General features: G+C 39.8%; 4 protein-coding genes and 1 long non-coding RNA gene across 20 annotated transcripts; 3 read left to right on the forward strand and 2 right to left on the reverse strand.

The window, feature by feature from the left end:
* Positions 1 to 19,052: 19,052 nt before the first annotated feature.
* LOC124108074 (cAMP-dependent protein kinase catalytic subunit beta) lies at positions 19,053 to 21,856 on the forward strand. Its single transcript, XM_046466442.2, has one exon. The coding sequence runs from the start codon at positions 19,226 to 19,228 to the stop codon at positions 20,279 to 20,281; it is 1,056 nt and encodes a 351-aa protein (XP_046322398.1). The 5' UTR covers positions 19,053 to 19,225; the 3' UTR covers positions 20,282 to 21,856.
* A 13,090-nt stretch (positions 21,857 to 34,946) lies between these two features.
* Mgat1 (alpha-1,3-mannosyl-glycoprotein 2-beta-N-acetylglucosaminyltransferase) lies at positions 34,947 to 55,451 on the reverse strand. 5 transcript variants are annotated; one of them, XM_046466411.2, is made up of 3 exons: positions 55,437 to 55,451; positions 53,634 to 54,062; positions 34,947 to 37,513 (listed from the first exon to the last, which is right to left on the reverse strand). In XM_046466411.2, exon 3 carries the CDS (start codon positions 37,388 to 37,390, stop codon positions 36,047 to 36,049), a length of 1,344 nt encoding a protein of 447 aa, XP_046322367.1. In that variant the 5' UTR covers positions 37,391 to 37,513; positions 53,634 to 54,062; positions 55,437 to 55,451; the 3' UTR covers positions 34,947 to 36,046. The 5 variants fall into 5 exon arrangements, with proteins under 5 accessions (XP_046322367.1, XP_058442079.1, XP_046322365.1 ...); XM_058586096.1 differs by lacking the exon at positions 55,437 to 55,451 and adding an exon at positions 55,298 to 55,421; XM_046466409.2 differs by lacking the exon at positions 55,437 to 55,451 and adding an exon at positions 55,039 to 55,153.
* On the forward strand, positions 55,073 to 66,182 carry LOC124108052 (uncharacterized). 7 transcript variants are annotated; one of them, XR_009228801.1, is made up of 4 exons: positions 55,281 to 55,399; positions 60,096 to 60,782; positions 61,334 to 61,401; positions 65,920 to 66,182. XR_009228801.1 is itself a non-coding variant. In XM_046466414.2 (2 exons), the coding sequence occupies exons 1-2, from the start codon at positions 55,073 to 55,075 to the stop codon at positions 65,977 to 65,979; spliced, it is 387 nt and encodes a 128-aa protein (XP_046322370.1). In that variant the 3' UTR covers positions 65,980 to 66,182. The 7 variants fall into 7 exon arrangements, 1 of the variants encoding a protein (XP_046322370.1); XR_006856606.2 differs by lacking the exon at positions 61,334 to 61,401 and adding an exon at positions 56,218 to 56,350 and having other exon boundaries at positions 55,282 to 55,399; XR_006856607.2 differs by lacking the exon at positions 61,334 to 61,401 and adding an exon at positions 56,218 to 56,350 and having other exon boundaries at positions 55,282 to 55,399; positions 60,456 to 60,782.
* Positions 66,183 to 87,868: 21,686 nt separating this feature from the next.
* Zfp62 (ZFP62 zinc finger protein) lies at positions 87,869 to 111,466 on the reverse strand. 6 transcript variants are annotated; one of them, XM_046466424.1, is made up of 4 exons: positions 111,372 to 111,466; positions 98,680 to 101,025; positions 89,474 to 89,543; positions 87,869 to 88,508 (listed from the first exon to the last, which is right to left on the reverse strand). In XM_046466424.1, coding segments are annotated over exons 1-4 (2,427 nt in total). In that variant the 5' UTR covers positions 111,373 to 111,466; the 3' UTR covers positions 87,869 to 88,498. The 6 variants fall into 6 exon arrangements, with proteins under 6 accessions (XP_046322380.1, XP_046322378.1, XP_046322376.1 ...); XM_046466422.2 differs by lacking the exons at positions 87,869 to 88,508; positions 89,474 to 89,543; positions 111,372 to 111,466 and adding exons at positions 101,646 to 101,782; positions 110,873 to 111,260 and having other exon boundaries at positions 97,165 to 101,025; XM_046466420.1 differs by lacking the exons at positions 87,869 to 88,508; positions 89,474 to 89,543 and having other exon boundaries at positions 97,165 to 101,025.
* Positions 111,222 to 125,168, forward strand: LOC124108060 (uncharacterized). The gene is made up of 3 exons (XR_006856611.2): positions 111,222 to 111,500; positions 117,799 to 117,933; positions 121,722 to 125,168. It is a non-coding gene; the product is annotated as an uncharacterized LOC124108060 (long non-coding RNA).
* Positions 125,169 to 144,179: the final 19,011 nt, after the last annotated feature.

Consider the following 144,179-nt stretch of genomic DNA (forward strand, 5'->3'; position numbering starts at 1 on the left):
CAGTACTGAACACACTACTAAATCTAACTAAGCACCAAAGTGTCCTGCTCCCTGTTCTCCATCACAGTCTGCATTTGAATAGATGTAATCATTCTGTGATCCTAATCCCATCACTTTCTCTTTTTTTAAGAGAGAGAGAGAATTTTAATATTTATTTTTTAGTTTTTTCGGCAGACACAACATCTTTGTTTGTATGTGGTGCTGAGAATCAATCCAGGGCCACACGCCTGCCAGGCGAGCACGCTACCACTTGAGCCACATCCCCAGCCCTCCTATCACTTTCATGTAGAAGTCACACAATCTCCAACATTTCCCTGAGTATTTATCTTCACAACTCTTCTATTAAATACTTATTAATAGTACACTGATGTTTTCCAGTGTAGAACCAGAAAAACACAGTGGGAGTCTAGTCAACAGTTAACATCCAAAGGCTAAATTTAACAAATTTCATTTTTAACTATCACTCCTCACACAGAGCTTTGTCTCAATACAATGGATTCTTGCCAACTTGCAAGAGGTGTCCTCTCCTTCAAGACAACTTTCTTGCTTTATATGTAACAACTCTGACTATGACTTAGTTCTTGGTCTCCTAGTTCTGATGTGTACACTTTACATGACAGAGCAATGGCATCATAGGATTTGAGTTTTGGAAGAGACTGTGAAGCCAGAATGGTACCCTCAGTCAGTTCTCACCCAGGGCTCTATCAAGGGAAACTGTTCCATTTACCTCTCTTGATTCTATTGCCTTCAAGATGATGTGAGACCCATCTCACACTGGTGGCATCTAGAGATGGACAGATATGTTCCTCTTTGGTCCTCACTTCATCTGTGGAGTGGAGGGCTTGCACCAGAGTCTTGTCCTGGAGAAACCATGCTTCTACATGGTTCCCTCCTTCAACAGGGGAGCCTGCTAAGGCTCAGAACCTAGGAGGTGGAAGCATCTTCCCTCTACACTCTGGTTCAGTCACCCTATCCAGCTGAGACAGAAAGAAGCTGGTGTGTTATCAGACCACCTCCTGACCTACCACAGGGGAGAATTGGCTGAGCACTGCCAATTATCCCCTGTAGACACTGCCACAATCTTTTTAAGAGCAGTGGAGAAAGAATTATCATGACTGGCCTTGGAGACTTCTGGGCCCCACCCAATGTGATGATTATAACCAACTGACTGGCTCAAGATATGCCTTGCAGTATTCAGTTCTCTCCATCCCTTCACTCTGCTCAAACAAAACTTATGTATCCAGTGTGTACAGAACACAGGTTCTCCCTTGTTTGTGGACTCTGTAGCCTAGGATTCTTCCCACACCCGCTACTTTGACTACAATCCTACCAGCCCTTCAATCAAACCAAATTTCATGTCTCACTTGGAGCCACCATGATCACCCCAATCCAAATGTTTTCCTTCTCTGGAACTTTCTCATCTAATAATGTTTGTGTCTCTTTTACATGTATCATGGATCCAACTATATATTTTCTTCATTAAAAGTCTGATGCTTTAAAATTCTCTTATATACTACACTAAATGTATTAATATTCCCTATTTCACTATACCCTGATATTGTCCACAACAAATTAAAAAATTAAATGCATTTCTTTATCAATTCATTCTATAATTATTTATTGAGGAATGTATACTAGTCTAGATGCTTGAGAAATAAAAAACAAGATTCAAAATTTTTCAGTATCCATTAAAGGCACAGATGATATGAAAATCCTAGCTCTGCCATAACTAACTTTGTGATCTCAAGAAACTATCTTGATATTCTTGAGCTTCAGTTTCCCCATCAGTAAGATGAAGATAATGTGATCTATCCTGTACCACTGTTTGTGCATACACAATGTATGTGAAGTGCCTGGCTTGTGGTAGACATTCATTCTGTGATAGTTAGTATTACAGTAATAAAAACACTTATTTAGTATTTTTTTTCTTTGCCTGAAATAAAGGAAAAAAATATGTAGCTGTCTACAAAAACATCCCCAATCAAACAAGAGAGAAACATCACCTGAAATAATTGTACACAAGGTATAAAGTTAAAGGTCTCTCCTTTTATTCAGAAAGCATAAAACAATAAAGGGATATATTAGAAACATTTAAAACAGTATTACCTTACAAGATCTTACTTTACATACAATTAAGAAAAATATCACAAAATAGTTATAAAAGAGAGCTCTTTTCCAAAAGGTGGGAAATGTCTTCTTAGATGAACTACTTCTAGAAAGAAAACTAATACCTAAAATATATATAGTGCTTACAATGTAACAGGCACTATTCTAAGAACTTACACATATTAACACAATTAATCCTTGGGTCATAGTTACCATTTTTATTCATGTTTTATAAAAGAGGACATTGATGCACAAAGGGTTCAAACAATTTTTTTCAAGGTACACAGTTTCCCAGTGCCAGTACCAGTCTCTAAAACCCAGTAGGAAGTGAGCTAAGAGGGTTCACAGTGTCATTGGTAGTGTTGTTTTATTTCTGTAATATGTAAATGGAGGAAACTACATGCTTGCATATGTGTGGCTATACAAGCATAAAGAAAAGCATGGGAAGATTGACCCCAAACTATGCATGGTTACGTTGCCTATTAGATGAAGAGATTTGAATATGGTAAGGTGGTGGGGAGAATGATGGATTTTTCTTCACACAATAATAGTTTTATTTGCCATATAATTAGCATCTTATTTTTTTAAGTTCTATCACTGCATATATTTAATATCCATGTAATGCATTCAAGCCACACAGTCATTTTTCAGAGTACATTTTACAAAAAGGAAGTTAAATTTTCTTACAGCTTCTGGAATATTACTTAGTCAAAAAACCAGAATGACTTTATGACTTTTTCTGGCTAATGGATGGATCTGGAGACTATCATACTAAGTGAAATAAGTCAATCCCAAAAACAAAGGTCGAATGTTCTCTCTGATATGCGGATAGTAACACACTGTAAGTGGGGGAGGAAGGGAAGAATAAAAGTTCAGTGGATTAGAAAGAGGGGAATGAAGGGAAGGGAGGGGAAATGGCTTAGGAAAGACAGTAGAATGAATCAGATAGAACTTTCCTACGTACATATATGAATATACCACAAGTGAAATGTCACATCATATACGACCACAAGACTGGGATCCTAATTAGAATAAGTTATACTCCATGTTTTCAACATCTTATTGAGACATAATTCATACATCCTACAATTCACACATTTTTTAAGAGGGGGGAGAGAGAGAGAGAAAGAGAGAGATTTTTAATATTTATTTTTTAGTTATCGGCAGACACAACATCTTTGTTTGCATGTGGTGCTGAAGATCGAACCCGGGCCGCACGCATGCCAGGCGAGCGCGCTACCGCTTGAGCCACATCCCCAGCCCCACAATTCACACATTTAAAGTATGAAATCCCATGATTTTTATTATATTCCCTGAGATATGCATCCATCATTTTTAATATTTCTTTTATCCAAAAATGACATGCCCATTAGCAATTGCTTGTCATTCCCATATCCAACTCTCCAGGCAATCACTGATGTGCTATCTGACTCTATAGATATGCCATTTCTGGAAAGTTCATTTCAATAGATTCTTAGAATAGTCTATTGAGTCTGTCTTCTTCTATCCTACCATAATCCTTTCAAGGTTCATCCAGGTAGTAGCAAAAATTAACAGTATGCCATCCTTTTTTATGGCTGAATGTCCCATTATATGATTAGATCATTTTTGCCTTATCCATTCATTTGTTGGTGGTTATTTGGGTTGTTTCCACTTTTTGGCTATCAGAATTATACTGCTATGAAACATTCACATGTGAGCTTTTTGTGCACATTTTGATTTCTGTAATTTCAAGAAACATCAAAATGAAATCAAATATTTTAATATGGTGGAAATAAAGATGTTAACCATACATGTCAAAATCCTGGGAAAAAATTTTGATATTTTCTACAGGTGATTTTACTCCCTATAATTTTCATAACACTTAGACTGAAAATCTATTGGTAATGAGGATAGTGATTAAATGGTACTCATAGACTGTAATCATTATAACAAGTTTTTCTTTATCACTATCCCTCTAAACTCAACTGAAGAGGGGAGTGCAATAAATGGTAGCAGGGAGGGTAGATACATTCTATGCATGATATGTTCATATGTGGAAATGTCACTGAGAAACCCACTATATAATTAATATGACTGAAAATTATAACAAAAAGATAATGGTAATAAAAAGGAGGACTACCCAAAGGATGTAATCCTTTCTTTTGCCTTGGATGAAACTTGCACATCATTTACAGATATATAAAAGTCTCATTGTCACTTAAAGACTACAAACAGAATAATTTAAAAAATTGTACATGAACAAAAAAGTAGCAGAGTTGGAAAACTATAATTAAAACAAAATGTCTTTGATTCCAATGGTTAAAATCCAAGCCTATATATACGGGCTTGGAATGTAGCTCAGTGGTAAAGCATTTGCCTAGGTGAAACCTGGAATTAGATTCCCAGCACTGCAAAACTTTTTTAATAAATAAATAAAAGTATATGGCAATGAAGATAAACAGAAATCCAGGCAAAATAAGTGAAAATGGCTGTCACTCTTTTCCTAAGATTTATCTCCCCTGTGGTGGGGGGAAAAGCTTGAGGAATTTATTCATTTCAGTTGCTATATAGAATTTCATGACATAACTCTGTTTAATCATTGCTCTTGAAGAGTAAACCACTCTGGGTGTTTCTAATGTTTTGCCACTTTGAACAATGTGCCAGTGAACATATTTATACATAGCTCTAAATCCCATGTGCAGGAATTTCTCTATACAGTCCATCACACATGGTCAGAGGGATGAGCATCTTCAACATAAAAGATATTCTGAATTGCAGGAATTTATCTTGTTTCTGTCCTTAGAAAAAAGAAAACAACAGCTTTTAGATGCTTACTTATTAGATAGGTATAAAACTATACCTCCCTGCCATTTTAATTTACACTTCATTGACTATAAGTAAGGTAAAGCATTTTTCCACATGATTTCCAATTTCCTTCTGGACTTATCTGCTTATATATTTTCTATTTTATTAGGATACTTATACTTTCCTAAAAGATTTGTAGAAAGGATCCAACATGGCAGGCCAGAGGTGAGGCAGCATTCTGTGTCACTCTGTGACCTGGGACTCAAGAAGTGAGAATTCTGCTTCTCTGCAAGCGATATTCCTGCTTCTGCACAGGAATCATGGTCACCATGCCTGTGCAGGGCTCCAGGCCTCAGCTTCAGAGTTGGTCTCCCAACTATTCGCCCACACAGAACCACCGGGTACCTGAGTGGGGACCATCAGCACCTGCACCAAACTTTTGACCACACATCCAAGCAGAAATCCTAGATGCAGCTCCCTATGTGCAAGATCTCCAGCTGCCACTACTGTGTGGACCCCCATCAACCAATGTGGGGCTCTCCTGTTGCCCCCATCTTGGGACTTTGCAATAAAGAAGATAGTCCCCTACACACCATGGCACCGAGGAACTTCACACAGGCTGGGAAGACAACCAAAATCATACACTACACTCCACAGACCCAGTCTCTGAACTTATAATCCAATGCCATTGCCCGGCTCCCCCCACCCAATCAGACACTTCATTGCTAAAAGCAAATCCCTCCATCTTGAGTCACCTTCATCACCATCTTTAGTGAGGGCAACTTCTAGTTTGGAACTCCGGAAGGCCAGGTACCCAGTTTCTAACCACACCTGTCCCCAGCAGCTGCTAACCCCACATAGTGACTGCCTGTGGGGACAAGTTTATGGAGTATTGCATACATGGAATAACTTAAGGGCATCTGAGTGGCAAACCACTCCCCCATGCTAGGTGTGTGAACAGCAAACCACTTACCCCATAGGCACAGCCCTGGGCATGAGGCCATGTGTTGCAGTGTCTGGACTTGCTCCATGGCCCACTCCTCGATTGGTCGCTGGGAGGACAGTTAGCAGAAATTGCATTGGTGGCTGCCTGTAATCTGCTTAGCTACTGCCTGAGTATATATACATGGTAACTGCTCAATAAAATCAGACCTGCTTCCTGCTTGGTCTCCAGAGGTCTTGATTAGCAACTCCACAGCCACACTCTCCTCTACCCTGTTCCATGGACCTCCTCGCTGGATGAGAGAGAGCCCATGAAGCTGGCACCCCCAGAAGGTCCCAAACAGGGACCTGAGGTAAGCCTATGAGACAGGGTGTGGCCCTATCACAGAGTAGTGAGGAAGGGGAAATGGGGAACCTGCCTAGTTCCACCAAAGACTCGCAGCTGCAAGTGCTGTACACTCTCTTAGATACTAGAGGTTTAACCCTGAATAAGAGAGAAGCTCAGAAGTTCTGGGATGTTATGATTAATGCCAGTCCATGGATAAGTGCCGCTGATGTTTTTGAACCTAGGTCATGGGACAAGATAATGGCAAATACATGGCAAGCTGAAGTGAAACAGGGTTATACTTTACCACTACATTTTTTTTCTATTGTGACAGTCATTCAGCAAAGTTTAGGGGGCCTTGCAACAGACCCTTCTCATATAATGATGGCCCTGAAGGAAGATGAGACTGTGAAAGACAGGCAAAGGAAAAAAGTGGGGTTGACAATCTACCTCAAAGCAAGCAACCGCAGCAGGCACAGGAAATCAAGGGCGAGAATCTACTCCAAAGCAAGCAACCACACAGGTGCAGGAAGAAGAGAGGCAGGAAATGGTACTGGTACCATTAGCCTTCATAGTGCAGGAAGAGGTGACCACAAATGGCACAAGTGTGCCTTCTACTGACAGGCAAAGATTATATCCTTCCTTAAGTCAATGGCAACTGCCTCCTCATGAGGCAACACCAAAGCTATCAAGGGACTATGACAGCTTAGAAATGACCAGGCCACCAGACAGGCCCAAGCCATGGTCTCCCAGAAACCCATTCCAGAAGGCCAGAGATCCTTTTGAAGATCTATGTAAGATAAGAGATGAAAAGTGGGGTAAGGGAGTGAAAGCCTTCCTAGTCAACACGGCCCCACACCACAGAGCCTAGCTATTTGGTATCCACACACATTGGGTACCCTGAAAGAGTTAAAGAAGGCAGTAAAAGAGGATGGGACCCAGAGGCCATTTGCAGAGCAAATGCTCGAATCACTCAGTCTGGAGCTTAATTGCCCCCAAGACTGGAAAGACCTAGCCAGAGCAACTATTGAGTGTGACATTTTTGAAGTGGAAGGCATTCTTCTATGATGAATGTGAACAGTAGAGGGATCCTAACCACACCACAAATATTAACCTCCCAGATGCATGCTTGCAGGGAGAGGGAATCTACAGTTCCCCTGTGGTACAGGCTACAGGTCCATCAAATTATTTTTATCAAGTGTGGCTCTGTGCTCTGAGAGCCTGGAGGAAGTTGCCAGCTGGAGAAGTACAGTTTCTATACAGGGCTTAAGGCAAAAAGCCACTGAGGACATGCCACAGTTTATTGACAGAGTAAACAAGGTGGTAGAAGGGAAGGTGTCTCATGAAGAAGCTAGGGCTGCCTTAGCCAAGGAGTTGATCTGGGACAGACTAAATAAGGAACATAGAGCAGCAGTGGTGCCAGTACACAATGGCACACTGGATGACTGGATTTGGGCCACTCAAGATTTAGGGACACAAGGCCAACAGGCCATGTTAATGCCCTTGGTATTCTCAGCTCTGTCCATGAATCACCAAAATAGAGCAGATGGGTGGTGGAGCTGTGGAGGAAAAAGGCATCTCTCTTGAGATTGCCCTTCTCAGAGAGGAGGGGACAAACCGGGTCTCTGCCCACAGTGTAAGAAGAAATGGCACTGGGCTAGAGACTGGTCCATCAAGCCAAGACTGTGCAGGAAAGCCTTTAAATGCCTCTTGGGGCAACTCCTAGCCCCATGACCAAGGGAGGGTCCAAACAGAAGGAAACAAAAACAAAGACAAACAACTAATCAAATGGATATAAGGTGTCCTGGAATATGGTGCACAATTCCTATTAGTGAGAACAACAAACTCAGGGCAATGCTAAAGATAAATAGAACATTTTCAAGAGGTTGATGGACACAGGGGCTGACTTATTGTTGCTGAGGTTAGAGGAGGTACCAAGTCATGGGCCACTAAACCAGGGTCCAATGTTACAGGTATTGGAGGACTAACCTCCTCTTGGCAGGCAGAGCAGGGCTGGACATGGGAAGACAGGGATGGCAACCAAGGGACCGTCTGCCCTCTAGTGGTGGAAGGAATACCTAACAACCTATTTGGCAGAGATCTTGGGCTCTGTGGGAGCAGTGCTCACTACTGATGACCAGGCCTTCTATGATAACATAATGGACACAGATTTAAAAGATCCAAACTTAAGAGGGGGATTTCACATGCCCCCCAATATTAAAGGCCACTGTTTATATTATAGCATCTTTCCCCATATGGTTGCAATGGCTCTCTGATGGACCAGTATGAGTTGAACAGTGGCCACTTTCCCAAGAAAAGTTACAGCATATCCAGGAATTGGTAAAAAGAGAATTGGCTTTTGGGCATATTGAGCTCTCTAATAGTCCATGGAATGCCCTCATCTTTTATATTTAAAAAAAGGCAAAAGGCAAATGGAGATTACTTCAGGATTTATGGGCCATAAATGAGACTATGCAAAAGATGGGCACCACTCAGCTCCGGCATCCATTGACCCAATGTGTTCTAAAGGCTATAAAATTTGCATAGCAGACATAAAGGACTGTTTCTTCTCCATTCCACTGCATCCATCTGATAGACAACATTTTGTGTTTATGGTACCTGTCATTAGCAACTCGGTGCCTGCACAACATTTTCAGTGGATAAGGAATGAAAAACAGCCCCACTATTTGTCAGAGGCCTTGAACGATATAAAGGTCTTGTTGTGGTATACTACATGGATGACCTTTTCTTAGAACATGAGAAAGAGGCTATATTACAACAGGCTTTCACAGCTTCGATTGACAAACTCAATGAATTAGGATTGACTATTGCCCTGGAAAAGATCCAAAAGGAACCCCTTTTAAATTTTTAGGACATTGCATCCTGCCAAGAGCAGTTATGCATATGGTTCCTCATATCACTTTTCCTGAAAAGCCTACCTTGAACCAATTGCAGACTATCCTGGGGCATCTGAATTGGCTTAGACCTTCTTTAAAGATCACTACTCAACAAATGAGGCCCTTATTTAATTTGCTAAAGGGAGACCCACATTTAAACTCCCCCCAACAGGTTACCCCAGAAGCTCTTGAGGCTTTGGAATTGGTTAATACATCCCTAAGCAACATGGAGGTAAAAAGCTATGACCCTAAGAAGGATGTCTGAGCAATAGTATGCCTAATTCTTGGGATTCCTACTGGAGTCATCTGGCAGGAGCCAGACAATATCATATCATGGGTGCAAAAGAAAGTCCAAAGTCAAGTGGAAGGCATCTCACAAATGATTGCCTCATTGAGAAGGTTCCTACTGCAAGCACTGGAGGAAAAACCAGATAGGCTCATAATTCCTCTCACAACTTCAGAGGTGAATAATCTCATTATGCTTAGCCTTAATTTCCAAGTGGCCATGGCTAATTTCACTGGGGTCCTTGACTATCATATGCCTCTGTCAAGAATCCTACAAACCATTTCCCTTGTGCCTCTCAAGCAACCAAAGATAATAGTGGGCCAGTCTGTTCCTGGTGTGCCCTTGGTGTTCATGGATGCCAGCTCTATAGGAAAAATTGGCATAATCTATTTCCACCCTGATACCAGGATAAAAAGGGCCTTCTAATATAATTACTCCCCTAGGTCTCCCCAAGTACTAGAATTATCGGATATAAACTTGGTCTTGCAACAATTCCCTGAACTTATTAATGCTGTGACTTATAGTCAATATTGTGCCATGGATATTCCTAAACTGCCTTTTGCTTCCACAAAAAATGATATCAATGTGGTTACCCTGCTCCTAGAATCTATTCAAACCCTCCTAGAAGGAAGGGCTAACCCTCTTTACAGTTGCCCGGGCCTTTGTCACACTAAATAAGGAGGCTGATAACTGGACCTGTGGAGCCTATGAAGCCTCCTTGCCTGAGTAGGCAATCAGGCTGCACAGCAAGTTCCATCAATCAGCCCATAGCTTGCACAAACTGTTCCCTCAATTAACAGAGAAAAATTCCAAGCTAATTACTAGATAGTGCACTAAATATGTTCCCTTCTTGCCCATAGGACCTTTACAACCGAAAGGTGTTAATCCTAGAGGTCTAAAGTTCAATGCCCTGTGGCAAATGGATATCACTCACGTGCCATCCTTTGGGCATTTAAAATATATGCATGTATGCATAGACACTTACTCGGGGCTCTTTCTGGCAACAGTGGCCCCAGGAGAACAATCCAAACATGTCTTTTCTCACCTCTTGTGCTGTTTTACAACATGGGAGGACCATAAGAGATAAAAACAGACAATGGCCCCGAGTATACAAGTATAACCTTTAAGGAGTTCTGATCCAAGTGGAAGGTTAAACATACCACTGGTATTCCTTACAACCCCCGGGGACAAGGGCTGGTGGAAAGAGCCCACAAAGAGCTAAAGTCTGCCATTTTAAAGCAAAAGGGAGAGACAGAGCCTCCCCATGGTCTCCCCATAATATTCTTAATGCTATCCTCTTTACTTTAAATTTTTTAACTGTGCATAAGGGTGATGATTGTACACCTGCCTTTAAGCATTGGGCCCCCTTGATGGGGCCATCCTACTTACGCCTAGTGCAGTAAAAAGATTCTTTAACCAATCAGTGGTCGAAGCCTTCGCTGTTTCTGGTGTTGGGTAGGGGTTTTGCTTGTGTCTTCCCAGCCTATCTGGATTCCAGCCTGGCATGTCAAACCCTGGACACCTACCGGCAATGATGACCCACTGCATGCACCAAGAAGACAAGAAGCAAAAATGCAAGAAGGCAAGAGGACACCAGAGGAGACCCCATCACGGGGTCACATGGGGTGATGTAAAAGGGCTAATACAGCAGGCCAGTAATATTGGAGAAAGCCAGGGTCATGGTCCTAATCCTCCTGGACAGGTCTTCTTTCTATTCTTATGCACAGCTCTAACCACCAACAGTACCATGGCCCAGGTAAATTGGGCCCTGATCACTAGACTACACCTTCTGGCTATTGCTAATTGGGAAGGGGCTTTACCTAAGCTCTTTTCCAATATTTCCAACCTTATTGATCCTGAGTTATCCATCCAAGAGGTAACTGTACCCTGGAATAACAACATTTTCATACCCACTCTGCCTATTTGTTTCTCCATAGTAAATTATAGTAACGAGAACTATAATCCAGGCAGTCCCCTCTGTTTTGTTCTTGACAATGAAACTATTGTAGATAACTATAATAAGTCATATGTTGGGCTATCTCTCACTGACCTTAGAGTTATAGTTAATGCTACCTATAGCCATAGATATCCCCCATGGCAATTGAATACCAACATGCCCAACAACGCTTTTTGGAAACCCCCTCTGGGATAATGATAGCATCCCATAGAATCAATGTGTCACTGACGTACCTTATCTCCTTGATAAGAGGAATTTCTCTGGAGAAGAACAACAACTAAGCACCTGGGCAGGCGTAGCTCCCTGGAATGCAACTGATGTGCCCCAAAACCATATGGGTTACTGCAGTAACTGCAGTAACATGGGACAAGCTGTTACCAACCGGTATGCAGGAAATCAGTATGGCATAATGAATATCTCACTAATATTGCTGGCTTATAGGACCATCAAATGGGCAGCAGCCAGATGGATGAATGGGTCTATATTGAGTCCAGACCCTGACCATGGATTTGCCTTTGTGCCAAATTATACACATACCCACTATGCACAAATTTATGTTATACCACCCTCTGCCATGTTAATAATCAATGATACTGATGGCATAAATATCATTCATACAGAGATCCCTTGTCAGTCAATACATCCTGCTGGCTCACAAATTGTCTAACCCCTGCTATGACAGCTGAACTTATATTTATCTTCAGAGTGCCCTTAGCAATGTGGCTTCCAGTGAACCTGTCCAGAGAGTGGAGGAGTCCATGGGACATAGAGATGAAAAATCTTATGAATGAACTCCTACACTGGACAAGGCATGCAATTAGCCTCATCATCACTAGAATTATTGCCCTGGTAGCTGCCATCACCATCACAGCCACTGTGGCCGCTTCACTCACTCAGAGTATCCAGACTGCTCAGACTGTAAACAACTTCTCTACTGCCATGGCAGAAGCCTTTGCCCTTTAAAATAACTTAAATAAACTGTCTTGAGCCACTACTTTAGTCATTCAGCAATAACTAGACCTCCACCAGGAACAACTAGATATTCTGTTTATGTTTCAAAGGCTCACTTGTAACCCTGAATTTCATAGTATTTGTGTCACTTAATATGTTGTATCTGACAATGTAACCTTACACTGCTCCAATTTTTCTCAGTATACTAAAGGCACTTGGGATGCTAACTATGTTATGACTATGCATAACCTTACTAAGGCAATTATCAAAATCAATGAGATGAAGGTGTCTATCTTGACAACCTCTTCCTTCTTCCAGGGATTAACTGAACATTGGAAAAACCTGATAGCCAATATAATTATATATTATAATCCTTATAATGCTATTACCTTGGCCCTACTGTTTATAATAGTGACGATTTTTTCTTGTGTTGTGAGATGCTCATGTAACCACATAAAGGCCACCTACTGAAAAACAGAAATGCTGGCTGAAATCCTTGCAGCATAGTCAGAGTGGGGAGATGTGGGGACAAGTGCATGGAGTACTGCATACATGGAATAAGTTAAGGGCATCTGAGTGGCAAACCATTCCCCCATGCTAGGCATGTGAGCAGCAAACCACTTACTCCATAGGCACAGCCCTGGGCATAAGGCCACATGTTGCAGTCCCTGTGCTTGCTCCATGGCACACTCCTTGATTGGTCACTGCAAGGACAGTTGGCCAGAAGTTGCATTGGTGGCTGCCTGTAATCTGCTTAGCTACTGCCTGAGTATATATACATAGTAACTTCCCAATAAAATCAGACCTGCTTCCTGATTGGTCTCCAGAGGTCTTGATTAGCAACTCCACAGCCACACTCTCCTCTACCCTGTTCAATGGACCTCCTTGCTGGATGAGAGAGAGCCCATGTAACTGCCCAAAAAAAAAAAAAAAAAAAAAAAACAGCTCTCAGTGGGGCAGGTGTGGAGCATGCCCAAAGCACCACACACAAGAGCCCTGGAGAGAATGATCCCTTATTAGGAAGCACTAAGGGAGAGGGTGAGTGTGATACAGTTTAGAGACTGAGACCAAGAACTGAGAGGTCTTCGGGTGAGATAAGGAGATAAGACCATGTGCTCACATCACAGGAGAAGGCCCAAAAAGAGATCCCTGAGGTGCAGCCTCCCTTCAGGGACTGGTGGGTGCCACACCCCACTTCCAGGTGCCCTCCACCCAGGACCAACCCTCTATCATGAGGGTGCAGATACCAGCTAACAACAGATGACCCCACCTATTGAATAGAAGGAAAGCAGGAAAAATACTGATCTCCAACCCAAACAATCCTTGTTTCTTCCTTCAAGATTTTTTTCTTTTTTTCTTTCTTCTCCCTTTCTATTCTCCCGCCCTCACATCCCCAACATATGTGAAACCAAGTACTTTGCATGAATTAGGATATTGAGGTCTGAGACAACTGAATAGTATATTACAGTTGTGTTGTATATTCTTTTATTTTTGTTTCTTTTCCTCCAATTTTTACAATTTTAACATTTTTTATTTTTCTTTGTACATATGTGTTTGTTTTATGCACTCTACTGTCTTCCCTCTTACTTGTCTACACAAAATTACTTTCTTTCTATTCTCCTGCTACTGACTTTCTTCTTTAGATTTCTCTCTCACACTTCCTAATATATAATAACTCTATATCTTCACCTCCTACCTCCTCAGAATATCTTCCTACACCTCACCCCCAGTCTTTGTCCACCATCAGAAACTGTAAACCCTTTTACAAACCTACTGATAATATTCTAGCTAATAATTGAATTCACCATCTCTGTACCTTGTGACTAAACTGTAAATGTCTATTGACAACAAGTTGTTTTATGTGGTATATTATTTATATTGGGATCTGTTAACATTGTCCTACTCCTCAAAGGAGAGATATTGGAACCCTACAGGGGCACTATAAGCCTATAGGGTACAAATGGTAATGCCTTGGATCCACAATGCTAGAAGGGAAGACACATGAGCAACATGAAAAGACAAGGGAGGAAAGTGCTCCAAACAAATAAAGATACCACATTATTAGAATCCATGGCCAGCACAGCAGATGAAATGAGAGAGAAGGAGTTTAGGATATACATAATTAAAATACTCTGTGAATTAAAGTATGATATAAGAGTGCAAACACAGGCAGCAAAAAATCATTTCAACAAAGAACTACATAAACAAATACAAGAAGCAAAAGATTACTTAAATAGGGAGATAGAGGTTCTAAAGAAATACCAAACAGAAATCCTTGACATGAAAGAAATAATAAATCAAATTAAAAGTTCAATTGAAAGCATCATCAACAGATTAGACCACTTGGAAGACAGGACCTCAGACAATGAAGACCAAATATATAATCTTGAAAAGAATGTAGACCACACAGTGAAAATGGTTTTAAAAAAATGAGTAGAACATTCAAGAAATATGGAATAGTATAAAAAGACCAAATTTAAGAGTTATTGGGATAGAGGAAGGTATAGAGTTCCAAACCAAAGGAATGAACAATCTATTCAATGAAATAATATCATAAAAATTTCTAAACATGAAGAATGAATTGGAAAACCAAATCCAAGAGGCTTATAGGATGCCAAATGTACAAAATCACAAGAGATCCACACCAAGGCACATTATAATGAAAAATGCCTAACATACCAAATAAGGAGAGAGTATTAAAATCCACAAGAGAAAATACTCAGATTGCATATACAAGGAAACCATTTAGGTTGTGGACAAATTTTTTAACCAAGACCCTGATAGCTAGAAGATCCTGGAACAAAATCAAGCTTTGAGAAAATAAATGCCAACCAAGAATCTTGTATCCAGCAAAATCAAGCTTTAGATTTGATGATGAAATAAAAACCTTCCATGATAAACAAAAGTTCAAAGAATTTACAATTAGAAAACCTGCACTACAGAACATCTTTGGCAAAATAGTCTATGAAGAGGAAATAAAAAACAACAATGAAAATCAGCAGAGAGGTATTACACTAAAAGAAAAACTAATCAAAGGTGAAATCAAGTCAAGTTAAATAACAAAAATAAACAAAAATGGCTTGGAATACATGACATTTCAATATTAACCCTGAATGCTAATGGCCTAAACTCACCAATCAAAAGACATAGGCTAGCTGATTTGATCAAAAAAAAAAAAAAAAAAAAAAAACCCAACACCCAACAATATGCTGAGTCTCTCTCCAAGAGACTCATCTCATTAGAAAAGACATCCACAGACTGAAGGTGAAAAGTTGGGAAAAATCATACCACGCACATGGACTGTGGAAGCAAGCAGGGGTTTTCATCCTCATATCAGCTAAAGTTAATCAAAAGAGATAAAGAAGGACACTTCACACTGCTCAAGGCAACCATACCCCAACAAGACATAACAATTATAAATATATATGTCCCAAACAATGGAGCATCTTTGTTTATCAAACAAACTCTTCTCAAGTTCAAGAGTCAAATAGACCACAACACAATAATTCTGGGAGACTCTAACACACCTCTTTCATCATTGGATAGATCTTCCAAACAAAAGCTGAACAAAGAAACTATAGAACTCAATAATATAATCAATAACTTATACTTAATGGACACATATAGAATATTTCATCCTTCAATGAGCAAATACACTTTCTTCTCAGCAGCACATGGATCCTTCTCTAAAATAAACCATACATTATACCACAAAGCAACTCTTGACAAATAGAAAAATATAGAGATACTACCCTGCATTCTATCAGATCACACTAGAATAAATCATATGATCATCTCAATAGATGCAGAAAAAGCACTTGAGAAAATGCAGCACAGATTCATGTTCAAAGCACTAGAAAAACTAGGGATAACAGAAACATCATAAAAAATCACAACATCATAAAAGCTATCTATGTTAAGCACCAGAACAACATCATTCTAGATGGAGAAAAATTGAAAGCATCCCCTCTAAAAACTGGAACAAGACAGGGATGCCCTCATTAACCACTTCTATTTAACATAGTTCTTGAAACACTGGTCAGAGCAATTACAGAGACCTAAAGGGATATGGATAGGAAAAGAAGAACTCAAATTAGCACTATTTACCGATGATATGATTTTACACCTAGAAGACCAAAAAAATTCCACCAGAAAACTTATAGAACTACTAAGTGAATTAAGAAAATAGCAGGATATAAAATCAACACCCATAAATCAAAGGCATTTCTGTAATATCAGTGACAAATCCTCTGAAAGGCAAACAAAGAAAACTATCCCATTTACAATAACCTCAAAAAAAAAAAAAAACTTGGAAATCAACCTAACAAAAGAGGTGAAAAACCTCTACAATGAAAACTACAGAATGCTAAAGAAAGAAATTAAAGAAGACATTAGAAGATGGAAAGATCTTCCTTGTTCTTGAATAGGCAGAATTAATATTGTCAAAATGACCATACTGTCAAAATGACCATACTACCAAAAGCACTATACAGATTTAATGCAATTCCAATCAAAATCCCAATGACATTCCTGATAGAAATAGAAAAATCAATCATGAAATAAGAGACCCAGAATAGCTAAAGTAATCCTTAGCAAGAAGAGTGAAGTAGGTGGCATCACTATATCAGACCTTAAACTATACACAGAGCAATAGTAACAAAAACAGCATCGCATTGGCACCAAAATAGACATGTAGACCAATGGTACAGAATAGAGGACACAGAAACTAACCCACATAATTACAATTATCTTATATTAGACAGAGGCACCAAAAACGTACATTGGAGAAAAAACAGCCTCTTCAACAAATGGTGCCGGGAAAACTGGAAATTCATATGCAGCAAAATGAAATTAAGCCCCTATCTCTCACCATGCACAAAACTCAAGGATCAAGGACCTAGTAATTAAATCAGAGACACTGTGTCTATTAGAAGAAAAAGTGGGCCCAAATCTCCATCATGTTGAATTAGACCCCGACTTCCTTAAGAAGACTCCTATAGCACAAGAATTAAAATCAAGAATCAAAAAATGGGATGGATTCAAACTAAAAAGCTTCTTCTCAGCAAACAAAACAATCAGTGAGGTGAATAGAGAGCCTACAGAATGGGAGCAAATTTTTACTACTCGCACATCAGCGAACTAATCTCTAGGGTATACAAAGAACTCAAAAAGCTATAAACATCAATCAAACAAAAACCCAATTAATAAATGGGCAAAGGAATTGCACAGATGCCTCTCAGAAGATGATATACAATAAATCAACAAACATATGAAAAAATGTTCAACATCTAGCAATTAGAGAAATGCAAATCAAAACTACTCTAAGATTTCATTTCTCTCCAGCCAGAATGGCAGTTATTAAGGGTTGGTGAGAATTGGGGGAAAAGGCACACTCATACATTGCTTGTGGGACTGCAAATTGATGAAACCAATATGGAAAGCAGTAATGAGATTCCCTGGAAAGCTGGGAATGGAACCACCATTTGACCCAGCTATCCCTCTCCTCAGTCTATACCCAAAGGACTTAAAAACAGCATACTACAGGGACACAGCCACATCAATGTTTATAGCAACACAATTCAAAATAGCTAAACTGTGGAACCTACCTAGATGCCCTTCAGTAGATGAATGGATAAAAAAAAAACCTATGGTATATATACACAGTGGAATGTTACTTAGCAATGAAAGAGAATAAAATAATAGCATTTACAGGTAAATGGATGGAGTTGGAGAATACAATGCTAAGTGAAGTTAGCCAATCCCTAAAACCCAAATGCTAAATGTTTTTTCTGATATAAGGAGGCTGATTCATAATGGGGTTGAGACGGGTAGCATGGGAAGATTAGATGAACTCTAGATAGGGAAAATGGTGGGAGGAGAAAGGAAGAAGAATAGGGGTAAAAAATGATGGCCCTAAAGCTGATGCTGTGTCAGTCTGGCCATGAAGGAGCAGCCAAGTGCCCTAGGATGCTGAAGGGGCCAGGATATGCAGCAAAGAAATTTAGATGTGGGTACTGGGGTGGGTGGAAATGGTAGAAGGATCAGTCATGGCCCACACAGCAGGACCATAGACCCAGTGTCCTTTATTAATTCTTCTCTGCATGGTTTCTGTTCAAAACAGCTATAAGGGGAAATCTCAGCAAGTCTTTAAGGCTCGATTATAACAAGAGCTTAGAGAAGCTGCTTTTGTTAAAAACACTCTTTACCTAGGCCTGCAGATGCCAAATGAGTAACTAAAAGCAAACTAAATCTTGGCATCTTTGCCTTCATTTTATTATTATCTTGCTTATTATCTTAAACTCTGACCTGCTCAGCTCTGCACATTGACATGTTCATCTTTTAAGGAATGTTCATCTAAAAACTGGTAATACAACATTTATTAGCCCTAAGTTTACCTAACATTTCTTATCTCCCTTCAAGATTGAGGCAAGATTTGCAGAACCCTATTTCAGATCCTGGTGTAGTGTCTAAAAGTCTTCAGTCACTGTCTCCATGGTGGAGCCTAACAGGCACATCACCCCACAATGAGACTGTCTTTGTGATAAGGGCTTCACCAGAGCTACCTCGCAGAACTTAAATAATAATCAACCAGACCACAGTTTGACCAAGATTGCTTAATTATACATTACTCTCAATCCCTACCCCAATTCTTCCTCTATTTAAAACAGCTCATGTTGAGGGAGGGCGGGCCGGGAAAGGGGGAGTGTCTGCTAGCCGCTGCTGCCGCCGCCACGGCCACCGCCACCGCCTCCACCGCCGCCACTACTACGGCTGCCACCGCTATTGCCTGGGAGTTCGCTGAACCCCTTTCCTCAGATCCGGCCGGTTCTGCCCGCCTGGACTCCGGGCCCCACCGACCGGCGCATTCATCGCTCTGACGGGTGCAGAAGCGGGAGTTGCTTCGGTCTGTGGAGCGGCGGGGCGGCCCCAGCCCCTCTTCCCCTCCCTGACCCCTTCTTGCCATCGCCCCAATCATGGGGAACGCGGCGACCGCCAAGAAAGGCAGCGAGGTGGAAAGCGTGAAGGAATTTCTAGCCAAAGCCAAAGAAGACTTTCTGAAAAAATGGGAGAATCCACCCCCGAATAATGCTGGACTCGAGGATTTTGAAAGGAAAAAAACCCTTGGAACAGGTTCATTTGGAAGAGTCATGCTGGTGAAACATAAAGCCACTGAACAGTATTATGCCATGAAGATCTTAGATAAGCAGAAGGTTGTTAAACTGAAGCAAATCGAGCATACTTTGAATGAGAAAAGAATATTACAGGCAGTGAATTTTCCTTTTCTTGTTCGACTGGAGTATTCTTTCAAGGATAATTCTAATTTATACATGGTTATGGAATATGTCCCTGGGGGTGAAATGTTTTCACATCTAAGAAGAATTGGAAGGTTCAGTGAGCCCCATGCGCGGTTCTATGCAGCTCAGATAGTGCTAACATTTGAGTACCTCCATTCATTAGACCTCATCTACAGAGATCTAAAACCTGAAAATCTCTTAATTGACCATCAAGGTTATATCCAGGTCACAGACTTTGGGTTTGCCAAAAGAGTTAAAGGCAGAACTTGGACATTATGTGGTACTCCAGAGTATTTGGCTCCAGAAATAATCCTCAGCAAGGGATACAATAAGGCAGTGGATTGGTGGGCATTGGGAGTGCTAATCTATGAAATGGCTGCTGGCTACCCACCATTCTTCGCTGATCAACCAATTCAGATTTATGAAAAGATTGTTTCTGGGAAAGTTCGATTCCCATCCCACTTCAGTTCTGATCTCAAGGACCTTCTAAGGAACCTGCTCCAGGTGGATCTGACAAAGCGATTTGGAAATTTAAAAAACGGTGTGAGTGATATAAAAACTCACAAGTGGTTTGCCACAACAGATTGGATTGCTATTTACCAGAGGAAGGTTGAAGCTCCATTCATACCAAAGTTTAGAGGCTCTGGAGATACCAGCAACTTTGACGACTATGAAGAAGAAGATATCCGTGTCTCTATAACAGAAAAATGTGCAAAGGAATTTAGTGAATTTTAGAGAGGAACAAGAAACCGCCAGAGCTTACACTCAATCTTTGCGCTCTGTTGAGATATAAGGTGGAGCTGAGACCGTCCTTGTTGAAGCAGTTACCTATTCCTTCATTCCAGCGACTGAGTGAGGTCTTTATTGCCATCACCCCTGTGTGCTCTCTGCATCCACCTCTGTAATAAGGCACCGCTAAGCAAGCATTGTCTGTGCCATGACACAGTAGAGACCACTTCCCTACTCTTTGGGTTGTCTTTCTCTCCCTCCTACATCCATTTCTTCCTTTTCCTTAGTTTTTCTGTAAACAGTGCTCCATTTTATTTTGGTGGTATCTTAGATGGGCAGTGTTATGGTTATGTGATATTTGGAAGAAAGGATAAGTGTTGCTTTTAGTGGATTTTGCCAATATTTTATTGGTCAGTGGCTTCAAGACAAACTTTTTAATAATTATTTTTACTTTTAGTAACTTAGACTCAGTTTTGCCAAAACTCCTAACTTTTTTGAGGATTGAATGCGTTATCACCAAAGGAAATAGCACAAATTGAGACAAAAGATTCTTGGAATTCAAAAATGAATTTAGAATAGCTTGACATAGCAATTTAGATTCCTGGATTCCTATAGAACTTCCTATAACCTGAGGTTCTTTTTCCCTTCACTTTCTCTCCTTAAGAAATTAAATAACAGTCTGTATAGCATGAAAGATGTGTCTCATTCCACAAGAAAAAAATAAAAGAGATGGATCATGGCCCAGACTTTCTTACTTGGTACCAACATTTCTGTAGGTATTAGAGAAGAGTTCTAAGGTTTCTAAACCTTAACTTTCCCATAAGGGTTAAAGCCAGTATTTTAACAGAATGTGATTAATATAGGTGGCAAATTTAAATTTTCAGTCTTCACTATAAACCTTTTAAAGGAAAAGAAGCAAACTAAAAAAGTATTGGTTTGGATGAATACTTTGCTAAGTCAAACAAATGGCTTAATTCTTGAAAACAATATATATTCCTATTTAAGTGAGTTTTTTTTTCTTTGTTTTGCTTTATATTAAGAACAAAAGAAATTGTTATCTGCTTATTGTTCTGGTGTACTGTATTTTTAAGCCTAAGGTAGGGGCACTGTTGCAACTTCTGCTTTCATCCCATGCCTCAGCAATGAGGAAAGGGGACAAAATTCATAAAATTGCCACATTTGTATTTTAATTTTGGGGTGTGATATTTTTAGATGTTGTAATTTCTAACCTTTTCTCTTGGTAAAGAGATTATATGACCATGCAGATACAATATAAGTATTTGAGTTTAGTTATTTTTTATACTTTTTTGCCAACTGACTTAATGTTGCTGTCATATGGAAATTTCAAGCACTTTTGCACATTTAGTTCAGTGTTTGTTGAGAATCCATGGCTTAACTCAATTTTTTTTTTTACTATATTTCTTCTTTCCTTTTAATTTTCCCTATCTGGTTTTTATCTCTGTGTCTCAGTGACCTATCTTAAAACAACACACCAAAATAGCTTAAACTGTGTTCATTTTTTTAATGATCAATTTATGTGCATAAAGATGAACTGTTTATAGTGCAACTGATCTTCTTGTATATTACTGTTCTATTTGCTTCCTTATTGGTGCAAGTAGGTCACTGACACCACATCTCATCTATACTGCCCTTTACAAAACCTTTGAAGACAGTGAATAATACTGTCTGAAATGTTCTGTCCACCAATCTGTATGTCCTTTCAGTGTCAAGTGTTTCTGCATGGTAATGTCACATAAGGCTGATGCTGATTTCAGTTGGTTCACCTATATTTAAATGTGCAAGTAAAATTTGAAACACTTTGCCATAGCAAGTTTTATGTAACAAAGATATATCATCATGTTAATAGATTTAAAACATCATTTGTATAAAATATTTTAATTAATTTTTTTTGTATTTCATTTAGAACCAAGAACATGCTGATCATTGCATTCTATATATATGCTACAAATTCTATGGTAGCTTTATTGTATATTATTGTAAAATTATTTCAATAAATCATGGGGATGATGCTTTGATTATTACAAAAAAAAAAAAATAAATAAATAAAACAGCTCATGTTAGTACCCCAAGGATAGGGATGAGATGTTTGGTCTTATTTTGCTTTCCCACTATGTACATGTTGATTAAAAATTTCTTTCCTGCTTTTTACCATTACCTTTTTTGATTGTTTTTTGGTGCAAGTGGCCAGACTTGGTTTGTTGGGAAACCTGACATCAGGCCTCTGCCCTAGGATTTTGGAAATACCAACTTGGTGTGGTCTTTGCCCAACAGCTAATCCAATTTGCTATCCTCCTGGTGCTCTTCTTCTACTCCATGGGCTGAAGGTGGCAGTCTATAGTCTCAACCAAGACGGATACAGGAAATGTGAAATAAGGAGCAAAGATACAAACCACAGTTCAAAGCACAAATCACCTGATATCTGCAGCCCAGTTTCCCCACTCCTCAGTCTGCAGTCTGCACCAACCTCTTCCTGATCTAGCTTGAGTATTATTTTAAATAACAAGTATTATTATTTAAAATAATATTATTATAAACATAATATTTCAAGTATTATTTTTAAATACTTGAACCTGAAGTGATTTAAATTTCAGAATTTTGGGATTTTATAATATTTTCATATAGACCTTGGGATGGGACCAAAGTCTAAACACAAAATTCATTTATATTTTATTTATACTTTATACACATAAGCTGAAAGTAGTTTATACAACATAACATTTTTAGTGTATCTGAGTTTTGGTGATATGAGGTCAGGGGTAGAATTTTCCATTTTCAGTGTCATATTGATGGTGAAAACATTTCAGATTTTGGAATATTTTCAGATTTTGGATTTTCAGGTTAGGAATTCTCAACCTAGATGTATGTGTGTATGTATGTATGTATTATTTTTCTAACAAAGTTTTTTATTATCTTCCTCATAGACAACTTAGTTCACATTATGCATTCAACAATCATTTCTCAATCTTGTTTATTCTTATTAACTTCAGTGTGTGTGTGTGTGTGTGTGTGTGTGTGTGTGTGTGTGTGTTTTACTGGGGATCAAACCCAGAGGCTTGCCCATGCTAGACAAATGTTCTAACACTGGACTACATCCCAAACCCATTTCACTTATTATTTAAACACAATCAGGAATTTTGTATACATTAGATAATTAAATTTACTCAGCTTATGAATAAATAACTGTTCTCATCATTTTTTTATAATATGGTATTTTTATGTGTAGGCTTTTGAAGACTCTTCATACTCATTTCTATAGTGGTTTTAATAATTCCCATGATTAGTGCATAAGAATTCTTTCTTCTCCCACATCCTCACCAGCGTTACTTGTTATTTGTATTCTTTTAGTTTTACATTAATTCATTTATTTTAATTAGGTATATATGACAGCAGAATGCATTTTGATTCATTGTACACAATTACAACACAACTTTACATGTCTATAATTGTACACGATGTAGCATCACACCATATGTGCAAGTCATACATGTCCCTAGGGTAATGATGTTCATCTCATTCCACCATCTTTCCTTTCCCCATGCACCCTCCCCTACCCTCTCTCCCCTTTGTCCAGTCAAAGTTCCTCCATTTTTCCCATGCCTCCCCACTCCCTGTTATGGATCAGCATCCACTTATCAGAGAGAACATTCTGCATTTGGGTTTTGGGGATTGAATTATTTCACTTAGAATGATATTCTCCAACTCCATCCATTTACCTGAAAATGCCATTATTTTATTCTTTTATTGCTGAGTAATATTTCATTGTATATATATATACCACAGTTTCTTTATCCATTCATCTATTGAAAGGCATCTAGGTTGCTTCCACAGTTTAGCTATTGTGAATTGAGATGCTATGAACATTGATGTGGCTGTTACTATAGTATGCTGATTTAAAGTCCTTTGGGTAAAGACTGAGGAGTGGAATAGGTGGGTCAAATGGTGGTTCCATTCCAAGTTTTCTAAAGAATCTCCATACTGCTTTCCAGATTGGTTGCTCCAATTTGGAGTCACACCAGCAATGTATGAGTGTGCCATTTCCCCTACATACTCGCAGACATTTATTGTTGTCTGTATTCTTAATAACTGCCATTTTGACTGGCATGAGATGAAATCTTAGAGTAGTTTTGATTTGCATTTCTATATTTTCTAGAGATGTTGAACATTTTTTACATATGTTTATCTTTAAATGTACTTTTATCTTACACAAAAATTGAACTGAATATAAAATTTTTAAAGGACAGCTAATTCTCCTAACCTTTTGAAAATAATAGTCTCCCATCTTCTGGAAACTTGCTATAGATAAAAGATCCACTATCAGTTGAACTGTTACACTTGTTTTTCTATAATTCAGGATAATTGCAATAATTTTCTTTCTAAATATTCCTTCTTCATTCCTTCAATTATCTTCTGAAATTTCTGTTATGTAAGTGTCAGAATGTCTCAGTCTAATCTTGTCTACTCTTCTCTTCCATAAAGCAGATAAGGTTATTGCTAATAAGATTAAGATTATAATTGTGGTAACAAAATTTATCATCTCAAAAATAATAAGGAACCCCAAGGGAGTAACCTAAGAGTATGTAAAGGCCAGTTAGGGACTCCTGCCCAAAGGACCTGTGGAACATGTCTCCTGCAGCATGACATCTCTGTACAGCCTCTCTGATTAGGCTTCTTGTCTGGCAAAACAGGAAGCAGTCAGCACTCTGCACACTGAACATCACTAGCACCAAGCATCACTAGCCCCACCTCATTCTTTGTTTTTAGCTGCCTTCAGAATTTTTAGTCCTTCAAGCACTGGAGATGCTCCCTTTGGGCTGAGGCAGAATGTTTTTCCTGTGATAAAATCCAGGATGGTGAGGAAACTGGTGCCCATCTCAGTCTTACTTTTTCCAGTTTCAAAACTGCAAATTCAATGGGTTTTTTTTCTACATACCACCTGTAAGCTTTGGGGAGCAGGGGTCATGGTTAGAGATCAGTTTTTCTTACCAGCTGCTCATGATTTTTCACTTCCTTCTGGTCCAAGGGATCATCATATCCTCAGTCTTTAGTTCTGGGATATTCTGGCTGGTAATTTTACCACTGCAAAGTTCAAAGTTGTAATTGGATTTGTTTGTTTGTTTGTTTCCTGTTTTTGAACTGGGGGTTGAATCCAGAGGTATTTTACCAATGAGCTACATCCCCAGTCCTTTTTACCTTTTGAGACAGGTTCTTGCTAAGTTGCTGACGGCCTCACTAAATTGCTGAGACTGGCTTGAACCTTGAGATCCTCCTGCCTCAGCCTCCCAAGTCACTGGAATTAAAGATGGACATTTCTGCTCTAGGCTTTGTGATTGGTTTTCTATGAAAAAAAAAAAAAAAGCAAAGTCCAACCATTTGTACTTTACCACTTTGACGATATCTCTCTCCAAGTTTTCTCTGTGGTGCCAGGCATGGAGGCACACATCAGTAATCCTAGAGACTCTGGAGACTGAGTCAGAAGATCACAAGTTCCAGGTTAACCTGAGCAACTTAGTGAGACCTAGGCAATTTAGTGAGATTCTGTTTCAAAATCAAAAATAAAAATAGCTGGGGATGTGGCTCAGTGGGTTCAATCCACACTACCAAAAAAAAAAAAAAAAAAAGTTTCTCTTGATGATCCTTTACATTTTAAAAAGTATCTTTATTTGCTTTTTAAGTATTAGTAGCCTTTTTAAAGTCCATGTTCTTATTATTTAGTTTGTTGGTTATCTTAGCATTAGATTTCTTTTTCTGGTTAGAATATTGGTTGACACATTCATTTGAAGTTTTTGTTTTCTTTGTTATTTTTCTTTTGATTCTTCTTTCCCCTCTCTTCATGCTCCCCCTACAGTTTATCTCTTGCCTATCAGAGTTTTGGTTGCCTCTACCAATCCAGAATTGGTATTTATGATGGATGGTAGAAATAAATTATGTCAGATATTTGAGATATATAATCATAGTATTTAGGACCCTTTTACCCTACAAATACCAATATTATGATGACCAGTCCATACATGAGGAAAACATATCACATGCCAGTGTTACCTGGCAAGTGTCCACCCCAGAACCTGGGCAACTGTGGTGGTTCTCTGGTACTGGTTCTAGTGACTCTGTGGGAAAGAATTCAATTGAAACACAGAGTAGCAAGCAGAAGTTTAACAGAGAGCATGAGAAGCAATGGTATAGCACAGGGAAAAAAAAAAAAAGTTTTCTCTGTGATATCTCAAAAACAAGACAGTGTGGTGCTCACAGAGCTGGAATGTTTAAAAAAATTGAGTTCACCTGTTCTTGCCTCAATTCTCTTGATCCTTAACCAGTTTATTGCTATTTGGATAGTCCTCAGCAAACTTTCTTTGTGAGGGTCTTGATGTTCTGATTTCCAGGATGATTGCGCAGTTGTGAAACAGTGTTGATGATAAGGGCCTGATCTGGAAAAAGTTCTTTCCTATGAGGTGTTATAATTATCTATTGCTGGAAGAGGTTTTGACGTACTAGACCCCAAACTAGACTGTTTTGATTAGAGTTTCCCATGACTTTAAGTAATAGTTCCCTCAAGGGATTTATAATTATCTATAGCTTGAGGAAGTTTAAGCATCCCAGCTCACCTTCCCCAAACACTTGTTGCCTGTTTCAATAAGGTTCCCTGTGGTTTCAGTTTTATGACTTCTGGATTTTTCTTATAGCATATGCCTTCTGTCCTATGGATAATGGACTTTCTTGAGAACTGCACAAAGCTCCTAACATTGCATATTGTAACTTTCCCCCTACCTACCTGTTCATAGCTAACTAAGTATTTTAGTTAGCTTTTTGTCATTGTGACCAAAATACCTGACAAGCACAACTTAGAGGAGCAAAAGTTTATTTATAGCTCATGGTTTCAGAGGTCTCAGTCCACAGATAGCTGACTCCATTGATCTGCACCCAAAGTGAGACAGTGCAACATGGAGGAAGGGCCCAACAGAAGAAGCTGCTCATTTCATGGTGGAGTTTGGAGGCAGAGAGAAGGTGGGGGAGGGGAGGGGGCCTCAGGAAGAATAATCCTTCCAGGGCACTCCCCTAGTGACCCACCTTCTCCAGCCACACCCCACCTGCCTATAGTCACTGCCCCGTCCATTCAAAGTAGAATAGACTGATTAGTTATAGCTATCATAATCATTTTACCTCTGAATATTCCTGCATTAACAGGAGCTTTGGGGGACACCTCATATAAAGACCATAATACTGACTTACCTAACACCATCATCTATGGTCTCACTCATTATCTTGTGTATATGTTCCAGATATATTTATCTTACACTTAACTAATTTGATGTGTCCTTATATTTCTTTTATTATTTAATATATTGTTGCCATGAGTTTCGTGGGAAGATTTTCAAAGTGTTAACCCATATAGGGATTCTGACCATAGAAATGTACAGGGAAGTGTTCCCCTGGTGAGAAAACTCCCGGAGGGTAATAGGCACCCTATTTTCCACTTAGAATATCCTGTAATCTCTTTTAGGATCTAGTAATATAGCTAATGTATGTCCAATGTCTAGTTGGTACAGCAATGCCTTGAGATGCCTCTGTGTTAGAGCCTCATCAAGCCTCAAACTTGATTGCAGGCACATACCTCCTGGGAGTAGAAGAACTTGTTTGCTAGATAACTACAATCTTTCACCAAGGTCTGGTGCTCTTGGAGCTGCCTCGCTAACAGTAACTTCAGACAATGGACTTTCTTGAGAACTGCACAAAGCTCGTAACATTGCATATTGTAACTATGAAATGTAACTGCAAAAGAAGCAACCTTACTGATACTCTAAACAATAATGTAGTTATGGTACTAATGACCTAATGTGACCTATTGGGATAAATAAATGTGGCTGCTTGGACAAAGAGCCACTCTGCCATCTTCCCTGCCTTTGCACCTTGTCTCTGTCTCCTCTTTATTATTATTCCTTACGAATCCATTTGCCATTTAGATCTAGACATGGGTATATTATAAATAAACATGGCAGATACATACCCAGTTCCTTTACACAGATAAAATGCCTAATGTACTTTAATCAAACTTTTTTCACTGAAATTTTTACTTAACCCAACACTATCCTACCACCACCCTAATGAATTCTGCTGACTACCATGACTGCACTTTGGTAGGAAGTGATCTTATTACTAATTTTAGTGGGAATGGCACATCATGATTCTACATGTCCCATCATGGTTCTCTGAAAGTGCCAAACAAGAATATTTGATACTGTTTCACAGTCCATAGCTTAAAGTTCTGGCACCCCATGGGAAGGAGTTGTCTGAGGTCAGTCAAAGGGAGGCAAGAAGACAAGACTGTTAACCAAAAAAGAGTGATTCCGTTCTGTGTCTTCACTGGACTTCAGCCCACTCTAGATTGATGCTTCCACTTTTTGAAGTGGAAGCATCAAACACCTTTTTATTTCTTCCACTCTGGCTCACCACATGCTTTCCCCAAAAACATTTCCTCTTTTCCTGTTAACCTTGAAATTTCTAGATTACAATAACTGTATCCATTTATCTTAAGGATAAAATTGATTTAGTTCCTCAGTGCCACTGAATGGAGGCAGACAACAAGCCGTTCAACATGAGCTCAATATGATTCTGAAGAAGCAGTCAGAATAGCACTTCCAGAGGATTGTGACTTCCTGTCTCATGTCTGTTTGAACCATAGCTTCCAAGAGATATGATTGAGATCTTCTTCATTGACTATAATCTGGTGAGAGAGAAAAAAAGAAAGTATACTGTTTTCATAAATATTATAGATGTGCTATAATTTGGATCCTTGAATATACTAATTTGCAATGAGAACTAAGTTGATAAGTTGAAAATTTTCAAGAGTGAAGTATATTACATGAGAGGTCTAAGGTGGAAAGTGTAAACAATATAAGGTGTATTATTTACAAGGTATTTACAATAGAAGAGAAAAGGACAAGAAAGATGAGTTGAAGGAGGAGAAAGACAAAGAATCTAGAAAAAATCAGGGATATCAGTTCAGCTGTGGAAAAGAGGAGTTAGAACAACAATGTCTGTGCCACCTAACTAGGGTGCCAGGTCATGGATTGGACATGGATGTCCATCCCTACAGGGTCCAATTCAAGAAACAACATGGCAATGACAGGTAAGTCAGACTGGCCTTTATAGGTGAGGTCTTGCCCGAGACTTTTTAATAAAACCCCTAGATATGGGTCATCAAGTTATGTTTTGCAGTTTCAGAAAACTAACTTTCTTGCTTCATCCGTAAGTAAGTAATCCGGGGAATCAATTCAACCAAAAACTCATAACAGACTATGCAAATAAAAATCTCACTACCAAACAATTCACCCAGTCATCAGTAGAGGGCACTAGTACCTAATGAAGACCAAAGTCGGATTAGAAACTTATTCAGCAAGCCAAGAATTAAAGGTAGTTAATCTGGACAGTAGGGTTATGGTAAATTATTTCAATTTAAAAAACAAAACAAAACCTCTAATAGTTACACAATGAACACATACTACTTACATGATTATTAAAAAAAATGTTATTTTAAAAATTTGGCCTGCGACCTTTTATTGAATGGTAGAAAGCAAAATAAATGTGTGTATGAGTCTATATATGGTAAAATATTAATTACTGTGATTGTCTCAGTGGAAATAATATGAGTATTCTTGGCAAACTCTTTCAGTTTCCATTTGGATTAGAAAACTTCCATAATAACAACTTGAATAATACTTTAAATAAAAAATTGAAAAAAAAAAAAAAACATTTTGGGAGAATAAAAAGATATTCACATGCTTTAATTCAAAAACAACTTCTACCCAAATAATAGAAATAGTCTCCTATATAACAATATTCTCACCCCTGGATATTAATGAGTAAATGCTTAAAAATTATAATTTTTAAAATATTTGTCTAAACATTCCATTCTGGTTACATAAGATCTTCTAGTTATACTTTCACTTTTCAAATTACTTCAGCTAAAAACAACTTTTTCTTGCAACTTGTGGGTCAGAAATTATCAAGGGATTTTGCTAGGCAATTGCTGCACAGGGTGTCCTGTGCAGTTTCAGTTCAAAGTTGGCCAGGGCTGCAAACATCTAAAGGCTGTACAGGACTGCATATCCAACATGGCTCACTCACATGACAGTAGATGATGCTAACTACCAACCAGTTCATCTGGTTTCTCCAGTGAAGTGGTCTCACAGTAGTCAGGCTTCTTTGGATGTTTATTTTTGTTTTGTTTTTGTACTGGGGATTGAACCCAGCGGTGCGTTACTACTGAGTTACCTTCCAGGTTGTTTTTATTTTTTTTTTACTTTGAAACAGTATCTCATTAAGTTGCTTAGGGACTCCCTAAATTGCTGAGGCTAGCATTGAACTTGCAATCCTCCTACCTCAGCTTCCCAAATCACTGGAATTACAGGCAAGTGTCACTGTTGCCAGCTTAGTCAGATTTCTTACATGGCAGCGCCTGCACTCAAGGCCTTAAGCTGAATGTTTCAACAAACTAGGATCAGAAGTCACAACCCCTTGTTATAGTTGGATGTTGAATGTCCTCCAAAGGCCCATGTTAAAGACTTGGTCCCTGGGTGTTATTATTAGGAAGTTAAGAAACCCAAGGCCTTGTGACCTTGTAGAGAAAGTCTTAAGTCACTGGGGGTATACTTCCCAAAGATGATTGTAGGATTCCTGCCCATTCTCGGCTGCGTGGTTAGAGATGTGAACACTCATCCTGACATGCACTCCAATCTTTAACTTTGAACCTCCAGAACTGTGAGCCAAAACAAAAACAAAACAAAAAAACCTCTCTTTACTTCACAAATAGCCTGTGTCTGGTATTTTGTTACAGTGACAGGTGACTAATACACCTTAACTTTTAGATTCACATTCTCATTTGCATGGCATGGTTTCATGTAGGACCAAGGCAACCATTCCCATGGTGGTGTGTTCTTGTTGCCTTCCTCAGGGAAAGTATGGAGGGCCCTTGGTGAGACCTCATCACCACTCACCCCTGATTCTGAAGGGTTTTTCCCTTTCTAAGTAGAAATTTTTAAAAGTAAACAACATTATTTCCAAGGAAGGTTTTTGACAGATTTTGCCTTATTACCTGTACTCAAGAGAATGCTGCTGCCTCTTAGGCATGGTGGCACATGCCTATAATCCCATCTACTCAGAAGGCTGAGGCAGGAGGATAAAAAGTTCAAGGCCAGCTTAGGCAACTTAATAAGATCCTGTCTCAAAACAAAAAATAAACAGGACTCTGCTATTCTTAGCAGTATTGTGCCCCTGGGTTCTGTCCCCAGTACTTAAAGAGAGAGAGAGAGAGAGAGAGAGAGAGAAAGCTGCCTCTCATTAACCATGCTTCCTTTCTTACATATGTGGTAAAAGAAGATTTAGTTTTTTGAACACATGGCTGCCAAGCTAAGACTCCATTTCTTACTTCCCCTGCAACTAAGAGAACTAGATTAAATTCTGTTTAAATTCTGGTGAATGAAATATGAGGGAATGTGCTATGTACACTGATTTCATTCTGTAAAGAAGGAAGTTTGTTCTCCTTTTCCTTTTCCTTCCTCCTGGTGGCTGGAATGAAGGCACCATCTTGGACTGTGAGCTACGTGCCACGTACTGAAGATGGTAGAAAGATAAAATAGATGACCAGTCCCTTGGTCCATCTGTCCTTGTCAATCAGCATTTCTATTATTGTTTGTGGCCTTGAAGGATTTCAGTTGACATGTGTGACCCTGGGAAAGCCTAGCACAAACCCCGTTGAGCACTGCTGGACATGTTTCTCACACAACTATAGGGTTAGGGACCTGAGGAGATTTAATTCTGCCCTTCACCAGATTATGGTTCCTAATGCACTTCCCTCAATCTCCCCATCATACTGCCCACTCCAAATCCCCCCAAGTTTGGTCTTCCAGGATTCATGTGTGGTACAGGTTTCTTTAGTTGCCCACAAAATTACTCCCTTCTTCCTCAGTAATAGGAATCTTGTTCTGAATAAGAATCAATTCAGTTGAAAAATTATTTTTCCCAGTCTCTTTTGTTGATAGGTGCTCTGTATGATCCAGTTCTGACCAGGGAGCTGGGATAAGGCACTGTGGACTTTCGGAAAGGAAGACAGCAACAGGCATCCACCTTTTACCACCTTCTTCCTTCTTCTTTCTTCCTACCTGAAATGGAAGTGTGATGGATAGAGCTACTGCAGCCAAGAAGTGATATCTAGGATGAAAGCCTAAGTAGAGTAAGACAAAGATGTAGGGTGTTTGGGGCCCTGATGGCATCAGGAACCACTATGCCAATCCTACCCTCTCACTGTCGTAAGGCACAGTATTCTGGGTTTCTTGCTATATGCATCTGAATCTAAGTCTGACAGTCTTATATTAGAAAAAAGACACAGACTTCAAATAAGCCAAGGGAGCCAGTAGGGGAAAGTTTAACAACCTTAGTACTACCTGGCCCTCTTCCTTCTCAAACTTCATGGCTGCCACTCTGCTCCCTCCAGACACATGTGAGATCAGGGAACATTAGTAGGGGGGACCAAAATGACCACCAAGAAAAGGAGGAAAAGGAGAGTAATGGAGACAGGGATTTCTATGGGACTTTGTTTACATTGCTTCCACACATACTACTCTTCATAATCACCCCAGGAGGCACTACTGTTCTGGCCCCACAGAAAGAGGCTCTGGCAGGACAAATGGCTGATCCAAAGTCAGACATGTAGGTAGTGGACCCAGGTACATCACCACCATGACTTTTGCTACCAGACCTGTTCTCTATGCCTCAGAAAAGGAGATGTAGCACTTGGCCCCCACCAGCAAGGTTCTCTGACCTCTGCTCCCAATTATAAATTCCCTGTGACTTGCCCAGGTTAGACAATAGATGAGTGGGAGAACAGATGGAAGTTCAAGGGCCCCTCCAGTGGCAAACCACTTACCTCTACATAGATCCTGTCAGGAAGTTTGAAATCCCATTTGCTAAAGATATTTAATAAATACAGTAAACTTGTACTATAAAATTTGTATGTTACAGAAAGCTATATACGTTAAATATTTACATTACTATGTGGGTTTATTGATAAATGTTTTAGTCAGCTTTTAGTCTTTTTGTGAACAAAAGACCTGACAAGAACAATGGAGAGTTTATTTTGGCTCACAATTTCAGAGGCTCTGTCTATGGTCAGCTGACTCCACAGCTCTGGGCCCAAGGTAATGCAGAACATGATGGTGGAAATACATGAAGAGGAAAGCAGCCCAGGCCATGGCAATAAGGATGCAGAAAGAGCCTCACCAGGGACAAAAAAAACCCAAAACACCAAAGGCACACCCCTAGTGACTTACCTCCTCCAGCCCCACCCTACTTGCCTACAGTTACTGTCCAGTTAATCCATACCGGAAGATTAATCCACTTACTAGGGTTACAACTCTCATAATCTAAATATTTCAATTCTGAAAATTCATGCATTGTTTCACATGAGCTTTTTGAGGGAGACCTCATATCTAAATCACAACTATAAATATTTTATCTGTTTATATATGTAAGAAATCTGGTATGTATATAACCAAGGTATAAAGAAAGATGTGGAAGAGTATAGAAACATGTATTAAGAAAAAAAAAAAAAAAAAAGTGAATTTTAAAAGTGGTGGTTTTATCTAACATTAACTGTCCTCCACCTCCCACCCTCCTGGCCTGTCCTCTGGCAACCCAACCCTGACAGGGTTCTACTACAAAATCCACTAAAGACTCAGGAAGGCCTGGGAGAGACTTCACACAACACATTTGGGGATGACTCACTCAACTCAATGAATGCAATCCTACCAGAGTGACCAAGATAAGAGAAGGGCAAAAGCCAAGACTTATGGAGGGAAGGCCATATGGAAGGTAAAAATAGCTGTCCTGAAGCTGTTTCCCCAGTGCCCATCCCTTCTATGCAGAACCCATCCAGACACCTCTGCCATACACATCTGGTATAAAGCCCAAAAGTGGTTTCTGTCAATGAAGTCAGTTAGCCCCAGGATTTTTCAAACCCACTAATGAAATCAAGTTGATGGGGTCACAAGCAGCATTTAAAAAAAAATTAGCAGAGAATACAAATTCTCAGAATGCATTACATATGATATGGATAATTTTAGGAACCGTCTGGTATGTGTATGTGTGTATGTTCTGGGTGTTAGTATAAAAAAACATTTTCACTAGGGTCACTAAAGTGTCACTGCATAGCCGACCCTGGTATCCACTATGTATCCTGGAGCTCACTGCCCTATGGGGAGAGGGAGCTACCCAAGTCAGCAGAAAGCACACAACCCAAAACAGCTACCTAAAGGGTTTAGATGCCCTGGTTCTCTCTCAGACCAAGGCTGAGAAGCTAGCTTCCAAACCTCCTGCTGAGGGTAACATAGCCCACATCTAGAGATTAACAGTAGGAGTGGAGCCTGGGGGCTCTCTACACCCTCAAGCTTGGCCTTTCTTTCCCAGCTGGTCCTTCCTCAGCTGTTGGATGACTTTCTCCTTCCTGTTTTTCCAATTATAATCATCTGCTTTCCTTCCTTCAACTTATCCACCCCCTACCCTCCCCTCCTTCTCTTGCTGCTCATTCTTCCCTTTTTTTACTTTTGCTCCCCTACTCTTCACCTCCTCTCCAAAGATATACACACACACACACACACACACATTTTGCAGACAGTTCAGCCTTTACTTTATTTTTGAAAATAATTCTGTAGATTCCACTTTCTTCCATGAAACCGAGGTCAAGCAAGAAACAAAAACATACAAATTCCTCTCCAACCTGCCATCTGCATCCTGGTCTGTAAGGACATGGCAACGTTTGGGGGAGGCTGGGCAGGACCTGATGCATGGACAGGGCTGTCCTGGTTTCAGTTACATTAACTCATATGCGGAGAGCCACCAGAAGCCAAAGCCTCTTGGGGAGGGGGAGGTGACCAAACCCCAGGGGCAAAAGGACACAAAGAGCTCATTTATTTCCCACCAAAGTCAGTGTGGAACCTTCCTAAAGCAACAGGGAAGGGACTTATTTTTAGAAAGGGGGGGGGGGTGAAGAACAAGGTCTCTTTGAGGCAAAAAGAGGGAAGGTAGTCCCACACAGGCTTTTCCCCTACTATCTTTGCCCTGACATGAGCTGAGAAGGGGTTTTGCTTTTCCCTCTTCCACTTTTCATCTTAGAAACCACACACTGCTAGGCCACAGAGAATGAAGACCTGAGAGGAAGTCAGGGTAAGAAGGAAGAGCTGGAGGCAGTAAAGCCTGGGGAACAACTCTACCCCACCCCTCATGGTGAAACCCTTTTGGTTAGTCTCCTTTTGGCCCCAAATGTTCCCTTCTCACATAATCCAGCCCCACATAGTAGGTGAAGAAGAAGAGTAGTACAGGGCTCATGCCCTGGCTGAAAGAGGAGGCTTGGTCAAGAGTTAGTTGCCAACCTCTCTACAGATGACTTGGAGAAAACTCAGGACATAGACATTCCCAGTCCCAACAAGCCCAAGTCTCCCGCTACCACACAGTGGTTTCTTGCTTAATACTCCACCCCAACATACCCCAGAATGGTTCCCCTTCTGACTCCCTTGAAAACGGGAGAATAAACCCTCACCTTATCATTTGTGCACTTGAATGCAACTCAAAACAACCAAACAAAAAAAAAAGATGATGATAAAATGGACCCAAGAGGAAAACAGGATGATGCAGCCCAGGGACTGCTATCCTACCTCAGCTCATGGTATGGCAAGAAAGGGACCCAAAAGGGACAGGCAGGTACTGCTAATTCCAGCTAGGATCATAGCCATCCCAGGTCTGTGGGGGTGCCAGGTGGACACGGCGGCCCCGAAACTGGAAGGTGACAATACCCCTGTAGCCAGCCCTGGGAACACCTGACTTGAGATCATCCATGACACCCAGGGCCTTGGCAAAGGCCTTGAAGCTGTCCCTGCCTGTGTACTGTACTCGCACCTCCCTCAGCTCCTTCCGATCATTGGTCCTCACTTTCTCCACCTGTAGCTGAGGAGCACCGTAGACACGGGCAAGGAAATCCCGGTCATAGGCCTCCTGCTGCAGGTATGACAGGTCCAGCTGTGTAAAGGGCACAAACTGCTGGTTCAATTTGATAAACTTAAGATGCTGGTCAAAAAACTGCCCGTGGCTTACACCCTTACGGCCAAAGGTCATCGTTCTTGAGATTTCAGGGCGCACACAGGCTCGGCCCTTCCGCTGCTCAGGCCGACGCATCCAGTCATCCCAGAAGGCCTTAGGCCACTTGGGCTCTAACTCATCCCACAACTCAGCCAACAGTAGCCAGCCCAGGCCAGGGAAAAAGTCTGTGCGATACAGCAGCTCAGGCTTGCTTGAGTCCACCATCTGTTCCTTACCATTGTCATTCCAAGCAGATACACACCAGAGGGAGGGGTCATCCCTCAGCAGTGGATAAGTGGCTTGGAAGTACTCGAAGAAGTCTGGTGCCACCTCTAGATCATCCTCCACCACCACAGCTGCTGGGAACTTGAACTCATGGAAAATCTGTCCCAATGCCCAGCGGTAGTGCCTGGCAATCTTATAGTAGCCCTGGAACTTGCGATGGTCTGGTTGCACAGCAATGTTGCTTAGGTCAGGCTGTTGGATGTGTGTGACTGCGTTGCCATAAGAAGCAATGACCCGGGCTGTCTCCTCATGCCCACAGTCCTGGCTGACAATAATGGGGAAGTGCTCAGCTGAGGGCCGATAATGCAGCAACTTGTCCAAACAGCGCCGAACAGTGCTGCGGTCACAGGCAATGACCAGGATGGGGATCACATCTGGCGGTGAGGTCACAGGCACACGAGGCCGGACAGGAGGTGCCACAGTAGGCACCCTCCACCGCTGGCTCCATAGAGCATGATGCTCTCTGATTTGCTGCAACAGCCACCGCTGACGCTCCAACTCCACCTCAGCATCCTGGGCCAGGCGGGTCACCTCCCGGGTAAGGCTGGCAGGGTCATCATCAAAAGCACTGTCTGAGGGCGGCCTGCCAGGTGCTGGGCGTGTCCAGAAGAAGAGGAGCAGCAGGGCGTTCCAGGCTACAAAGAGGATAGCGCCCCACAGCACAAGCCCTGCAGACTGCTTCTTCAGCATCCTGGCCCCCAGAGGGGAGGGCGGGCAAAGAGAGGGCTTAAGGCTGCCTGGTTGCCTGGCTCACTGGCCCACGGTTCTAGGATTGTTTCCTCCAGAATATGGGACTAGGAAGCAGCCATGCACCTAAAGAGAGGAGAGAGAAAAACCAACCATCACCACAAAGACACATAGCCCCACAACCCTATGGGGTGGAAGAATGTGAGGTGCAGAACAGGTGAAAATGTGAAGAAGGGAAGCTAGGAGGCTCACTCCAGATTCTCTTAGAAAAGAGTTGCCCTTTGCCTGAACTAGGATTAGGGTACCATGCTCCAACCTCCAAAATGAGCTAATGAGTTCTCAGAAAAGCAATACATGCTTTCAGGGGAGGTAGAAAATGACACAGTGGAAGAGAGAGAACAAAAGAACACCAACTCCCCCTTCTTTATCTGACAAATTTCATTTCCCATCTTCCATGCGGAGATTAAGGGAGGAAGAAGTAAAAGGTGAGATCTTCTTCTTCCCATTCCTCAAATCAAACTGTCCTAAGATTATTGATTTAAAAAATCATGTATTACATGATAACCTAATAAGGAAACACAAGAGGCATTCCCATAAATTCAGGAGTAAAGCCACATTGCCCATGATCTCCACGGCTATTAACATTCTAAGAAGTACTGGCCAATACAACTGTACTACAGAAAACAGGCAGAAATGGGAAAGTAAAATTATCTCTATTTGTTGATGCTGCAAGAATGTGCCTAGAAAACCCTAAGACACTAGATGATAAAATAAAACCAAATAAAGAACAAAGCAAGAGAGTAGATATAAAAACATACAAAAAAAACAATAGCTGTCATATCTACACATATTAATTCATTAGAAGAAAAAGTGGATGAGAAAATCCTATTTAGAAAAACCAAGAAAATTATAAAATACGAGAAATAATTTTAACAAGAAACCTCCTGAAAAACACAAAAGAAGACTTGAATCTCCCTTTTCCTCAGTTAAGACATTGCAGCACCATCAGAAATTCCAATAAGAGGGCTCAGTGGTAGAGCGTGTGTGAGGTACTGGGTTCAATTCTCAGTACTGCATATAAATAAATAAAATAAAGGTCTATCACCAACTAAAAATATATCTTAAAAAATACTTAAAAAAAAGAAATCCCAATAAAAATACTTTTATGGAGATAGCTCAACTGACATAAATCCAACATGAAAAACTAAACACACAAGAATATCAAGGCAAATAATAAAAATGAGTTGTGAAGGACTTGCCCCTACCAGATATTAAAATACTACATACTACAAAGCCTCTATAATTAAAACTGTGCTACAGGTACAAATAACAGACCATGCAGTGAAGCAGAATTAGACACAAAGAAAGCTATGTATATAACAAAGGTGATATTTTCAACTTCTAGAGAAATAACAGTATTGTTAACAGGGTTATAATAATTATAATCAATTCAAAAAATGTAAAATTTGACCTGAATATAAGGATAACTTACAAGTGGATCAGAAATCTAAATATAAAAAATAAAATTATAAACATGCTAGAAGAAACCTGAATAAATTCCTCTAGAATCTGAGTGCAGTGGAAGGTTTTCTAAGTATCACTCAAAATCCTGATGCAGTAAAAGATTTATATATTTTATTAATTGGAACACATTTGTGTGGATAAAAACATCATAAGAAAGTCAAAAGACAAATGAAAAAGTTGGAGAGAATTTTGGCAACATAAAGGACAAATCAGTGTAATACTTTAAATAAAGAAGGAACTTTTCTTGGGCATGTTGGCACACACCTGTACTCCCAGCAGCTGGGAGGAAAGGAGTGCTGAAACAGGAGGATCCTAAATTCAAAATGAGTCTCAGCAACTTAGAAAGGCCTTAAGCAACTTAATGTAACCCTGTGTAAATAAAAAATAAAAATAAATAAAAAATAAAAAAGGTTGGGGACGTGGCCTTTTAAAAATTGAGGGGAAGCTGGGAGTGATGGCGCATGCTTGTAATTCCAGTGACTCAGGAGGCAAAGACAAGGAGGATCACTAGTTCAAAGCCAGCCTCAGCAAACTTAGAAAGGCACTTAGCAACTCAGTGAGACCCTGTCTCTAAAGTAAAAAAGGGTTGGGGATGCGGTCTGGTGGTTAAGCACCCCAGGTTTAATCCCCAATAACAACAACAACAACAACAAAAAAAAACTGATGGAAAGACATGGTAGCACATGCCTATAATTCCAGCAACTGGGGAGGCTAAAGCAGGAGAATCTCAAGTTTGAAGGTAGCCTGAGCAATAACAAGGCCATAAGCAGCTTCTTCACAGGACCTTGTCTCAAAATAAAAAGGTCTACAGATGTACAAGAGGACCCGTGGGTTCAAATGGATTCAATTCCCAGTACAAAAAAAAAAATTATTTTTGAGGGAAAGAAAAGGCCAAAAATTCCATAGAAAGTGGACCACTTCAAAATGGGTAACTCGAAAGAAAATATACAAAAATGGTCCTTAGACGTACCAAAAATATATTCAACTACACTCATAACAAAACTATCCTAACATTTCCCACCCATAAGACTGACAAAATTATTGTCCTTTTAATGTAACTGAAGAACAGACGTTCTTAATTTTGGGCTAGGGGGACAAACTCATTGGTAGTAGCGCACTTGCCTAGCATATGTAAGGAATTTCCAGGTTCAATCCCCAGTACCACCACCAAAAAAAAAAACTTGGTAGTGTCCAATTAGCCAGGGTTTTCTTTTAATATGTATTACACTTTTGGCATCATAACTAAGAGACCTAATCCCAGGTCATGAAGATTTTTCCCTATGTTTTCTTCTGTAAATTTTACTGTTTTAAGGTTTTACATTTAGGCTTATGATTAATTTTGAGTTAATTTTTTGTATGCCATGAGATATAAATCCAAAGTCCTTTTATAGCAGTTTGGCTATTTGTCAAAATGATAAAAACAGTTACCATATGACCCAGCAAGACCACTCCTAGGTATACATGGTTTACCCAGAATAATGAAAACAGATATCCACACAAAAACCTATGAGAATGTTTAAAGCAGCTTTATTCGTAAACCACTCAAGATTGGAAATAACCCAAAGGACCATAAACAGGGGAATATGTAAAAACAAATGTGACTTACCAAAACAATGGAGTAATATTCAGCAATAAAGAATAAGCTACTGATACACACAACATATGGCTGAATCTCAAAATAATTTTGCAAGATGCAAAAGTACAATACACTAAATTTTATTTACATAAAACTCAATAAAATACAACTAAACAGATCACTGGTTGCCTGGGGACAGGGGCAGTGTTTGGGGGTATTTCAAAAGGATATTAGAAAACATTTGGAAGCACAGATAAGTTTATTATCTTGATTGTGGCAATAACTGCATAAGTATATACATGTTAAAACTTAAACTGTACCTCAAAACATGCAGTTTACTGTATGTCCATTATACCTCAAAAATGTTTTATTAAAAAAATTGACTAAAATGACAAAACTGAATACAAACTAGAGAGTATTCATATTAAATGACTGCTAACTACTGAGTTAAGCAAGAGGATATCACAACTCCTAGGGAATATACCCTCAAGTATTTAGAGGTAGAGGGCCCTGACAGATGCCCTCAAAAGGTTTAAACTATATATGTATACACACACACACACACACACACACACACACACACACGGGGGTGGGGGGGGAACAAATGGAGTAAAATGTTAACTACATGTAATTCCAGGTAAAGGGAATATGATGTCATACCATTTTTATTCTTGCAATATTTTTGTTTTAAACTATTTACAAATAGTTTTTTTTTTAAATAAGATATGGGAACATGGCTACAAATCTGAACAGCTTCATCCACTAACATGTCCACAGCTGGGCACATTCAACAAGGCAAACTGAGACAATATGCTTGCCCAGAATTGCTCAATCACCTCACAACATGTATCACATATCTGCTCTCTGCCAGGCTCTTGGAAAAACATACAGCCAAGAAGAAAAAGACAAGGCCCCAACCAACCCTCTATACTCTATCAGACCCCATTTCTTGAAAGATCTGAAACACTCTAAATTCTCAAACAGCTGCCATTCCAAACCAATTAACTCAATGGCATTCCTGCCTCTGGTCTCAACCCTTCATACCCCAAGGCTTCAAGCATGTATGTCCTTGTGCCAACTGCTCTGCCAGTAACCCTGTGCCTCACAACCCAGTACTCTATCCTAGCCAAAAGCCTGGGTCCTATACCTCATCTCTGCAGCTATGGGGTCTCAACAGATCTGGTATCAAAGAACTGATCCTGAAAGATCTCTAAAGAGACTTGGAGTCTGTCTCCCTTGTGAAGAAACTCTCCCAGTCCCTGCTTCCATCTACCACCACTTGGTATCCCTCCCAGAAACCAGCTACCCTTACAATTCTAGAACACTAGTCTTCTAAGAAACCTTAAGTCTTTTTCCATTTAACTGTGTAATTACATACCTATTTATTAAGGCTCACATACTACAGTATAAAGAATAGAAAAATGCACAGATTTCCAGTTTCTTCACTCCCTTTCAGGATGTGGTCAATGTTGGAACTAATAGCCAGAATTCCCTATCCTTAACTTCCTGTGTCCTAAGCGACTAAGCAAGAAAGTCTTTAAATAAAGGATGGGGGGAAAATAAAAGAGGCTGAACTCCATTAACTGATGTGCTTCCTTGGGACTCAGAGAACAGATTGTCCCTGATTTATCAATGAGCCTCCTCAGACCTGCAAGTTCTCAGACTGATGACAAAACCTCAAGAGACTATATCCTTGGGGTCTCAATCCTTCAGATGAATTCTGTACCCTTTGGATTACTTTTCATTATTCTCTAAGCAGTGGAATACAACCTCCTTCTCCACCCTTCTAAGCCATGCAGATCAATGTAGTCTTCAACCACCTCCTCAGTGGATTGATCTTAGCAAGTCCACAAGCATCTAGAGTAAATGAAGAGCCCACAGGAAAATCTACCCCAGCCCAGTCCTGTCTCTGCCCCCAATGTTTTTTTCTCCACCCCATGGTCCTTGCTTATCCATATATTCTCTAAGACAGGAAGCTCACTTCTATCTGGAAGTTAACAGTATGTAAAAACACACAGACCATGAGTGCATTGCACTCTCCAGCAGCTAGCTGATTGTGTGCAGAGTGATGCCTAAATTGAGACCCTGGCCAGAAGAGCTGAACCACTCCTCTGAGTGCTGCTCAGGCCACCATTGGGAGGGCAGGGCCTTAACAAAGGCAAGCCTGAAAGCCCAGAGACAATGCCTAGTGGTCACCCTCTGTTTTCCCACCAAGACTTAATTTTTTCACCTTTAAGATGGAAATCATAATAGAACACCTCACTGGGTTCTGTAAGAATTCGATGAGATAACCCATGTCCGATATTCAGAACAGTGCCAGACAGATGCGTGATAACATAAATTCTTGCCAGTCACTCGTTTTCTTTCTTCCACACTTTACTAGATTCACTACAGGCCCCCTAACATTCAACCCTACCCTCAGGGTCTTTGCAAGCTTGTGGATGCCTAATCTGCTCATCCCTATCTTGATAACCCCGATTCACATCTGCCAGAACATATTCCTTGGTGTCTTCAGATCATGCAAGTCCATATCCCCTGCATGACAATGAGCACTAGAATGACCACTTGCTCATATTTCAACCCTTTCAGCTGAAGGTTGCATAAGAACAGGGATTCTCCACAATGCTATGCTAGGTAGAACCCTCAGTATTTGCCAATGTGCCCATGATCTAAAAACTGGCTTCAATGTGGATGTCACACACATCCACAATCCCTCAACTGCAATTCACAAATCAAAAAAAAAAAAAAAAAAACCACTGAAAAACTAGTTTTCTAAATTCATTTGGCAGTAAAATCTCACCCAACCTCATTTGGTGAAATCTGATCTGATCTGGTGAGGTTATGTATAGTCTTTATTTATCCCACTTATATATTTTGTTACAGAAATAAACATGGTGAACTGTGATATACTGTTTCAGATCTCATAACATAATAGATACAACAGATCATTTCTGTAAAGACAAAATTCTAAATTTTAAAATATGACACACTTGGACCTTCACAACAAAGGGACTCACATCCGTTTACAACTTTATCTCTAACCATAAACCCCACAAGCTCCATACTTTGGACTCAAAAGGCTACTATTTCTCCAATAAATATACTTTCACATTGCTATACACTGCTATGTCTTCGCTCCAGCTGCTCCTTCATCCTGAAATGTTACCCACAGTTCACCTGCAAGCCACCCACATATTCCTTAAGTTCCAATTCAGGTGACTTCTTCCATAATATCCCAGAGCCAGGCCTACCATGACTATACTTGCATAGCACTCTCTCACACGGTAACAGAATCTGTGGCCTTACTGGCTCTCACCTTACTCCTTAGGGAAAAAAGCTCTATGCTCTCTGCATCTACCACAGTGCTTGGCACAAGTGTAAAGTTCAAGTGGCTACATAATGCTTGCATTATTAACTATATCGGGGAGGGGAAAAAAAAGACCAAAAGCAGCAAGAAAGTGAAGGATTACATTTCCCAAAGATGACCACTACATATCCTATCCGACATGCTCTTCTTATAAAATGACAGTGACACTCTTCCCTCCACAGATGAGGGTTCACATTTCCTCCCTTTGACTCTGGAAGAAGTAAGGTTATGTGACCTGCAAGAGAAGTTCACAAAGGCAAGACAGATTCTATCTGGTGCACTAAAGATACTTGCTTTTAGAACCCTACCACATGGGCAGAACACTGAAAGGTATTCCAGCTGACAACCTCAACTTCAGTCCCAGCTGACAGCCAGTATCAATCACTAAACATGGTAGGAAGCCTTCCAGATGATCCCAGCCTCAGCCACTTCTGACTGCAACTGCATGAAAGACCACAAGAATGAAATAGCTGAAACCATTTTTTCAAGCCACTAAGTTTTGTGGTGATTCCTTAAGGAGAAAGAAGCACTTGCAATAGTGAGTAAAATAGAATCTAAGTAACTCTGCCAAGCAGAGCAAATGCTTTTCTCCCTGCCCTTTGTAGTCTGGCCCCAAGTCCAAATTCAGAGGCCCTGTTTCTACTCACATCCCCTTCCTTATTAAATATCCTATTGCTAAATGACAAATTACCTCAAAATTTGGTCACTTAAAATTATAGCAATCATTTATTTCCTCTCACAATTTCTATAGCTCAAGAACTTGGAAAGTGGGGCACAGAGGGGATGACCTGTCTCTGTTCTACTATGTCTGGAACCCAGGCTGAATGACTCAAAAGCTGAAGGCTAGACTCACCTACACTCATTCTCTCACATCTGTAGGTTAAGGTTGGCGTTGGATGAGACATTAACTGGAGTGCTGGAACACCTCCAAGTGGTCTCTCCACATGGTCTGGGCTTCCTATGAAGATGATGGCTAAGTTCCAAAGGTAAGTGTCCCAAGAAAAAGTAAAAGCTAGTTGAAGCTGTGTTCTTTTCCTGATCCAACCTTAGTTCACTTCTGCCTTACTCACTGGTCAAGGGAATCACTGGTCCCTTCCCACATTCAAGGGAAGAAAACCACAAACTCCACCTTTGGGAGGGAAAAGGACAATGTCATATTGTAACACATATGGTATGGAATGAAATGTAATATTTATGGGTAAAGTCATTTTGGGAAAAAAAACAAAAAACAAACGTTCTTTTTTAAAAATAGAACAACTGCCCAGCAAAGTGGTACACACCTGTAATCCCAGTACCTCCTGAAGTTGAGGCAAGAGGATCTCAAGTTCAAGGCCAGCCTCAGCAACTTAGCAAGGCCCTATACAACTCAGTGAGACTCTCTCAAAATAAAATAAAAAGTTAAAAAGGTCTGGGGATGCAGCTCAGTGGTAAAATGCCCCTGGGTTCAATCCCCAGTACAAAACAACAACAACTAAACAAAACAAAACAAACAACAACAAAAAAAGTAACTATATGTCATCCTGACCTGAGTTCCTAATATTATTCATAAGATTTGCCAGCAAGGCCCAACTCAAGATTGATTTTAACTTTCTTGAGTTTTTTAAGAACTCCTTTAGGAAAATGAAATAGCCAATCTATACCACAAAGTTTAAAGACATAATCATAATGGCAGGAGAAAATTGAGGGTTTTTTTAGTAAAACCTTCCACCAAAACCCAGGTGACTGTGGGCAGGACCTACCAATCCCTACAGGACTTAAGTTTTTTTCCTCTGAAGGACTGCCTAAAAGCAGATTCCATTCTAACACTCTTGATTCCATGTTTGTCCCCTCTCTCTGGCAAAAATGTTTCTCAAACAACAAGTAAACACCAAATAAGTCAACTTCTAATTATAAGCAATTGGGGAAAAATTACTGTCTAGCTTTAAAATTAAACACAGAGTAGAAGGAATGTCTACAGACTATCCCTTCCATTTGCCTTGCTTGCTGTGTTAAAAGCACTGCTTAAAAAGTTTAGAACATATAGGACACATCACAGATAATGGAGATCAACGTGAATCACTATTTTTCTTGTTCATTATTTTATTGTTGTATCATGTACTGGGCTCCATAATTTCAGAAGGATGGAAAAAGTGAAAGGGAGTCAGAAGATACACTAAATAATTCAAGGGTTTAGAAAAGAAGACCTAGGAGGGATGGGATACAAGTTATTCATCTTAGGAAAAAAGGGGTAGAGGAAATACAATGCTAGTATGGCAAAAGGCACGAAGGTCTGGGACTCAGGCAATCGAGCACCAACAGGCCTGGTAAGTTGCCTCTTGGGCAAGTTACTTGTCCCTCATCTGTAAAGTTCAGGGTTGAGCTGGTCATCTCCAAGGTCCTTCATGACTGACTAGAAGATGATGAGTGACAATTTCCCCAATCCCTCAAACAGGAAATAAGTTTAACCTTTGCATTCCACCAAGGCTGGGCATACTACAGTACTCTCACTTTCTGTGAGAACAGGACACCGAATAAGGTTTTCCTTAATGTGAAGAAATGAGGCAGCAGTGATTTGAGACGGGAGGAAGACCCTGGAGGATGCCGGCATCTGAGAAGCATTTTAAATGACAGAAAATAAAGCTGAACATTATCTGCCAGTGATATTCAAAGTAAAGACGAAACATATTACAGAAGCAAAGGTTAATCCAAGTAAAGCTTCACCCTTGGGCTCATGCTTCTAAGGGGACACTGATCCGGCCAGCTACAATCCCTCTGCTCCAAGCTCTGTAAGGCAGGAGGTCCCTAATTCACACACATTAGCAAGCAAGTAGAAAAAAGTTTTCTAACATATTTCAACATTGGTTCAATTTTTCCTTCTGGCTGAGCAAAAACCACCGGTAGAAACTTGTGGAAAGGACGTTTGGGGTGTTTTGGGGGGGAGTGGGAGAAGGTCACTTCCTGTTCCCCAAACCAACGGCAGCGATCCCACCTCCGCCCAGCCCCACCTCCGCCCAGCCCCGCACCCACGGTCGCCCGGCGGCGGAATTTCACAACAGCCTCCCCACTCTGCCCTCCCTCCAACAGCTGGAGGCCCCGGGATTCCAAAAGCTGAACAGAGTTCGACTTCCCGGCTCAGGGGAGACTGAAGCACAGCCAGCACTTAAGTCGGCCCAGACAAGTCCCGAGGCAAGCCCCTCTCGCAGGGGCTCTCAGCACTACCCGGACTTTGGGCAACACCCGGAGTTCGCTCCCTTGGAGAGTCCCTCTACGCCCGCAGGGCCTTCCTCAGTTCCCTCCCTAGGATAAGCCTTAGAACTGAAGGACGCCGGCGTTCCCACACTCTTACTTACCAACTTCTTAGCCTTAAACTTGGCCCGCCCGGGACGCGGGGAGCGAGCCCGGTGCCCCGGCGCGTCCCAGGCGCTCGCGCAGCTGACGTCCCCTTTCGCCTCACCAGCCCTTCCTGCTGCGCGCCGGGGCCGGACTCCCGAGCGGGCAACGTGGCCCTTCCCCAGGGAGGGCGGGGCCAGCCGCTGCTCTCCGCCCCGCCTCGAGAGGGCCCGCCCTGACCCTGCCTTCCTGGGCCCTCCTCCTCTACCAGACTTTCCAATCACCCGCAAGATCTGCACATCACCTTTTCCTAGGTCCCCAATTTCAGGGGTGGACATAAAAATAACTTACTTTTAAGCCTTTCCCTACTTGCAGTCGCAACTCCTCAAGAGCTGATACCTGACCTCATCCACACTTAAAAGATCCCTGTACTCCAGACTTCCGCTGGTGTCTCTTCCTCAACTGCTCTAGTGTCCAGAGCTTTGTGGAGTTTGGAGAAACAGCAAAACTGGTGTTATAAGGTTTCAAAGGGTGTGCCCCAGGTAAGCAGAGCACGCCAAACAGGGCATTCGCCAAACAAAGCCCAAGGATTTGGAAGCCATCTCTACCCACAACTCCAGAGAGGCTTCAGAGTCTAGGTTGGAAAAACAAGAGGGGCTGGTGATACAGGAACCCGGGTGTCAAAAGGAAGTCAGGGAGGAAACACCTGCTGCCAAAGGCACTGTGAAAGCCAGTTGTTGTTTCTTTCTTGTTTTTTTCCTTTGGGGGGTGGAGACTGAAAGTGGTTAGTTCTGAGTGAAAAAGCAGAGACACAGGCTTGCCTGCTGGGACCATCAGACCTAAGAAGAGAAGGAATAAATCACAGGCACAGGCTTTTGTGGTTGCCATGTAAAAAAGATATGGAAAGGACCCCCAGAAAAGCCTAAAAGTCAGTGTCCCTTTGATATTTCAGAAGAAACCTAAAGGGAAGGTGAAGGAGGGATTCAGGACTCAGGCCAATCAAAGGAAGGAAATTCAGTAACAAATGACTGTGACTTGAGTCACAAGGGTGGAGAAAAGATGAAGACCAGAGTTTGCAGGGCTTACTGAGGAGTCAGCAGTGGATCCAGAGCAGAGAGAGAATTTATCTAAAGCCTGAGTACTGGATTCAATGACAGGCCACTCCAGTAAAAGCCAGGCACCACAATGAGCCATTCTGTAATTTAGAGGTGTCTGGGAGTCCCTGCTCTGTCCACAACATAAGCCTGACTCCCTTCCACCAACAACCTTCCCTGGGTGACCCTTTGCAGAGGCCTCAGTTCACCACCACCCACCCCTCACCCTAAGAAGTGAGAGTGGGGAGCTGATAACTAACTACTAGCTGCTCTGTGGGTAACTTTCCAGAGAAGGACCACCGTTATGTCACCAGGACACACACTCCAATGACATCAGACCCTCCCCTGCCTACATGTTTCTCCAAGGTGATCTAGAGCACAAGGCAGCCTAGAACTCCAGTGTGTGTTCGCTAAGTTGTTTCTATATGAAGCCAAGAATAATGCAGAGTTCTGAAGAACCAAAAGGATGGACTTATCTTAATGGCCCCTGCATGTAAGTGAAGAGCTAAAACAAAACTATAAGGAATCACCAGGCATAAAGGCCTCCACAGGCAAGACCTCTCCCTCGGCCTCTCCTAACTCTTCTAGCAGCTCTTCAGAGTATACAACATAATCTCTATTCTACAGATAGGAGATTGAGGCTTAGGGTAAGCACTAACTTGCTGGAGGTCACAACCCTTAGTGAGCACCATGGCCAGATTTTAGACCCAGGCATTCCTGCCTCCAAACCTAGCACTCATTCTCTCCCCTCATGCATGCTTAGTGCTACTGTTCTCTGAGATGGCTGTGTGCCCAGCATGACAGGAACACAATGGGGTGCCAGAGAAATCTCCATTGTAGCAGCTAGAGTCCTGCCCTGAAGGAGTACAATAAAGAGAAGAGCTGACACATCAATGAGGCTTGACTATGTGTGGATATGTGTGTATCTATGATCTCTGGTTTAGCTGACAGTCTGGACTGTGACAGGAAACTCAAGACCAGGCTCATGTGCCAGGCAGAGGCCAGCATCTCTGTACCTCTGCCCTCTCTCTACACTTTCCTTATGAAGGGAATTAAGGGACACAGGGGCCCTACACATCACACTCAGTGTCAAAAGTATGAAGGAAAACAATGAAGTTCCTAAACGTGTTAAAGGTTGGTAAACTGATCTGTAGATTAAGAAACTAAAACCATGTTCCAGGAGAATGGACAGACATAATCAGGTGCTGAAAGGTTGGGGAAGACTGAATAGCCCACGTCTTGTCATTCCCACCTCTAATCATAATACTCCTCCATGTAAGGCAGGTGGATGGGAAACAAGATGGCTAGGGATAAAGGAGGGCTGTGCTATATTTGCATAACTCCCCCACTCTCTGGAGTCCTTCATTTGAAAATGAAATAAATTCTTGAATGAGAAAAAAAAAAAAAAAAAGGGAAACATTTGGTCCGAGAGGTAAGAAGCCAGGAAAATGAGTGCCAAAATGACCTGGGAAAAGGAGGCCTTGGGCCAGAAGTAATGGCACAGGCCTGAGGAAGCTGAGGCTGGAAGATCACAAGTTGCCAGCCTTAGCAACTTAGAACAATTTTCTTTTTATTCTTTCTCTGTTTGTCTAGCTCTCTTTTGGTGGTAGTAGGGTGGGGTGGGCAAGAGAATATATTGCCCCTATTCATTCTATCTTATTCTATAACCAGATCCTCCTATTCCATTTGCACATAATCCAATCCCATGCCCCTTAAAAATAGAAAATAAAAAGGGCAGGCTGGGGCTGGGGCTCAGCGGTAGAGTGCTCGCCTCTCACGTTCGAGACCCTGGATTCGATCCTCAGCACCACATAAAAATAAATGAATAAAATAAAGGTATTGTGTCCAACTACAACTAAAAAATAAATAATTTTTTAAAAATACCTAGTATCCTACACACACACACACACACACACACACCCCTTGGGCTCTTGATAGAGGTTGCATGGGAAGAAGCTATCATGAAAAGAAGGGCAGAAACAAGGGACCAGGTATCTGGATTCTGCAGATATGCCTGGGATTGGATTATGTGCAAATGTCTCCCCAGAGAGGCACAGAAACCCAGCTTATAAAGTCAAAGAAAGGAGAAGAGATTAACACAATAATCAATGAGCAATGCCTGTGAAATCTAACTTTTAGTTAGCCATCTACAATTCCTTTGTAAATAAAGAAGGGTATACATAAAAACACACCATCTATCACTGGTCCCCATGAGTGCCAGGCCCTGGCATCCTGATGGCCCTGCAATAAGGTGGATGGTTGTCTTGAGAGAAACATCTTGTGCAGGAGTTGGGTAGAGGGCAGAGCTATTGCTCTGACAAAGGAGAGGAATTCTGGTTTACCCTAAGGAGGAAATGTCTTACCAGGAAGGCTGTCAGACAGGGCACAGAGTTTCTCTCCCTGGAAGTTTGCAGCAAGACTAAGCCGCCCTTGTCAGATCAGATGTTGTAAAAGCAGCTCTGCACTGCACAGGCAATTTCAATGTCCGCCACTCCACCCTCAGGCAAGCCCTTCCAGCTTAAGGGCTTCTGTAGCTTCCCCTCAAACGCAGAAATAATCGCCACTCTGTCTTCATCACAACAAAGCAGTGAGGGAATACTGACACAACAGCTTGGACTCTTCACATGACATCAACACTATACAAATACAATACTTCTTGTTACTTCAAGTGGTTGGAGGTGCTCACAAGCACTCACAGGATAGTAGAGACTCTAAGGTAGGAAAATGAGGACCCTTCTTACACAGCATGAACCCCAGAGACAGTTGAGAAAGCATCCGGGGCTAACCAAAGGATCACTGTGATCCCCTCTGCCTAAGCAAAGACTGGCACCAGGAATTTGCTGTGTGAAGCTGGTGAAAGGTGACATATCCTCCCACAAAGCAGGCTGGTGTCAAAGGGGCTATGCTCCAGACATCCAAAAAAGGAAGAACACCTCAGGGTCAGTGATCCAGGCACTCAGGCCTGCCCAGCCCTCAGGCCACTGGGAGGAGGCAGGGATTCCTACGGCAAGGAAGAATGCGAAAAGTGGGCAAAAAGAAAGAAATCTAATAAAGAAAGTAAGGCATAAATACTGGATTTTCAGTTATTATTACCAGTCCCCACTGAATGTGAGTCTCAGCTGTTACTCAGTAAGTAAGAAGCAAAGAAATTCCAGAAGACAAACTTCCTGGCCCAGACCACCATACTGACCCAGACCACCATTCTCTCTACCATCTCAAAATTCCCAGCACTATGTGCCACCTCTCCTTTCCACTATTTGTTGTCACTATTTCTTAACAGACTTGGCATAAGTAAACAGAGTTCAAGGAAGGTGTGGGCAAGAAGTGATAAGATTACTATGAACAGGTTTGCTTTAAGTGAGACAGTCTGCAGAAATACACATGGCTAAGAGATTCAGTCTGAAAAAACCTATCATTGTAAAGAGAAGACTAGGGATATGGCATAAGAAGGAAAGAACCAGCATTCACCCCAAGAAATAGAGCTCTATCTCCCAAACAGACACTTGGCCCTTGAGATTTAAACTTCTGTGGGAGACCAACCTTGACTGAGTTAACTCCCCTGCTGGGCGATGTGGCAGTCAGGCACCCATGCTGCTAGTCTGCCCAGCTCTTCTTGGCTCTTCCAAGTGACTGTGTCTTTGTGCCTGAGCATGTCTTCCTACAGCCCCATGGGTGGAGCTATGATCTCCTGTTCCTTTGTAATATTACCCCTTGCCCTGTTTAGGATAGAATGTTCCATGGAAGTGCCTTGTGTGTGTCCCCTTCTCTTACTGTGCCCTTGGGTGTGGCCTACCTAGATGTCAGTCAACCTGCTAACAGCAGACATCATGAAGCTGAACTCAGCCCCCTGAAACCTGACCCCTTGCCTCATTTGAATAGCTTCTCCTCAATAAAAGGGGTCAGCTTGTGTGTGTGTGTGTGTGTGTGTGTGTGTGTTCTCTCTCTCTCTCATCCTGTGGACCCTTAAGGTCAGAGGAGCCATCACAGGGACCTCAAAGAAAAAGGTATTTGTGTCTCTTGTGTGGTTATTTTGCGTAGCCCAGTCAACCCAGTTTTCCTGGAGTGACCCCTGAGCCTTTTAGTCACGAACAGAAACCCAGCAAACTTCCCTCTACCCCTCTTCAATTTTCTACCCCAAAAAGAGGTACTCGGTAGAAATAAATGGAGAACCATTATGGCAGTGCAGTAGCTGACATAATCGCTCAAATTTAAGTCCTTAATCCATTCACCTTTTCTACAATATGATGATACCAGGTATTAACAGCAGTAAGAGAGACAAATTCAGGGCAGGCTTTTAATTAAGGATGTCTTCTAAGGCTTTTGCCAGTAAGGTAATTTAATATAAGAAAGAACACCTAATTAGAGATTTTCTCACTGTAACGAACAGGTATGTCAAGGAACGCCAATGTTACTGTTTTATATGTCATGGCCTTGGTACTTGTCAAAATGTATCATTATTTCATTTCCTTCTGGTAAATCTTGTGAGGGACCTGTCATGATAGTTATCAACATTTTTCAAGTGAAGAAAACAACAGAAGTTGATCAATATATGTAGGGTTGAACATTGACTCAGAAAGTCAGAGCTAGAACACAAAACCTACTGATTCTCAAATTTAGGTAGGTGGTTTTCTATTTTTTCTATGAGGTTTCATGTCCCAAATTCCCTTATAGAGGAAGGAGGAAGAAACAATTTATCTTTCCTACCTCTGGCCCCTCCTCACTGTCCTATTTTGGGGGGAAGAGGTAACTGCAGATTTAACCCAGTGGAAATTTACCACTTAAATCCCCAGCCCTTTTTTTATTTGTTTTGAGACAGGGTCTCACTAAGTTGCTTAGGGCCAATAAATTGCTGAGGCTGGCCTTGAACTTGAGATCCTCCTACCAACCTCCCAAATGGCTGGGATTTCAGGCATACACCATTGCACCTAGTTGCCTTATTTAGTTAGCTCCCCAAAAAGAGCAGCCTGCCTCTGTCTAGGCAACACATTTCAGAGTCTTACCCCAAATGGACTTGAAATCCTATTTATTATCTCACTGGTGGAAAGACCTTTAAAGGTAATTTAATCCAATATCCCTTCAGAAGCCTGATTCTTTTCATGTTCTTGGCCTAACCGCATTGGACCTAACTTCACAATCCTAATTATTCACAATACTTTCTTTACCAGGTATCCCTCTGGTCTCAGAAAGGAAAGGATGGCTACAAGTTTGCAAATGGGGAAAGTAAAGGAGAGGTGAAGTTCATTAGGATAAGGATTCTCACCAGGGCACAGGTGGTGCCCTGACTCCTGAATGACTCCAATCCCCAGTGTTTTCCATTCAAACATTTCTGCACAGGAGCACCAAAACACTAAGTGGGATATGAGACAGGAACCTTACCTTTCTTTTCTCAGTTGCTCCCCTGGAGATCATGAAATGCCCATCCAACACTCCATTTTCAAAACCGAGAATCCAAATCAGATCCACCAAACAAAGTGCAGCTTTTTCCTCTTATCCAGGTCCAAAGTCCATGGCTGAATGGACTCTGAGGAGGAGGAGGAGTCTGGGGGGAAGGGGTGTGTCCAAGCCCCTCCCCCCCCCACTGCAGATTTCAATGTCCCTCCCAGGGGTCTGTTACATGCCTTCATTCAGCTGGTTTACTAAGCTCAGAGCCTAGTGATGGACAGACTCCAAGTATTATTGCATCTCTTGCTCAGGAAAGGAAAGTCATCCACCCTGAGGACTCCTCCGTCTGTCTTCTGCTGGAACTCATGAGAAGAAACAGGCCTTAAAACCCGCATGGCCCGGGCCGTTGATATCTGTATTAACCTGCAGAACATTTAAACATTAAGATGCTCTCTAATCTAGTCCATACTGGATAGATTCCTAAGACTTTCTAGTTCCCCCTCCATTTCTGAATTATATTCCATTAGTATATCATTAAAAACCCTTCCTTAAATACTCCACACAAGATTATAGAAGGCTTTTATTTTTGTTTTGTTTTGTTGTTTTTTGTGGTGCTAGGGATTGAACCAAGGCCTTGTGCATTCAGTGCTCCACCACTGAGTCAGATCCCTTAAGGTACTAAGAAATACCTTAATATCTACTTCATTCACGTACTGTACCCCAAAACAGTCACCTAATCAATATGGGCACATAGATGTGGCTCAGAATAAGAGTCATACCTATTCTCAGTACAAAAAAAGTAAGCAAAAGTACTGAATGGGGGAAACTGTCTTCTAAGGAATGCAGAAAAGAACGTCCTCCACTCATTTAAGGTACCACATATTAATCGGATCTCTCAAGCTTCTTAGGGTATTCAGTGTTTTAATCTGCCAGCTCTCTGCAACTGAACTAAATCCTTTCCATTCCGAGATGTAGGTACCTTCTACATGCACTCCTTGCTCTCTTTTCTTCAACCCTCACCTCCCCCTCTGCTTCCAAAATTCCCAATCTCCATCAAACTCTTTCACAGGGCCACTCCCGAAAGCACTCTCCTGGAATGTTTTAGGCCTGACTCCAAGCCCAAACCTTCCAAGAGCCCATCCTTTTTGCCCCCTCCTAAGTTTACTCCTAAACACACACACACACACACACACACACACACACTTCCTTCCTGTAGGGGCGTGGCATCCACATAACCTCCCCTCCCCCCACCAGGAATTTAACTCCTCCCACCCTTCTCTTCAGAATCCCGTGTTCAGTGTTCACGGGGCAAGGGGGTGACACTCTAACCCTCTCTATAGTCCGAACCCTATTGATCCGCCGCAAGGACGACCCTCTCTCTAGCGCGTAGAGTCGTTACCTGGATCCCGCCCACCCTGTGTCGGCCGGAAACCATGGCCCGCCCGGGGTCGAAGTCCGGGCCCTGGGCCTGGTCCCCACCGCGGGCCCAGGCCCCACCCCCTCGACCCCCGGCGGCCCGGCCCTCCCCTTGCGCTCCTTTCCCCCTCCCACCATCCACCGCAGCCACTTCCGCCCGTCCTCCGGAAGTGGGCCCAAGGCAACCGCTGCCTTCCCACGTCCCGCCTATTCTATCCCACCCCACCCCCGCCCATCACCACCGCCACTACGGGAGCGCGGGACGTGGGTCTGCAGTGCTGGAGGTTGTTCTACAGTCACTGTTCACAGGATTGAAGTCGAGGTTTGGGCAGAGCCAGATCTGGGTGAGAACGAAGCTGGGGCTCAGGGTAGCGGTCGTACAAGAGGGGGCAGGGCAGAGACTTTGGCCGAGAATAGGAGCGAGCGTCACGCCAAGCCGATCGAGACCAAAAACGCATGCGTCGCGGACCCTGTCGCGAGCGTTGACGCTCTGACTGCCTGGTGGGCGGGACTTCGGCGGGAAAGGGATGCGGCGGAGTGCACGGAAGTGGGGGCGGAGCTTCTGCTGTGTAACCCTGTCGCTATTCTTCCGTCCTAACTTTGCCTGGCAACGGCTTGCCTGACCTGGCTTCTAACCCCTTGTGCAGCTCGGCTTTCTGAATGCAGTCTGTCTTGGCGAGTTCTGTATTTACCTATTCCTGTGCTGAGAACTCTGTAGCAATACCAGAGGAGAGTTGTTTTGCTTATCGTTGTTTTTTTTCTCGCTGCATCTCTGCATTAGGCAGGATCTTCCTTGTCTAGAAAGAGAAAGGGTGTGAATATTTAACAAAAAAAGAAAAAGAGAAAAAGTAGGAAGCCCCCTTCTCATAGCCCTTCGCTGTACACTCACTGTGCTGAGCTCTTTACAAGTAGTGACTGAATACCCAGAGATCAGGACTCCAAATACCGTCACCAGAACGAGAGTTATGCCCAAGGTTGCAGGACAGATGCTGTGCTTGAACCTTACAGTCTGGATTGCTGACCTCCTATGTAACAACACTATACACAGTATTGCCATTATCAGGTGCCACCTGTTCCTTAAACATGTTCCTTCAAATACTGGATTTACAAGTTCCAAAGTCGCCCTGTTGCTTTTTTTTTTTTTTTTTTTCTTGATTTCAAGTTGAATCCATGGACAGCCACCAATAATTTTTGGAGCTTGTATGTTGTCAACAGCGTGCTCTAGAGTCTTGCCAAGATTGTGGATGTATTTGCAGCCTCTACTTTTTCCCACTTTTTGAAAACTGGAACAGAAGGTAGGCTCCCAGCTTCTGCATATTTTCTATCCATGTGATTTTTCTAGATCAGGAAGTTACTAACTTGAAAGTGTTCCACACTGGAAATTTAATAGTTGCTGGGCCAGGAGTGCTGAAATGAATTTTGTATTTGGAGAGATGTCATCATAATATTAAGAACATTATTTTTTAAAATATATACTGCTTACACTCAAGAATAACAAGTCCACAAATAAGTTTCTTTTCTACCCTCAACTCCAGACCTACTTAAGTCATCCATCTTTCCTGTCTGAATTAATGACAACTCTATTTACTCAAAACCCAAAAAAGTCATCCTCTTATTATCTCGCTTCCAGTCTGATTGGAAATTTTGTTGGATTTACCTTCAAATTATGTCTAGGACCCAACAGTATCTCCACAGCTACCTTCACCCTTCACCAAGACAACCAGGAGTCTTTGCCTTACCTCATAGCCAGGTTTCCACACAGCAGCCAGTGGTATCCTGGTATATCTCTGCTTAAAATCACAATAGGAGATCCCTATTTTGCTTGATATGTAGAGGCAAAGTTCTTACAATGTCTTATAGAGCTCATTTTCAATGGTTTTCTTACCTTTCTGACAGGCTTGCTCTCTTCTGAATTACTCTTGTCTCAACCACACTGCCCTCATTACAGTTCTTTGGGCCTACCTTTTTTTCTATCCTCTCTGTGAAGCTCTTCTAGATATTCATCATCAATCACAACCTCAACCCTCGATTTTTTTTCAAACTTTATCAGTGAGTCCTTCCCTAACCAACTTGTATAAATTTGCTCCTTTCCCACAACACTGATAGTTTCCCTTATGCAGTTCCTTTTTTTTTTTTTTTTTTTTAGCACTTTGGCCTCCTAACATACTCTAACTATTTATTGTTTGTCTCACCCTACTGGAATTTAAATTCCGTGAGGGGAAGCATATTTGATTCCCTGTTGTATATTGCTAATGATTTTAATCATCATACCATACTTCATGTTTCTATATTTTCATAAGTATATAAACATCATTTTTTTATCTTAACTGCACTTTTTACTTAGATTTTTGCATACCTGTTATACCAAGTCAAAATACATGGAGTTGTGTGAAGAAAACTTATCTCTTCTTTCTCCTCTAATTCCACCTTACTAAAGGGAATCACAGTTTTCAACTTATTGGATGTCCTTTAAAATATTGAGACATTCACACATACATACATAACTGGTAGCAGTTTTACAGTTCAAAGATAGGTATACTTGTATTGTGATTTTATTTTCTGTACCTCAGGTCAATTTATATTTGAGATCTCATTCCCTTTAATGCTAGAAAAACTAAATCTAGTTAATTCAAAAGAAATGTTAATACTTAATGATTTGTTTATTTACTGATTAGTGATCTGTTACAGTTTTACTTCAGTCAATTCAAATTTTACTAATGCCCTTTCTTTCCTTTTTACCTTCATATAATTGCTAGAGTTTTTTTAATTATAATAAATGAAATGTACATTCATTGAGGAAAATTAGTGAACCATAAACAAAATGGAAAAAATAGTAAACACAGCAACCAGAAATAAACAAGCCTTCCCATTTATTCTGTTCATATTTGTGCATATTTGGAATTATACTGCAACTGGCTTGTATAGCTTAATATATGTGGTGAACATTTTTCCATTTTGCATGCCATTTAATGACTCTGGTTTCTCATTATTACAGATGTAGCATAATTATTTCCCTTCTTTTTATACATTGGGGTTATTTCCAGCTTTTCACACTTATAAAATTAATTGTAGCTAAGTCTCTGTACACATCCTTAATTACATCTTGAAGATAAAGTTCTGGAACTAGTGTCAAAAGGTGTGATTATTGTTGAAAGCTCTTGATGCATGTTATCAAAAGATCTACAGAGAGGTGGCACTGCTTTGACACCAGCTTCTTTCCACATCCTGCCAGCACTGTTTTGTTGTTTTTTTTTTCTTTTTTGTCTTTTCTAATCAGATAGAAAAATGGTTTTGCAGTGTAGTTTTAAGAAAAATGGTTTTGCAGTGTAGTTTTAAATTTATTTTATTAATTACTAGTAAAGTGCAACTTTTTTATTTTTGAAGCATTTGAAAGTTGCTTACTCATATCTTTTACCCACTTGGGCTTATCTTTTTGTTGTTGTTGTTGTTGTTGATTTGCAAGAACTCTTTCTAGAATATCAACCTTTTGTTACCTGTGTTGCAGCTATTTTCCCAGTTTGTCATTTGCCTTTTGTTTATGTGCTCTGGATATTACCAGATAACACTAAGCCTGAAGTTTTTCTGCAAGCTTATGCTTGTAAGTACTCTAGTGTATCCTTTCCATGGTGCCCTCAATTCAGCACTCACCCAGAGAGCAGTTTTATATATTAGGCTGCACAAGCAGTAACATCATAAGTATTGGCTTGCTTAGTTTGCTTGTCTGACCAGCATTGCAGGAGCATCTGTCCTAAGGTACTTGCAATAAAGTAGCTTTCTACAGATAACATTAACTTATCTTGTTTCCAGTGTGCCTAAGAGAAAGCCTTTGTCCTTTAAGATAATATGTATCTAGACTTTCCATCCCAGAAATAGAAATGGGATGGAAAGTATAGATACATATTATATTAAAGGACAAAGGACAGTTCCCTTAATTTGCTGAGGTTTTGGGGAACAGAAAAGGAGCTTTCAGGGACATGGTGTTTTACTATCCCCCTTTGCTTTAGGGAAGATAAAAAAAAGTCAACACCAGCTAGGGCAGAAGTCTGACTATGCTCTGCCTTTAGGATAAACTCCTAAGAGTAAGCTAGAAATTTGTGTATTAGTTATTTCACCTGAAGGACCAGTTGGCAAAGTCTCAAAAGGCAGGATCTCCTAGGTTATCATTTAGATTGGGGTGGCCAAAAGGGATTGAATATCTGCAGAACATGGCTAAAGGACTGTTTATACCAAGTGGGTTCCTCCTTCCTGTGGATGCTTCATGTTTCTGTCAGAAGCAGTAGGAAAATGGCTCCCACCTTTCTTCTGCCTTCCAAAATTTAACTCAAGGACACCTAATAAGCTGAATCTAATTGCAAAGGAACCAGATTTCCTACCTCTCCAACTAGAAAGAAGTTAATCAGAGACTAAGAGGCTCATCCAAATGGCCCACCAATTTAATGTATTGGGGACTTTCCATTTCAGTTTGTTATCTGTTCTGATACCTATTTCTGTCTGTGTAGCTAATAGTAAGCACTAAGAGCCTTTCTTCATTGACCTTTTCATTTTTTAAATATTTTCTTGAATATTTTCACACATATTTTTTTCAGACATGCGATTTTCAGATAGTATTGGTTTAGAGAAACTAGGTACTCTTGTAGTTTCCTGGGCTTCTCCTTAACCTGGGTAGTATTCTTTGTACAGGTTTAAGTCTGAACTCTGTAAGTACAGAAGTCAGCATGTACATTTGCTATTTGTTCTTTTATTCTGGAATATCTTTAAAATTTGGACCCATAAGGAAACACCACACTCATTTCATCTCTTCATCCTATTGTGCCTCTTTGCAACTTCAGCATACTCAGCTATTCTCTTCTCCTTCTGACACGCTTCTCCCCTGACTTGCATACCATCACACTTCTCCTCAGTTTCCTTCTTACTCTCTGGCTACTCCTTTCTTGCTTCCTAACTAGCTTCTCCCTCTTTTCCTATGCCTGACATTTAAATGCTGAGATTTCCTGTGCTCTTTCTGGTCACTCAGTTCTCATTTTATACTTTTCTTTTCAGGTGATCCCACAGAAGTCATCTGGCTTCCATTGTCAACTTTGTGTCCAATAAACCCAGATACACATTCCCAGACCCTTTTCCTCTATCCTCCAAGCGCATTGATCCACCTGCCTGCTGGACATCTCAGCTTAGTTTCCTCACTGATCCCCTTAAACCTCTAATTCAAGTGCCCAAAGCTAAACTTATGACTGTTCCATCCATGACCTCTCCCAAGAAGTGGCTTAGTTATACAGCCAGTTGCTGTGGCAGAAACCCAGCGGTTTTCCATAAACTTCCCATATTCAATCAATCACAAAATATTTCATGAAGTTCCTTCCAGTTATTCCATGATCATGATAAGCCTCTCTGTCTCTTCTCAAGCTGGGATGTTTGGGCATCTCATGCCCAGATCCTGGAAATTGAGTGTCACAAGACCCAAGCCTTGCTGACCAGGACCTTCCTGCGATTTGCTGAACCAATGGAAAGCTTCTTAGGTGACAAACCTGAAGCACAAGTGAAAGCAGTATCAACCTTTCTTCTTGAAGGACAACAGGCCAACCATGAAAGTCTTGGGCCCTCTCTTCCTTAGGATTTATTGCCCTTCTGATCTTTAACACCAGTTGATACCGAGGAGAAATCTGAAGTCAAGTTGATCTTTTGTTTTTCTTCCCTTGGGAGAAACTTGAATTTTCCAGTTAGAATGATCATGTAAGTTTCCCTTTATCTTTTATTTAATTTTTTAATTAATTATACATTACAGTAGAATGTATTTGGCACACTGTACACAAATGGAGCACAATTTATCTTCCTCTGACTGAACATGGTGCAGAGTCACACCAATAGTGTAATCATACATGTATATAGGGTAATAATATCCATCTCATTCCACCATCCTTCCATCCCACACTCCCTCCCCTTCCAGCACTCCCCTCTGCATAATCCAAAGTTCCTTTATTCTTCCCTAACCCCCCCCCCCATTATGGATTAGCATCTGCTTATCAGAGAAAACATTCAGCCTTTGGTTTTGGGGTTTGGCTTATTTCGCTTAGCATGATATTCTCCAGCTCCCTCTTTAAGAATGTGAATATGTACCACATTTATCTGTTGTAGGGCATCTACGTTGATTCCAAAGTTGCTAGCTATAGTGAGTTGAGCTGCTATAAACATTGATAAGGCTGTGTCACTGTAGTATGCTGCTTATTATTTGGTTATAAAACAAGGAGTGGGATAACTGTGTCAAATTGTGGTTCCATTCCAAGTTTTCTGAGGAATATCCACACTGCTTTCCAGAGTGGGTTGCACCAATTTGCAGTCCCGCTATTAATGTGTAAGTATACCTTTTTCCCTACATCCTCACTAACATTTATTGTTGTTTGTATTCTTGATAATTGCCATTCTGATGGGAATGAGAAGGAATCTTAAAGTAGTTTTGACTTGGATTTCTCTAATTAGTAGAGATGATAAACATTTTTTTTTTCATGTTTGTTAATTTGAGTGTATATCTTCTTCTGAGAAGTGTCTGTTCAGTTCCTTAGCTCATTTATTGATTGGGTTATTTGAGGGGTTTTTTAGTTGTTAGTTTGGTTGGTTTGGGGTGTTAAGTTTTTGAATTCTTTATATATCCTGGAGATTAATGCTCTATCTGAGGTGCATGTGCTAAAGATTTTCTACCATTCTGTAGGCCTTCTCTTTTTGTTATTAATTGTCTCTTTTGCTGAGAAGCAGCTTTTTAGTTTGAATCCATTTATTGATTCTTGATTCTACTTCTTGCACTTTAGGAGCCTTGTTAAGAAAATCATTCCTAGGCCAACATGGTGGAGATTTGGTCCTACTTTTTTCTTCTATTAGGCGCAGGGTCTGTGTTCAAGTGCCTAAGTCTTTGATCAACTTTGAGTTGATTTTTGTGTAGGGTAAGAGAGGTTTAATTTCATTTTCCAACATATGGATTTCCAGTTTTCCTAGAATCATTTGTTGAATGGGCTATCTTTCCCCCCAATGTATGTTTTTGGTGCCTTTGTCTAGTGTGAGATAATCTTACTTAGGTGGGTTTATCTCTGTGTCTTCTGTACCATTGGTTTACATGTCTGTTTTGGTGCCAATACCATGCTGTTTTTGCTTCTGTAGCTCTGTAGTGTCATTTTAGGTTTGGCATGGAGAGATCTTTCCATCTTATAAGGTCTTCTTCAATTTCTTTCTTTAGTGTTCTGTAGTTTTCATTGTAGAGGTCTTTCATTTCTTTTGTTAGATTGATTCCCAGATGTTTGTTTTTTTTTTTTTTTGAGGCTATTGTGAATGGGGTAGTTTTCCTAATTTCTCTTTCAGTGGATTCCTCATTGATGTATAAGAATGCATTTGATTTATGAGTATTGATTTTATAGCCTGCTACTTCGCTGAATTCATTTATTAGTTCCAGAAGTTTTCTGGTAGAATTTTTCGGATCCTCCAAGTATAGAATCATGTCGCCAGCAAATAGTGATGGTTTGAGTTCTTCTTTTCCTGTTCGTATCCCTTTAATTTCTTTTGTGAGAGCAAGAGTTTCAAGGACTATGTTGAATAAAAGTAGTGAGAGCAGGCATCCCCGTCTTGTTACAGTTTTTATGGGGAATGCTTTTGGTTTTTCTCCTTTTATTTTATTTTATTTTTTTTAATTTTTTATTGTTGGCTGTTCAAAACATTACATAGTTCTTGATATATCATATTTCACAATTTGATTCAAGTGGGTTATGAGCTCCCATTTTTACCCCATATACAGATTGCAGAATCACATCAGTTACACATCCATTGATTTACATATTGCCATATCCTTTATTTCAAAGATCAGTCTAACTATGTACTTTCTAAACTTCTTCTCTGGCATTTCTTCTACTATGTTGTCTATGGATTCTGTTGCTGGAACATCTTGGTTTGATTGAGGTGCTTTGTTCTCTTGTTTTTTCAAGTTGTTTTTGTGTCCATCTAGCGGTATGGATCTGAGGCAGTACAGTTTCTTATAGTGTCCCTGCAGGCTTCTAGTACCTCACCTTTGAGGGGGAGACCAATATTAACAGCACCCAATGCAAGCAATATACAACCTTAAACCAAATAGCTCCTATTAAGGAGCTACAGTTTTGTCTCAGTAAACAGAAATGATGTGTTCAATTATTGTCTACAATATAAACAGTAAGTTTGCTAAAAGGGTTTACTATTTCAAATGCTGGACAGAAGGAACAGAAGTAGTGGAGGATGTGATGTTTATGAGGGAGGAGAGAAGATAGAGGTAAAAATTTATAGTAAGAGCAAAGAAGGAATTAGTAGAGGTTGGCTGTTTAGCATGAGAGAAGTGAGAAAGAGAATCCAGGGAGACAGAAGTGAAAGAAAAAAATATAGATTTTTTTTTAAAGTAAAAATTTAAGAATACAAAACCAAACTTTGATATATTAGTCAGACATCCCACTCCTCAATAAACTGATGCATGAAAAATATTTGAATTCATACATGGTAGAGATGTGAGAAAAAGGGAAAAAGAAAGAAAAAAAAAAAAAAAGGAAAGTCTCTATGGAAAGTTGAACAGTTGCTTCCATTGGCTTTCAAAAATTTTCTCAGCTTTTCTTTTCCGCCAATAGGTGGGATTTTCTAAAGTTTGATGGTAGCTCCGCAGTCTGATAGCAGGATGCCCTCATACCCTCTTCTAACCTTTGCACTTGTAGCTAGGCCCTTCTGTCCCAGGGCACTTCAGGATTCCTGGTTCTTTCCAGTTTCTCCAACCTGTGTGCTCCCCACCCCAGGGAACTGCCCCAAGACTCTGGCTTTCCACAGGCTTGCCAGGCCCAGACTGGCCCACACAGACCCATCTGCAATCTGATGGACCTGGGCTTCAGATTCCCCAGGCTCTGCCTTGCTGCAGTCCCAAGATCTCAATGCTATTCCAACTATCAGAAAGACTACCAGGGATGTGCTCACACAAAGGAGCCACCCTGCAAAGAGGCAGCCAGATCACGGCTACTAGCACACCCAGCAAGTGCATCCAGACCTACAGGTATCCTGATGATATATCTCTAGGACCTGACTAGTATCTCCAGACTGAGGCAGCCAGCCCTGAGATGCAGTGGTGGCAGTAGCAAACCTTCAGGCCCCTTGGCCCTAGACTCCCAGGCCCTGGCCAGTTTCCCAAGATGGCTGCAATCACGTCTAACTTAACCTGAAGGTACCCTGACAATGGACTTCTGGGCAGCAATGGGCCCGGCAGTCTGCCAGCAAAGGGTGGGCATTTGGCTGGCTAAAGGCATAGATGAGCAGGTAAAAGGCAGGCAAACGGGCAGCCAGTGGGCAGTCAGTGGAAGTAGCCACTGATCAGCACCCAAAAGGCATGTGGTATACTGGAAAAGGGGCTGGCGGACAAAGTAGGGGCAAACAGCAGGGGATCAGTGGGCAGCAAGGGCTGTCTCTCAGAGAAACAGTATTTCACCTGCTTGTATCCCAAGTCACAGAGCAACAAGGAATACAGCCTCCCTCTAGTTCTCTTGGATCTCTTCCTCCCTTTATCTTTGAATTTCGGTAAACTGTACCAGAATGACTTAATTATTTGATTTTTCCTGGATACATTTCCCTTTAAATCTGAAGATTCTTTCATTCCAGTTCTGCCACTCACTGAAGTATTTTCTTTGGCTAATTACTCAGTTTTGTTGTGAGTGCAGTAAGGATCATGATAATCCTTAAACTAATTCAATTATTGTGAACCTTAAATGAGATAATGCAGGCTGGAGTTGTGGCTCAGTGGCTTATATAACTAAAAGTTATATAAGTACACTGAAATATCAAAACATTTTCTTAGTTTATTTCACAATAAAGGATGCATTTAATGTTTTGTGTTTGGTCTTGCCTTATTTAATCCTCATACTGTTATTTTTAATTTGGACATTTCTTCCCAACTATATTATGAGTTTTTAAAGGCTGACGTTCTGTTTACCTTAAAATACTCCATATATCTATATTGGTTCAATTCAATGAATATTTACTTATAGGCTCATATCCTGGTTCCTCTGATTTCTGAGCATTTGTCACACATGTATGAAGCTATGTTTCCTGTCCAAGGAAATAAATAATATAATTCAGTTCTCTCCTTAAATTCAAAGTAAAACTCTAACATTGTCCACTTTTTTTTTTTAACCACTTAGTGGTTTTTAATATATTCCTAGAGTTGTACAGCCATCACCAATTCCAGAATATTTTCATCACTCACAAAGAAACACCATATCTATTAGCAGCCACTCCCTGTTCCTCCCTGCCCTATCCCCAGGAACTACTGATTTATTTCCTGTCTGTATCATTTGTTCTGTTCTGGATATTTTGACTGAATTGCATATGTCTGGCTTCTCTTATTCACATAGTTTTCAGGATTTACCTATGTTACAGTGTGAATCAGCACTTCTTTCTGTGGTATAATAACATTCTATTATTTGTATATTCCACAATTTTTTACTCATTCATCTATTGATGAGCACGTGTGTGAGGTTCTCTCTGCTGTGAATCTGTTTTTGCCAATGGGATAGCCCTGATTGAAGTGAATAAGGAGACAGTCTCTATGTGGAAGGCTACACAATCCCCCAGATGAAGGAGGAGGCATTTAGGGGAATTTGATAGTGCTAGTGCCATTCTAGATTTGGGGAAATACCAATTTTAAAGGCTCTATTAGCATGCACATAATTATTAGACTTATGTTTCTTCTGAGTATCAGGAAGAGACAGTCCTGACCTTGGGCATGTTCTGATTTCTTATTTACTCTCTCCATTGGCCTGGTCAGTTATTTTTTCCTGAGATTCCTTCCTTTATGTCTCATTTTTTTTTTTTTTTGCTTCTTTTTGACCAGGAGCTCCTGTGTTCTGCAAACATAGAACTGAAGAAGTGTGACAAACCCAGATATCCATAGCTAAGGTATCAAACTGAAGACAATAGATGCAGTGAATCTACATAAAACCCAGAATACTGAGCTGCAACTTGGGTTAGGAGTAGGGGACAGTGGAGAATACTTGGAAATTTCAGTTCAATAAAGAGATGAAAGTTATATAAGTACACCGAAATATTAAAGCATTTTCTTAGTTTATTTCACAATAAAGGATGCATTTACTGTTTTGTGTTTGGTCTTGCCTTATTTAATCCTCATACTGTTATTTTTAATTTGGGCATTTCTTCCCAACTATATTATGAGCTTTTTAAGGGCAGACATTCTGTTTACCTTAAAATACTCATATTTCTATATTGGTTCAATTCAATGAATATTTACTTACAGGCTCAGATCCTGGTTCCTCTGATTTCTGTGGGCTCCAGAGATTTGGTTTCCCTTCTACAGCAAGAATAATGAGACCTGTCCTTTACCCCAGCAAAGTATTCATAAGAATCAAATGAAGCCCTGGGTGTGGGAACCCCTTTAAAAACTAGAAAGAACTACGTAAATATCAGTAGCGTTTAGAAATTCACAGATAGCAATCAGAAGTGCCAGGGTACCGGTGTATTGAGCTTTTATGGGGTGCACTCTAAATGCTGTCTCCATTTGTAAGCAGAGAAATGTCTAAGCATCCTTTCCCTAAGGAAGCTGCTCCTATTTCTTACCTGGCCCTTTCTTTTCCCGGGGTTCCTGATTATGTCATAGAGAAAGCCAGTCTTTTCAGGCTATGTAATGTAAATTCAGGCTATCACCAGGTTCTTCCATTTGTCCGAATTTACATTTATTTGCCAATTGCTGTGTTTTTTTTAGAACAGCTTTATCAGTGGAGGTTATTCGACAAATAACAAGTGAATATTTGAAACCTCCTGATGCCAGGCAACTGAATTTTCCTATATGGGCCTCTTGTGTGGGGAAGGAGGGTGCATGGAACAATCAGAAATGGACCTGTTTTTTGCCTTTGGGACATTGCAGGTCACTGAAAAGGAAAATCATTCTGAAGAATTAATAAAGAAATAGGGAACCAAAGTCAGTTCAGAAGTGCTGATGTAAAGAAATGTTTAGAGGGGTGTAAAATTAGTTAGGAATATCTCATCAGCAGTGCTTTGAAGGGAACCAGAGAAAAGAGGCACTCTTGGTTTGGGAGACATAAACCCTTCAAATATAACCAAGCTCAAAAAATGTTTATACTTTTTAGATTCTAATCTGCAATCTGCTGTCGGGAGCTTGGATTTGGGTTCTGTCTCCAGAGACCCATCATATACCCTGACCAGATCCTTCACCTTCTATCTGAGGCAACTCCTCCTGAAAGAGCAATTGAAAAGTACATTGGAGAAAACAGTTACAACAAAGAACTGGCCTTTTCAGATGATTAAGCCTGCAAAATAAATCAAAGTCATTTTGTGGGCCTATTAAGCTCGCTTACATTCTGATACGTTTTCTTGAGTGGATGAAAAACAAATGGAATTTTAGCAGAGAAATGGATGTAATCTATAAAATGATTGCAGTCCACAATGTAGAGAAACATATTGTCTTGATATAGGTTTTTCTGGACTTTGTCAAGATCTGGAACACCAGCCAGGTGTGTAATCCCAGTAGCATGGAAAGCTGAGGCAGGAGGATCACAAGTTCAAAGCCAGCCTAAGCAACTTAGCAAGACCCTGTCTCAAAATAATAAATCAAAGAGGCTGAGGATGTGACACAATAGTTAAGTACCACTGGGTTCAAACCCTAGTACAAAAAAAAAAAAAAAAAAAAATCTGGAACATCACACACAGTTCATTTCAGGGAAGAGATCAGGAGGGATGATTGACTTGAGGGACATGGGACGTGGAGACCTCAGACTCATCTCCCCTCCATTAGCCTGGAGTGCCACCTCTGCCCAACTCACAAAAGACTTCAGACTGTATTATCTGCTCAAATACTACTCTCTTCTTAAAACCTCAGTACACAGGACCAAATTTTCCTTGCCTTGTATTAAAATTCATTGCATACAGCCATCCCTGGTCTCTCTGTATCCCTCAGTTTCACCCCCTACAGCAGTATCTGGAGAGAATTCAAGTGAAAGTTTGAGCAGCCATGGAAGAAACTCAGTTTTTAGAGAAACTAGAAATCCTTGGGGTGATGGTGGGGGTGTGAAATCAAAATTAAGAGAAGGGTAGCAAAGAGAGTTACAAAATGGCAAAGGCTTAACCCTATAAGTTTTGGAGAGAAGGACTATGATGCCTTGGATGAGGCAGAACTTTGCTAATATCTGAGTGAAATGTATTGATTCCAGTAAAAAAAAGAAAAGAAAAATCCCTAAAGAGGAGATGCAGCCAAGAAGATGGTAGAAACTATTGTAAATTATACCAGTTTGAAGTAAGAGGACCAAGTTTGTGACATAATACAAAATAGAAAAAATTAGTTTTCCCACTTAAAAAGTATAGGAAAGCATGAATTTAGGCCTTCACAGAGATGCTATGGTGGTTAAGAGCACATTTGAGAGCCTGCTGTCATGGTTCAAATGCCAGCTGCACTACAATACTGTATGTCCCTGAGCAAATTTTTAACCTCTCTGCCCATTTCTCCAAATGAGAAATTCATAATAGCCACTGCATAGAATTGTGAAAATTGGAGGAGTTACTAAGAATAATATCTAGCACATAGTAAATAACATGTTATATAAAATTTGAAAGGTCTATTTGGTCATTTATTTGGAACAAATAAGGATATTTGAAGAAAACCTGGTCAAATCCTCTGTCATTCCACAGATGAGGAAGTAGTATCATTATATGAAGTTTTACTAATTATTTTAAACTCTTTAATAAAATCTACTAGTCTCTATTTTTAAGAGACTAGTAGATTTTATTAAAGTTTGTCTTCCAGTATCACTCTTAAATGCAGAAACTTGTGTGTCTTAATCCTTTATGCCCCTACCAATATTAGCATACATAGTAGAGTTTGATAAAAAGCTGTTAGATTTTAATACAGGATTTTAAATTTATCCCAATAAATTTAACCGTTTATACATTAGCAATGACTAAATTTTTGTGATTTTGTGTTTTTGTGTTTGTTTAATGCCACTTTGGAAGACCCAGATGGCCCTGGCACAACAGTCTAGGGTAAGTGTTAATGAAGAGAGAAAAAGTCTCAGAATTGTGACCTGGGCAGCATAATTTGCTGAGTCTTGGAAGTCAGAGGGAAGAAAGTCTATTACTGAAAAAGGTTGTTCAAAGTAAATGGAGGGACTAAGGACCATAGTCTGTACATTACAACATCCACCCCAACATATATCCTAGTCCAACTGCAGCAAGACTGCTTCATGTTCTGACACTAGGCCCACATGCTGGACACTGGGCAGTAGGGTATAAATGTGTGCTACTCACAGCCCATTGGAAAAGCAGACGTGTCAACAACCTCACAACACTACCTCAGAGGAGGGCCTGCAAGGACCCAGAACTCAGAACCCAGAGCTGAGGACCTGGGTATTGGGATATTTGGAGAAGCCTCAATCAAGAGGTGAAATTTATCCTTGCCTTAAGCCAAAGGTTTAGGAAACCTCCTGAACTGAAGGAAGGCAGAGAAGCTCATAAGCATGTCACATAATTCATTTGTGAGCATTTTTAGACAATAAATGATTTTATGATGGGGGAGGAGACATGTTCAAAGGTCCTAATTATTTTTTTAAGAGAGAGAATTTTTTAATATTTATTTTTTAGCTTTCGGTGGACACAACATCTTTGTTTGTATGTGGTGCTGAGGATCGAACCCAGTCCGCACGCATACCAGGCGAGCGCGCTACTGCTTGAGCCACATCCCCAGCCCAAAGGTCCTAATTATTGAGGGCATGAACTAACTTGGCCACACTATAACACACAAATGTGCTTTGACAGAAAGTCAAAATTTTTCTTTGGGAAAACTTAAGGTAATTAAAGAGTACAGGGATCTTTTTGGCGTGGGGGCGGGGGGTGCCTGGACCAGTAGGGGACTGGCAATAAAGGAGACATTCTAAGTATCTACATGCTTCTTAATTTTTCATCCTTGGTTCAATTTGCCAGAAGATACCGTTTAGGAAAGAGACATTTTGAACCTCTCCTTGATTTATCTCTCTAGCCAGGATGAAGGGAGAGGGTGAAGAGTAGTTCAGAAAGTTATGCTCAAGGGAAGACTCAAATCACCTAAATTGTCTGGTGTTCTCTGGTAGAGTCTCTCTCATCAAGCCGGACTCAAAGACATGAGTTCTGGTCTTTACTTCACCACTGACATGCCATAAGACCCAAACCTCCATTTCCTCATCTATAAAATGAAGATTTTCAAAAGAGGAACTATTTCACACAGCTGTTGGGAATGTCAAATACTTACAAAACATTCAGCCCTGATTTGTCTCAAATCTAATCTCATGTTTGTATGAGGTAAATCACATTGCCTGAATATGACAAAAGTATGTGGCTTTCAGACACTAATCTATAGACTTAGAAGTAGCCCAAGGTCTCCTGGTGCCTTTATGCTGCATCAGGGGTGGCATACTGTCACTTGGAGCTGCATTTCTAGGGCCTGGATCCAACCATAATGGTAAGAAAAAAAGCCAATATAGGCCCTTCTTTTCATTAATTGATTTATCTTGATAAATCAAGATAAATCAAGTTGTCAGTATTCCTGAACTGCTCAGGGACTCAGGGTCTTGAGATAATAATATCTAGTTTTTAGTAGGTGCCCAATCTCGATGCTTATTAACTTCCAGGGTTTTTCTACTTCATTGGACACTGAAGATCACTATGCTCTAAAATCTCTCTATTAGTTTGACTTCATGACATTAATTGCTCCTAGTTTTCTCCCATTATTTTAAAAACATGTTTGTTATAAAATACACAAGACATAAAATTTACCACCTTGACCATTTTTAGGTGTATAGTTAAGTAGTGACAAGTACATTCAGATTGTTATGCAACCAATTTCCAGAACTCTTCTTCCTCCCAAACTGAAATGAGGCCCATTAAACAATAACTCCCCATTTCTCTTTGTCTCCAGCCACTGGCAGCCATCATTCTTTAAACTCTCTACCCTAGGGTCCTCATACTGTATTCATCTTTTGGTTTGCTAGTTTATTTCCTTGGCATAATGTCCTCAAAATTCATCTACATTGCAATATATATATATCATAATTTGTTTTCTTCTTAGGGCTAGATAATATTCCTGTCCTATCATTTTGACTGTTCTATCTTTACCAGGTTTTCTTACTTGCATATTTGAATATTCCAGAACTCTAGTTTTCATCCTAGTCTATTAATTGACCATCCATAATTCTACCCTTGTCATGACTTCAGCTACAACCAATATGCTGAAGATCCCATATCTGTATCTCCAGCCAAGATGATTTTCCCTGAGATTCAGACTCACAGGAGCCTCTTCAGGCAACTCTCTCAAATATAGCATATTTGAAAACAAATTCATCACTCACTATAAAAAACCTGTCTTCCTGAGTTCTGTGTGAATGGTGCCATTATCTACCCTGCTGCCAAAATGAAGGGGACAGTTGCTTTTTAACCTCCTTCACATCATTTTCACTTTATTTTTGTAATTTTACCCTGATTTCTTGCTGGAGAACTACCTTCTTTACGCTCAGTCAAAATGCTTCAAGTGCCCTTCCAAATTAAATTCATGTGACATGTAATCTAGTTCTCAGCCATTTAGAAAATCCCAATAGGTTTATATACAGTAATTCATTTGATTCCTTCAACGACCTTATAATTTAGATACTACAATTGACAATGAGGAAGCTGAATCACAAAAAAAAAATATATATATATATAACTTGTTCAAAGTTGCATAGTAAGTAAATAGTAGAATCAAGGCTCACATTCAAGATCTGCTCCAAACCATGGCATCTATGATCACCACTACCTCTCATGAATACATAAGTAATGTAGAATTGCAAACTTCTAGAAGTACCCTGAAAGATCCTGACCTAGCCTGGGGATCAGAAATCTTCCTTGAGAAAGCCATGACTGGGCACTCCTTGCATTAACCTCCATAATTTACCACATGGTAATAATGGAAGAAGGAGGATAGAATTATCAAGTAGGGAGAAGGGAATGGTGAATTCTGTGGGGAATGTTGAAATGAAGTTGATATGTTTTTGAGAATCATGCCCATTAAACAATTGGATTTGTGAGCCTGAACCACAATGATGCTTTTGCTTAATAGGGATTGAATTAATTATTATTTGCTGAATGACAAAGGTCTTTTGGATGTATACAATTGGAAGAAGGAGGAAGTAGAAGGAAGGCTAGTGCTGTAGGTTCTAAAGAAGTGGAATGGGAAATGAAGTGATTCTCTGTCCTGCCTGTGAGGTGCCCTCCCTCAAAGTAAGGATTACTGGTAGGAGCAGGAACCTGCAGGAAGGAGAGTCTGGGGTTTGTTCAGCAGAATAGGGTTTTAGCCTCTGAGTAAAGATGACAGTGAAACAGTCTGTATCCCAAAGGTTGGCATGCCAAGGTTCTAGGAGAACTCAAAGGTCAAGTGGACAGGAGGGGCAGGGTTTGGGCCACCTTATCAACCCAATATTCTGTTTCAAAGGGTGCCAGCTGTATGAGGAAACCCTGCCCAACCATGAAGGGTGTGTAACCAACAATAACAATGAGAGCAGAAGGAGACTATGTCAGACATCCCCTTCTTCCCAGCAGCAATGCCCACAGTTAGGTTTAGACCCTCAAAGTAAAGGGTCAGATTGTGCCACCCAGAGGGTTGTCAGATAACATACAAGACGTTCATTTAAATTTGAACTTCAGATAAAAAGCAATTGTTATTTCATGAAACATACTAAAAATTATTTCATGGTTTATTTGAAACTAAAATTTAATTGGGCATCCTGATTTTTGTTTTTGTTTTGCTAAGTCTAGGAATTCCAGTGACAGGACAACATGCTAAGTTGAATCTCAACATTTTTAAGATGGCACTTAAATGCTGGGGCCTCATCATTTCTCAGCAGACTCTGGGGTTTGGTCACTATTTCCCAATGACAGTGCCTTCTCCAAGCACTGAGTCTCTTTTTCCTTTAGGAGCTGTGGAACAAAGAGAAAATAAATAAAAATCTTTACATGCTGTTGTGATTTGCAATCTAAATAAGCAGTAGCTCAGGAGTTTTCAACAGTTGCTTGCAATGTATAGGTCATGAACCTAGATAATGCTAGCATTTTGGGTACAGGAGCATAGAGTAGGATAGGTGGGGAGATGGGGTATGTTAGGAGATCAGAGTGTCTGTGTGTGGCTCTATACACTGGTTACCAATATTTATAAACTGGACAATCAGTCCAAAATGTTTGAAGTTGTTACTGTGATGTTGAGATTTGCAAGGCATTATTTTTGAAAACTGTGTTAAATGTTTCATTTAAATCAGAGTTTCCAGTTATGTATCATTTTGATTTTGGAGACAGGGTCTCACTAAGTTGCTCAGGCTGGTCCTGAACTTCAAATTCACCTGCCTCAGTCTCCCAAATAACTAGTATTATTACAAGTGTGTACCACCACATCCAACTAGTGCTTTGTTTATCTATTTATTTTGGCGGTACTGAGGATGGAACCCAGGGGCTCACAATCTAGTAAGCACTCTACTCTTGAACTACCTCATGATCACTTATTTAAATTTTATCTTTCCCTTTTTTGTATTTAGGAAACACAGCATAATATGAATCTTAAGTCTCAACATTTATTTTTTGTATAAATTTCTCTAATCTCCAATGTTGGAGATCTTACATTTATGGATGGATGAAGTAGATTTGCCATGCTTTGTTGGTAGACAATACCATGTGGCCACAGAATTTGGAACAAATTCAGGCTTTGGAGGCAGATACCCCTGGATATGATATGACTCCTGACACACAGGAACACACATGACTTTGAAAGACATATATGTTCTTAGCTATAAAATTGGAATAATGAAAGTAGCTAACTTATTTACAGAGCTGTTGTAGAGTTTGATATAATTAATGTAAAACCTAGTGTATCAGAGACAATGCTACTATTCACCAAATTACATTTTTCAGTTTTCTCTTTATGAACAGGAGATCAAATTTTCAACTTCCCTTTTTAGTCTGGGTTCATGTAAGTGGATTTTGCCTAATAGGCTGCTACAGAGGACACCTATTCTATGGAATGAAGCTACAAGACAAAGAAGGGTTGCCTGATCCATAAAGGGCTTTATGTGAGCAAAAAAAAACCTTTATCTGTAAAGCCACTGAGTTTTTTTTAAACTCTGTCTTTGCATAGTTTACTGTGACTAATACATTTTACACACACACACACACACACACACACACGTTAATGAATTTTAGCATTTAAGGTATTGGTGAACTAATATTCAATGGTTCTTTGGAATATTTTATGAGAAAAAAGCAAGACAACAGAGTAGACATGCCACATTTTATGTTAGAAAGGAGAAACTAAATGTATATATATATATATTTTTTTTTTCTTATTTTTGCAAAAAGAAATACAAGAAAGGGGAAACTAGAAACTAATGAAAATTTTTACCTACCCTTATAGATAGACTGAAGGGGCATTAATGAGAGCAACGTTTCTTTGATTGAGCTTATTATAGTGTTGATTTTGAACCATGTATCTTATATATTCAGAAATAAAAGTAAATTATAAAGTAAAATGCTCTAAAATTGGACCTTTAAAGAAACAAACTTCATCCCAACTCTATATAAAATTGTTCACTGGAGCCATGCGGAGTAGGGGCACAGTTCAATGTATAGCATTGCCTAGCATGAGTGAGGTTCTGGGTTCCATCTCTAGAACTACACAAAAAAATAAATAACATAAGATGTATTACTGAACCAACAATGAAAGAAAAAGTTATTTGGGGTAGCTTGAATATGCTCTGACTATACATAATGCTGTTGGGAACCAGGACATTTTCAGTATAAAAAGAAAATGATATAAAAATGAATTTTAAAAACACTATTAGTTAAATTTAATAGCAATATGAACTCATGCTAATTCATCATATAAATTATACATGTATATATATATATATATATATATATATATATATATATGAATAAAATATGTAATTTAATTGTGTTCTTTAAAGAGCCTGCAAGCAATGATGACACACCCCAGTGGTGATAAACATAACTGGCCCTCATATCTTGTATCTCCAAATGTAATAACTGTTACAAAGCAAGAATAATCAATGTGTTAAAACCATCAAATGAAAAGTAGCTAGGCAACAGGTTATTCCTACAGGGGCAAAGTACACCTCACAGATCATTTAGTAATTTCAAAGACAAAAATGTTTTGTACTGAATCAAATTTATACCCACTCCTTACTTCCATTTTGCTCTCCCTGTCCCTCAGAACCCACTTGCCCTGATTCCTGAGTAAAAGCAATGTCATTTTATTCCCACCATGATAGGCACTCTGCCTTTGGCAAAATTGTTATTTTATCTGCCATAATGGAAACTGCAGCAGCTGCTATGTTCAGTCCAACACAACAGAAGCCATAAACACCATGACTTTCCCAGTGCTGCTCAGAGGCACCTAATAACAACCCAGAAGCAATAGGTACATTAATATCCTGTGAACACTCCTCCATGGAAAGGTTTTCTAAGATGAAATGGTGCTACTCAGTACCTCCAAAGAGGTCTCACATGACCAGTGACTAGCCGTGCTGTTTATGAAACCATGGCCAACTTGGCAATGGATCATTTCTCATTTCCCCCTTCTTCTCTGCCTCAATTCCTCTTTTTCCCCTTTCTTGCTTACATAGGATTATATCACCCATGAAGCATTATCATGTAAACTCCACCTCAGTCTCTGTTTCCAGGCAAAGGTGATTTCCCATGGAGATATGGCAGTTACTTTCTCAACCAAGTCGTCACCCTTAGCATTACTTGCGGAAAAACCAAATATATGAGACTTCTCATGTGATGGCTATGTAATATTCTTGCAAATAATGTTCAACCCAAACCTCATGAAGAAGCTCCAACCTGGACTTCATTTTAAGGCAAATACAGGCTTAAACCTAGAAGTTAAAAGACAACATCAGGCAATGATCAACAAACCAAGAATGTGCAACTTTCAGTAAGTTGGCCCAGATTCTTGAAAAGTTAATGTCATAAATTAAAACCACATAGAAGTAAAAATGGGGTAGATTTTTCAGATTAGCCTCCAGATGGAACTCATGAACCTTGATCACATCATGTAGGAAAATTACACATAAATTTTTTAGAGGACTATTAGGAAATTTTAAATACCACTTGGATATCAGTTGTTATTATAGGATTATTGTTAAATTTTTTAAGTATGATGGGGGTATGGTGATCATATAGGAGATTGTCTATTCTGAGGAGATTTGTACTAAAGCATCTAGGTATCATGGTTTCATATTGACAATTTATTTTTTAAAATGGTATGTGCCACATGTTTGTGAAGAGAGAGAGGAGAGAAGATATGGTAAAACGTTAACCACCATTGACTCTAAGAGGAAGGCATTTGTGGTTCTATTCTCTTGACATTGTTAAGTGTTCAAAATTTTTCATAATAAAAAATAGAAAGATATGAGCTGGGGCTGTAGCTTAGTGGCAGAGAGCTTGCCTAGGTCTGAGACACTGGGTTCAATCCTCAGCACCACATAAAAATAAACAAATAAATTAAAGGCATTCTGTCCATGTACAACTACAGAAAATTGTTTTTAAATAGAAAGATAAATACCAAGAAAAATCAAGTAAAATTTAGAATGTATTCATATTTGAAGAAAGATGTTAAACTTTTATTTTCCTCAACTACTTTCATGTAAGCAGCCACTACTTTATCAGGGACTAACTCATCCACTGTAACTGTATATTCACACCCAACTTGCTGTGCTCTCAAGCTTTTTACATTTTGCATGTCTCTAGCAATCTCCCAGGTAGGAAAAATGTGATGTCATTTCTTCACACCCAAATTCTTGTTGGCAGAATCATCAACAGGTAGAGAGCTAGTTTCTTTAAAAAGCTGTATTCAACCCACAGACAGTGAGTTCTGAAATACTGAGACACCAATGTACTGTGGAGAAATAATTTTCTAGAGGTAAATTTTGATAGAACTGGTAGAAGCCTTGATTATCTTTTGCATGCATTTCCCAAATTGGGAAAGCATCATTCTCTATAGCTATATTGGCAACAAACATGGATTAACAATTTAATATACTAAAGTGTATAGCTATTTCAAGCTTCTATTATTAGCACCACCTCTTCACTCACTGGAAAAACTTCCCCAACATGTTTTGTTAATGCACCAGGGTTAGGTTTTTTGTTTTTGTTTTTGTTTTTATTTATTTTTTTTGTTTTGTTTTGTTTTGAGCCAGCTTTCCACTACCATGGTTCTTCCCACTCTCAGCCTGCCCTTCATTCTCATGGGGCCTCCAGGCATAGGTGCTCCTGGTCTGCTCTCAGTCTCCTGGCTGACCTCAGGACAGCCAAGCCATCTCCATCCCCACACTCACGACAGAGTCCTAGAAGAGTATACTTTTTATGTTATCGTCATGCAACTCAGCTGGTGAGGCTGTGCTCTGAACTTCTAAAGGGTCCCCTGCAGGTGGAGGGGCTACTCTCATACCTACAAAATGTTTTGAGTCCACAAATGTTCATTCCTTCCTTCTTTAACAGCAAAACTAACTCCTCAGTTAAGACTGAGCTCATAGCAAGCAAATACCAAAATTGCTCTCCTTCAGGCTCTGAACCAATTTAGGTTTGTGCCATTTATCTCTTATGCTCTGAACTTAGTGAAGGCACTTATCATGGAGGGTGGCAGTGGTGTCAGTGGGGCAGGGCAAGCAGAAACACAGGCCTCTTAAGGGTCACCTCACAGCTGGCATACTATCACTGCTGTCCACATTTCACTGGCCAAAACCCAACACCAGTAGGGTGAGGAAGTATTCTTCACCTTGAAGAAGTGCCAAAAGAGGAGAATGGAGGGAGAATTGCAGGCAAATAATACAATCTACCTTAACCTCCCTTGCAGCTTGGTGTATACTTGCAACTAAGTTCTGGCCAATAGGATATGAGAAGATGTGATATGTACAAACTTCAGGCCTTAACCCTGTTGGACTGGCCCTGCAAGGTCCCCCTGCCTACCAGCTTGGGAAATCATGAGACAGCAGCAGTCACCTGGCACAGCTGTCCTGCTGGTCCTACATCTGAACTGTTACACGTGGCCACACTTACACTATTGGTTTCTTGCTTCATGGTTATGGTACCTTAGAACCATAGCTGGTACACCATTCATTCATTCAACAAGTATTTACTAAGTGTCTTCCTTGTACCAGGCATTGTGCCAAGCCTTGGAGAAATGACAGTGAGCAAAACCAAACTTGGCTGTTCTGTATCTGAAATGTGGTAGTGGTTATGCAAAACTACATGCGATAAAATTGTGTAGAAAGACACAAACACACACAGAATGCAAGTAAAAAAGAAGTATGTACAAGATCTTCAGTTTGTATAAATATCAATATTCTAGTTGTGATGCTGTACTATGGTTTCTAAGATGTTACTGAGGGAAAGTAAGTAAAGGGTACAAAGGATCTTTGTATTCTTATAACTAACTGCCTGTGAACCTATATTATCTCAAAATAAGAAATTAAAAGAAAAGAAAAGTGGATCCTTGTTCTCTTTGTGCTTGGTCTAGAACCACAATCAGAAGAATAAAAAAATCAAAAAATCATTGATGATAAGTTTGCATGGCAGCAGGCCAGCTTAACTGTCTGAATGACAACAAGGCATTGAAATGCACCAATTACTAAAAAGAATTGAGAGGAGAGGTGCCAGGAAGGGATGCTTACCTTGGACTGTGAAACAAAAGAGAAAGAAAGTTCTTTTTTCTTTCAGTAAGCACACATGTAATTTATCATCTGAGACACTTGTGAAAATAATTACACTGGAACAACTTGTACAATAATCCATTGGGCACTCTATAAGCCATTGTATAGTTGACTTTCTTCATTATAGCAAACTAGCCTCTTCTAAACAATAGAGACTAATTGCATATTTTATCAAGATAGAATAGTCAAGAGTAGGTAATCAATAAGTCTCCATTCTCAGTGACTCTTTGCACTCAAAAATTTCTTTCGTTCTCATGCAAAGTCTAATTTGGTGCTGCTAACTCTCTTTCATCTTTTATTCAACTCATTTTTAATGTGAACCTCCCAGGTCACTGGAACTGTGGGAGAGAGAACAAAAAGATTCAGGTGATTGTAAGGGCCAACCCAGGAAGTAGCTTTCATCATTTCTACCCACCCACTTTTGGGCCAGAATTCAGTGACATGATCACCCTTAACTGCAAAGGAGATTTGGAATAGCAGTCCTCCTAGAAACTCAGGAACAGTAACCCTTCCACAAATGTATGATTACACACTGGGAGACATAGCTCTTACTTTGGCACATTTAAGTATTTATATAGCTGTGCTGTTCATGTAGCAACTACTAAAGTTTCAGTAAAGCAGTTCAGAGCAGCATAGAACAGTGTATTAGCTAATTTCACTTTCTGTCTGGTTGTTTTAGATTGCAAAATATCAGTGTTTACCTCTAATAACATTTTTTTATCCTATTTTATAATGCCTTCTCCTCTGTATTAGTTTGGGTTTGCCAGAGAAACAGAACCAGTAGGACATGTGTATAGATACAAAGAGATTTTTAAAAATTGAACCACACTATTATGGAGGCTAGTAAGTCCCAAATAAGGTGGACCAGCAGGCTAAAGACCAAAGAAGACTCAATGTGGTAGTTCAAGTTCCAAGACATCTACTGGCAGAACTGCTCCTTCCTTGGACAGAGTCTGTCTTTTGGGTCTATTCAGGCCTTCAACTAATTGGATGAGGTCCACCACAACAGAGAGGGTAGTCTACTTTACTCAAATCCTACCAAATTGCCAGGCATAATGGTGCACGCCAAATACTTGGGAGGCTGAGTTAGGAGGATCTAAGTTGCAGGCCAGCCTGAGTAATTTAAAGAGACCCTGTCTCAAAATTAAAAAATGGCTGTGGGTGTAACTCAGTGGGTAGGGGGCTTGCTAGGTCCTGGGTTTGCTCCCCAATACCACAAACACAAAAAAATCCCACCAATTTAAATTTTAAATAACTTCCAGAAACCTCTAGATAATGTTTGGTCAAATACCTGGGCACCGGGCTGGGGATGTGGCTCAAGCGGTAGTGCTCTTGCCTGGCATGCATGCGGCCCAGGTTGGACCCTCAGCACCACATACAAACAAAGATGTTGTGTCCGCCAAAAATTAAAAAATAAATATTAAATATAATAATATTAAAATTCTCTCTCTCTCTCTCTCTCTCTCTCTCTCTCTCTCTCTCTCTCTCTCTCTCTCCATCTTAAAAAAAATAGGCAGTCTCCTAATGTGAGGGTTTCAGAAAGTTCTTCAAAAAAAAAAAAAATACCTGGGCACTGTGGCTCTACCAACATAAAATTAATGTGTGATTCTTGGCTAGACTTTGTTTCCCTTCATGAAAAGAATATGACAGAAAGGGATGTTCTGGAATTTTTAAGGCTATGTTATACAAAGACTGGTGACTCTTGTCTGGTTTTCCTAGAATGCTCACTCAGAAAAGCAGCCTCCATGGAAGTCCCTGTAGACCATCATGCTAGAGTTATCAGGCATTGGCTTGCTGTTCCTCAGCCCAGGCCAAGCCCAGCCTTCCAGCTATCTCCACCATGGTGCAAAGAGAAGTCCACATGGCCACCCCACAGTTGCCCACCCACTACTTGAATACCCCTAAGAAACATCAAATGCCACCTAAGGAATCCCCAGTCATGCCCACTCAAAATTTCTAACCCACAAACTCATGATATACAATAAAATGCTGTTGTTTAAAACTACTAAGAAAATCAAACATTATATTACATCCTTCAAGAGCATATTTTTTTTTTGTTTTTTGTTTTTGTTTGTTTGATTTTGGTACTGAAAATTGAACCCAGAGGTTCTCTACTGCTGGGCTATATCCCCAGTGTTTTGTTTTGTTTTGTTTTTTGGAGACAGAGTTTAACTAAATTGCCATGATTGTCCTTGAAGTTGTAATCTTCCTGCCTTCCTCAGCCTCCTGAATCGCTGGAGTTATAGGCATGGGCCACCATGCCCAGCTAAAGTCAGTTTTTAATACTTCATTTTTCTCATCTAAAGCAGGAGTGGGGCTATTTGGGAGGGGAAAAAAAACAACAATGCTAGTTTCAAATCCCCTGAGTGACCTTGGGAAAGCCTCTTACTCCTCTGAACTCCAGTTTCCTCATTTGTAAGATGGGAATATTAACCTTGAGCAATTCTGTAAAGTTTAGAAATCACATCTGCAAGACACCTATGCCTTGTCTGACTTGTAAATTATGGCAATTATTAAGCCTTCAATCTAAAAATAAGGCTTATTGAGCACTTTACTCTATTTTTTTTATAGTTGCTTTTTATTTTCAGGCAGCCTTCAATCTTTTTTATCTTTCCTCTGAGGGTTGGCAGCATTCAACAGGAAGAAAAATTCCCTGCCAGTTGCTCTTCTGCAGTCTCACCACCTCCTGGTGCTTGGAATGCTAGCAGTCTGCTGTACTTTTACGTGCTTTGTCACTTCTCTTTCTATAAGTCATCACTGATGATCCATGGAATGCCACATGTTGGAATAATTTATTTAGGCACACAAGAGAAAAAAATGTAGGGGGCACAGGAGTGAGGAATAGTAGTTAAGAATAAAGAAACAGTTGGTAGGAAGAAGTACAAGGAGAAAAGGGAACAGAATCTGATTTCTACAAATTTGCTCTGTGTTCCTATATCAGTTTATAAATTACTATCTGCAGGAAGCCATCCATGAGTTTTGTGTGACCTGAGGGACATTCAAGCCTTTAGGCAGGGAAGCTTGGTCTTAGGAACTCCCAGACCACTGAGGGTTCAAGAATGCCCAGTTCAAGTTGGTGCCCTGTTCTAGCTTACTGCTCATATTCAAGCACAGCCCCAGAGATAGGAGTGACTTGCTAAGAACCATACAACCTGCGGCACCAAGAAGCAAGCATTGAGATAAGGCTTTCCCACAGTGAAACCATCCCCTTTGATCTGTATGGCTATAAATGAAGCAAGCCCAGGATTCTTCTTTGTTAGAGCCAGACACTTCCTGTCAGCTCAACCATCACACCCCTATTTAAAAATATTTTTGCCTTTTATCTTTATTTCTGATATATTACTTTCATAGTTTTTATTTCACAGCCAGCCCACCCCTCTGATGGTTACCCATTCCCTGGCCCATGCGGGTTGTGAGTGAGAACTATCTACATATATGATTGATTAGAAGAAGAAACTTTTTTAGATCCTCTCATCCAAAAAAAGATGCAGATTTCTCTTCTCTTATTGCTGAAGAAGTTTTAAAAGTGGTCCTAAGACACATTAAGGACAGGTGACATAATGAGAGAAATTGTTTTCCAAAGTCAAATGTTGGCCTAGAGTAGGTAATGTAGAAATTCTTTTGTTCAGCCTTGGTTTTCCTGTTAGACAATTGGCTAAGCTATTATACAAAAAACCCTAAATTCACTGTCTTCAATAAGACCGGCCTCCAACTTTTTCTTTTTCAGGTAATTCTTCAGAGGTGGGCAAGTGCGAGAGGAGGGGGCAGGTGTTGAAAGCACAGTTGCACTGTTTCATGAGGTCATCTGGGCACCAAGGTTGGCTTTGCCATCATAGATACATGGTATCCACCGGTGGACCCAAGATGCTGCTCCACTTGTCTCCTTTCCCAGCCAGGAGGAAGGGGCAGAGCAAGCAGAAGGCTAAGCTTTCTTTTTAAGGAAGCCATCAGAAAGTAGCTCCTTTCACTTCTGCTTATATCCCACTGGACAGAAGATCAAAGGGAAATTGAGCATGCCTCTTGCCATAACTCTGGTGGAAGAGATGCAATTAATTAATGGAAGGAGGAGAGACTGGGTGCCTTGGAGTAGTTAGTAGTCTTTGCAATACCTAATGCTTTGGAAGTCATTCAAGTCACTCAGGAGAGTCTGTGCGGACCAATGGTCAATACTTCAATCCCTCACTCCACTTTCATCTATATGAAAGCTCCACTTTCATCTGTGTGGGAGGTCTATGAAAAATTTTATCTGAAAAATAAGTTCCTCTGCTTAAAAAAAAAGTTTGAAGACCATTTCACAGAAATTTGCTTCCCAAGGTATAAAGAGAGAGTGAGGTGACTTAGTCAAAAGCATTTGTTATGTCTCTGAGCTGTAACTGAATCTGCTGGCTAAGATAGTTCTGACTCAACAAGAGCCAGGCCACAGCTTCTCACACAGATAGCTCACTGGCTTTCCCACCCCACCCCAAGTTCCTCTTCCACATGCATACCAAACAGTTCTTGGTCTTGGAGAAAAAAAATTAAGAATCCCAACGTTGAAAAATTCCATCTTGTTTCAAGTGCAGACATTGTCCCCATGAAATATCTTCACAATGGATGTGTTAGACCTTTACTCTCCACCAGAACCACCAAAGTTCTCCTTTACACTGGCCAAAGCCTTCTAAAGTACTAATTAGGGGGTGTGGATGCTAGATGTTCTGGTATTCAGGTTCCCCTTTAACCCAGGAATAGTGTTTGACTCTCCTTACCTGTTTCCAGGGCTTCCCTGAAGTCAGGTTGGGGCTGCTGTTATGTGATTCAAGCAAAATATGCTACTTCAGGAATCTTTTGCTGACTGGAATACAAACCAGATGACAGGATCTGGACATCTTTCTTAGACTACTAGAAGGAAGGAGAATGGGTAACAAAATGATGGGAGCCTGTGTCTCTTATGGTCTCAGAAACATCAGGTCAGCCCTGAATCTCTGGTCCAGACTTTCACCTTGTTTAAGCCACCATCATTTAGGGTATCAAAGCAGACAATCTTCATTATAATTGATGTAGAGGGAGTGGGTGGTGATGGAATGCTACCTTCTGTCAAAGATAAAGTAGAGCCACTGGTTAGAGTGGCATAAACAGATTTTATTCAGTAACAGTTGCAAAGGGAACTCAATGCTGATCTATATGGAGAGGTAACTGGGCATTTTAAGGGGAGAATTATGAAGTGGGGAGGGAGAAATGGGGGAGGTGGTGTTTAGCAAAATTAGGAAAGTGGAAATGTACAAAAAGTGAATGGGGTTGGCCAATGTGATTAGGTCATCTGGGTTTGCTAACTGGCATTTATGAACCTTGAGAGCTTGTTTGGAGGTTCTAGCAAGGGAGCACAGCTACTTTTGACCACAGAACAGTCCTCCTCTATGGGGGAAGGTCATCTTCTTTGTCTAAGCGCATAGCTTCAGGAGGGATGCACATGGAACAGTGAGGGAGGAAGGGGACAAAATCTAGCCAGATCAGCCAAATCAACCCTGGTGATCAATGGGTGACAGATGTCACAGCCAGATCGCCCTTACCTCCGTAACTGGCATTTATGGAAGCAAGGTTTCTATTCTCCTACACAGACTGGAACACAGGGCCCCTAACTTCACCTTCTTTGGGTGCTAGCTGAGTACCTTTTTTAGGTGCTAGAACAAACTGTTCTTTCATTTGGCAGCTTTGAGTTTTCCCAGGCAGGAACTTGGGGTACTGGAGTACTCATTCTAGGAACATAGCCTTGCCCTGTTTGAAACTATGCTACTATGGAAGTGTCTTAACCCATGATGTTCTCCTGAAGTTCTTAGAGCTCACCCCGGAGACCTTAGGTCATCAGAGAGCAAATCCAAGACAGGGCTTCTCTGACTGTAAACGTGGCATGGGAAATGAGGTGAGGGAAAAAACTCAGGCCCATGCTATCATCTACTGTTTCATAAAGTTTGACAATGGAGGACATAGAGAAATAGAGGACCAGTGTGATTGTGAAACAGAGTGAAGGGAAGATTGCTTTCAAACTGGGCTTAAGCCCAGCATGTTTGAAATCAGAACCTAAGAAGTTAGAGGAGACCAGAAAGAGAAAATGGTGGCATAGACACTCTAGGATATTTAAAAACTCATTTCCCCCTGCTCTCTGTATGTACCTGGGCTTTGATTTTCTTGGGAGTATATCAGTTATTCCTAGAGTGCCTTAATATTTACAGAGGCTTCATGGAGGACATTCATCCTAAACCCCATCAAACACAGCTGAGTCCTAAAGCTATATCATCTTCAAACTGCATTTTTTGGTGGAGAGCAGGTAATGCCCTGTATTCTTGATGACAGATGATGCCAAATAAGAATTTCAGTTCTTTAGGCAGACTGCCCTGGGTTCAAGTCTGACCCTGACATTGATATGAGGGATGGTCTTAGGGAATACTCCTCTTCCATAAAATATGGATAAGAAAGTTTCTACCCAAAGTGAGGTATAAATGAGCTACCATATATAAAGTATGGCTCAAAAAAACCTAACATTTATCATTAGTAGTTCAAAAAATAATTATTTTCAAATGTGCATTTCAGGTACAAATTTTTATCAGTTTCAGATGAGCATACAATGATTTATCAGTAATATTTTCATTATAAAATTGATGTTCTGATCCAAATTTCAAATGCAATATAAAACCACACTTGAAACACTGAATGAAGAAAATTTAAGGTTGTTCAGCTAGTGTAAATTGAACTAGTTTCCCTGCGGGCTTCTATAACAAAGTACCACTAACTGAGTAAACTAAACCATAGAAAGTTTATCCTCTCATAGATCTGGGGATATAAGTGTGAAATCATGGTGTCAGCAGGACCAATTCCCTCTGGTGGTTCTATGGAAGGATGCTTCCTTACCTTTCCTGGCTTGCCTGGTTCCCAGCAATCCTTATCATTCTTTGCCTGTGGCAGCACAACTTGTTTCTCTACTTCAGTCTTTACATGGAGTTTTTCCTTGCATGTCTCTAAATCTCTCTCCTGATGACACAGTAATTGGTTTTGAGGCCTACTCTAAGCCAGTGTGACTTCATCTTAACTTGAATACAACTGCAAAGATGCTATTTCCAAATTAGTTCACTTAAACATATCTTTTGGGCAGACACAATTGAACTATAAATAGAGAAATAGCTGCAAAGAAATAAGTAAAGGCAGACCCATTTTTCATCTCTAAACTTGAAATAATAATTGAACCCAGCAGCCTATGTGATAAACTTTTCCCTTCTTTCCTTCCTCCCTTCCTTCCTTCCTTCTTCCTCCCTCCCTGCCTCCCTTCCTTCCTTCCTTCCTTCCTTCCTTTCTCCTCCCTCCCTTTCTTCCTCCTTCCTTCCTTCCTTCCTTCCTTCCTTCCTTCCTTCCTTCCTTCCTTTTCTTTCTTTCCAGGGCTTGAACCCAGGTGAACTTATCCACTGAGCCATATTGCCAGCCATTTTAAATTTTTTTTTTAATTTGAGACAGGGTCTCTTAGTTGCTGAGTCTGGCTTTGAACTAGCTCTAGCAATCCTCTTGTTTTGGCCTCCCCAGTCACTGGGATTACAGGCATGGGCCACCATGTCTGGCTACCTGTTTCTTTTTATGAACATGTAAACTGAAGTAAGGGCCACACTGCCATGATAAGATTTCCATTTTGTCATTCCAGAACCACTGGGATGGATGATGACAACAGGGATGGGTTATGGACATGCAGGGTGCTCTTTACAGAGGCTGTGAGTAGGGGCTATTACAGCAATTGACTTCCTATAACAATAAGCATTATTCAAGCCCCTAGTAAGAGGGCTGATTAAATAAATTATGGTATAACTATATAGTGAGTTATTAGGAAACTCTTAGAAAGAATGCAAAAAGATGTATATGTACTTTCACAAAAAGGTGAACCATTATATAAATGTAAGGGTACTCGTGTTACAAATGGCAAGATTCCTTTTGTTAAAACTCAAAAGTATATGTTTAGAAGCAAAAGTGCCTATTTAGAGGCATGATATAGAGAGCTGTTAAGAACAGTGTCATACTGCTGCTTTGACTCCCCTTACAGACTGCCCTGGTGATGCTGAAGTGGTTCTGGAACCATGAGAGCCTGCCCCTTGTACAAATTTATATTGAAATATAAATGCAAAGATTATTAATTCAATTTCTTCCAGAAAAGTTATGTAATACCTGAGTTTAAGTTGTGTTGCTGGGAGTGGTGGTGCATGCCTAATTCCAGCGACTCAGGAGGCCAAGACAGGAGGATGGCAAGTTTGAGGCCAGCCTCATCCACTTAACGAGACCCTCAGTAATTTAGTAAGATCCTGTCCCAAAATAAAAATAAAAAGGACTGGGGATGTATCTCATTGGTAAAGAGCCCCTGGGTTAGATCCCAGTATAAATAAAATAAAATGGTTGTATCCTCACAAGAAATGAATGTTACAGATCTGGTTAGATCCTACCCACTTAGGGACCCCAGCATTAAAGAACTTCAGTGTGACGTGCTGAATATGTTTGTTTTCTGCCTGCCTCAGTCACCAGCTTACTTACAGTAAGACTTTTAATTACTAATTAAATAATGAGGAACTTTTTAATTTTATTTTGTTGTTGTATGAGAAAATCTAAATTTGCAATGGGTATATGGTTCCTTTCCACCAACCCACCTGAAATACTACAGTTGTGGGTTTGACTAGAAGAAAGGTGTCAGGAAATCAAGAAAAGTGAGCTGAGACTCCCCAAGGCACCATGGTAAGTCGCATGGAGAAACTGAGTCATCAAGGCCATATTCTGTGAAGAAGTTCTAGACATAGCCTTTGTCCATTGTCCCCTACACTAACTGGTTAGGCACAGTGGAGAGAGGTCTTAGCCAAGGGAGTAGTGAGCTCAAGGGCTTAAATGCATTGATATGAGGCAGTCAACTTCAGAGAGAGTTGAAGAGCTGGGGGATGAGTAAGTTCCTGAAGATGCCCTTCAAAGCTCTACTAATTGTCAGTCAGTCCATGTATTAGTCTCTTTCCTATTGCTATAACAAAATGCTTGAGGCTGATACCTTATAAAACAAAGAGATTTATTTGGTTTATAATTTTGGTGACTAGAAGGTCCAAATAGCATTGAGCCAATGTCCTGGTGACAGGCCTCTACTGCATCAAAACATAGCAGAGAAATGGAAAGTCATGTGTAGAAGGAGCCAAGCACATGGGGGTGAGGTGGGGGTTGCTCACCTTATTACAACCTTCTCTCTTGAGAACTAAATCACTTCAGGAGACCAGCATTAACTCCTCCCAAGAGTAATCTAATTGCCTTGCACTAGTCTCTACCTCTTAAAGATTCTACCATCTCAACACCATCACTGAACTTCTAGGACATGGAATCTTTGGGGGGCACACTCAAACCATGCCCCAATCATAACAGCTTCCAGATGTGGGTAGAGGTGAGAGTGGAACTGGGTAATAGTGTCACTTTTTCCACATTAATAGTCAAAAAACTTTTTTTGTGGTGGGGAGCGGAGGGAAGATGGAGTAATAAGACCACACGAAGAAAGAAAAGTCTTCATCATAGTATTGCTGTTGTAGCATTTCTGTTGTAATATGCTTGAGTCACTGTTTTTAGAGGAAGAAGTCTCCTGATAAAGATGCTAGAAACTAGGAGCTCCATGATTTGTGCTGATCAATAGTAATTTTAATCTAATCTGAAAAAAGAAAGTAGGTAAAAAGGAATTAATAAGACTTAAACCCAAAGCCATCATTAATTATATATTAAAATATAAATCCTCTTATTAAAATAAGTTATTAGATTAAATTAAAACAACAACAACTATATGCTATTTCTAAGAGGCACATCTAAAACATAAGGGTACACAAAGGTTGAAAGTAAAAGAATGGAAAGAGATAAGCCATGTAAGAGTAATCAAAAAGAAGCCAGTGTTATTAATACTAGGAGAAAAGAGACTAAGTAAGAAAAGGTATTATACTAGAGATAGAGCTTTGCTTCATAAAGATAAAATTGAAATTGACTAAGAAGATATAACAATTCTATTATCTGTGTGGTCTCAATAAATCTAAATTCACAGAATTCTAAGAAGAAAGTACCTCAACAATTATCTCATTAATTGATAAATAAGCAGACAAAAATTCATCAAGAGCAGAGAAGATATGACTAATCCATTACAAACTCAATCTAATGCCTTTATATAGATAACTGCACCTAGCATTTGCAAAACACATGTACTTTTCAAGTACCCAGGAACCTTTTCACTAAGGTCAAACATGCTAGGCCATAAAGCAAATCTTGACAAATTTTGATTGCAGTCACATGGAGTTTTTTTTTAAATATTTATCCTTTAGTTTTAGGTTATTTTACATTTATGTGGTGCTGAGGATGGAACCCAGTGCCTCATGCATGCTAGGCAAGCACTCTACCACTGAGCCACAACCCCAGCCCCACATGGAGTATGTTTTCCAAATACAATGAAATAACTAAAATATAACTTAGGAAGTCCCCATATGTTTGGAACAGTAAAAATATACTTCTAAATAACTCATAGGATATCGGCTGTGCATTCCCAGTTTTCATTTTTCTCTTTAATTATTTGTGATTTCCTGGTTTTTCTTGTTCACTCATACCAAAGGTTTTCCCTCTTTCCAAAATACCAACCTGACTTTGCTGATCTTCTCTACTATGTTGTTTCCTGTTTTCAGGCTCTTGTCTTCAATATCTCCTTTAACTTAAAAAAAAAAAAAAAAAAGACAAATCATTAAGTCAATTTAACAATAATGTTTGTACAAAATTTTTAAAATTAAAATACAGGGTTCTTTTTCATTAACCTTTAAATAACTTTATGTAAAATATGAGAGATTTATACAATCTGAAAAGAAACCAGATTATTAAAGTAACTTATGAGTCAGTCATTTTCTAATTTTACATATAGAAAAATTATAGACAGGACAGGAAACCAATTCATAATTATTTCATTGACTGGAATATTTCCCTTAAGGTTTACATTCAAGACCAAAGAAACTTTGCCTACAACCCCAGGGCCTCTTCCTTTTAGATCCTAAAGAACACTCAAAAAAAAAAAAAATATCCATGGTTAAGATGATCCATGATAAGCCTGGCTCTTGCCAACACTTCTGAGTAAGCTCCAGGATATTTGGGGATTTCCAAGAAAACACGGGGGAGAAGTGAAATGTGTTCAGCATAAGTGGGCAAGGCTGCCTACGCCAGAGAAGCAAGCATGTATGTAGCAGCTTTCACCTCACCCAGCACTCTTCATTCCTGGACTCAAGTGGGAGACTCTTTTCCCTAACCCCTGACAGAAACAAAGCATGTTTGCTTAAAAACAACAGATTGCTTGCTTAGAAGCAAAATACCACTGAGAAACTATATTTAAAATTTTTTTTTCTCACATCTCTTCTCAAAGTGTATGCGCATATGGAGTGATTTTTTGGAAGGGTTTTCTTAACTTTCAGATAGGAATTGTCTTCTATTGTCTGAATGTCTAGATGTCCTTGGACAGGAGCCATTATACAGCCAGACTTACTGATTCATCCTTATAACAAATAATTCTCACTGCAGGCATTCTTCTTAGGGTTCTAATAATATTAACTTTTCTAACCTCATTACAACAGTTTGTTTCCATTATCTTGACAAAAGATGGTTGAGGACATACAAGCATAGAAAGAAAAGTTTGTGTGCATGTATGAATATGTAACAACAAATCCTACCATTCTTTACAACTAAAACGCACCAATTACACAGATAGATATAGAAATACACAGATAGATATAGGAGCTGGGTGCAGTGGTGCTCACCTGTAATGCTAACAACTCAGGAGACTGAGGCAGGAAGATCATAAGTTCAAAGCCAGCCTCAGCAATTTAGTGAGGCTTTAAACAAACTTGTCTCAAAAGAAAAATTAAAAAGGGCTGGGATGTGGCTCAGTGGTTAAGTGCTGACTATACTTGGTTGACTTTCTTCATGGATTTAATACTAACTGCTACCTGGGCAAAACCAATACTATTCGTGGCCTGAGAACTGTGAGGTATAAACGGGAACAGTGTCTCAGTGGGAAGATAAATTGAATTAAAAATGTTCTATTTTCTTCAACATGTCTCTGGACTAAGTCCCTGAGCTGAGGCAAGTAGAGCCATGGAGAGTCCTCCCAGGAACTTCCCTGGGGGCAGCTGTTTCCAAATTCTTAATGTCCTTATGCAGACTTCAGGTCTCCATTTTCTAGCCTCAGCTAACTCATCCTCAGGTGTTCCCCAGATGTTTTTTAATCCCATGAGGAAAAGTTCCCTTGCATCATATAGCTAGTATTTAGTACCATTTTACCACTATGGTAAAAGCCCCACATATGAACTACATAAAATTACATTTTAGGTTTTCATCTTAGACAAATTCACTAATAGCAATTGAGATGAGTGAAGGCTGGGGTTGTGGCTCAGCAGTACAGCACTCGCCTAGCTCGTGCAAAGCCCTGGGTTTGATCCTCAGCACCACATAAAAATAAAAAAAATAAAAGTATTGTGACCAACTACAACAAAAAAAAATTAAAAAAAAAAAAGAAATCAAGATGAGTGCTTCTGTGCAAGGCTCTTCAATATTCACTGTTTATTCAGGTTTTGCCTTCATGATTTCTTTTCCCTTCTTCCCTCATCCTCTTCTTAACTCTCCTGTAAGAGGACTAAACACATTCCATACTCCTTCTCATACTCCCCATATCCACAAGATGTAAGCCCTTTAGTATATTTTGGTAAGTTATGTTTTTCTAGGTATTTTCTCAGTTTATCTAAAATTTCTAATTTATTGGCATAACATTGCAATATAATACCTTCTTATGGCTTTAATGTGATAGCATTTTGTAACATCAAACTTAAGACATTCTCCTAGATTTATATGCCCAAAAAATGCTATCTTGAAACTTTTGTAACAGGATAAGTTCTCAAAGGGAATGTTTTTCCAATTATGCAGAATGAGAGTTTTTTGTTTTAAATATTTTTAGTTGTTAATGGACCTTTCTTTTATTTATTTGTATGTGGTGCTGAGAATCGAACCCAGTGCCTCATGCATGCTAGACAAGCACTTTACCACTGAGCCACAAACCCAGCCCCAGAATGAGTTTTTAAGAAACACAAGCAACAGTGCACACTATGGTTTTGGTGAGCATTGGTGAGGTATAGGCATTGTAATTTTACAAAAATGAGCTGTTTCTTTGTGATTTGGCTCATCTTAGACGGTTACATCCTGTTCTCAGAATTGTTGACTCAAGGAATTTAGAGGAAGTGAGGTATTCTCTTAGTTTCAGGGAGCAAGGGAGTCAGTGTATGTTCAGAGAAGGAAATTTTACCCTGCTGTATATTTCCCCCTACTTTTTATTCCTGACTTTGGTTATTTGTGCTTTCTCTTTTTTTTCTTGATCAGTCTCATGAGAGTTATGTCAATTTTGTAGTCTTCCTAAAGAAACATACATATGGATTTGTTAATCCTATTTTTTCTATTTTGTTAATTTCTGCTTTTTATTACTTTTTAACATTTTTGGGGGGGATTTGTTTTAACCTTTTGAGTGGTGCTTAGGTGATTACCAAGTTTTTGATATTCTAAAAATATTTTTAAGCTATAAATTTCTAAGCACTGCTTAAGCATCTTCCCACTGTTTGGGTATGTGGCATTTTTATTATCATTCAGTTAAAATATTTTTTATCTATGAACCATGATTTATTCATGTATTTGTCCATTTCTGAATATAATGGGAATGTCCTAGTAATCTTTCTTATTAATTTCTCATTTAAATGCATGACAGAATTACCCTGATTTCCATCCTTTTAAATTGTTGAGATTTACCTTATGGCTCAGCACATAGTCAATTTCTGAAAAATGTTTCATGTGTGTTTGAAAGAGCATATGTATTCTTGATATAATAGTACATGTATATCCATTAGATTGCTTGTGAATCATATTTTTAAATGATTTTAAACCATATCTTTACTCATTTTTAGTCTGCTTGCACTGTTAATTACTGAGAGAGGTGTCAAAAATCTTTCAACTACTTTGAGTTTTGTGAATGTTTCCCCACTTTTGAGCCATATCGTTAGATAAGTACTAACTTAAAAACTGTTATATCTTCCTAATATTTCCCCTGAATTTTTTTTCTTGAAGCAATGGCTCTCTTTATCTCTAGGAATGGTTTGTGCCATAGTTTCTATTTCAGCTAATGTTAGTCAAGATATGGCAGTTTTCTATTGACTACTATTTTCTTTATATATTTTCTTTCTATTCTTTTACTTTCAAACGGTCCTTATATTTGAGTCTCCTCTAAACAGCACAGAGTGGGGTCTTGTATTTTTGTCCTGATGAAGTACATTGGATATAAATACTGATATTTTTGGCTTAAATATTTACCATCTGTTTTTTTCTTTGACCTATAAATTGTTACTTTTCTTTCATTTGCGATTTTCATTTAAAAAAACCTCTTATTCTATCCACTAGTATCAAAATTAGACTTTCTACTTTATGATTCCCTAGATTTTATAATTACAAGATTACTCAAAAACTTTATATTCATAGACCACCTCAATCCTTTATTTTTCTTGATTTGTTATTGTCTGGTGTTTTAAGTCTACTTTAACAACTCTAGATTATAATTATTTTATGTAAAACTTTCATTTACACTTGCCCACATTTCCTACTTTTTGCTCTTCCTTAGTTTTTACATCTCATAACTCTTTGTGGTATTGCCTTTCTTCTGTAAGTTCTTTAGAATTTCCTTTAGTGAGGGCCTGGAAGGGATCAATAAAATAAATATTTTCTCAAATGAAATTTTTTTTAAAAAACGTGCTTATTTTGTCCTCATTCTTGATTTTTTCATTGGCTATTAACATTCTAGGTTGAGTTATTTTCTATCTTTATACTACAGTTAATTCCACTCTTGGCTTTTATTGCTGAGGAAACCAACAGTTGTTTCTTTGATAGTAATTTTTGTTTTGTCTTTTGCCAAGACCTTTTCCTCTTTAACCCATTAAGTCCCAAGCTTTCAATGCTACATAGAATGATGGGACATATGAAATAATTTTCTATAGTAACACTATGATATCTGTAGGTGTGGTTTTCATAAATTTACCTTGCTTTGTGTTCTTTGGGGTTTGAAATCAGTAGGCATATTTTTCATCGACTTTAAAAAATTCTCAGCCCAATGTCTTTCCCTTTTCTTGTGTCAAGACTATGACTAAATACAAAAACTTCTCAATGAAGCCTCCCCATCTCCTGTATTGTCCTATTTCCATGCTGCATCCTGGACATCTTAACATATCTTTCAATTAATTCTCTTTTCTGTATGTTCCACTCTGTTGCCAAATACATCTTTAATTATTTTAAGCACAGATGTTCTCGTAAATATACCTGATAATTCAGTATGGGAAGTCTATGTGGGTCTGTTCCTTTCTTGGTTTTCATTTATGTTGCCATTTTTCTATGTGCTTATCTTTTGACTGTTTGGTGAAATAAATAAAAATGATTTATAAGCCCTGAGGTTAGAATTGAAGAAATCCTTTTTTGTGTGTGTGTTTACCAGGTGTCAGGTTGTTTTACCTAGATCTGAGTAAAGGTCTAGATCTGTGATCACAACTCATCAGGAATGCTTCCCCTTTCTCTTCTACTGGTTTTCTCAGTAACAAGGCAATTGTCTTTACACTTGGGGGAGTGGGGTCATATCTGATTCATCTTATCTTGAGAGGGTGGCATTTTGGGAACCCAGATCAACTGCAGAAAGATCTCCTAGTAAGATTCATCATTTTGGGTGGGCCTGGCCTTGAACTTCTGATTTAGCATCCATTGAACAGCATTAGCAGTCTAGAACAAAAGCTGTATTGGTGTTCACCTCTTTAATTATAGGACCCCATTTTTAAAACCAGTATTTTTAGCCTCCATGCTTTGAGAGGGAGGGGCAGTGCTATGGTCTAAATGTGTCAAATTGTTTCAAATTCATTTGTTGAAACCTAATTGCCAACTCAGTGATAGTGTTAGGAACTGGCACCTTTGGGAGGTGATTAAGTCATAAGGGTACACCATTTATGAACTGAATTAGTGCCCTTTATTAAAGGAGGCCTCATGAAAAAGGAAAAGAAAAGCAAGGGGGATCTCATGAATAACAAAGAGAAATCAGAAAATAGGGATCAGGGGGTGAAGGGAGAGGAATGCTGAGGAGTGATATTGGCCAAATTGTATTGTTATATTTTGTGCATGTACATATATGTATGTAACAAATTCTATCTTGTTACATGTAAGGATGCAGGAAGAAGTTCCCATCTACAAACCAGGAAATGGACTCTCACTAGGCACATAATCCAGACTTGCTAGCCTTCAGAGCTGAAAAATATATTTGACTCAGTTTGTGGTCTCTTGCTACGGCAGCCTAAATGGACCAAGAGGGCAAATTAAAGACACCCAAACTGATCCAAATAAAAGCCTACCTTTAAAAGAAAGTAATGTCCCACCTTTTTTTCCCTTTACAAAGTTTTTCATTCATTTTTATAGTGTATTTTTGTCATTTTAATGCTCATCTATGACATTTTCCCATGTACATTTGACTCTGAAATCTAGAGTTAAACAACATCTTGATCTCCCCCTTCTATATAATATAATCACTTTAGGCTTTTATGAATATCTTATTTACCTACTAAAAAAAGTGTTTGATTTAACTATAAGTTGGCAAATTTTGCTCCCCATGCCCTTGCATATTGTTCTCTGTTCTTAAGTGGGTAGGGGTGGTTCCTCACAACCATAAATTACTGCACTGGCCTGAGTAGGTTCAGCCTAACTAATTGGATCTGCTCTTTGATGTCCACCTGGGGCAGCTGAAGACCAAGAGACCCCAGATATACTCAGTATCTGTATAAGCTCAATTTATCTGGCCCTAGAACTACTTAAGGCCTGGGTCAAGAGGCCAGGGGCCCATTTTCCAAGCATCTAAATAGATGGGGACTGAAGTAGGTGCATGCCTCATGTTCAGTGCACTGGAGTGCTTAGGATTCACATCTGAAAGGTGGCCAACCTCTACTTTGTTACTTAACCTGCCTCCCTGAAATTAGGCAGTGTACTAGGTCTGGTTGGAATCCAATGAATTGGAACTGTGCAGGAGGTGGTCAAATAACAGGCATCCTGACTGCCCTGGCCATGGGGCACATGGAAACTTCAGGTAACAGAATTGTCTTAAGAAGTCAGAGCTGGTTTCATCTTCAACTAATAAAAGGCCAATCTGTATCACAGCAACTACTGGGAATGGATACTCTTAAGGCCTCCTTTTCTCCACTCACCAAACACCAACCCTGCCAGATACCTAAACACATGTGCTGCTGGCTCTATTTAGGCTTTTCTCCTCCTCCCCATAAAAAGAAAGAAAAATCAACTCAATGTCTTTCATGCCTCCCTCTTTGTTGGCTGTGCTCACTTTCCTCTGAATACCTACAAAGGTTAGCTTAGTTCAGACATTCAATAGAAAGGTATTGTGATCTTTTTCTCTTATATCTGTCTCCCAGGTACTCCTGCTTCTATCCTCTCCCTATTTGGTGCTTAGACAGTGGATTGTGCCTAGTAAATTCTTAACAAGTATTTGCTGAGCAAATTAATTCAAATCTATATTGGATAGAGTCAGGTTTGCTAGTGTCATATGTAGAAAAGGACATACATCAACTGTGGTCATGGCATTTCAAAGTGGAACTGAGTGGTAGAAATACTTCATCTCCTCCTTTCTTTATATCATCCATCAAAACCTACAGGTATTAGAAGACAGTACTCTCTAGTGCTCCTAGAAAGCAGCATGGAAACTATCTGGCTGCAGTGACAGGAATCCTAATGAGATAGGAAACAATCTGGCTGGAGATTGTTTTCTTATAAACACAGATTCTGAAGCCACAGACCAGACTTAGAATTTAGCCTCTACTGATAAGCCCCACCCACAGTCTTTTTGGGTAAGTTAGTTAACTCAGAAGAGTTTACTTTTACCATGAGTTACCTAGCTAACACTTCTACATAGCTAACAATATTTTATATTAAATTCTACCTGTTCCTAACAAACTGTTTCTGTGGGGTGATTTCTCACATGGCCTGCCTACTCCCACAAGTTTTGATCTGGCCCCAAGATAAGAATCACATTGCTTACCTGTGGTCCCCTCAAAATCTATCTGTGCTTCTTCTAGTGGAGGCACCATCAGGTAAAAATCTAAGTTACCAGGCTGTAGTATGAGTGTCCTGATGTTCTCTCTGGTTTAGATTTGGTATAACTTATTCCACAAAAATATAACACACAAATGGCTCTGTATATTTTTCTATCTAAAGTAAGTCACAGCCTGTTTACATTTGAGGAATTTCTTTATTGGAGTTCAATCTTACCTCACCACAATTACCTGGTCTTTATGGCAGAGCAGAATGAGCCCTGAACAAAGTATTCATAACATTTTACGACAGACAATATACACATGTAGTGCATGAAATCTTTACAACACATTCCAAAACAAACATTTGACAAGATTTAGAAACATGAATTTCCTCTCTCGATTACTAGTAGCTACTTAGTTTTTTAGCTACCACAATAAAATGCTCTCCTTCCCAACATTCCTATTCACAGGAATCCCTGAATTGATTCTTTCTGAAGGTGCAAATTCATGTTGAAGATTCATGTTCCATTAGTTATTGAAGATGGCAAAATACTCTCCATTGTAGGACCTTTTATGGTAGAATATGTGAATACCAGGTTTTCACTCATCACACAGTCATCATTTATTGAGGGGGTTCATTTGAAACTTTAATTTTCACCCATTCAACTCTTGAATTACAATATACATTTCACTCAATTTGCATTTTTATAATACTCTCCTACTCCTGTTAGATTTATAAGTTTATGCTTTTTACTTTACTACAAGGAAATCCAAATTTTTCTCATCCTATCCCCCAAACCATTCAATTACATTGTTAATAATCCATGATTACTAATAAATAAATTTATATTCCCTGAAGCCTATCTCTCCCTGAATTTGCCCTTTGGAGGCTCTTCTTGGATTTTTTTTTCCCCACTGACCAATACAATCTTATTGGGATGCAAAGCTATGTCTGAATTTCCTACATTTCTATTCACAAAATTTACCCAAATATGAACTCTCTAATGGTGACTTTGTGATTTCTAATTGAAGTTCTTTCTTCATATACATTTTTATGTCCAGAAATGTCTGCTCACTTTGAGGATTTAAAAATATCCCATTGTTTTTGATAGGTTTTATTCCCATAATGGACTATTTTACACTCCAAAAGGGCTCAACTACTTTAACACTGGAGCCTTCTTTGCTGATTATGATTGAAAATCACATAGTAAAGATTACTCTTGATCATCTAAAATGGTTTCACTTATACTATGAAATTTGTAAGCCATGAATAAGGGCCTCAGAAATTCTTACATTCATAAGGGTTTTCTTCTATTTGAGTTCTTTGAGACTTAGTAAGCTCTGCCTCCCACAGAGGCATCCTCATCCTGGTCCCATCCAGAACATTCCCTCCCTCGTAGATTATCTTCTGGGATGTGCTACTATAACTTTCCACATTTATCACATTTAGAGATTCCTCTCCAGTATGAATTCTTTTATGCTTGGTGAGATTTGATCTGATATTAAATGCCTTCCCACACTCATTACAGTGGTATGGCTTCTTTCCAGTATGAATCCTTTTGTGTTGGTCAAGGACTGATCTATAATTAAAGGATTTCCCACATTCACAATTATAGGGCTGCTTCCCCTGGTGGACACTTTTATGGTTGATTAGACTCGAGTGTGAGATATATGCCTTTCCACATTGATCACATTCATAGGGTTTCTCACCTGTGTGGATCCTTCTATGCACTGTGAGGCCTGAGCTGTTCCTGAATGCCTTCCCACACCTATCACATACATAGGGTTTTTCCCCTGTGTGGATCCTCTTGTGTTGAGAAAGGAGTGAGCTGTAACTGAAAGATTTCCCACACTCAACACATTTGAAGGGTTTCTCTCCAAGATGGATTCTTTTATGGCTTATAAGTGTTCTGCTAGAGAAAAAAGCTTTTCCGCATTCATCACATGTATAGGGGGTCTTACCAGGATGGGTACTTTTATGGTTAATAAGGCTTGAGTGTGAGATGTAGGCTTTTCCACACACATCACATTCATAGGGTTTCTCCCCAGTATGTATTCTTTTATGAACTTTAAGGCTTGAGTTGTTTCTGAAGACCTTTTCACACCTGTCACATTCATAGGGTTTCTCTCTAGTATGGACTCTTTTGTGTTGAGAAAGGAGTGAGGTGTAGTTAAAAGATTTCTCACATACATCACATTTATAGGGCTTCTCCCCAAGATGAATTTTTTTGTGGTTTATGAGGGTTCGGTATGTGATGAAGGCTTTCTCACACTCATCACACTTAAAGGGCTTTTCCCCAGGGTGTACACTTTTATGATTTATAAGGCTTGAGAGTGAGATGTAGGCTTTCCCACATTCTTCACATTTGTAAGGTCTCTCCCCAGTGTGGATTCGTTTATGTACTTTAAGGCCTGAATTGTTTCTGAAGGCTTTGCCACACTCATCACACCCAAAGGGCTTCTCCCTTGTATGAATCCTTTTATGCTGTTCAAGTGCAGAGCTATAGTTGAAGGATTTCTCACAATAGGTACATTTATAAGGTTTCTCCCCTAGATGAATTCCTTTGTGATTTTTAAGGCTAGAGCGTGAGATATAAGCTTTCCCACACACATCACACTTATATGGTTTTTCTCCAGTATGAAGTCGCCTGTGAACCTTGAGGCCTGAATTGTTTCTGAAAGTTTTCCCACACACATCACATACATAAGGTCTCTCTCCAGTATGAATAGTCTTATGTTGAAGAAGAAGTGAGTTATAACTAAAGGACTTGCCACACTCCTTACATTCATGAGCTTTTTTTCCTGGGTGAATGCTTTTATGAACTGCAAGGCCAGAGCTATAGCTGAATGCTTTGCCACAGACATCACACTTGTAAGGTTTCTCTCCTGTGTGGATCCTTTTATGAACTATAAGGCCTGAGCTGTTCCTGAAGGCCTTTCCACATTCATCACATTCATAAGGTTTCTCTCCAGTGTGGATGACTTTATGTTGAATAAGGAGAGAGCTATAATTAAAAGATTTCTCACACTCATCACATTTGTAGGGTTTATCTCCAAAGTGAATACTTTTATGATTTAGGAGTGTTCTGCAAGTAATGAAGGCCTTCCCACACTCATCACATTCATAAGGTTTCTCACCTGTATGGATTCTTTTGTGGACCCTCAGGCCAGAGCTATTACTGAAGGTCTTCCCACAGATGTCACATTCATAGGGCTTCTCCCCTGTGTGGATCCTTTTGTGGACTCTGAGACCAGAACTATTCCTGAAGGCCTTCCCACACTCACCACATTCATAGGGCTTCTCCCCAGTATGAATCCTTTTATGCTGGTCCAAAACAGAGCTATAATTGAAGGACTTTCCACATTCATCACACTTACAGTTCTTCTCCCCAGAATGGGTACTTTTGTGGTTTATAAGGCTGGAATAGGACATGTAGGCTTTCCCACATTCATCACACTTGTACGGTTTCTCCCCAGTATGGATCCGTTTATGGACTCGAAGGCTGGAGCTGCTCCGGAAAGTTCCTCCACAGTCATCACACTCATAGCGTTTTTCCCCTGTGTGCATAATTTTATGTTGAACAAGGCGGGAATTATATTTGAAGGACTTCCCACACTCATCACATTTATGTGATTTCTTAAGAGCAATGGTATTCTGCTGTAGGCTGGCATGAGAGTTTCCATTAATGCTCTCAACACATTTACCTTGTTCACTGCTTTTCTGTTCCATAGGGACAGTCTGATGTGTAACATGCTTTGAGCTCAGATGTAAGCTTTTCTCAGATGCCTCATCTCGTTCTGTTTTTATATTTGTCGTGTTCTTGGTTTTGTCAATCTTCTCCCTGATGCCACTTTTGTCTTCCTTCATTCTTTTCCACTCAGGCTTTTCCAATTGATTCCCTATCTTGCTATCCCAATCATGAGTTTTATCAATAGATTCCTGCATATGATCCTTGTGAAGACCTTCCATTTTTGGCCACTTAGATTCTGCATTTCCAACATTTTCATATTTTTCAGCTGATTCCTCATCCTCAGTGCCCGTCTTCAAATGTGACACTAAACCAAGAAAATGAAAATGATACCTGTTCACTTTGTTTAGAAAAAACTGGAAGAATAACATTAAAATTCATTCATTCACTTGATAAATATTTATTGACTGCATGCACCATAGATACCATTTTAAATACTGGAGATGTAACAGTAGACATGACAAAATTTCTGTTAAAACCAGAGCCCTGAATTTCAGATCAAAGAGCTTTCCAATTCTTGCATAACAGTTTAGCATGACAGCAAGTTGAAATGATGCACAGAATAACAGATAACACTGATCAATTTTTGAACAATTAACCTAGTCATGGAACAATGAACAGAAGGTAGGGAAAAATCTCTGAAGAACAGGAGACAGAAAGATTATTAAGATAAAAGTTAGGGAGTGGGGAGGGTGGTACTGGGTACTTTACCACTAAGCTATATCTCCAGTCCTTTTTAAAAAAATTTTTTTAAATTGTATTTTATTTTAAAACAAGGTCTTGCCTCAAATTTGCAATCCTCCTGTCTCTGTCTCCTAAGTCACTGCAATTACAGGCATGTGACACTGTGCCTTGCATAACTTTTATTTTTAATTATGAAAGTTACACATAATCAGCAGAGGACAGGCAAACTAAAGAAATCAGTACCTGTGTAGAGGTATCAGGGAGGTGGTTGTAGTTATGAAATCATGAGGATGATCACTGCAGAGATTAGAAAGAAAACAACCTGCAGCTGCCTTAAGTTGGTTTCCTTCCGGACTTTCCCTCCAAGGAAAACACTGGCCCTGGAAAGTGATTAGGGAAGAACTCTACATGAAAGAACATGTTCCGGCCATAAAGCTTTTATTCCTACTTATAAACAGGCTAACTATTGGGCAAATCAAAGATTAGATGCAAAACCATGAACCAATGAGCAAAGAAAATACAGTTGGCTCACCATATCTGCAGATTCTGCATCTGCAAATTCAGCCAATAATGAATTAAAACTACACAGAAAAACAAAATTTCATCCACATGGAATGTGTACAGACTTTTTTCTTGCCATTATTCCCTAAAAAATACAGAATGAGAAAGATTTATATAACATTTACAGTGCTGTAGGTATAATAAATAATCAAAGGATGACTTAAAGTACACAGGAGGATGTGTGTTGGTTATATGCAAACACTATACCATTTTATATAAAGACTTGAATATCTACAGCAGATTTTGGTGTCTGTGTGTATGTGGGGGTGTTCTGGAACCAATTCCTTTTGGTAACCAAAGAATTAATGGAATACTTCCTAAGTTCAAATACCCAGCTGTATGCCCCTGAGAAAGTTATTTAATCTCCTTATACAGCAGTTTGCTCCTGTGTAAAATGAAGGCAATAGAGTTGTTGTAATATTAAATGATAATATGTGTAAAAGCACAGAGAACTGTGCCTGTTCTTTGGTGAGTGCTATATGTTATAATTATTTGTTGGACTATTAAAATGAAGTCGAGTTATTTCAAGTCGAGTTATTGGATTGAGGTTTAAACCTGAGTGATTAAAGCACATGACTCAGAAAAGGTAAAATTCCAAAAACAGATTCTAAGATCTTTGTTCCCTTGAAGTCATACTACATATCATTTGTTTTCCATTCGTACCTACCTACTAAAATACTAAGTCCTGAGAAGAAAAGATACTATTCTAATTATTCTAAGCTAGTTACTCCTAAACCTTAGACAATGAGACATTTTCGATTAGATTTAATTAATTTTGTATTTTCTCCTCTTATCCTGAATGCATATCAGATTTTTGGATAATTACTTTGAAATTTGGATAATCGTACTTTGAAAACTCTATAAGTAAATATGTTAGGAGGAAACAGGAGCAATAAAAAGAAGGTAAAATATATATTTTAGAGTACATATGAATAAAGAATCACAGTCAAGCTGGGCAGTGGCATGTCTGTAATCCCTACTCTGGAGGATGAGGAGAGAGGATTGCAAATTTGAGGCCAGCCTCAGTAACACAGCAAAACCCCGTTTAAAAGAAAGAAAAAGTAAAAGAAACAGTCATGATCTAACTTATGGATAGAAAAGACTCCAAATTAAAATTTACAAAATAGGGAGGCTAGGGTTGTGGCTCAGTGGTACAGCACTTGCCTAGCATGTGTGAGGCATTGGGCTCAATTCTCAGTACTACATATAAAATAAATGAATAAAATAAAGGTCCATCAACATCTAAAAATTTTTTAAAAAATTTTACAAAACAGGAGAAGCAGTTAGGAACTCAGGAGATCACTAGGAAGACAATCATTCAGTAGACATTAAATCAAAAGGTGTTTCAGCTGAGAGAATATCACAAAATGACTATTATGTAATTAAATGTTATATAATATTAAATACTAAGTAAGAATCAACTGAGGTCACTGAAGAATGGTGGCATGGCTTACTTCCCTGCTTCCTTTTATTACTTTGGATAAAGTGGTCCATGTCACTTAAAGTGTGAGGGCTACTATTTGGGTATAATTCCAGAACCATTAGCAGCAATACATCTGTGCTCGGAATGCTGTTCCCATACATATCAGGTCCTGGTCCACTCATTTCCTTTTCAACTTTGTCCCTTCCACTTATACTCTCCAGGACAGAAAAATGTTTATGCTTCTATAGTAATAAAGCCAAATTTCTCCTTTAAAAAAATACAAAAGAAAAAACCCACAAAAAATTGTTAAGGGAAAAAAAGAAAAAAAAGGCTAAGGGGGTACAAGTCATACTAGATATTAAAATATACTATAAAGCTTCTATAATTAAAATAGTGTGGTACTGGTACATAAATAGAAGAAAGTTCAGAAACTTCCCCAACTACACATAGAAATCAATGGTAAAGATGGTATCTCAAATTACTAGGTAAAATCCATCTTTTATGTTTTAACAACTACAAAGCCATCTGGATAAAGATATTATATCCATTCTTCATAACATACATAGGAATAAACTCCAAATGGAACATAGCTCTAAATAAAAAAGCTATACAAAACATGGGTGAATGCCTCTATAACCTGGGTATAGAGAAAGCTTTCTATAAAGATGCAAAATAAAGACTGAATTTAACCACATAAAAATAAGATTTTATGGTAATAATACTATAAGCAAAATTGAGAAATAAAAGACAAAATAGAAGAAAATATTTGCAACATAACATATATAAGGGCCAATATCCTATTATACGAAGAATTTTCAAAAAGTGAAAGAAAATAAGACTAAAATTCCTACTGAAAAACAGGCAAAAGATATGAAGAGATTATTCACAAAAAGAAATACTAAACATGAAAAGATATTCAACTTCACTAATGAAAGAAACATAAGAACTATAGTAAGATACCATTTTGCACCTGTTACATTGGCAAATATTCAAAATGCGATTAAATATTCTATTGAGGTTGTGAAGAAAAAGTATTCTCATACATTGCTAGGAATACAAATAGGTACAACTCCTGTGGGTAGAAAATCTGCCGATATCCAACAAAACTGCATACACATTTCCCCTTTAATTCCAAAACTCCAGTTCTAGGAATTTATACTAAAAGAACACTTCCAATAAAACAAAAGTATAGCACAAAGTTTTTCATTATAATATTTTTTGTTGTTTTTGTTTTTAGTTTTTGGTTTATTTTGTCATTTTTTTCTTTTTCATTATAACATTTTTATGACTGCAAAATCTGGAAAACTACATAAATGTTCGAGTACAGATGATTATGCTATGGCACATATGCAAAATGCAGTACTAAAAAATGATGAGGAACATCCTATTGACATGCAGCAATTTCCAGGATACACAGTATTATAAAGTAAAAGTGAAATAGAGTATATATGCTAAAGTTTGTGTAAGAAATAAAGGAAAGTAAAGAAAAAAAAGTAGCTATCTACTTATCTTTACAGAAATACCAGAAAATTGTCATTACTTAAATGGGTGGAGTGGGAGAAGACAGCAGAAGGGACAGGGGAGAAATATACTCTATAGCATCTATATAGCATCTATATAGTATAATAATGTTCTGCATATTCAAAGAATAATATTAAATCCCTAATGATGAGAAAGGGGGAAATTGCAAAAACAAAAAGCAAACAGAAACAAATGAACTCATTTGTGTTTCACATGAATATCAAAACCACAGGGAGGAAACAAATACAAAGAACTAGTTCATGTAACTTAGGAACATAATATTTGACTATATACATTCAGGAAGATAGGATAGGAGTGGTTTGGTGCACAGAAGGATATCTATAAATTACCCTTAAATGATTGAAAAAAATATTGTATCTATGAAAGAGCAAGACAATAAAATGAAGTAAACGTTAACTATGGGTGAATTTTAAAGGGTACCTTTTTTTGTAAATTTATAAAAAAAATTCTCCTCTTTGTACTACTTTCACCACTCTGTTTCCTACTAGTATCTTGATAAAGTGGTCTTCGTGTCCCATCTCCCCTCTAGCCCTGTGGAATTAACCTGATTTCTTCTATTCAGACAATGCTGAATTAGCTTTTTCTAGGTCAGGTGCTTGCTCCCCAGACTGCTGTCCCTTGGATGCTGCTGGCCTCCTTGTTCCATCTTGAATCTTCTCAATTTACTCTATATACTTAGATACTAACCCCTAGACAAAACTCCTACCACTCCTATAAGCTGTCTCTTAGATATTCATCTCTGTCCCAGATCCTTCTCTTCAATTACAGACCTGATTACAATTATCTTTAATTACAGACCAAATTATCCACCCCCGCTCCTCCCTTTGCCTAAACCAGAAGGGGGACTCTTATTTTCCTAATCTACTCCAAAACAGCCCATAAAACCAGCTGATTCCATTGCTTAAATAGTTCTCAAGCTCCCACCTCTGCCTCCATCTCCATTTTTGCTGCTAAGACCTTAGTTTAAACCCTTCTAAATTATCTTCTGAGCTGCTACTATATAGTCTATCTGCCTTCATTCTTATGCCTGTCCACTTCTTCTTCCAATAGCTTTTAAGAATTTTATACAATGCATACCTGATCACTCCCTGCTATGGTTTGCATGTCCCCGCCAAAACTCATGTTGAAATTAAATTGCCACCATTGCAACAGCATTAAGAAATGGGTCTTCCCTACCCCTCCCCTCCTTTCATTTTCTTCATCCTTCTTTACCTCCCTCTGTCTTTCTTGGTTCTGGAGGTTGAACCCAGGGGCACTTTACCACTGAGTTATATCCCCAGACTTTTTATTTTGAGACAGGGTCTCCCTAAATTGCTTAGGGCCTCATGAAATTGACAAGGCTGGTCTTAAACTTGCAATCCTCTGCCTCAGGCCTCCTGAATCCCTGGGATTATAAGCATGTGCCACCACTCCTGGTGCATCTTTTTCTTTCTTATTTTGAAAAATTATTTATTTATAGTACTGGGAATGAACACAGGGTACTCTAACACTGAGTTACACCACTGGCTTTTAAATTTTGAGATGGGTGTTGCTAAACTGCTCAGGCTGACTTGGGACTTGTGAGCCTCCTGTGTCAGCCTGGACCCCTTCCCAGTAGCTGGAATGATAAATGTGTGTCAAACAGTGTGGCTCTCATTTGTTGTTGTTATTTGTTTGTTCTTTGAGATGGTGCCTTGCTATGTTGCCCAGGCTAGCCTTCAACTCCTGGGCTCAAGGGATTCTCCTGCCTCAGTTTCCTGAGTAGCTGGGATTATAAAAGCACACCACAGAAGCCTGACTGAAGTGGGACTTTTAAGAGGTGATAAAGTCATGATGGCTCTGCATCTGTTATGAATGGATTAATGCTATTATCTTGGGATTGTGTTATTTATAAAAAGGCAAGCTTAAGCCTGGCACAGTGGTGAATGCTGCTCAGGAGGCTGAAGCAGGAGGATAACAAGTTGCCAGCCTGGGCAACTCTGTAAGTCCCTGACTCAAAATAAAAACAAAAAGGGGGCCAGGTATATAGTTCAGTGGTAGAGTGCCCTAGGTTCAATATTCATTAAAAAAAAAAAAAGTGAAAGGGCAAGTTCAGCTCCATTCTGCCCCTCTCTCTTTGCTGTTCTGCCATGTTATGACTTCCACCATGAGGTTACAGCATAAAGACCTTCACCAGATGCCAGTGCCTTGATCTTATCTTGATCTTGGATGTCTTAGCCTCCAGAACTGTGAGAAATAAATTTCTCTTCATTATAAATTACCCAATCTGTGATATTTTGTTAGAGCAACAAAAAACAAAGTAACACATTTCCCAGGCCAGTCTTCTGCATCCAACCACTTAAAACTGATTCTTTGAACATAAAATAGACCACGCCACTCTCATCACCTCATTGCCACTACATGCACTGATTCTGAGTCTGCCCTTTCTCTGAACTTTTTAACAGATTCTTAGCTCCTTTCATGTCCTTCGGGATTATCTGATTGGCTGCTGACTGGCCTAGTCTGCATGTAATCACAAATACTTAACTATATACCTCTCTATGCTAGTCATAAGCCAGGGATCTCCTGGTTCTGGTTCTGTTCAATCATCTCAGTTTGGATAGGTGCATAATGTCTATCATTTAGTGTAGTTCACTCCTCTTATTGAGTAAAATGAAAATAGATCAACATATTCACTGAAAACAGCTCAAAATTCAAATTAATCAGTATCACAACTAAGAAAATGTGAAACAAAAATGCAGAACACCAAGATAGCACTGGAGTAAGTGCTGCTAAAAACTAAAGGCCTTAAAGAGAATGTAACAAAATATTAATTTATGCTCATAAGCAATACTGAAAATGCATTCTAGTTATCTCTGAGGCTGAATGCTGCACAAGAAACTTAGATTATGATCCATACCTTGCTTTCTTTACCCTGGTCTTGAGCTATTCCTAGAAATAAAGAGAGATAAGACAAGGTCTAGCCATCAAGGTCCCTGCAGAGGAGAAGGAATGCCTCACTGGAAAACAATCAATGAGATAAAAATGACAGAGACAAAGAGTCCAGATAGAGGAAATGGGTGGGGGTGGGGGGTACAGGAAGGAAAGACTGCCTAGAAGAACTAGAAAGAGGGTGGGAAGAAAAGAGTAAGTAAGAGGGAAGAGCAAGTGTAAAACAACTGATGTTCACCACCCACTAGACATCTGGAACACAGGACAGTTGGCAAAGCTGGACAGGTGGGCAAAAATAAGGGATGTACTAGGGTCGGACTCATACTAAGGAGTACAGACTTGTCTCAGGAGTTTTAGACAAAGGAAAAGCAAATGTATGTAAGGATTTTGAAAGATCATTTATTTTACTAAATCAGAGGTTAGTGATCATTTTCAGTAAAGGACCAAAGGGCAAATATTTTAAGCTTTGTGGGCCATATAGGATGGTGCTTATTGTTTTTTTTTTTTAAAATATCCTTTAAAATGTAAAAATCAGTCAGGTACAATAGTTTATGTCTATAATTCCAACAACTCAGGAGGCTGAGGCAAGATAATAAATTTGAGACCAGCCTGAGCAACTTTAGCTAGACTCTTAACAACTTAGTGAGACCTTATCTCAAAATAAATAAAGGGAACTGAGGATGTAGCTCAGTGGAATAGCAAAGCACCCTTGGGTTTAGTCTCCAGTACCCTCCCCAAAGGGAAAACTCATTCTTAACTTATAGTCCATACCCACAGATTACAGGCCCAGTAGTTTCCCAACCTACTGCCTATTCAAAAATATAAAGGAACCAGAGTTACTTTGGGATGGTGTGATAATGGTATTGTAGCTGTTAGAGGTCCCCATTTAAAAAAAAAATATGCCAACTGAAATATGCATGGGTAAAATGGCATGGCGTCTAGAATTTACTTTTAAAATACTTCAACAAATTTAAAAAAAAAAAAGCAAAAATGAGACAAATGTAGCAGAATCCTGAAAAGAAAGATCACTCATACTAATTCCAGTGGGAGCATGGATTAAGAGGGAAGAGAATCAAGACCTGGAGTTCTAGCAGGTTATTAAAATCAGGAAGACTAATGTGGGGCTGTCATATGTCCCCTATGACACAAGAAAGGAATTACTCCAAAATCACAACTCTTCCACAGAGAGGGCCAGAAAGGTCCGAATTTCTTAGAAGTTCTCAAAGCTGGATGGGAAACCCCTCTCTAACCAGTTTTCAACAGGGATCATGACCCTGAATATCTGGTTAAATTAGTCAAAGTCAGTCACAGAATGCTCTTCATTCTTTACAAAACTGTGTATCACTTACACCTGTGGGCATTTCTTCCAGTACCAACAAATAGTTTGTGATCTACTACCATTACCAACAAAAGTACATGCTGATAGTAAGAACGTGAACTCAATTTTTGTCTCTGCACCAGAGTCAGGAGCCACTTCTTAAGAACCTAGACAACTCACATGAGCATAACTGTGACTCACTCTGGGGGCTGAAAATTCTTTCCTATAATAACAGACTGCAACAAGAAACAGGTACAACATATCAATCACTACTCTGAATTTCCAAGGGGCAACAATATTTCACAAAGCAATCTACTATCTCAAGTGTCACACTGGGATTCTGTCCCTTAAGTTCTTGGATTATATTTGACTTGGAGATAACTGGAGAAAGAAAATGAGAGAGAATGTACCACAAAATGGTTACTAACAAAGAAGAAAGAGAACCTAGAACGAGGAAACAGGCAAATGAAAGCTGGGACTAAGGAGTAAGCAAAGAAGGAAAGAAAAGTGATATGCAAAGGATAAAAGAGAAAATGGTTTGTGCTGTCTAGTTATTTTTGCATTTAGTTTGTGAATATCTGAATTGTAAATGGTTAACATGACTTGTTTCTATTGCTTAAAAGCACCAGTAAGGATTAAAGGTGATTTTTTTCTAAAGGTTGAAAAAAAACAAGAAGAAGAAGAAGAAGGAACAGACTCATACCTGGTAATGGAGAATAGATTTCCAATTGGCCCAGAAAACAAGGTAAAGGAGATTTTGAAAAGCAAGTTGAGAGATTCCCTGAAACTAAAGGGGCAGGGACTGGCTTGAAGAAAGTCAGGGATAGAATTAGTGTCTGTCAGTGAAAAACACGTCTCCAGAGGGAAAAACTACTTCATTTTTATATAGTTTTATTTGTTCTCTAAACACTCTACACAGTAATTACAATACTGATTTGACATTTTAACAGTCTGCCAATAACTGGCTGAGTTAATGTAAAACAAACATTCCTTAAAAACCTTAATCTAATATAATGGCATTCAGTACTATTGTTAGGGGTAACAAAAAATTAGAAATAATCCAAATTTCCCTGAATGGAACTAAAGCAAATTATGAACGTTCAAAACATCTAAACAATGACCAATCCAAAACCACGGCTCTGTAAAACAAAAACTGTTTTCTAATATGCAGGGATCTATAAAGCAGATTAAGTGGAAGAAGCAAAGGGCATCAGGATGTACTGTATCATCTTTGAAAAAAGGGAGAACTAACTACATTTATATCTGCCAGTTTTTAAATAAATTTTGGGACATACACTCAAACTAAAAGTGGTCACCAAGGAAGTAAGGGTTGATAAAAAGCTAAGCAGATTGGGGGAAATCTTTTCACCAACTTTTTAAGTTTTTATTATTGAAACCATATGAATATATTATATATTCAAAAATTCATTAAAAAAAAAGTTGGGCTGGTGACCTAAACGTCTTAGAACAACACAACCAGCCCTGGACTACCCCCAACCCACGTTTGTCTTTTATATTCCCACAACCTGGCTTCCTCCAGGCTTTCCCGCAGCCTAGAGGCCTCTTCCACCTTCTTTCTCCCTACACTCCTCAGATTTGAAGGCCCATGGCAAGTCGTCTTCCCCAAGCATACCCCTGCCGGGGGCCACAAAGCGCTTTCTGGGGGCTCCATCCACTCCTGCAGCAGGAGTCTCTCAACACCACTCACTCACTCACCAAAAAGAAGGAGTAGGCAGGTCGAATCAGAACACCCCTAAGGATCCTTCTGGCGCTAGAATTTCCTCCTAAGTCCCAGGGCCAAACTTAACTGTAACCGCGGCACCACAGGGTAGTTATTTTAAAGCGCTTATTTTCAGGATTGTCTACCCTCCCCGTCCAAGACAGCAATGAACAGTTAAGGAACACGGGGGGCGGGACACGGTCCTTCCGTGGAAGTCGGGGCAGCCCTAACACGACCCTGGCCTGCTCAGATGACAGGAGTTGGAGTCCTGTCAGTTTCAGAGGCGGGCCCTACACCCTTTGGCAGGCCTGAGATTTTCTTTCCTTCCCCTTTTCTCCCCTGGAACCCGCCTCTTGAGACGTGTGTGGGGAGGGCATGCTTTCTCCCAGGTTCCGCCCGAGACCCAGGGGGCAGCCTGGACCGGGCCAAGAAGGGAAGGGCGTGGCAGGCAAGAGCCAGGGGGGCGGGAGCGCAGGCGGCCCGGGACTCACGTACTGGCTGTGGCGGCGCCGCGGGAGCCCGGCCGCCAGCGGACAAAAGCTCAGACGGCCCGACCGGAAAGACCTGCGCCAACCCCAGGGCACTTCCTATGACTCTCTGGGAAGCTGGAGGACTGACTCGATGGTATGCCCTCTTTTGGACACGTGACCGGGGATCCTCTTGGCCCGCTTAGGCTTGGAGAGTGGGAAGATCCTCCAACTCCTATTTATTTAGTACCGGTGCTGTGGTCCGCACGTGGGGCGCGGCCTAGAAATTACAGGCGGAGTTTCCTGTTTTCGTGGACTTTACGTTCAGGGATAGAATGGGGCGCGCGGTAGGAGGGGGAGCACAAGTGATAGCATGTGGATTGGTAGGATAAATACCTAACTTCCTACCGATGTACTGGAACACATAGTTACCGAATGAAGCCGGGAGAACGACCTGGGGAGTGGGGGGGATCCAGATGGGGTCGGAGGAGAACCCTGGGCTGGGGTTCTCGTAAGCTGTTTCCAGAACCTAGTGGGGCACGGACATAGTGGACGAGAGTGTAAATCCACTGCTTGGGTTGAGAACCCCCACCGAACCCCCCTCTGGGCCTGCTGGAGTGAGGAAAGGAGCTAACCCCTGGGTTCTAGACCAGACCCCTTACTATGCTGGCTTGCTGGATTCGCACTGACCGGGCCTTTCCACACCCTGTCTTGGTGTGGGCTCCAAAACCCAAAGCCTAAAATAACTGCAAAGAATGTGTTCTTCCCATGCTGTTAGTGTTGACATTTAACTTCTTTTTTTTTTTTTTCCATTTAAATGGATTCAGTGAGATCTAAAAGCCCATGAGGATTTGATACTATCATCCACTTTTAACAGACATTTTTGTAATTGGGAATATTTTTTTTTTTAACCTTGAACTTGTGTTTTTATTTTATGCTTCTCAGGGGGACTTTTATCCTAATCTAAAATGTTTTTATTCCACATGCTTCACTGAATTTTATCCTGTTAAATATTTTTTTTGGGTTTTATTGTTCATCTGATAAAAGAAAAAACTTGAGATGACCTAAAATGTAGTTCCAGGAAAGAGGATGGAGAAAAGAAATCAGAGAAGCTATTTAGCTAACAGCTTCAGACCAAAAACAAAACACACGCACAAAAACCCACTAAACTGCTTCACATTCTTGAGTGTATAATTGATACCACCCATTATGTGAGGAGTTCTCACATGTTGAAGTTTGAACATTGGAGAAGCATGCGGAGGCAAGCATATAAAGCAGGGTTTATTTAAAAAGGGTAATAAAAAAAGGGGGGGGGGTAATATAGCCGTTTCCCAGGAGGGACAAGGGGGCCATAGCTGGTATCCTGATATCCCAAGAAGAGAGGTGGTTTGCCCTTTTTATATGTCCTAGGCTGCCTTTGTTCTGCTTGCTTCCTCTTATCTTTCTCCTTCCTGCATATGTGACTAGGTGGGATGGCCAAAAGGTGGGAAACAGGTGGGCTGAAGGGGTAAGGGCAGGATGGTGCAGCCCAGGACTTATTAATTAACAACCTTGTAGCTCCCTGTAGGGAGGGGCAATTCCTGGGACAGTTTACCTCAGCGACAGGTTGGAGCAGGGACAGTTTCTTGATAAGGGTGGAGGAAGGGCTCCAACTCTTGGGCTCACTCAAAATTAGCTTCCTTGATCCAACCTGACTCTATTTACCTGTCTATACTGATTGCCTGTATAATTCTGGCTTCATAATTAAACCCTTAACTCAAAACTTCAGGAAGCAACAAGTATTTTTCCTTGCTGGCTATCCTTCTGTCCCCAAAATGCCTGGCTTGGCCTTGTCCCTACCAGTCTTTCTATAGCTAATGTCGGGTAGAGTCCTTTCTTTCCCCAAAGTTAAAAATGCTCTTGGCTCTGTGCTGGTGGAAATTTTTCCAATTACATAGCCCTGCTATAGGTAGTTAGGGGAAATTATCCCAGTATCCGGTTGGACCTTTTTCTGGTTAGCATCTGTAGTGGCTCAATAAACCCTCTTATTTCCATAGATCCCTTGGTTCTTTAGGATTTTGGTTTAACACACCCTAGCAGACATCTCCATAATGAAATGATTACTTCATAATTTTTTTCTTATTTTAAAGTGTTAATTATTATTAACAAAGCTGTGTAAGTATGTTGTAAAGTCTTATGTTCAGTTCTTACACCAAAACTTAAATGCTTTGGAAGTATAACTTTTTTTAAGTTCAAATTATACTAGGGTGAATTGTACTGATGGCTGGAATGAGCTGGGGCTCAGCATCAATTTTATGCTTAGTTTTCTTTTGTATCTATGGAAGGTCTGAGTCAAAACAGAGTAACTCAGTGGAGTAATGTTGACATTTAAATAACAATATAGGAATTTTGTTTGTAGCAATAATCCTTTGGTTGTATTTGGACTGCATGCCAGAATTCCACATACTCAAAAGGAAGTCTGGGCCAGTGGGAGCTTTGCTTTGTCCTTGAGCAGCAGGCAGTGGTGAACTCTAGTAGGAAGCAGATCCTTAAATACTGTTCAGGCCAGGAAGTTTTGAATAGGAGCACAAGCAAGTTGAAGATTGGGAGGAGATTCTCCTAGAGCTGCCCTAACCAGTAATCTAGACATATGTAGCTGTTGAGCACTTGAAATGTGGCTAGTGCAACTGAGGATCTGAATTTTTAATTATATTTAGTTTAAATAGTCTCATGTGACCATGTTATTTGACAGCATAGCCCTAGAAGGAGCTTTGGGCAGTTCTAAGCTTTCAGAAAAATTCAGACTGAAGGCTGCTGCCTTAAGCTGGCCTGCCAACCAAGACAGCAGCAAAGTTTAAAATATTTATGTCCAGGTTGGAGGGCTTTGCTCAATAAAAGGTAGTTTGAGAAAGAGAGAGAGAGAGGTAGATATCATTGAGAAACCTAAGAAATTGCTTCAGATGATTTTTAGATAATGTTTTTTCTCTTCACGAGTCTTGTAATACTGCAGCACTTTTTGTTTGTCCTTATGCTTACACACACACACACACACACACGCGCGCGCGCGCGCACGCGCACGCACACACTTTTCCAACACTGTCTCTTTGGAATATTTACAGATCATTGAAGTGTTTAGAGTTGTCCAATATGGTACTACTGTTCACATCTGACTATTGAGCACATGGTGGCTAGTCTGAACTGAGATATGTTGCGAATATAAAATTCACTCTGGATTTTCAAGCTAAGTGGGAAGAAAATGTAAAATATTAATATTTTTATGTCTGTAATATTATATTGAACTATACTCTCCTTTTCTCCTGTTGTTAATCAGTGAGATTCTTTAAAATTGTCTTAAAAAATAAGTCTGTGTTGTAATAAATAATTCTGTGCAAAGTTCTTCCCATATTTTCCTTGGAATAGTTGACAAAAATAGAAATTCTTGGATCAAAAGAAAATAACATCAGTGGAGAATTAAAAGCACTAGTAAGCTTAGTGGGGGAAACATTGAAAACAGAGTAAGGAAACAGTAAGAGATGTTACCCACCAACACCCCCTGCAACTGGATAAGAAAAAAATGTAGAATGCAAATATTGGAAAACAAGGGTATCACTATCCTATTTTCAGGTAATAAGCATATTAATAATTAAGCTGGTATAATTCTGAGGCTTATCAGTGAACCCTAAAAATAGACTTATGTGGTTATGGGTATATCTGATAAAGGTGACAAATTTGGGCAGAAAGATATAACAACTGGGAAGTTTATTTATTAAAAAAATTAAGTTAGATTGAAATTTTAGCCCTTATGTTGGGATAAACTACATATATATAAAAGAGTGAAATGTAAAATGCCATACACAAGCCAGAAGTATGTGCCTGTAGTCCCAGCTACTCAGAAGGTTGAGACAGGAGGATTGCTTGTTGCCCAGGAGAGTGAGAGCAGCCTGGGCAACATGGTAAAACCCCCTCTCAAGTAAATAAGTGATAAATAAAAATGTATACACGTTGACCATCACCAGTGTACAGGTGAATTCTTTGATCATATTGGAATAGAGAAGGTTGTTTTTCTTTTTTTACTATAACAAATCCATAAACTGTAAAAGTAAAGAATTGCCAATTCAAATAAATAAAAATGAAATACTCTGTGGCAAAACCACCATAAGCAAAGTTAAAAAAACAAAAAAATCAAATGACTACCTAGGAAAAATATTTGCCTTTTCTAGGCAAATTTCCCTGATAGACAAAGTTCATCTCCAAAACTGATAAGATGAAAAACCCACTAGAAAAATAGGTTCACAGAAAAGTATATACAAATGACTCAATAAAAATTTAAATCCAAAGTACACAGAAATACCCTATTTCTATCAGAATGACAAGCATTCAAAAATTTGATAACACAGTGTGGTAGTCATATCACAAGGGAAAGCACTCTTCTGCCCTGCTGTAAGGAGCATAGACTGACCCAGGGGACTGGACAATACAGACTAACATGCACGTATCCTTGGCATTTCTGCTCTAGAAATTCCCCATGCTGGTGTAGTAACACTGCTATAGTTTGGATTTGAAATGTCCCTGAGAGTCCCATAGTTAAAGACAGCCTGCAGCACTACTGGGAGCTGATAGAGAACCCTTAGGAAGTGGGGCCTAGGAAGTTCGATCACTGGGCATATGCCCTTGAAAAGGACACTGGGACCTCGACTACTTCCTCTCTATTCTTTCTTACTTTCTGGCCACGTGAGGCAAGCAGTTTTCCTCATCACATGCTCCCATTATGGTGTACTCTGCTGCCATAGGCCCAAAACAGTAGAGTCAAGTGACTATGGACTGAGATCTCTGAAACTGTTACATAAACCTTTAAGTTGAATTATCTCAGGGATTTGTCACAGTGACAGAAAGCCAACTTACACACATGTAAATGTGAAATGGTGCATGGAAAGCTTATTCACTGTAGCATTTTTAAAGTAAAGGATTGGGGAAAACCTAAAAGTCCAAAATAGGGAAATGATTAAATGATTTATTGTACATCCACTTGTATTACTTTGCCAGGGCTGCTGTAACATGTAGCACAAACTAGGTGGCTTAAAGAGAAATTTATTATCTCACAGTCCGTGAGGCTTGGAGTATGAAATCAGGAGTCAGACGGGTTGGTTCCTTCTGAGGGCTGTGAGAGAGAATCTTGCCTAGCTTCTGGTGGTTTGGTGTTCCTTGTGGACATATCACCACTGTGTTTGTGTTTATGTGCATATTTCTAGCTTTTATAAAGAAAACAGTCATGTTGGATTAGGGTCACAAACTACTCCAGGATGACCTCTACTTACTGATTATGTCTGAAATGACCCTATTTACAAATAAGTTCCTGTTGTTGGGTATTTGGGGTTAGAACTTAAATATATGAATTTGACGAAGAGCACAACAACCCTATACTATGTTTAGCAATAAAAAATAAAGAGGAGGCTCTTTATTAAATGGTAATATGGGGAGGTTCCTGGGTTGCTGAAAGGGAAGGCTGGGAAGGAGAATTTTGAATGCACGTCCTTTTTATATTCCTTGCATTTCCAATCATGAGAATGAACTAGTTATTCAAAAATTAATTTAAACATAATAAAACCTAAATTGAATCAGAATGTTAAACTGTTCTTGAGAATTATTATATTTATGAGATCCTCCAACCATAAGTAAAAAGCCTCCTGGGGATTAAGTTTGGCAGGTTTATTTTTTCTCTAAATGAGTAGGCCAAGCATGTAGTTTCATTTGCTGTTTGTTAATCCTCAGAGATCTCCTCTAGGGACTGCCTGTCCTGATTTGAGATCAAGTATTTTATTGACGTCTTTTATGGAGTTTTTCATCACTGTGAGAGCATATTGTATAATTAAAGAAGTTCACCTTTTGAATTTGCCGTGAACGTTGCTGTCCTTTTTATTGCATGCTCTTTAGTGTGGACAGTGGATTTCTTTCACATAAAAATCTGTGTGGCAGGTGGCGCTGTTGAGCTTTGAGCTGGAAAGGAGAGAGGATGAACCTGGAGAAACTTGAGTCATCCACACTGTTAAGGGATAAATCACAATCCCTGGAAAAAAAATCTAGAAGGAATAAGCAGCCCTTCTGCCAACCTCATTTCTGAGCTCTATGCAAAGGAGATTTCTTTTTTCCCAGAATTCTTGATTGGGAACTTTCATCTAAAATGATAATTAGCAATGGCAAGACCTTTTGGGGGACTTATTTTGTGCCAAGTACTGTTATTAAGTGCTTTATATATTTTGATATATTGAATCTTCTGCACAACTTTATGATGAAAGCACCATATATATCCCCATTCTTACAGCTGGAGAAACAGAAAGTAAGTAAATTATCCAAGGACACACAATTGGGCAGTTTTGAAGCTGGGATATTTGACATCTTTGTGTGTGTGTGTGTTTGTGTGGTGTGTGTGCGCGTGCGCGCTATGTATGTATGTATTTCTTTTTTTTTTTTTATCTTAGGTATCTTTGAGATGCTCTGTTTTTAGCACCTGCATATCAAACCTCGCTGCTCGTTCTCTTCCTGGAGATAATATAAGTTATAACTTGGAGACCACAGAGCACCAAGCAGATGGTTGTTGTGTTGCCACACAAACAGTAAGAAATTTTTTAAAATTTAAATTTATGTAACTGATACATAAAAACATAAAAATTGCACATATTTATGGGATACTATGTGATGTTTTGATTCATGGACACATTATATAATGTTCAAATCAGCATAAATATATTTATGTCCTAAAACATTTCATCATTTCTTTTATGGTAAAAACATTCAGCACACTTTCTTCTAGCTTTTTGAAGTATACTTTTTGTTATCTGTAGTTGCCCTGTAGTGTAATAGTACACCGTAACTTCTTGATTCTACCTAATTATAACTTAGTACCTACTGATCAACCTCTCCCCATCTCTCCTCCCTCCTATTCTTCCTAGTCTCTGGTAACCACCATTTCTACTCTCAAATTTTCTGAGATCAACTTTTTTAGATCCACCAATGAGGAAGATTATACAGTACTTTCCTTTGTGTGCCTGCCTTATTTCACTCAATGATGATTTCTGGTTCTGTCCATGTTGCCAGAAATGACAGGATTTTATCCTATTTGTGGCTGAAAAACATTCCATTGTGTACACACACACACACACACACACACATACACATACACACACATACACACACATACACAACACCACATTTTCTTTATCCATTTATTAGTTTTTGGACACTTAGGGATTCAATGTCTCTTGCAAATACAGCTGCAATAAACAAAGGAGTACAGATGGCTCATCAACATACTGATTTCATTTCCTTTGCATATGGACCCCATAGTGAGATTGCTGGATCATATAATAATACTATCTTTAATTTTTTAGGAACTTCCATACTGTTATCCATAATGGCTATGTGTAAGGGCTTCCTTTTATCCACATCCTTGCCACTACTTCTTGTCATTCGTCCTTGTACTTATTATCATTTTACTTTTTGGTAAAGTATAAATAAAAAGAAAATTGAATTTCCCATTATGCAAGTGGACTAATTCAGTTATATATGGCTGTGGGGAAATAAATGGCAACCTGGTACAAGATATTTCTCTTGAATCAGTATTGGGCCTTGTGTCTCTTAAGGGACTAGTAAGTTATGTAACTTTGGGCTGATACTTAACTTTCCTGGGTCTCAAATTTCCTCATCTGTAAAATAGATAATAATAGTACTTATTTCATTGGATTGCTATGAAAATTAAATTAGTATTTGTAAATATTATATAAACATTAACTATTTTCACTGTGATTACACTCCTGTAGGTTTTGGGTTTCTTGAAAAGAGTGGAAGAAAAATCCAGGACCCAAGGACTTGAAATTGCAGCTTTAGGCTGAGTCAAGTGTTCTCTCAAAGCCCAGAGAAGCACTTCAAGGGAGGAGGTTAAGTGATAGTTGGGGTAGGGATGGAGTGCCCTGCAGGGGCCTCATGAAACCACCCAAGGCCTGTGAGTGTCAAAAGTAGCAAGTTCTAGGGTTATTCCCCTAATAATAAAGTCTTAAGACACATGATGACTTGCTTTTGTCTAGACTAGGGGAAGTTACAGGAAAGACTTAAGTGTTCATCTGGGTCTACAAGGTGTGTCCCAGGTTTCCTACAACTCTGGAAGTAATCTATCTGTACAAAGTACTCTAACTGGCTGGGTTATAGCTCAGTAGTAGAGTGCTTGCCTAGCATTAGCTTATGGTTAAATCCCTAGCACTGAAAAACAAACAATAAACAAACAAACAAACAAACAAAAATCCACTCTAAACTGGAGGGAAGGGGACAGACATGTAGCAATGTAGACACACACACATCCTGGAGAATACCCCAAAAGACCCAGAGACACTGGAAAGGGATAATAATTTAGTGAAGATTAGTTAAGAATAGACTTCAGGAACAACTAAACCTTCCATTCTGGTGGCCCAATATTTATTGGTTGTTTACACAATCCTCAATAAAAGTCAGTCTTCATTCTTCTATCTGGTAGCCATAACCTGAAATGTGTGGCATACAGAGTTACCATGGTAGGGGAAGAAAAGGCTGGAAGATTTCATAGAATATTTTTAAGGGCTAGGTCTGAAAGTACCTTATGATACATCCATTTGTCTTTGACCAGACCAAGTCATATTGCTAACTAACTGCAAAGGAGGCTATAAAAAAGAGGAGCTTGTGGATATTTGGTGGACAATGATAGTCTTTCAATAGCAAAGGAAACTCAAATATGGGAAAAGAAGCCCTATGGGGCACAGTAAACTGACACCACAAGCTGGCCTCTTCCAGCAATGTGCTCAGTGTGGCCCCATTTGTTGCACTGGCTGGTGAAACCTAAATTGAAGTGAGATAGAAATCTTTCATTAAAGTTTAGAGATCCTTTCTCCTCTCAAGCCCATTTCTGTTTCTTTTACATATATAAATTTTATAATATTTTTTAGTTGTAACTGGACACAATATCTTTATTTTTATTTATTTATTTTTATGTGATGCTGAGGATCAAAACCAGGCCTTGCACGTGCTAGGCGAGCACTCAACCGCTGAGCCACAATCCCTGTCCCTCTAATTTATAATTTAAACTTTTGCTTTTTTATCTTTGAATTAGTTACCTCTTGCTATGTAACAAATTACCCCCAAAACTTAGTGACAGAAAACATTTATTATCTCACAGTTTCTTTGAGTCAGAAATTTGTTTTAACTAAGTGATTCTGACTCAAGCTCTTTCATGAGAGTCTAGTCAAAATGTAGACTGGAACTGCATTTCATTTGAAGCAATGCCCTTGTAGAGTCAGGAAGATTTGCTTCCCAAATTGTTCACTCACAATGTGGGCCTCTTCGCAGGCTTGGTTGAACGTCCTCAGGGGATGACAACAAGATCCAAGAGAAAGGACAAGACAGGAGACATTTTTTATGTCTTTGTCACTGAAATTATACACCATCACTTTTGCCATAAGCTAGTTATTAGAAATCAATCACTAAACCCAGCCCACATTGGAGGAGAGGGGACTTACCTCTATGTCTTCAAAATGGAATATAAAACAATTTGTGGACATTTTAAAACCACAACAATCTTCATAGAATTTATCTTAGTATAGGAATTTCTCTCCCCTCCAAAGAACAGATTCCCTTATTGCCATTTACTCATTTACCTTTCTCATTGATTTGAAATACTTTAACACATTAGATTAATATAGAAAATGACATGTACGGGCCACATATTTAGTTGTATTGACCTGGTTGCTGTTGTCATGTTCAAGTAGCTCTAAATATTGCAGTGGTCACAAAACATTAGGTCATACCATAAATTCCCTAGTAATATAAACTTTAGACAAGTTAGTGGTTATAATATGGTATAACTCGGGGCTGGGATTGTGGCTCAGAGGTAGAGTGCTTGCCTAGCACACATGAGTCACTGGGTTCTATCCTCAGCACCACATAAAAATAAGGATGTGTTCACCTATAACTAAAAAATAACTATTTAAAAAATAATAACAATAATGATATGGTATAACTTATGCAATAGTAAACTGGTAACTTGGTGGTGGGTAGTAAAGTCGCCCTGAGAAAAGGGGTTAACACCATCTGACCTTAAGGACTATAGCAACCAGAGTTAGGGAGGCTGTGCTTCAGGAAAGGCAGTGGTCATGCTGAGGGTGAGCTTAACTAGGGGTTTGTGTTAGAGGGGGGTAAGGAAGAATTCAACACATAGGACTTGGTGACAGATCAGATGGGGGAAGGGGTACCAAGAATTGCAGCTGGCCCTTTTGATAGATCTCAGGCTGTGAGACTTTATCTCACAAGTATGAAATAAAGATGTCTATGATGAAAAATCTGAATCATAAAAGCAGCAACATCTCATTTGCATCCTATAAAGGTAACCCCTGGCACAGTCCAAGACAGGACACCACGCAGGATACTTGACCTCTCAGACAGAAGATGGGTTTTTGGAGGCAGGGAAGTGGCATAGGCATCACAAGTAAGCACACTGGGGACCTGTGTTAGAACCAGCAGTATGGCAAGGAGGGGACCTGCTGAATGGTCTGTTCCTGCACCTCAACAGAGCCATGGAGCTGCCAAGGCTGATGCTGTCTCAGGACCTCCCTCCTCCACCTCAAGAAGTTCAAATCCAGCCATACAGACACCCTTCTTCCACAGGAGGACAAAGGCTACCATCTGGGAATTAAAGTATTAAACTTCAGATATAATAAAAGGATCAGCTTTGGAAAAAATAGGAAGTCTCTATTAATGTGATTTAGTTTATAAAAATCATAAACTCCAAAGAAACCAAGAGTGCAAAGCTGGATCTGGATTTCAGTTTGTGAACTATGACTGATATTATTATTTTCCTTCCCAATAGCCATTTTCATCTTTCTTCTTCTGGGCTAAGAGAACCCCCAAATTATAAGGGGTAGCCCCATGCCCAGATTAATCACAATTGGTATAAGATCTTCGTGCATGACTCTTGTTCTCCTTTTTCAGATTTAGAGCTTCCCCTGGTGGGACCAGTTTGGGCCATTGAGTTGTGTGGGGAACTCTGCTGTGGGGTTTTGGAAACATTTTGTTTTAAAACAAACAAGAAAAAACAGCCCAGAAGAGAGCTGGCTGGTACTTTTCTTCCTGCTTAAAAATCCATGTGATGCTTAGAACTCCTCTAGTTTTATAACCATGACACAAAACACAGGAGGATCCAAAGGCATCCTTTGGATGTGGTGTAATGGTTAGGCTTATATAGCAATCTGACTGTGACACAGGGTGCCTAGATATTTGGTCAAATGTTATTCTGAGTGGGAGATATTTTGATGAGATTAACATTTAAATTGGTGTACTGAATTAAGCATCTTGACTTCAGACTGCTGTCTCTCTCTCTCTACCCTATTAGTTTGGTTTCTCTGGAGGATTCTGACTTGTACATGCAGGTAAGCCTGAATTTCCACTGATGCTTCTGTTTTGCTGTACCAACCTTGATGTGCCAATTTCCATACTCTTGACACAGGACAAAATGGAGTGATTTTATTGTTCAGGCTGTTAGCCAGTCTTTCTGATACTTGCAGCCAAAAGTATTCCTAACTGGCCTTGGGTGATGGGCCTAAAACTCTTTTCAGGTTTTCAACTTGCTGTATTAAACAGTCACCTTAGGGAGATCCTCTCCAGAAACTGTTTTACTAGCTCTGAGTGGTAACTAAGAATAAATCTGTTAAGTGTTCTCAAGAACTTGTTAGCCTATGGGAATCACTGAGCTTTTAGAAAACAGGCATGATAGGAAGAAAATACTCATTGAAAGGAAAAGCAGAATAAAAAGTTTAGTATACTTTAAATTATATAACTACTTAGACAAAAAATATTCTGAATCATTGGGCAAAAATGCTAGAAAGAAAATTAAGCATTGAACAATTGCTTCTAGGTGTTACAATTTGATATTTTTGTTTGCTTTTCATAGCTTTTATTAACAAAGTCCTTATTTCTTTGTGTTGTTGTAGGATGAGAACCTGCATGTACTTAAAGGGCCACCCTCTTGTTATTCCTCCCTTCCCCATTCCCATGACCATCTTACCACTAATTCAGCTTCCTAGTGTTACATAATAATTACAGATTGTCACTGTTTTGGATTAGATTACTGCCTTGGGCTCCAACAGATCAGTCTTGAAAATCAAACTGGAATCATCCAAGCTAAAGTTCCATATCACAAGTTGAGACTATTTTTATCTGGCCTTCCAAAAAAAAAAACAATGAGGAGCCAAATTTCCCACCAATTTCCCAATTGGTGCAATAAAGAAGTTTCCCCTGCCTTTTATCTTTAGATTTTTTAATCCTTACAAGAAGTAACTTGAAGTAACCTATGGTAACTATTTATTTATTTATGGCACTAGGGATTGAATATAGGGCCCCCACACACACTAGGCAAGCACCCTATCACTGAACTATATCTCTAGCCCAACCAGTTATTTTTCTATTTTCAGTTCTGGCTTTATAAGGAAGGTAACTTTGAATGATCAATATGGTTTTTGCTCTTTTACTTTGATTTTTTCAAACCTCTTCTGCTTAGCCCATAGGGACACTAATTCCTTTTTTTATGGAATGAATTGTTCCTGGGTTCTAGAATTGAAAATAAAGCCAGTTAAGATTTTATTTTGTTGTGATTTTGTCATTTTAGATCAATGACCATGGAAAGAGATGTCTGAAAATTTTAGTCATGGACAAATAAAGTTCCTATTATATAGAAAAGCTATGGAACAAATCTAGGTGCCCTTCAATAGATAAATGGATTAAGAAAGTGTGGTACAAATACACAATGGAATATTACTCAGCCATAAAGAAGAATGAAATTATGGCATTTGCCAGTGAATGTATGGAACTGGAGACTATCATGTTAAGTGAAATAAGCCAATTCCCCAAAAACCAAAAGGCTGAATGCTGTCTTTAATAGGTGGATACTAACACAAAATAAATGTGGGGGGAGGGAATAATACAAGTTCATTGGATTAGACAAAAGTGAATGAAGGAAAGAGGAGATGGGAATAGGAAAGATGGTAGAATAAATTTGACATAACTTTCCTATGTTCATATATGAATACACAACTAGCATAACTCCACATCATATACAACCACAAGACTGGGAAGTTATATTGCATGCATGTATAATATGTCAAAAATACTCACGTATATCTAAAAAAGAACAAATAAAAAATAAAGTTTCCCTTGTAAATTAGTAATTAGCATTGTGTTGATGTATCTACTGTGAATATGGATAATGTGAGTTCAATAAGAAAGACTAACAGGAGTTCACTTCATGCTCTGAACATAACACTTGCTGTTCTGCTATTGTGGCTTTTTAAAAAACGGACTTTTTTTTTCTTCTCCCTCTCCACCTCCCTAACGTTGGGGGGTTGGGGGAAGATTGCCCTTGTTCCCATCTTAGGCTGAGTTATCTGTCCTGGAGCAAACACACACCATAGGAATGAAATAATTCTGACTTCAGGAATGGTGCAGAAGACCTAAGAAACAGTTGTCTTCCAAGTCTTCACCACCCTTGACAAGGCACACCTGGAATGTAGCCTTTGAATCACCTCTTTAAAAGCCCTCTGTTCCCCCTGGTGAGCAGAATCATAGCCTCTGGGATAGAAGCCCCTGTATTTCTTCTTTGCTAGCAAACCAATAAAACTTCTTTTGCCTTTTTTCTTAAAACAGTGTCCTCATTATTGGATTGATATCTGGGGCAAGGACTGGGCTTTCCAGAACAACATAAGATTGAGTCTCTGCCCTCTGGACCCTGGCTTATGGCAGAGTCCCTTGGCAGGGATGACAAGGACCCAGAAATAGTGAACATGACAAACTAGCAGCCCCACGAACTACAACCAACGTCTGTCTGTCAAGCACCCTTTGTGTGTCAGGCATGGGGCTTAACACTTAACAGGCCATCTCATTTAATCCCCAGGCCAACCCTGTGAGGCAAATGCTTTGGGCAGAAAAAGTTTTCAGGGGTAGACTTGGCCATCCAGGTGTGACTGTAACTACTAGGAATTCCAACACCAATCTCAAAGATGAAAAGACAAAATATCCCCGAAAACGCTGAAGTTACAGGAGTAAAGTATTTGAGAATGAAGGTTTTAGGGATGCTTCCAAGCGGGACCGGATTTGCCTGTGAGCTTAAAAGGCTTTATGCCTCACAGTGGATTGCCATTTCCAGACGCACCAAGGGCCTGACAAATCTATTCTGTTTTAGCCCTACTTAGAGGATTCTCTAACTTTTCAGGAAACATGAATTTCCCACCGCCGCATGGAAATTTGTTTTCTCTGAAAAGGACATAGTATAGCTCCCAATGCAGGCGTGACTGCCCAGGGGACGAAGCAGAGAGGGACCTGAAGTTCTCACTACCTGGACGCCAAGATTTGGGATTTGGCTCCTGGCCTTCGTCGCGTCCCGGCGCCGATCCGCAGGCAGCGCACGAGGCCGCCTTGCGTCAGAGGACCAGGCAAGCATCCTTCTCTGGAAGGTCACTGGCAATCCCCGCCCCTCCTCCGCTCCTCTCCCCGCAGCTGGAGGGCGGGGGCGTGCATTCTTGCCTTGCGGTTCCTTCCATACTTCGGCCAATAGATCCCGAAGTCCACACTCGCGTGGCCGCTAGACGAAGCCCCAGACGACCGCGGCCGCAGTTACTCGGCGCGGCACACGCAGAACCAAGGCTGGCGAACCACAGCAGCGCAGCGCCGGTTCCGCTCCAGGAGCCTGGGCCGACGTGGTGTCACTGGTTCTGGCCCCCTTGCCGCCCTCCTGGCAGTGGCTTTCATTTAGGATACATCGAAGTCAAACATCGAGCCCGTGTGACTGTGACCCATTGGAAACATTGAAATTTCTGAAGAATGAGGACTAGTATTTTCTTAGGTCCTGAAATCTTGGCACAGAAAAACCAAAGACTTGTAAATAATCATGAAGGACACATAAATCCCATTAGCCACACAAAGGACCCAGGAGGAACCAGTCTAGGAGACTGGGCAGATTTGGGTTTGAGGAGGGAGTGATTTTTGACAAGATTTCTCCTGATCAGTAGTGAGGACATTTTAACTACACCTGGTTCTGGCAGGAGAAAAGGTGAGACTCCTCGGAGGCAGATTGAAGGCTCAGTGAGATTTACAACTGCAATGGACAGATACAAATTTCATATGTTTAAATAAATGAACTCATAATGTTGCTAGGTACCTCATTTTGGGGTGTTAGGGAATAACCTCATTTTTTTTTACGTAGACCAGCAAAGAGGAAAAATATAAAGCACTTAGCCTGTACCTGAGTATTACCAAATGCTTGACACAATTTTTCCTTTATGAAAGCTTTCCTGATAATCAGTGGAGTAAGGGATGAGGTAAGGATGTCATTGTCATTCCCTAAACAAAACCAGAACCAAAACCAAAACCCAAATCCAGCCAACCAAATAAAGAAGCCCCTGAATTTGATCAAACCTCTAGACCAAAGGAAATAGAGGGATAGAGGAATATGTTAAAAGAGATTCAGCCAGCAACATGGAAAATTGTGAGAAACTACCAGAAAATTGACTCTATTTCTCCAACAATAATAACAACAACAGCAACAAAAAAATTGCAAGAAAAAGGAGAGAGAACAATAGATTATAAATCACTTCAGAGTTATCAATTAATTAATAATGTTTGGGATTTATCCAAATGCTGATTAAACATACAAACTAAACATATATTGTCTGTGTAAGACAGTTATAGAAATGAGAATAATTACTGGATGTTTGATGATACAACATAAGTATTATTCATATTTAAAGAAATTATAACAGTATTGTGGTTATTTTTCAAAGTATATATATATATATATATATATATATATATATATATATATATATAAATGAAACATATATAGGTGAAACAATAGAATGACTGATATTTGCTTCAAAATCATGTGGAGGGCTGTGGAGAAGTAGGTAGGGAGAAGTAGGTAGGAACTTGGATAGCATGAAGTGGCAGGAGTTGAAGCTAGTGATGGATGCATCTGGGTTCATTACATTTTATTTTGTCTTTGAACATTTCTAAACTGAAAGTTAAAAAGGATCTGAGGAGAGTTGGGGTTTGCAGGAGGAGCTCATCCTTGGACTTTTTACAGCATCATTCCTCCATCGGTTAATGGCAGGTGCACCGTTTTATAATGCTAAGTCTGATAATGATGAGGGCACATAGAACTTTCTTAAGTTCAAGGGGCCTCAGAGAGGGCCTGTGGGGTGCTGGATCATTGCTGAAGGGTGGAGATGGAAGTCAAGGTTTCTCCCTTGATACCCAAGAGGGGATGGGCTTTTCATTAGAATTGGGTGGTGATAAGAGTTGCAGATCCCCACTAGGTGTCCACCTAGGCCATACAGGCTCTCTTACTGTTTTCCATTGTAGTCTCCACTGAAAGCACAGATAGTGGCCTCATATTTCTGGGATATGCTGACTTTCTGGGAAAGTCCTGACTTTCCAGCAGCCTCTTGTAATACCCTCACTCCCTAGGGAGGGTGAGGAGTGCCTCATTACTGCTGGATGTGGGTGAAAGTCCTGGATCTACTTGGGGTGTGTTAAAGGGCAAGGATTCATTACCAGCCTTTCCTGATAGCCCTTACCACAAAGAGGTTGAGGGGACTCATTAGAGCTTTGAGAATGTCTAGAAAAATCCTCATTCAGACTTTGCTGCTGTGGGAGGGGTCATGGACTTTTCTCTGGAGTATACAGCTTATTGTCTCAAGGTTTTCTCTTGCTAGACTTCCTCTTTTCCTGGTACTTGGCTCAAAAGAAGGCTTTGTTGTGTGTGTGTATTTTTTCTGTGTGTATCTATACAACTTTTTTTTTCTTTTAAATTGCTGACTTATTTAACTCTAAGAGCCTGAGATCCTTGGTGTCAGGACCTGTCCAAGGGTTGCACATGGGTCACCGTGCATGGAAGCCTCATGGATAGAGACATTTTGTGTCTGGGAATGACCATGGACATTTTCTCTGGTCAAGTGCCCAGGGACAATGTGAATCTCTTTCCCGCTCTGTGGTGTGACCTGCCAAGATGTCAATCAAGGCCTACACAACACCTGATATGGGTGTTACTTGCCAAGATGTCAATCAATCTGCCAGATGTCTATCAACTGCAAGAAATCATGAAACAAGACTCCACCCTTGAAACCTTATCCCTGCCTTTGATGTACCCCGTTAAATAAACCACCGGGGCCATTTTCCCTTTGTCTAGTTCCAAAACCCATGTGGACTAGATCTATCAGGGGCTTCATCTTGTGTAAATATATTTCTGAGTGTTTGTGCTTTGTTGTTCACTAATTTATTTGAGATTGTAAGTTTTAGGGTGGCTTGGATTATCCTGGGCAGGAAGAAGTACCCCTTAATGAGATGCTGACTGTTGTCCCCTAGATACCTTGGTGTGTCTGTGTTTTCTTGACTTGAAGATTTTTTTTTCCTCATATATCTCGACCACAACCCGCTTAGACAAGATAAACTGAATTTAAACAAGCTGGCTGCAACATTAAGCTAAGAAGAAGGTGGCAAGAAATTATGCAACACATACATAATTTTCATATGGGGGCAGGACGGCTCTTTGAGCTTGGGAGTCAGCTTCCACGCTAGAAAGAGAGAGCACTGGAAAGAGAGAGCACCAGAAACTGAGATCTGTTTATTCATAGGGGGGTTAACAAAGGATTTTTGATAGAATGTTCTTTACCAAATAAGGCAGGAATAAGGTTTCAAGGGTAGAGTCTTGCTTCTGGATGTCTTGTGGTCAGCAGATTGATTGACATCTTGGCAAGTCACACCCACTTCAGGTGCTATGTGGGATCTTAGGCAGGGCTAGAGGAGGACGCGCACCTGCATCAAGCCATAAATCCCTGACAGGGATTTCCAGTGCCAGGCCTATCCCCTCATATGGCTACTATGCACAATAGTTCACACACACAGCCCATGGATGGCTTGTAACACTCACAAAATTTAGTGGGAAAAATAGAGGAAAGTATGTCTGCTCCATCTTCCTGGAATTGAAAATGAACACTTTGTGTTTTGAAGAAAGAAAATCTATCACTTAGTATGATGCTTCTTGGTTTCTGTTAGAATTCAACAATAGGGGAACACTAGGTATATACAGAGAGAGCTCCCTGAAAAGTTTCCTAGGACTTAACGGAACCAAAATCAGATCTTGGGAACCACAATCAGATCTTGGGTTGTAGAGAAAATTCAGGTTCACCTGAGTATCCGCTCTTGGGATCTGACACTTATGCTCACTCTCTGAAGCCTTCTGAGAGGAAGGGGTACCCAAAGCACTGGTGAGAAGCCTGAAGCTGAGGAAAAGAAAAAGCACTAAAACTTTGATCTCCTCGGTATCACCTTACTGATGGGGAAACCACTGGTCCATAGGGGGAATAGGTTGAAGAGCTTTATTCTAAGTGGGGAGAGACTAGTGATGTGGCAGATAACAGCAGCTGAATGGAGGATGAACATAGGCCCCATTTGCTTCCCTTCCTATAATACTTAGCACTGAAGATCCCTCCCTTCTTTGGAAGCCGTCACATATGCTTTGCTGATCTGCTGATGTGATCACCTTGGAGGTAACTTCTCTGACTTCTGTCATCCCTCTTGGATCTCTGAAGGCTGTTGTTCTATAGGGTTCAGTTCTTCATTCTCAACTCTTCTTGATCCAAACCCTTTGGGTAAGTTCATCCACTTCTGTGGGTTTAAACACCATGGTTCCCAAATCTACATTCCCAACTGTTTCCTGGAAATTTGTTCCTGAATGTTTAGTGATTACTTAAAGCATGCCTGCCTGAAGCAAGGATGCATTAGTTTTCTTTCTGCTATAACAAATCACTATAACTACAGTGGCTTAAACAACACAAAGAAATTATACTACAGTGCTGTAGGTCAGAAATCTGTCCAGAGATCTCATTGACTTAAAGTCAAGGTGTTGGCAAGGCTGTGTTTCCTTTTGTAGGGGAAGACATAATTTCCTGTTTGTTTAAGTTTTAGAATAGAAATCCCTTTTTCCACGGTGGCTGCCAGCTCAGGGCCATCTCCAGCTTCTAAGGTTGCCCACATTTCATGACTGGCTACAATCCTTTCTGCATCTTCAAAGCTGAAAATTGTGGGTTGAGTGCTTCTCAAGCTTTGAACCTCTCTCCTCCTTCAGTCTAATCTCTTTAATGTACTTTTAAGCTTTGTATTATTATGTTAGGCACACCTACATCATGAAAGAATTTTCCCATATCAAGATATATATCCTTAATTACATCACCAAAGTCTCCTCTTCATGTAAGATACATCTTCACGGGTTCTGGGGTTTAGGATGTGGATATCTTTAGGGCCAGATTGTTTTACCTACCACAAGGGATCATTTCTGCTTGTGGAAAAAACTGCTTCTGTTGTCTCTCTTACTTCTGGTATATGCTGGACCACATTTCTCATCTTCTCTCACAAATGAGTGTGGCCATGTGACAGCTCTGGCCAGTGGTTTGTGAGTGAGATTGGTGTGTGTCATGACCAAATCATGGCATACATGACCCTCCCATTGACATTCTTCCATATTCTTTCCCCTTCTGGATGCTGGGAAGGAGAGAACTTTTCCTCCACTAAAACATGTTTTAAAGATACTTGTACAAAAGATGATTCTAAAAATCCTTGTTGCTTAAGTGATTGAGAACAGTGTTATTTCAATGAATAGATAAGTTGTTCACCACACTGTTACATGTATAAAAACCTTGATTTTTCATCTCTATTTCTCCATCTTATCACCACATATTATGAATTTGGTCTCTAAACCTGGCATCAAAGTGCTTGACTCTTGTTCTCACTGCCAATGCCTCATCTCTTTTCATAGGTTACAGGGGCAGTCTTTTAACTTTTTATAACTAGGCTTTTGCTAACTCCCAATTCTTAAGACCCTCCTGTGCTCAACCCTTTGATACCATATATAAGGCTCTCAATAATCTGATTCCAGTCACTGATTTTATTTCCTGGTCCCTCTTTCAACACACACTGGGTTTTCTTTTGATCTTCCAAATGCTTCTGACCTGTCTTCTGAGCCCTACAGCCAGCAGTTCCCATTCCCTCTTTGCCTGGTCAGTTCTCATTTCATTAATACCTCTTCTTATTACTTCTTCCTTTGTGGTCCCATGTGCCTCTGCAGAATCTGCCACATGCTTTGTATTTGAGTTTGTATGTGAGCCTTTTCCATTAGAGAGGTGAGTTAGTAATCTCTGAAGTCTTATCATAGGCCTATTTGTTGAATGATTAAGTGGAGTGAAAGGATCAGAATGTGAACATCAAGCAAAGGGCAAACCTTCACATTGAAGCTGCACCCAGAACCTAACCTCACTCTGTTCTAACACTTCTTTGGCGTTTCTCTTGGAATAGAAAGTAGGTCTGAATCTAAGGGCGAGCTGCTGAAACTGTAATGTGGAGACCGAAGTCCTGATTCATTTGCCTGTACCATGTGACCTCTCCTCCCTACCTCTGCCCCTCAAGCTATCATCATCTCCTGCCATTTCTATTCTTCCCTAACCTTCTCTTTCACTTTTGTTCATTGTAAACCACTGATAAAAACATTCTGATCTTTGAATGTAATAGAAACATTTCCTTCTCTCTCTTAAACCTCTTTTAGTTTCATTTCTCCCCAGGAGATCCCTGTGACTCCACTCCTCCCACTCATGGATGGACTTTCTTTCTTGTTTTTTAAACCTACCTGCTGCAGACCTTCCACTCCTCCTCACTTCATGCCTAACCTCACTCTGCTCTAACACTTCTTTGGTGTTTCTCCTGGAATACAGATCATACAGCACACCAAACAGGAACATCTATGGTTCCTTCTTTTTCTTATGTCTGGGGCAGAGATCATCTCTCATGGGCAAAGATATAAATGCCAATTTCCTAGCGTCCTCTCAGGAATATATGACCTGGGTCCTTTTATCATTGTAAGCCACTTTGTAATAGATGGTGTAGAAATGGGGCAAGTGTTGCAGTAACCATGTTGTTTGTGTGAATTTCACGGATTCATGACCATCAATGGCAACCATGGGTTGTCTCCAGATCATGTGGGGTAAGTTCCTCAGAGTGCAGCCTCTAGGTTCTCTTGGCACCTGGAGATGCTATGATCTACCCAATAGCCTTTAAGGAATTTCTCTTCTTGCTTCTACTTAAATCAGTTTCCACTCTTTGCAATAAGTGAAAGAATACATCAGGAATTAGGTGAGGAAGAGAGACTCTTTTCAACTGCAGGGCTCAGCTGGTTATTTGATTAGAAAAAGAATTATCCTAAAAAAATACTCAGAAAACCACCTATATGCATACTATCTGTGTAGCCAAGTTCTTCTCTGGATGCCCAAAGTATTTATCTGACCCACACTATTGTTCTGAACTAAGTTCAGCCCAAGCTAAGTTTCTCCTAGCTTCATCTCATACCCTTCCTGGGGAAGATTAGTTTTTTCTTAACAATCCCAGTCAGCACCCCTCTGTTCCATACCGTGCTTTGCCTGTTCCTGTCTTGTCTTTATTACTTCCTGCTGAACTAAAGGGACCCCGTCAAGTACCTTGTTCTCCAAATCCCGAGAGTGTTACTGAACCCAAGTTTGAAAGCTCATCCACGAAAAATCAATGCCTGAGAGACAAATTTTGGGGGAACAGAAAAGCTTTATTCAGTGCCCCCAAAATGGAGAAGAGGGAGCTTTGCTTATTGTTTTAGTCAGTGTTTTGTTTTGTTTTGTTTTAGCTACCTGACAAGAACAATTTTAGGAGGAAAAGTTTATTTCATTTCTCATGGTTTCAGAGGTCTCAGTTCATAGGTGGCTCTATTCCTCTGGACTGAATGTGAGGCAGAATATCATGGCGGAAAAGTGTGGCTGAGGGAAGTGGCTCAAGACATCACACCAGGAAGCAGAGACAGACTCTACTTGCCAGATACAAAATATATATCCCAAAGGCACAACTCCAATGCCCCCCTTCTATCTTCAGTTACTATTCTGTTAATCCCTATTAGGGTATTAATTTTCTGATTGGGTTAAGGCTCCCATAATCCAGTCATTTAACCTTTAAGCCTTCTTGTATTGTCTTACACATGAGCTTTTGGGGGATACCTCACATCCAAACCACAACACTAATAAATCATCCTCTTCACTCCTGGGAGTGAACCGTTATACCAGTAGGATAGGAATAATGAAGGAGAGGGAAAGGCTAATGGAGAGGAGAAATATTCATGTCTTTTCTGAGAATAGGCAGAAATCCCTTCCAGGAACTTGTGCACTACCTCTTTTTGCTCAGACCATGGTCTGATGTATTGGTCATAACAGTTGGTAGATGTCTTTATCCTTGAAGTTGGGTAAGAGAGAGAGACTAGGCAAGTCTAGGTCAAGTTAACCATTTATTATAGTTTGGGACAAATCTTTTCTCAAATGATCAACATGTCTACATACAAAGCTGAGTAGAATCTGACCCAAACATTAAGGCAACAAAAAAGATATAATATGAAGGCAGAGATGCTAAACATATTCATCTCATTCTAGTCACCCATCAGACATCTGTAGGCCCAGGTGAAGTCAGTGTTTTTAATAAAAGTGAACTTGGGGTCCCTGAAAATTAACCTAGGCAACCATTATCATTATAATCCATACATTAGATGTATTATCTACAGCAAAGATAGTGGGAAACTAATATAATATATTGCACAGATATTTGACCTCCAAAATTTGTGAGTTAGAGCAAGTGAAGCTAGAGGATTTATTTAGGACCCCCCGTCTCATAACAAGATTATGTTTACCACTTGTTACTAACTTCCTGCACATTCTGCTCAGCTTCTTCTCCCTGTCTCCACAGGGGCTGTGTTCCTTGTGCCTCAGGACAGTGTATGGGTCTAATTCTGAATCCAGGGAATTCAGCATCTACTCTCTTCCTCTTGCCTAAGGAGGACAAACCCAGAGAGATGAATCCACAGGCCTCCAATAGCCCTGTCTGCAGTTACTGGAAAGCTCCAGGGAATCTGGCATCATGCTGAGTGTCACATCTTACAAGTGCTCTCAGATCATCAGCAGATAGCACTGACTCCTAGACCTTTCCACGGCTGCTTTAAACACTCTTAAGAACACAGAAGGCTATAGTTTTTGAAAGCCCTACAGGCTGTGACTCCTACCCCTATGGGGTCCTCATTATAATCCATACTAGATGTATTATCTACATGGGGTCCTCTGGAGATGCTGCATTATGGAGCCAGTCCTTTGACTCTTTGGATAACATATACATTCGAGTACTTAATTGATCAACATTTGGACAAAATAATCTAAATATTTTAGACAGGATACACTATAAACTATGGTAAAAGTCATGAAAGTAGCAGTCAAAAGATGAGTGTTAGAACATCCTATTCTAGTGCCCACTAGATCCTCTCATCTATAAGTCTATTCTCATGTTTTGCCAATTTTCAGTGTGTAGTATACAATTTGTCCTCCATGGGGTCCTGAGAGGAGAGAATGGAATCATCTGATATTCTCAGGGTTAGACCTATGAGGACTCTTCATGAGGCTGGACACTGTTGTTCAAACCATATCTCCAGTGCTTGAGTAAGGCCTAAGAGATACCTGGTACTTAATTAATATTCACTGGTGATTTGAAGTATGGAAGAATGAATCTTCTCATCATCAAGCCTTCACTACTGGCTATTGCTGGGCTCTGGGGATGACAGAGAAACCTAAGTATCCCAAAGAATCATATGAAGTACAATTCCCTCTGGCATTATTGCTGAAGAGGAAAGGCACCTTTGGGGAGGGCTCTCCGATATCTGTGTCTGATGGATGGGGATGCTTTGAGGAGGAGCTTTTCTGTTTGCTCCTCAGGACACTGGACAGTCACATTTTCCTCATCATATGCCTGAGGATGGATATGTGGCTTCTATAAGTCTTCAAACTGACTTGTCAGGGAATAAATGAGGGACTGATCATTTACATTGAAGAAAATGATCTCATCCTCATAGTCTAGGAAGACCTCCCTACTGTAAGGGGTGTTTTTTGTGGGGGAGAGGTTGATTCTAAGGGAATTTCTATTGTGAAAATGTGAAATACCCATCCTCTGTTCTTAGTGTCAAGACCCAGTACCCATTGATGTAAGACAATGCCACATACTCTGTCCTCCTGTCCACATCACCTTGCACACTCGTGAGCACCACTTTTCACTATGTCCCTCATCAATCTCCCAGCATTTTTTCTCCTGTGGTATCACAAAGAATAATTTCCTGGCCCAAACATCCCCTGTGCTCCAGCTGTTCCTCTGCTACTTCATCCCTGGACTCCTTGCAACCACTGATCCTTTCACTCTCTGTACAGTTTTTCTTTCCCAGAACATCATATAGTTGAAATCATACAGGTTGTCTTCTTTCATTTAGCAATAAGCACTTAAGTTTCTTTCATGTATTTTGTAGCATAAATAATGTACCATTGTATGGGTATAATATATTTTATCCATTCACCTATTGAAAATTTTGGTTGCTCTAGTTTTGGCAATTTACATTAAAGCTACTATATATATCCATATGCAGGTTTTCATGTGGAATTGAGTTTTCATCTAATTCAAATAAATACCAAGGGGCAGGATGCCTGATTGTATGGTAAGATTATTTTAGCTTTCCTAGAAACTGCCAAAATCTCTTCCAGAATGGCTGTACCATTTTGCATTTCCATTAACAGTGAATAGAAGTTTCACTCATTTCACATCCTCTCATGAATTTGATATTGTCCCTGTCTTGGGGGTTTAGCCTAGAAGTAATATCCCTTTTTGTTCTCCTCTAAATGCTATCTAGCTTTTATTATAACATTTTTTTTACCTGTGATTTATTTAAAATTGTGTCATTAATGACTTCTAATTGTATAGAATTTCCTGTTGCTCTTTATCTGAATTTGATTAAAGAATATCCTTTAAAAGGTATCTCTGTAAAATTGCTTTTCAAAAAATTATTTATTTATTTATTTGTTCTAATTTGTTACAGCAGAATGCATTTCAATTCATAGTACACATAGGGAGCACAATTTTTCACTTCTCTAGTTGTGTCTTCATACATGTACTTAGAGTAATGATGTCCATTTCTTTCCACCATTTTTCCTACTCCCGTGCACCCTCCCTTCACTTCCCTTCCCTTTTCCCTATCCAAAGTTCCTCATTTTCTCCCATGCTCCCTCCAATATTCATTATTAATCAGTATCCACTTATGAGAGAAAACCTTTGGCCTTTGGAGTTTTGGTTTGGCTTACTTCACTTAGCATAATATTCTCCAACTTCATCCATTCATCTGAAAATGCCATGATAGTATTCTCTTTTTATGCTGAATAATATTCCACTGTGTATATATAGCACAGTTTCTTTATCCATTCGTCAATTGGTTGCACATTTAGCTATTGTGAATTGTGAATTGTGCTGTGTCACTGTGGTATGCTGTTTTAAGTCTTTTGAGTATAGACTGAGGAGTGGGATAACTGGGTCAAATGGTGGTTTTATTCTCAGCTTTCCAACGAATCTTCGTACTGCTTTCCAGATTGGTTGCACCAGCAATGTATGAGTGTGCCTTTCCCCCTACATCCTCACCAACACTTATTTTCTTAATAACTGCCATTCTGACTGCAGAGAAATAAAATCTTAAGAGTAGTTTTGATTTGCATGTCTGTAATTGCTAGAGATGTTGAATATTTTTTCATATATTTGTTGATTGAGTATATATCTTCTTCTGAGAACTGCATGTTCATTTCCTTAGCCTATTATTGATTGGGTTATTTGTTTTTTGGGTTTTTCTTGTGTTAAGATTTTTGAGTTCTTTATACATCCTGTAGATTAGTGTGCTATCTGATGTGCATGTGGTAAAAATTTTCTCCCATTCTGTAGACTCTCTAGAAGTTTTTTAGTTTGAATACATCACATTTATTGATTCTTGATTTTAATTCTTGTGCTATAAGATTCTTGTTAAGGAAGTTGGAGGCCTAATTTGACATGATGGAGTTTTGAGCCTACTTTTTCTTCTATTAGGCACAGTGCCTCTAGTTTAATTCCTAGGTCCTTGATCCACTTTGAGATGACTTTTGCACATGGTGAGAGATAGGGGCTTAATTTCATTTTGCTGCATATGGGTTTCCAGTTTTCCCAGAACCATTGTTGAAGAGGTTATCTTTTTACCAATGTATGTTTTTGGTGCCTCTGTCTAATATAAGATAACTGTATTTATATAGGTTTGTCTCTGTGTCCTCTATTTTGTACCTTTGGTCTACATGTCTATTTTGTTGCAAATACCATGCTGTTTTTATTACTATTGCTCTGTAGTATAGTTTAAGGTCTGGTATAGTGATGCTACTTGCTTCACTCTTCTTGCTAAGGATTGCTTTAGCTATTCTGAGTCTCTTATTTTTCCAGATGAATTTCATGATTGCTTTTTCTATTTCTATGAGGAATGTCATTGGGATTTTGATTGGAATTGCATTAAATCTGTATGGTGCTTTTGGTAGTATGGTCATTTTGACAATATTAATTCTGCCTATCCAAGAACAAGATATATCTTTCCATCTTCTAATGTCCTCTTTAATTTCTTTAGCATTCTGTAGTTTTCATTGTAGAGGTCTTTCACTTTTTCATTAAGTTGATTCCCAAGTATTTTTTAGGTTATTATAAATGGGATACCTTTCCTTGTTTGCCTTTCAGAGGATTTGTCACTTGCCGCAGTCTGGCTGGGCACAATCAGGAGCCACTTGTCAAAAGAAACTAACTTTATTTTTAGAACCACACACGCCAAACAAAACAGCCTCTCAGGAAAAACCCTCAGAGCCTCAACTGCCACCACCGGCTTTCCACAAGCCTCTCTCTCCCACACAAGCTTCTCTCCACCTCCCACAATCCTCCTGCTCTTGAGGCCGATTGGCTGGGTCACGTGGGCGGAGCCAAAAAAGTCCCCCAATGAGCAGCTCCGTGGTCTGAAAGGGCAGGGAAACAGCCCAATGAGCATCACCGCAGAGGAGCCAATCAGCTAGATGTTGCTGGGGCCGAGGAGCCAATCAGCTAGATGTTGCTGGGGCCGCTGTGAGCCAATCATCAGCCAGCAGCTGGAAGTTTGCTGGCAGCTGGAAGTTTGCTGGGGCCCCTTCGGCTGTGGCTCTCAACATCTCCCCCTCTCTGTTTAAACAACAAGCATGTGGCTTAGGGACCGTGTCTGTTAGGCAGTCCAATTCAACATATGGTCCTTACCCGTCATCGGATGAACTGACCTCTAGGCGTCAGCCTCCTGTCTTAGGTTGGTACCACTGCAATTGGATCTTACCCATCACTGACTACCGGTCCAGTATACAGCTATACTTGTGGATAGGCCTTTGCACCAGTGGGGGGGTGAGGTTCTTTGCCTCACCTCTGTTGGCCCCCAAATTTTAGACCATCACTAGTAGAGGAGGATGCAAAATGCCATGACATTAAGCCAATTGAGGGCTCCTTTGAAAAATTGTACCACTGGTGACATCATCAGCAAAAATACCCCAACACTACCACAAGTCGCTGCACCAACAGATAGTTCACAATGCATACAGGTGAGCTCACAATGTGTCCAGGCAAGTTCTGCAAGCAGTTCAGTGATGGCTATTGTAGAAGCTGTAGATTGGTTTTATCTTTGACTTCACCAGCACTGGGATGAAGATAGGAATTCTGGCAATAATGGCTAAAGAAAAAATTATGTAACATTCCAGAAGGCACTAAAAGAAAACAATTTTCTTAACAATTTACATTGTCTTTAAGAGAATTATTAAATATAATGAAAAGGAAAGGTGAAAGTAAACAAACAGATCTGTTAACCTTCTTTTTTGTTTACATATTAAAACAATCCTCAACAGTTGTTTACCCAATTTAAATTAAACCATATAAATCACGTGAAAAAAAATATTTGGATCCATTTTATCATGAGTGCTCATCTTATATGATATATGGACATACATACATTCAAACATATAACACAAAACACAAGTGTGCACACATAATATAATACATGCAACACATAACATTATAGTAAAGGCCTTATAACTTTTTACAGGTGAAATCTCCATTGCAATGTTTAAAAACTCTATAGTCAAAAAATAGAACTGATCAGCAAAACATTAACCTAGGTCTGTATGAGCTCAAAAAACAAAATAGAACTTCATGATATGGCAAAGGGCAATAATAAAATAGATATTGAAAAAAGCATCCTGGTTCTGTTGCAGATGTAAGAATAGCCAAACTGGAGTTTTGGATATCAGTTGTTACGGATTTGAGCCAAATCATCTTCTTTTTGGTCTGTAGAAATCGCTTTAGTTAATCTTTCTGGAATCCAAATCGGCTGCTGTTCTCCCTGTGGAAACACATAAACAGACCCCCGACTCCAGACAATCACTGGGTCAGGACCTTGGTTAATCTCTCTGGAATCCAAATCGGCTGCTGTTCTTCCTGTGGAAACACACAAACAGACCCCCGACTCCAGACAATTACTGGGTCAGGACCTTTCCATTGTCCTGTTAGAATATCCTTCCAAAGTACCTTGGGCTTATGTACATTTTTTGGACACATATGCCTTTCCGCAGCACTAAGTCCTGATGAATCCAAATTTAAAAAGTTTAGAGTAAAAAGGGTTATTTTAAGTTTATCTTTGGGGAATATATACCCCTTCCCAATTCCTTCTTTTTGCTTTAATAAGTACATTTTAATAGTTTGATGAGCTCTTTCAACTATGCCTTGTCCCTGTTGATTGTATGGGATTCCTGTTATATGAGTAATGCCAAATGTTGAGCAAAATTGTTTAAAAGAGGTAGAAGAATAACCAGGGGCATTATCTGTTTTTAACTGTTTTGGAACACCCACAGTGGCAAAATTTTGTAAGCAATGAGCTATAACATCTTTAGTTTTTTCTCCGGCATGAAGGGAGCCCATCAAAAATCCAGAAGAAGTATCAACTGTAACATGCAAATATTTTAATTTTCCGAATTCTGGCAAGTGTGTGACGTCCATCTGCCAAATATGGTTAGGTATCAATCCTCTAGGATTGACTCCAAGATTAACTTGTGGTAAAAAGGTCACACAATTTTGACATTGTTTTATTATTTGTCTAGCTTGTTCCTTAGTTATTTTAAAACGCTTTTGTAAAGTATTAGCATTGACATGGAACTTTTTATGAAAATTTATAGCTTCTTCTAGTGTAGAGAAAATATGTATGTCATGTGTAGTTTTATCTGCTAAATCATTGCCCAAACTAAGGGCTCCAGGCAATCCTGTATGTGCCCTGATATGTCCTATAAAGAATGGATCTTTTCTGTCCCAGATTAGACTTTGTATAGTGGAAAGCAAAGAAAAAAACAATCTTTAATATCTATAACTAAAACATACCAGGTTTTTGGCAAAGCAGACAACTGAGGAATCCCTGATTGAGCAGGTCCCATAATAACCATCTCATTATTAATGGCTCTTAAATCTTGCAATAATCTCCATTTACCAGATTTCTTTTTGATGACAAAAATGGGAGTATTATGGGGAGATACAGAAGGTTGTATATGTCCTTCTGCTAATTGTTGTTTGACCAGGTCATGGGCTGCTTGTATCTTTTCTTTAGTCAGGGGCCACTGAGGAACTCATACTGGTCTTTCTGATTTCCAAGTAATTTTTATTGTCTCAGTGGCCCTTTCTGAAAATCCAACCCATGTCTTTCTGTTCCTTGATCTATTTGTATTGGTGCTGCTATACCTTGTTCTTGTTTTTCTAATCTTTTTCCTTTCCTAAAACCTTGTCTAGTCATAATAGTGGGTGCATTTTGGTTGATGTTATTTGTTAATGTCAAACCTAATTGATCTAGGACATCTCGTCCCCATAAATTTATAGGAAGATGACCCAATACATATGGCTGTATAGTTCCTTCACATCCTTCAGGATCCTTCCAATCTAATACCATTGCACTTCTATGGGGATTAGTTGCCACTCCTAGGCCTCGAAGCGTTTGAGTGGCTTGTTGTAATGGCCAATGTTTTGGCCATTCTTGACGAGAGATGATGCTAAGGTCTGCACCTGTATCCAGTAGCCCATTAAATTCATGTCCTTGAATATTTAGTTTTAGCATGGGGCAAGAATCTAAATTTAAAGAAAGCATAGCCCAATCTACACCTGTGGAGCCTAATCCCTTGGAACCTCTTTCTACAGTATGACTGGAAAATTTATCATGTAGGCTGGGTATTATTAGTAACTGTGCTATTCTATCTCCTGGTGAAATTACTGATATACCCTTTGGAGAACTGGCTATAATTTTTATTTCACCTTCATAATTGGGATCAATTACCCCAGGACTTATCATAAGTCCTTTTAGAGTAGAAGAGCTGCATCCCAATAATAAGCCTACTGTTCCTTTGGGAAGAGGTCCTTTCACCCCTGTGGGAATGATTTGAACTCCCATCTCTGGAGTTAGTACTGCTCTGGCGGAGGCGCAGATGTCCAACCCTGCGCTCCCTCTGGTTTGTCTGATGAGGGATCTGATGGACAATGTGTCCTGGGCACTACCCTGATGGGGTTGCTGGGTTCCTCCAGTGCTCCGTATATTTGTGGTTTTGGGCCCCGGAGCATTGGGCCCCCCTGTCCATTTTTTGGCAATGGAGCCCGATGCCTTTCTCCACAATATCGTGGATAAACACTGGTCCTTGTTCGTTTTTTGATAATGGAGTACCCTCTATGGTGGTTTGAGAACGGCATTCATTAGCCCAATGTCTCCCTCTACGGCATCGTGGGCAAATACCTGGTATTCTACTCCTTTGATACCTAGTTTTGTTAAACCCTCCTCCAATGGGGCAATTCCTTTTAAAATGTCCTGTTTGTTCACAATTGTAGCATGTTCTTGGCCTGGCATCTAAAGCCTGTTTTACTGCAGCTGCCACAATTTGCCCTTGTTCATTAATGTCTCTGGCATCTAAAGCCTGTTTTACTGCAGCTGCCACGACTTGCTCTTGTTCATGAATGTCTCTACATAATTTAATATATGTGTTTAAATCTTCATGTTTCCATGGTCTAATGATATCTCTGCACCAACGATTCGCTTGCTCATAAGCCAGGTGTTTTAGTAATGGCATTGCTTGTTCTGTATTCCCAAAAACTCTGGTAGCTGTTTGAATAAGCCTATCTACAAATTCAGCATAAGGTTCATTAGCTCCTTGTATTACCTTAGATAATTGACCTTGTAAACCTCCATGTCCTTGTAAAGTCTTCCATGCCTTAATTGCATCTGCAGCAATTTGTGCGTATACGCCAGGATCATATGCAATTTGTTGCTGCTGATCCTCATAAGGTCCCTTTCCTAACAACATATCTAGATTTCTCTGAGGATAACCAGCTGCTGCATTTCACCTAGCCGTCTCCTTGCAAAATTCCTCATTGGCAACCTTCCATAACAGGTATTGTCCTCCATTTAGCACAGCTTTACACATATTAGCCCAATCTGCTGGCGTCATGTTCAAGTTGTTAATGGATTCGACCATGCTTACAGTGAAGGGTGCTTGAGGACCATAGGTTGTTACAGCCTCTTCTAGCTGCTTCACTGTTTTGAAATTTAAAACTTGGTAAAATCGCTGCCCTCCTGCCTCAAATACAGGGCATGTTAATATTTGAGATCTTGTCTCAGGATCCCAACTATCAACTGCGGGGGTTGGGGGCCTCCCAGCATATGGAGGTGGCGCTGTTGGTTGGACACTTACGCCCTCTGGTGATAGAAAGGTGTTAGTAGCAGTCTCCTGTAGAGGTGGTGCTGTTGGTTGGACACTTACACCCTCTGGTGATAGAAAGGTGTTAGTAGCAGTCTCCTGTTGTAACTTTCCCCCTGATGGCTTTTTCTGTTTTACACTTTCTTTCTCTGTCTGACTAGCTTGAGAGGCCTTCTCTTTTACTTGAATCTTTTCTTCTGTCTGACTAACTTGAGAGACCTTCTCTTTTACTTGAATCATTATGTCTTCTCCTTCCTCTACCATTGTCTGAACTGAAGGCTTTGGACTAAGCAAACAAGATATGAACGTCCACAATGGCAATGTGCCATCTGGCAGAGTCCCTGGGCTTTTCTTTTCTATTCTTTTTAAATCTTCACCATGATGGTTCCATTGTGATATATTTAACAACTCCTCCTTAAAAAGCCATGGGCTACATTTTTGTATTGTATCAACGTATGCCCTAATTGTTCTTGATTTTACTGAGATGCCTCCTTCCTCTAACAATTTACTTAACACTCTTTCAGTTTGTTTTTTACTAATTTCTGATCCCGTATTTCTACTATAATACAACCCAACAAGATGACGCCAAACAAAACCGAGACAGAATGAAATAAAAAGGGAACAACAAAAAGTCATTATGGCCTTTCTATCCTCCTGACATGTGCATCCGTCCTTTCTCCCTATCTGTTCCTCAGACGTAAATAGTTTTTCCTCAGATGTGAGCGGTTTTTCTTCCGTCTCACTCATCTCCAGGGACAGGCAACTTAAAACAAAAGTGAAGCAAAATAAAAGAGGAATCTTAAAATGGCTACCCATCCTCTCGCCCTGCCCTCAGGGGCGAGCAGTTTCACTTACCCTCAGTCGCTCCCCGTGCGAGCCACCAAATGCCGCAGTCTGGCTGGGCACAATCAGGAGCCACTTGTCAAAAGAAACTAACTTTATTTTTAGAACCACACACGCCAAACAAAACAGCCTCTCAGGAAAAACCCTCAGAGCCTCAACTGCCACCACTGGCTTTCCACAAGCCTCTCTCTCCCACACAAGCTTCTCTCCACCTCCCACAATCCTCCTGCTCTTGAGGCCGATTGGCTGGGTCACGTGGG

This window comes from Marmota monax, unplaced genomic scaffold (genome assembly GCF_021218885.2).
Source record: "Marmota monax isolate L192 unplaced genomic scaffold, Marmota_monax_Labrador192_F-V1.1 WCK01_AAM20220418_F8-fsc00331, whole genome shotgun sequence".
In the NCBI taxonomy this organism is placed as follows: Eukaryota; Metazoa; Chordata; class Mammalia; order Rodentia; family Sciuridae; genus Marmota; species Marmota monax.

Bases quoted from the DNA above. Each gene is read 5' to 3' on its own strand.
- LOC124108052 (XM_046466414.2), top strand. From the start codon at position 55,073: ATGGCCCGCCCGGGGTCGAAGTCCGGGCCCTGGGCCTGGTCCCCACCG. The intron at 55,400-65,919 runs GTGAGAACGAAG...CTTTTTGACCAG, and splicing joins TTGGGCAGAGCCAGATCTGG to GAGCTCCTGTGTTCTGCAAA.
- LOC124108074 (XM_046466442.2), top strand. From the start codon at position 19,226: ATGGGGAACGCGGCGACCGCCAAGAAAGGCAGCGAGGTGGAAAGCGTG.
- Mgat1 (XM_046466411.2), bottom strand. From the start codon at position 37,390: ATGCTGAAGAAGCAGTCTGCAGGGCTTGTGCTGTGGGGCGCTATCCTC.